The sequence below is a fragment of the Oncorhynchus mykiss genome, chromosome 21 (assembly GCF_057628025.1).
Source record: "Oncorhynchus mykiss isolate SJ-2025 chromosome 21, ASM5762802v1, whole genome shotgun sequence".
NCBI classification, from domain to species: domain Eukaryota; kingdom Metazoa; phylum Chordata; class Actinopteri; order Salmoniformes; family Salmonidae; genus Oncorhynchus; species Oncorhynchus mykiss.
In genome coordinates, this window is record NC_143042.1 from 6826497 (window position 1) to 6969992 (window position 143496).

Sequence of the window (143496 nt, forward strand, 5' to 3'; positions counted from 1 at the left end):
TTTGTCTCCCTTCTCACAATTATCACATTCTCCCCTTTCCCAAAACTCTCTCCATCCCTCCTTTCCCCCTAGCTCACATTACACAACCCTATCACCTACCATACATAAAGCACCAGTATCCCACCAGGCTTAAGACTAAAACACCCGGGGGTGGCTGACTACCCACCTGCCTGCCTGCCTTGCCACCTCTCTCTACTACATATGTCCCCGCAACAGGGGTTGACATCATGCAGGCTGAGGGCCAGAAGAGAGCCCAGCAAGGTAACAGAGTATTTGTATTTGTTAGAGGAGAGGACACATCGTCTACACTCGGGAGCAGGGGAATCCTGCTTGAAATAGGTTGATAGGATGGATGGAAGGGGGTTGGTAAAGGAACAGACTTGACTTATTAATTTTACAATATTGTTACGTTAATAGCTGACAAATTCAAAATGTCGTCCACAACAAAGGGAACTAACAAAGACAAATCACTTTGACAACTAAAACAAACCAGGAAGGGGTTCTGAAAGTCACCCATGTGGGTGCCCACTGAAAGTTGACAAAGCCACCAGTAAGGGTTTCTAAAAGACACCCACCATAGATGCCCACTAGGTTTGCCTCCGAAAAGCCAAACTAAAAGAAAAACCCACAACAACTTAGGATAGGGAATAAAAAGAATATGAACCAAAATTAACAGGGGAAAACCCAAAACTCAGGCTTCATTCAAACTTAAATAGGTTGAGCTCGAAATTGCGCCTCAGCTGACGTGAAGTGTAGCTCTCCCAACATCTCTCAAGCTCAACTGGAGCACTGGGCCAGGCACTCTTAAATATCACCTGGGCCAGGCACTCTTAAATATCACCTGGGCCAGCCACTCTTAAATATCTCATGGGCCAGGCACTCTTAAATATCTCCTGGGCCAGCCACTCTGTTACGGTGAGTGAATGAGGACCCAAAAGCGAACTAACTTAAACAGAGCTTCTTTAATAACCAAACATAGGTAGGCTCAGATAGACCGGCAGATTCCGACAGGACAGGACAAGGTTACAGCAAACATGACGATAGTCTGGCTCAGGCATGAAACACAACAAACAAGAATCCGACAAGGACAGGAACAAAAACAGAGAGAGATATAGGGGACTAATCAGAGGGAAAAAGGGAACAGGTGGGAAACGGGGTGACGAGGTAGTCAGGAGGAGACAAGGAACAGCTGGGGGAAAGCGGGGGAGAAAAGGTAACCTAATACGACCAGCAGAGGGAGACAGGGTGAAAGGAAAGGACAGAGACACAACATGACAATACATGACAGTACCCCCCCACTCACCGAGCGCCTCCTGGCGCACTCGAGGAGGAAACCTGGCGGCAACGGAGGAAATCCTCGATCAGCGCACGGTCCAGCACGTCCCGAGAGGGAACCCAACTCCTCTCCTCAGGACCGTACCCCTCCCAATCAACAAGGTACTGGTGACCACGGCCCCGAGGACGCATGTCCAAAATCCTGCGGACCCTGTAGATGGGTGCGCCCTCGACAAGGATGGGGGGGGGGGGGGGAGACGAGCGGGGGCGCGAAGAACGGGCTTAATACAGGAGACATGGAAGACCGGGTGGACGCGACGAAGGTATCGCGGAAGAAGAAGTCGAACTGCGACAGGATTAATGACCCGAGAAATACGGAACGGACCAATGAACCGCGGGGTCAACTTGCGAGAAGCCGTCTTAAGGGGAAGGTTCTGAGTGGATAGCCAAACTCTCTGACCGCGACAATATCTAGGACTCTTAGTTCTACGCTTATTAGCAGCCCTCACAGTCTGCGTCCTATAACGGCAAAGTGCAGACCTGACCCTCTTCCAGGTGCGCTCGCAACGTTGGACAAAAGCCTGAGCGGAGGGGACGCTGGACTCGGCGAACTGAGATGAGAACAGCGGAGGCTGGTACCCGAGGCTACTCTGAAAAGGAGATAGCCCGGTCGCAGACGAAGGAAGCGAGTTGTGGGCGTATTCTGCCCAGGGGAGCTGTTCTGACCAAGACGCAGGGTTGCGAAAAGAAAGACTGCGTAAGATGCGACCAATAGTCTGATTGGCCCGTTCTGCTTGACCGTTAGACTGGGGGTGAAAGCCGGAAGAGAGACTGACGGAAGCCCCAATCAAACGGCAAAACTCCCTCCAAAATTGAGACGTGAATTGCGGACCTCTGTCCGAAACGACGTCTGACGGAAGGCCATGAATTCTGAAAACATTCTCGATGATGATTTGTGCCGTCTCTTTAGCAGAAGGAAGCTTAGCAAGGGGAATGAAATGAGCCGCCTTAGAGAACCTATCGACAACCGTAAGAATAACAGTCTTCCCCGCTGACGAAGGCAGTCCGGTGACAAAAAAGGCGATGTGAGACCACGGTCGAGAGGGAATGGGCAGCGGCCTGAGACGGCCGGCAGGAGGGGAGTTACCGGACTTAGTCTGCGCGCAGACCGAACAAGCAGCCACGAAACGACGCGTGTCATGCTCCCGGGTGGGCCACCAAAAACGCTGGCGAATGGAAGCAAGCGTACCCCGAACGCCAGGGTGGCCGGCTAACTTGGCAGAGTGAGCCCACTGAAGAACGGCCAGACGAGTAGGAACGGGAACGAAAAGAAGGTTCCTAGGACAAGCGCGCGGCGACGGAGTGTGAGTGAGCGCTTGCTTTACCTGCCTCTCAATTCCCCAGACAGTCAACCCGACAACACGCCCCTCAGGGAGAATCCCCTCGGGGTCAGTGGAGGCTACTGAAGAACTGAAGAGACGAGATAAAGCATCAGGCTTGGTGTTCTTAGAGCCCGGACGATAAGAAATCACGAACTCGAAACGAGCGAAAAACAGCGCCCAACGCGCCTGACGCGCATTAAGTCGTTTGGCAGAACGGATGTACTCAAGGTTCCTATGGTCAGTCCAAACGACAAAAGGAACGGTCGCCCCCTCCAACCACTGTCGCCATTCGCCTAGGGCTAACCGGATGGCGAGCAGTTCGCGGTTTCCCACATCATAGTTACGTTCCGACGGGGACAGGCGATGAGAAAAATACGCGCATGGGTGGACCTTGTCGTCAGAGAGGGAGCGCTGAGAAAGAATGGCTCCCACGCCCACCTCTGACGCGTCAACCTCGACAACGAACTGTCTAGAGACGTCAGGTGTAACAAGGATAGGAGCGGATGTAAAACGATTCTTGAGGAGATCAAAAGCTCCCTGGGCGGAAACGGACCACTTAAAGCACGTCTTGACAGAAGTAAGGGCTGTGAGAGGAGCTGCCACCTGACCGAAATTACGGATGAAACGACGATAGAAGTTCGCGAAGCCGAGAAAGCGCTGCAGCTCGACGCGTGACTTAGGGGCGGGCCAATCAATGACAGCTTGGACCTTAGCGGGATCCATCTTAATGCCTTCAGCGGAAATAACAGAACCGAGAAATGTGACGGAGGGGGCATGAAAAGTGCACTTCTCAGCCTTCACAAAAAGACAATTCTCTAAAAGGCGCTGGAGGACACGTCGAACGTGCTGAAGATGAATCTGGAGTGACGGTGAAAAAATCAGGATATTGTCAAGGTAAACGAAAACAAAGATGTTCAGCATGTCTCTCAGGACATCATTGACTAATGCCTGAAAGACAGCTGGAGCGTTAGCGAGGCCGAAAGGAAGAACCCGGTATTCAAAGTGCCCTAACGGAGTGTTAAACGCCGTCTTCCACTCGTCCCCCTCCCTGATGCGCACGAGATGGTAAGCGTTACGAAGGTCCAACTTAGTGAAAAACCTGGCTCCCTGCAGGATCTCGAAGGCTGAAGACATAAGAGGAAGCGGATAACGATTCTTAACTGTTATGTCATTCAGCCCTCGATAATCTATGCAGGGGCGCAGAGACCCGTCCTTCTTCTTGACAAAAAAAAACCCCGCTCCGGCGGGAGAGGAGGAGGGGACTATGGTACCGGCGTCAAGAGCTACAGACAAATAATCCTCGAGAGCCTTACGTTCGGGAGCCGACAGAGAGTATAGTCTACCCCGGGGGGGAGTGGTTCCCGGAAGGAGATCAATACTACAATCATACGACCGGTGTGGAGGAAGAGAGGTGGCCCTGGACCGACTGAACACCGTGCGCAGATCGTGATATTCCTCCGGCACCCCTGTCAAATCACCAGGCTCCTCCTGTGAAGAAGAGACAGAGGAAACAGGAGGGATAGCAGACATTAAACATTTCACATGACAAGAGACGTTCCAGGAGAGGATAGAATTACTAGACCAATTAATGGAAGGATTATGACAAACTAGCCAGGGATGGCCCAAAACAACAGGTGTAAAAGGTGAACGAAAAATCAAAAAAGAAATGGTTTCGCTATGATTACCAGAAACAGTGAGGGTTAAAGGTAGCGTCTCACGCTGAATCCTGGGGAGAGGACTACCATCCAGGGCGAACAAGGCCGTGGACTCCCTTAACTGTCTGAGAGGAATGTCATGTTCCCGAGCCCAGGTCTCGTCCATAAAACAGCCCTCCGCCCCAGAGTCTATTAAGGCACTGCAGGAAGCTGACGAACCGGTCCAGCGTAGATGGACCGACAAGGTAGTGCAGGATCTTGAAGGAGAGACAGGAGTAGTAGCGCTCACCAGTAGCCCTCCGCTTACTGATGAGCTCTGGCTTTTACTGGACATGAAGTGACAAAATGACCAGCAGAACCGCAATAGAGACAGAGGCGGTTGGTGATTCTCCGTTCCCTCTCCTTAGTCGAGATGCGGATACCTCCCAGCTGCATAGGCTCAGCTCCCGAGCCGGCAGAGGAAGATGGTAGTGATGCGGAGAGGGGGGCAACGGAGAACGCGAGCTCCTTTCCACGAGCTCGGTGACGAAGATCAACCCGTCGCTCAATGCGAATAGCGAGTTCAATCAAGGAATCCACGCTGGAAGGAACCTCCCGGGAGAGAATCTCATCCTTTACCTCTGCGCGGAGACCCTCCAGAAGACGAGCGAGCAAAGCTGGCTCGTTCCAGCCACTGGAGGCAGCAAGAGTGCGAAACTCAATAGAGTAGTCTGTTATGGATCGATTGCCTTGACATAGGGAAGACAGGGCCCTGGAAGCCTCCTCCCCAAAAACAGATCGATCAAAAACCCGTATCATCTCCTCCTTAAAGTCCTGATACTGGTTAGTACACTCAGCCCTTGCCTCCCAGATTGCCGTGCCCCACTCACGAGCCCGTCCAGTAAGGAGAGATATGACGTAGGCGACACGAGCAGTGCTCCTGGCGTAAGTGTTGGGCTGGAGAGAAAACACAATATCACACTGGGTGAGGAACGAGCGGCATTCAGTGGGCTCCCCAGAGTAACACGGCGGGTTATTGATTCTGGGCTCCGGAGATTCGAAAGCCCTGGAAGTGGCCGGTGGATCGAGGCGGAGATGGTGAACCTGTTCTGTGAGGTTGGAGACTTGGGTGGCCAGGGTCTCAACGGCATGTCGAGCAGCAGACAATTCCTGCTCGTGTCTGCCTAGCATCGCTCCCTGGATCTCGACGGCTGAGTGGAGAGGATCCGAAGTCGCTGGGTCCATTCTTGGTCGGATTCTTCTGTTACGGTGAGTGAATGAGGACCCAAAAGCGAACTAACTTAAACAGAGCTTCTTTAATAACCAAACATAGGTAGGCTCAGATAGACCGGCAGATTCCGACAGGACAGGACAAGGTTACAGCAAACATGACGATAGTCTGGCTCAGGCATGAAACACAACAAACAAGAATCCGACAAGGACAGGAACAAAAGCAGAGAGAGATATAGGGGACTAATCAGAGGGAAAAAGGGAACAGGTGGGAAACGGGGTGATGAGGTAGTCAGGAGGAGACAAGGAACAGCTGGGGGAAAGCGGGGGAGAAAAGGTAACCTAATACGACCAGCAGAGGGAGACAGGGTGAAAGGAAAGGACAGAGACACAACATGACAATACATGACACACTCTTAAATATCTCATGGGCCAGCCACTCTTAAATATCTCATGGGCCAGCCACTCTTAAATATCACCTGGGCCAGCCACTCCTAAATATCACCTTGGCCAGCCACTTTTAAATATCACCTGGGCCAGCACAGGTGAAACACCTCCCGACTAACGAGATGGACAAGCCAGCACAGGTGAAACACCTCCCGACTAACGAGATGGACATGCCAGCACAGGTGTTACACCTCCGACTAACGAGATGGACAAGCAAGCACAGGTGTAACACCTCCCGACTAACGAGATGGACAAGCCAGCACAGGTGTAACACCTCCGACTAACGAGAAGGACAAGCCAGCACAAGTGTAACACCTCCGACTAACGAGATGGATAAGGCAGCACAAGTGTAACACCTCCCGACTAACGAGATGGACAAGCCAGCACAAGTGTAACACCTCCCGGCTAACGAGATGGACAAGCCAGCACAGGTGTAACACCTCCGACTAACGAGATGGATAAGGCAGCACAGGTGTAACACCTCCAACTAACGAGATGGATAAGGCAGCACAGATGTAACACCTTCCGACTAAAGAGATGGATAAGGCAGCACAGGTGTAACATCTCCCGACTAATGAGATGGACAAGCCAGCACAGGTACAACACCTACTTACTAACAAGGTGACACCAATCGGTGCGAATTAAATCTCCCAGTGTATGGAGGAAAGAAGACTGAACCAGGTTTTCCTCTAGGATTCTGCCTGTGCTTAGCTCCATTCCATTTATTTTTTAACCTGAACAACTCCCCAGTCCTTAATTATTACAAGCATACCCATAACATGATGCAGCCACCACTGTGCTTGAAAATATGGAGAGTGGTACTCAGTAATGTGTTGTATTGGAATTGCCCGAAACATATCACACTGACTAGCTCAGTCACTTCGTTCACAGTCGCTGCTGTCCTTGTCTGTTCCGAAGGCTAGAACTGAGATGGGGAAACAATATTTTTCCCATAATGCCCCTTCATCCTGGAACATGCTTCAAAAGATATTAAAGTTAGGGGAGTTAGTGTCCTTGCCTGTTTTTAAGACTCTGATCGATAACACTGTTTGTGATAGCTGCAGTTGTTTCTAATATTTAATTGTATCCGTAACTTGTGACAGTTTATATTTTGGGTGTAGTTTGTAAATGTTTTATGTACATGCTGCTACTTCCTGTTTTGCCTTCTTGCCAGGTCACCCTCGCAAAAGAGGTTCTTAACCTCAATGGGTCTTACCTGGTTAAATAAAAAATAAAAAACGTATTCAGGACAAAAAGTTAATTGGTTTTCCACATTTTTACCAGTACTACTTCAGTTATCCTTGTTGCAAACAGGACGCATGTTATGGAATATTTGTATTCTGTACAGGCTTCCTTCTTTTCACTCTGTCATTTAGGTTAGTATTGTGGAGTAACTACAATGTTGTTGAGCCATCCTCACTTTTCTCCTATTACACAGCCATTAAACTCTGTAACTGTTTTAAAGTCACTATTGGCCTCATGGTGAAATCCCTGTGTGGCTTCCTTCCTTTCTGACAACTGAGTTAGGAAGGACACCTGTATCTTTGTAGTGACTGGGTGTATTGACACACCATCCAAAGTGTAATTATTAACTTCACCATGTACCATGTAGGTAAAATGTAATATGTCAAATGTATGTAAATATGACCAAAAAGTTGTAAAAACAACAACAAAAAATGATTTTTGTCATCTGAAGATGGGGGTTGATGGATGGGTTGATTTAAAAAATAATAATAATACAAAGTCCCAATGCTCAAAGGGATATTCAATGTCTGTTTATTTCATACCAATATACCAATTGGTGCCCTTCTTCACGAGGTATTGGAAAACCTCCCTGGTCCTTGTGGTTAAATCTTTTTGAAATGGTGTTTTTAATGGATCCATGCAACTTATTATGTGACTGATTAAGCACATTTTTACTCATGAACTGATTTAGGCTTGCCATAACAAAGGGGTTGAATACTTATTTTTTATTGATTTGTAAAAATGCCGACAAAACATAATTCCACTTTGATTTATGGGGTATTGTGTGTAGGCCAGTGACAAAACAAATGTAAATGTAATCCTGTAACAACAGAATGTGGAAAAAGACAAGGGCTGTGAATACTTTCTGAAGGCGCTGTATATGTCACTGAGAACACTATTTTATCAGAAGCGCCTTACAGTTTGTGACACGTGTTAATTGAACTCACTGCTTTAGCACCATGCTCTTACCAAGTGAGTCACACGGAACCTTAGTGAATTAACAGCAGCAGAGGTCAACCCTTCTATAAAGCATGCTTGATGACATATTTCCTGAATTAAGCATTTTGATACAATCAGCTCAAAACCAAAGACGGACTAGGATGTATCCAGCATAATGGGCATAATGGGCAGCAACCATATGGGCACACAGTGTGGATGAGCCTGCCTGCTGAGATGAACGCTGTCCTTGCCTATACATTCACCCAAGTCACGACTCGGTTCGGACGCTACAGACGTTTTAGTGAGAAGACGGATTTTTGGGATGTCTCCTGTTCTGATACACAGCGCTGTAGCTCTGCGGTTGAAAGTGGCGAAAAAAATGACATATTTACCTTAAACTGACGGATTATGTTAATTATATACTCTTAAGGATAGGAGATAAGCTCAAGGAACTTTAATTGAAAGCTCATGAAGTGGACCTGTTGTTTACCTCATTAAATATTCCAAGACATCTTTTAGTTCCCTCTATCCTTCCTCATGCCTACTCTGATCTGTGCAACGCCCCTACCCTATAGCCTGTAAAAACAAGATAACCTCCTAAAAAGTTATTTTTAATACAAATGTTTATTTGTCTTGATTGGCAGATCTTTTTTAAACAAGAGAATCAAGGTCCAAAGGTAAACATCTGAAAATATTGTTCGGAAGGTTGTGCACCGCGCAATGGAAAGCGTCGTGCGCAATGGAAACCAACGTGCGCATGGAGCTGTCCATGGTGCTGAATGCCATAGCATCAACAAGTAGTGAGTTTTTCATTTTCTAGGCTACTCACGAGCGCTATGTTGAAACTATTGGAAAAACATGACATTGGCTGACACAATATGGTTATAACGTTTGAAACTGCAAATAGCTTTGTAGGATAAATCGGATGGGTTTCAAAAGTATCAGAAGGGATGACGAAATGGATCATTGCAAGGGGGTATCAACGCATCAGAGTCAGTGTGTGATCTTTGAGAGAGAGGAGACCAAAAATGTCAATCCTATGACGTTAGTTCTGGCGCACGAATGAATTCCAAACGAATGGACGTGCGAGCCAAATTCGTGATCAGAAGACGCGGAAAGAACAAGGCGAGAACGAGGTTGGGAGATCAGGGAAGCCCGAATTTTAAAACGCTGGGATTGTCAATATTTTATAGCCTATTCAATTGTTATCTAGAGTGTTTTTCTTTGTTTGTACTGGTCACACGTGACTTTCTGGCGGAAACTGACTTCTAGAATTACAGTGCACGGAACTTGGTAAGTTATTTTGTTGATCTGGGACATTTCCGTGTGCTCAAATCATGAATATAGTTACATATTTCAATACCATTCACTTAATGTATTGATCTTATCATTTTTAAACCATAAAGTGTTGCTTTATATCCTTTACAATAGGGAAGACAATAACGCATAAAACGGATCTACTCGTTTGGACTATTGTCTTTACGCATGGTGAACATGGACAGGGTTATATTTGTCAGATATCTGGGAACTTTTAAAGTTTAGTGACCAATAAACGAACGGTTCTCTCTCTCTCTCTCTCGCTCTCTCCGACCGCTTAGGACATCATGATGCCGTTCCTAAGAACCCTGGTTGTGCTGGCTGTCCTCTGCGCGCCAACCTCCAGCCTCTGTCTCAGACTGTACCAGAGCGACTACAACCTCCTCTGTGACGATGACATACTAGCTGAGGTCCAGACGAACGACGTTCCCAGTGACACGTTCCCAGTGTCGGAAAGCTTGGGCTCCCTCTTCAAGTCCGGAGACACTCTCTCCTCCGCAGAGTCGCGGGAGAAAAGGACGTCGACTTACCCCGCCAACTACAGGTTTCTCAGTCAGACGCAGCTAAGGAGTAAGATGTTCCAGAACAGCATTAATAATGATCGGCTACGCAAGTTTACCCTGTCTCTAGATGTGCCCACCAACATCATGAACATTCTCTTTGACATCCAAAAGTCCAAGAACCTACGCGCAAAAGCGGCCGACAACGCGCGTCTGATGGCGCAGATTGGACGAAGGAAGAGACAGTAGACGGTTGAAGCTGCTACCCTGATTATCCATTACATATTAGATTTTCACTCTGACAAATACGTTTTGCTGGAAGTTTTATTTTTCCTCAAATCAAACTTTCAGATGCAGTATTTGTGAGATGTTTTTTTTTCTGTGGGTATGATCTATCAAATTTAAATATGAAACATAGGGATTATTGAGATGTACTTTTCTGAAGTACAATTGGATTGTTTACTGTACAGGCCTATTCCATTTTAGAATCGCTGAAATTGAATGAAAATCAAAAGACAATTCGAGATAATTTTGAACTAGTCTATACACTGAATGATTTTCATTTCTGTTCAGAATATACATTTCCATTCATTAAAATGAAAGTACTTTCAAAATAAGGTTAGGCCCTATAAAGATATACAACTTCTAGTCTTCCACTGGAGTGTTAAAGATCGAACCAGGAAATGTGTTGTAATGAGAGGGGTCTTTGAAATTAGATAAGGCAAATGAGGAAATATGTCAATTGCATATGCATAAAATCAGTGGTTAAAGTGTAATTAGCCTGTCAATGGAAATGGTTTGCATCTCTTCTCATTTGTGCCCGCGTTTTATAGGAAAAGCAAGGCATGCATATGCTTGAAATACAGGACAGTACGGTACAATACAAATTCTGTGAACAAATTGCTTTCATTGAAATTCGCACGCATGTTGCGGCATATTTAGTGTAAAGAGAAGCGAGTTAGCCTATATATCTTTGTGAATAGACGCTAGAATGTGAAATGATTGAGTTATTTCAAGGAAAATGCATGGTAGCCTCAATGTTTGATCATCAAATGTCTGTTATTTTTATACACAAAGGGATTATTTTTCCTCAAATAAAAGCAGATGAATTAAACGTTGTCTTCAATAACGGCCATTTTCACATTTAGAAGGTGTTGTAATTTAGGTGTTAGGCATAATCAAGTCAGTCAGTCAGTCAGCCAATGGAAAACAACAGCTTTGTCTATATGAACTAAATATATTATCGTCCCTATATATGCTATAGCTTTCAGGTGCGTTAAACACAGGTGTGTTACACACACACACACACACACACACACACACACACACACACACACACACACACACACACACACACACACAATTGGGAGTCATCAGTGACCATTACATTTCCCCCTCTCTAAATATTTTAGAGGCATTTAAAGATGTTATTTATTATTACATTGTGTTATATTAAAAATTGCATTTATTATGACAACAAGTGAGCCTATATGGAAACTTGAATGTGTGAACCAGCTTCAGGTTAGGAGTTTGGCAGCTCTGCAGTGTGGTCACTAGCTGGCATAGCCACAAAGTCGAAAGATCTGATTTCATACCTAACCCCAGTGACGACCCGTCATTCAGGGCTGGTGGGACAGAGCCCCACTTGTTTTGAGACCCACATTTTTTTGCCAAAAAAATTGGCTTTGCCTGTATTGCATGTTATTTTGTGTCATATATCAGTTTTCAAACAATGTAAAAAAAAATATGTGTATCATTGAGTTAATAAAGCTGTATACAAACATGGTCTCTTTTTTGTTTTCTTGAGTAAGGCAGCTACAAAATGCAGGTGTTTCAGGCAATCTCAGCTTTCTATGGTGGTAGGGCAAGCCAGCAGAAAATACGGACTGTTGCGTCATGATTGGCTCAGTGTTCTGTCACTCATGGGGACATCCTGGTAACTTTGAGAAAACACACTTTATATCAGAGTTGTCTCAAAATGGCTATGCATATTCATGACATGAGGCTAGTAGCATAGCATCTTTCTCGATTGAATACAGGAGGGTGAAGTTAACAACCCTCGTCGAATATATACAAAATAAGATTACAATAATGACATGCATTAATCCACCAATCCAAACAAAGGATAGGTGGAAGCTAGACAGCCCGCTGTGCCTCTTTGTGGACAATGACTCCCATTGTTGGGGAAGAGAGACATGTATCTTGTCAGTATATCCGTAATCTTTGCTTCAATTAAATTACATTTCATTTGATTGCTGCTGCGACGGCACACTGTTATTTTACCTAATAGATATCCGTTTATTGTGGGTCTGTAATCTGAGGGAAATATGTGTCTCTAATATGGTCAGACATTTGGCAGGAGGTTAGGAAGTGGAGATCAGTTTCCACCTCATTTTGTGGGCAGTGTGCCCATAGCCTATGGCGTCCTCTCGCAATAGCAAGGCTATGTTCACTGAGCCTGTACATAGTCTAAGCTTTCCTTAATTTTGGGTCAGTCACAGTGGTCAGGTATTGGTGTTTTACATTGTACACGGAGGATGCTTTTGTGAATTCTTGGTTGCTGAGCGGACCTCAGACCTCACAACCACAAAGGGCAATAACTGATTCAAGTATTTTTTGGTAGGGTGTAGAGGCCCTTCTTGCCTTGTCTCTCAGATTGTTCACAGCTTTGTGGAAGTTACCTTGTGGTGCTGATGTTTAGGATGAGTTATGTATAGTTTTTAGCGTGCTCTACGGCAATAGTGTCTAGATGGTATTTGTGAACCTTGCAACTGGACCTTTTTTGGAACACCATTATTTTTGTCTTACTGAGATTTACTGTCAGGGCCCAGATCTGACAGAATCTGTGCAGAAGATCTAGGTGCTACTGTAGGCCCTCCTTGGTTGGGAACAGAAGCACCAGATCATCAGCAAACAGAAGACATTTGACTTCAGATTCTAGTAGGGTGAGTCTGGGTGCTGCAGACTGTTCTAGTGCCCTCGCCAATTCATTGATATATATGTGGAAAAGGGTGGGGCTTAAGGTGCATCCCTGTTTCACCCCACGACCCTGTGGAAAGACGTGTGTGTTGTTTGCCAATTTTAACTGCACACTTGTTGTTTGTGAACATGGATTTTATAATGTCGTATGTTTTTCCCCCAACACCATTTTCGATCAATTTATATAGCAGACCCTGAGTCAAAAGCATGAGAAGAACTTTGCCTTTGTTTTGGATTTGTTTGTTTGTAAATTAGGGTGTGCAGGGTGAATACATGGTCTATCGTACGGTAATTTGGTAAAAGCCAATTTGAAATTTTCTCACTACATTGTTATCACTGAAGAAATGTATGAGTTTGCTGTTAATGATAATGCAGAGGATTTTCCCAAGGTTGCTGTTGACGCATATAGACGCGGTAGTTATTGGGGTCAACTTTGTCTCCACTTTTGTGGATTGGGGTGATCAGTCCTTGGTCTCAGGCTGTTGGTGGTAGGTGCAGACATTTCAGCTGCCCTGGCGCCAGATAGGCAAACTGTTGCCATTTCATGTGTCCGAAGGTACAAACTCCCACCACTTCCCCGTGGGCCTGGAGAAGAAATCAAGTGCACTATGCTACCGCTGGCCAATCAGATTGCTCAGATGACCGAGTCTGTAGTAAGGTAGCAGGCATAAAAGAAAGCTACGGCAAAAATGATACTGTGAGATTTCAAAACATTTAAAACCATGACTAGAGAGAAACTGCCAACGAATACAGCAAAGAGCTGCTGTGTTTATGAGTGAGTTCATGTTTAAGTTTTTACTCAGCACTGTCAACACTTTGTATTCAACACTTTTATAACCCATAAAATTAGCGTTCTTCCTATTTCCACTCAACGCTACAACAATCAGCACAGCAGTAATGAATGAGTAGGGAAGTGTGTTGATAGGCTGGCGTTGTTATTATTACCGGCTTGGGTCTTTTTTTATATTGAGGAATATTTCACTTTCTCTATTCATATGAGTAACAACATTAATTTGTGCATGAGACAGAAATAATGCAGTGCCATCAGCTGGAAGACGGTGTCCCTTTTTGGTCAGTGTCAGTGGAGAAAAGGGAGAGCGGAGGGATGTTGAGAGACGGACCCTCAGTCTGCTGCTCTGTCCCTCAGATGCAGGCACCATCGGCTCAGTAAAATAAAAAGCAAATTATTTAAATGTATACTCACTCAGCTGTGCCTCACAAGTAATACAACAATGGATCTATTACCGGTGTGATCATATAGCCTACCTCAAATTTTGAAATATAATTTTCCCGAAAAACAATGCATTGGCTGGTCAATTCAAGCAAAGCCAGTATGCGGTGATAATGTATTGGGCCTATAGCTTACTGCACAAACCTCATTGCTACAGTAATGTTTTTAATTGGTTAATGATGCATAGGTTTACATTTTTTAAGTCATGTTCATAAACAAATCAGAGCGGTAGATCTCGGCATTTTGACTCAGAAAGTGATCTTGACTCAGAAAAGGTTGGTGACCATTGATCTACGCGCAGCTCACTACTCCCCCTGCTACAAATCATTACATTGACGTCATTTCCGTCGACATAGACACAGACAGGAAGGTTGCATTTGGCGACGTGGAAGTGACTAGTCGTCTGTTGTGAGGCTGTACACCAACCACACTGATCCACAAACATTCCGTAACAATGATTAAGAAATTTGACAAGAAGGACGAAGAGTCTGGTAAGATAAATTAAGTGTAAAGAAGTCAATATAGCTGCTTGGAAATAGGTAACGTTTTTTTTGCCAACTAGTTACCACTGACGTTAGCTAGCTAGTAGCTAGCATTCCAGCTAGGTAACGTTAACTACACTAAGTTGGTATTCGTTTAGTGGATATTTTTTTGTTGTCAAATAGACGTGTCTGTCTTTGTTGACCACACTAGCTACATGTCTCTATTTGTTGAGCAGATATGTCAATTGCTTGGTAGCTAGCTTAAAGCGTCTTTATCTGTCAAATTAGCTTGCAAACTAGCTAAACTAACGTTAGTTGGTTAGAAGACTACGTTAACTGTGCCTAGTAAAAAATGCACTAATTCTTCTTTGGCTGTGCCGTGTAAAATATGATAAGAGATTCAATATCTAGTTAGCTACATGTGTCTATCGATGTACCGTATACTGGTAGTTAGCTCGCTAATTTTGTTAATTTAAAAACTGTCAATGTCGTCTTGCTCAAGCTTGTTGACCATAATTAGACGAGGTTTAAGCTACTACCTAAGTTATCTATTTACGAAATCCACATTCAACACGATATAGTAATGACGCATAGTAAGCGAACTACCTAGTTAGTCTTTATAGTTCCAATATAATCAAATGTTGTCTTAATGTGGCTGTTTTTTCTTCACTGCAACAATTAGGAAGTGGCTCTAACCCTTTCCAGCATCTTGAAAAGAGTGCAGTGTTGCAAGAGGCTCGCATCTTCAACGAGACTCCGATCAACCCCAGAAGATGTCTCCACATCCTCACCAAGATCATTTACCTACTCAACCAGGTGAGAAACAAACCCATAACATGCAAACCAATTGTTTTGCACGTATACCCTTTGATATTAACAGAAGATGTTTTTATGTTCTGTCTAGGGGGAGCACTTTGGAACTATGGAGGCGACCGAGGCCTTCTTTGCAATGACCAGGCTCTTCCAGTCCAATGATGTGAGAATAAGTTATTGCTTTGGGTTTAGTTAAATTATTGCTGATCATACAAGTAAACAACATTATTGACAGAACATACCGCAACATATACAGTACACGATGACATAAACTCACAAACTAACCTCAAACAGGTCCAACTAGTGCCATTAAATTAGTATTCAATGAGTAGTGTTGTAATTGACCTATTGTAGAGATGTGGCGCATAGTGTTTTTGTATAGCATTATCTGCTTTTTGAAAATGTCTCTGTATTCCTCCAGCAAACCCTGAGAAGGATGTGCTACCTGACCATCAAGGAGATGGCCAACATCTCTGAGGATGTCATCATTGTCACCAGCAGCCTAACCAAGGACATGACTGGCAAGGAGGATGTGTACAGAGGACCTGCCATCAGAGCTCTCTGCAGGATCACGGATGTCAGTCTGTCTCTCTCCTTCTGTCTTTGTCTCTCCCTCTCTGTTTCTCTCCCTGCTTTTTATTAGGCTGTGTTATCTTTTTGTTTCCATTCTGATAGCTGAACAGTATTTTATTTTTTACATCCAGTTTGCATTGTGTTACTGGACTTAAACCTATGCTTTTTGGTCAATAAACTCAAGCCCTACTTTGTCACTCTGTCCCACAGACCACCATGCTGCAGGCCATTGAGAGATACATGAAACAGGCCATTGTTGACAAAGTGCCCAGTGTGTCCAGCTCTGCCCTGGTCTCATCTCTGGTAAGAAATTAGCCACACAGTGCCTGGATGTCTCAAGGTGACTGTGCCATTTGTAAGTACTCCCATTGCTTTGTGGGTAATGTGTTTTGTGGTTTCTGTGTGTCTGTAGCACATGGTTAAGATGAGTTACGACGTGGTGAAGCGCTGGGTGAACGAGGCACAGGAGGCAGCTTCCAGTGACAACATCATGGTCCAGGTGGGTTACACACATTCTGTTGATAATATGTTCATTAGGCACCAAGCAGAAGAAATAACCTATGTTTTACTGTTATCTTCACTCATTTAATATGAAATACGCTGAAAAAGGTTTTGGTATGTTGTTCCCTAATGAACACAACCCGGGTAAGTTGAAAGATAATCACTTCCACTGTGACCTCTCTGTGATTCCCCCCAGTACCACGCCCTGGGCCTACTGTACCACCTGAGGAAGAATGACCGACTGGCCGTATCCAAGATGCTCAACAAGTTCACCAAGTCTGGCCTCAAGTCCCCCTTTGCCTACTGCATGCTCATCCGCATCGCCAGCAAGCTGTTGGAGGAGACCGAGGCAGGGTAGGTAGAACCATGGAAGATATAGGTCGAACGCTTATGATTTTTCCACATCGATACCGATTTATTGGAGGACCAAAAAAAGCCTATACCGATTAATTGGACGATTAAAAAAAAGATATATATATATATTTATTTTATTTGTAATAATGACAATTACAACAATACTGAATGAACACTTATTTTAACTTAATATAATACATCAATAAAATCTATTTAGCCTCAAATAAATAATGAAACATGGTCAATTTAGTTTAAACAATGCAAGAAAGTACAAGTGCAATATGTGCCATGTAAGAAAGCTAACGTTTAAGTTCCTTGCTCAGAACATGAGAACATATGAAAGCTGGTGGTTCCTTTTAACATGGGTCTTCAATATTCCCAGGTAAGAAGTTTTAGGTTGTAGTTATTATAGGAATTATAGGACTATTTCTCTCTATACGATTTGTATTTCATATACCTTTGACTATTGGATGTTCTTATAGGCACTTTAGTACTGCCAGTGTAACAGTATAGCTTCTGTCCCTCTCCTCACTCCTACCTGGGCTCAAACCAGGAACACATCGACAACAGCCACCCTCGAAGCAGCGTTACCCATGCAGAGCAAGAGGAACAACTACTCCAAGTCTCAGAGCGAGTGACGTTTGAAACGCTATTAGCGCGCACCCCGTTAACTAGCTCGCCATTTCACATCGGTTACACCAGCCTAACCTCGGTAGTTGATAGGCTTAAAGTCATAAACCGCTCAATGCTTGAAGCACAGCGAAGAGCTGCTGGCAAAATGCACGAAAGTGCTGTTTGAATGAATGCTTACGAGCCTGCTGGTGCCTACCACCGCTCAGTCAGACTGCTCTATCAAATCATAGACTTAATTATAACAGACAGAAATACGAGCCTTTGGTCATTAATATGGTCGAATCCGGAAACTATAATTTTGAAAACAAAACGTTTATTCTTTCAGTGAAATACGGAACTGTTCCGTATTTTATCTAATGGATGGCATCCCTAAGTCTAAATATTGCTGTTACATTGTACAACCTTCAATGTTATGTCATAATTATGTACAATTCTGGCTAATTAGTTTGCAACGAGCCAGGGGCCCAAACTGTTGCATATACCCTGACTGCTTGCACGGAACGCAAGAGAAATGACCCAATTTCCCTAGTTATAAGAAATTCATGTTAGCAGGCAACATGAACTAAATGTGCAGGTTTAAACATCTATAGTTGTGTGTTTATTTTGAAGAAAGGCCTTGATGTTTATGGTACATTGGTGCAGCGACAGTGCTTTTTTCACTAATGCGCTTGTTACCCGTTTGTTGAAGTAGGCTGTGATTCAATGAGAAATTAACAGGCACTGCATCGATTATATGCAACGCAGGACATGCTAGATAAACTAGTAATATTATCAACCATTGTGTAGTTAACTAGTGATTATGTTAAGATTGAGCAAAAACGAATCCCCGAGCTGACAAGGTACAAATCTGTCGTTCTGCCCCTGAACAAGGCAGTTAAACTGAACTGAATTGAAAATAAGAATGTGTTCTTAACTGACTTGCCTAGTTAATTAAAGGTGTAAAAAAATAAAATAATAATTGGCTAATCGGTGACCAAAAATACCGATTGTTACGAAAACTTGAAATCGGCCCTAATTAATCGGTCGACCTCTAATGGAAGCACTGCCACGCAGACGTAGGCAGGGTAGATGGCACCGTGGAGGCACTGCCACGCAGACGTAGGCAGGGTAGATGGCACCGTGGAGGCACTGCCACGCAGACGTAGGCAGGGTAGATGGCACCGTGGAAGCACTGCCACGCAGACGTAGGCAGGGTAGATGGCACCGTGGAAGCACTGCCACGCAGACGTAGGCAGGGTAGATGGCACCGTGGAAGCACTGCCACGCAGACCGAGGCAGGATAGGTGGTACCGTGGAAGCACTGCCACGCAGACCGAGGCCGGGTAGATGGCACCGTGGAGGCACTGCCACGCAGACGTAGGCAGGGTAGATGGCACCGTGGAAGCACTGCCACGCAGACGTAGGCAGGGTAGATGGCACCGTGGAAGCACTGCCACGCAGACCGAGGCCGGGTAGATGGCACCGTGGAAGCACTGCCACGCAGACGTAGGCAGGTTAGATGGCACCGTGGAGGCACTGCCACGCAGACGTAGGCAGGGTAGATGGCACCGTGGAGGCACTGCCACGCAGACGTAGGCAGGGTAGATGGCACCGTGGAAGCACTGCCACGCAGACGTAGGCAGGGTAGATGGCACCGTGGAAGCACTGCCACGCAGACCGAGGCCGGGTAGATGGCACCGTGGAAGCACTGCCACGCAGACCGAGGCAGGTTAGGTGGTACCGTGGAAGCACTGCCATGCAGACCGAGGCCGGGTAGATGGCACCGTGGAGGCACTGCCACGCAGACGTAGGCAGGTTAGATGGCACCGTGGAGGCACTGCCACGCAGACATAGGCAGGGTAGATGGCACCGTGGAGGCACTGCCACGCAGACGTAGGCAGGGTAGATGGCACCGTGGAAGCACTGTCACGCAGACGTAGGCAGGGTAGATGGCACCGTGGAAGCACTGCCACGCAGACGTAGGCAGGGTAGATGGCACCGTGGAAGCACTGCCACGCAGACGTAGGCAGGGTAGATGGCACCGTGGAAGCACTGCCACGCAGACGTAGGCAGGGTAGATGGCACCGTGGAAGCACTGCCACGCAGACGTAGGCAGGGTAGATGGCACCGTGGAAGCACTGCCACGCAGACCGAGGCAGGATAGGTGGTACCGTGGAAGCACTGCCACGCAGACCGAGGCCGGGTAGATGGCACCGTGGAGGCACTGCCACGCAGACGTAGGCAGGGTAGATGGCACCGTGGAGGCACTGCCACGCAGACGTAGGCAGGGTAGATGGCACCGTGGAAGCACTGTCACGCAGACGTAGGCAGGGTAGATGGCACCGTGGAAGCACTGCCACGCAGACATAGGCAGGGTAGATGGCACCGTGGAAGCACTGCCACGCAGACATAGGCAGGGTAGATGGCACCGTGGAAGCACTGCCACGCAGAAGCAGGCAGGGTAGATAAACACTGTCATGGACTGTTTACTTGAATGGGTTTTCTAGTCTGTCTACAGTGGGTTGGTGTCTAGTATTCCCTATATGTATAGTTTTTATTCAACACTAGGGGGAAGTGATCTGTATAGTGACATTGTATTTATTTAACCTTTTATTTAACTAGGAAAGTCAGTTAAGAACAAATTCTTATTTTCAATGACTGCCTACCAAAAGGCAAAAGGCCTCATATGCAGGGACGGGGGCCTGGGATTAAAATAAATACAATATAAATATAGGACAAAACACTCATCACACATAATTTCAAGAGACAACACTACATAAAGAGAGACCTAAAGACAACATAGCAAGGCAGCAACACATGACAACACAGCATGGTACAGAAGCAACACAACATAACAACAACATGGTAGCAACACAACATGGTGCAAACATTATTGGGCTCAGACAACAGCCCAAAGGGCAAGAAGGTAGAGACAACAATATATATGTAGAGACAACAATATATCACACAAAGCAGCTACAACTGTCAGTCATACACATGGCAGCGGAGGACACAGAATGCACACTGTCAAATTTGACTTTATAAACATATTGGTATATTTTTGTTGTGTGTGTGTGGCATTGTATTACAAATGGTTGGCTATTTTCTGTTTGCAGACATGACAGTCCCCTGTTTGACTTCATTGAGAGCTGTCTGAGGAACAAGCATGAGATGGTGGTGTACGAGGCAGCCTCGGCCATAGTCCACATGCCCAACTGTACTGCCAGAGAGCTGGCCCCCGCTGTCTCTGGTGAGTCTCTGTAATTACAGCCAGTTTGATAAATACACCTTACTTTCTGGTGTCCACATGTAGGTACCTACCTGTAGAAATTAGAGGTTGTAGTATCCTATCAACCTACTACCTCTGGTTTTACCACTTGACTGTCTGTTAATGTGTTTCTCTCCAGTCCTGCAGCTGTTCTGCAGCTCTCCCAAAGCAGCCCTGAGATACGCAGCTGTCAGGACCCTCAACAAGGTGGGTCTCCATGCTCTTCATTACTCTGAGTTACCTGTGTTTTACATAGAGTATACTGTATTTACATCCGCATTCCCCCGTTTGTCTACCAGGTGGCGATGAAGCACCCGTCGGCGGTGACTGCGTGCAACCTGGACCTGGAGAACCTGATCACGGACTCGAACCGCAGCATCGCCACGCTGGCCATCACCACGCTGCTGAAGACAGGCAGCGAGAGCAGTGTGGACCGCCTCATGAAACAGATCTCCTCCTTCGTCTCTGAGATCTCTGACGAGTTCAAGGTGAGGAGGAGGATGTGTTTTAGTTTAATGTGTACTTTCTCCTCAATGATATGTTCTTGTTTTTCCCCTCTACAATACTCTAGTTTAATCATTTAGGAATTGAAATAGTTGGATAATCAATTAGAATACACTCAATATGTAACCCCCCCCAAAAAGTATATAGTTATACTATAGCCTATAGCATCATTCTGCATTTCGTAAACAAACCACAACTACTTCAATCTATTTCCAAATGGGGTATTATTTCACCAAAGTGAAGTTCTATCCTCTGACTGCTGAGTGTGTTTCAGGTGGTGGTTGTGCAGGCCATCAGTGCCCTGTGTCAGAAGTATCCCAGAAAGCACAGCGTCATGATGAACTTCCTGTCCAACATGCTCCGAGACGACGTGAGTGGAGCAGCCTGTCTTTTTTCACTGATGTGTAGGACGAGAACCTATTGAAGCACATTTATGTCCTTCTCACTGACATGAAACCATCAGGACTACAGACAAACAGCTCTTTGGCCAACTCTGGCACATTTACATTGATATGACCACTCAGTTTTCTGATTTAATGTACGACTGTCCCTGAAACACAACATCTTTAAATGATGCCTCTCCTCTCAGGGTGGCTTTGAGTACAAGCGGGCCATCGTGGACTGCATCATCAGCATCATCGAGGAGAACCCAGAGAGCAAGGAGACAGGGCTGGCCCACCTGTGTGAGTTCATCGAGGACTGTGAGCACACGGTGCTGGCCACCAAGATCCTTCACCTGCTGGGCAAGGAGGGCCCGCGCACGCCCTCGCCATCCAAGTACATCCGCTTCATCTTCAACCGCGTGGTGCTGGAGAGCGAGGCCGTCAGAGCCGGTGAGAAACGGGGGAGTGTGTGTGTTAACCCCTGCTGGCCTGGAGTTGTCAATAGCATGTGTGTTTGAGACAGAGTTGTGTGTGTCTGGGTGCAACATGAATGGTAGTTCTGATAAGTCTGTTGGGATTGGCTCCATTAACTGGTGACATCACCAACCATGAAAGGCTCAATTCACTAATATGAAGACAAATAATATTTGCGTCTGGCTTTTCAACAAAAACTCACTGTTACTCATGAAGGTTTAAACTAATGTGAGTTACCACGTTGTTGTTTGTACACATTGTGTAATAACTAAGCTCCTTTCTCGTCCCTGTAGCTGCGGTCAGTGCTCTGGCTAAATTTGGAGCCCAGAATGATGACCTTCTCCCCAGTGTGTTAGTCCTGATGCAGAGGTAGAGACAGCCTTTCACTGGCTCCCTGTCATAAGGATCCATTCCCTGTGTGGTTACCACTCTGAAGTGTGTTGACGTATGGTGTGTGTTTCTAGGTGTATGATGGACAGTGATGACGAGGTGAGGGACAGAGCCACCTTCTACATGAACGTGCTGCAGCAGAAGCAGAAAGCCCTCAACGCTGCCTACATTTTCAACGGTGAGAACACACACTGCGCTCCTAGTCTGAACTTGAGAAAACTAGTGTGTGTGGACATATCTGGTTCAATTCAGGAAGTAAGGTTGTGTTCTTTGACTGGTCACTCAAACTCTCTCAGTGAATTGACACGTGCAGAGAATTAATTTTTCTCCATCGAACCTCAAAATGAATAAATGTATTTCCTTTATTGAACCGTCTGTCTCCTCCCATCAGGTCTGTCGGTGTCTGTCCCGGGTCTGGAGAAGTCCCTCCACCAGTACACCCTGGAGCCCACAGAGAAGCCCTTCGATATGAAGTCGGTTCCCCTGGCCAACACACCCATCACAGAGCAGAAGACCGAATTCGCTCCTGTGGCCACTAGCAAGCTTCCAGAGAAACCAGGCCCGACACGTCAAGACATCTACCAGGGTACAGTCACCTTACTTGAAACTATCATGGCAAGACATGGTGTTATCACAAGGAAACAAAACATTTGGTCTGAATTTATGGAGTAAAAGGACCCAGTCACATTTTTTTTCCCAAACGGAAACGCATTCTTAATGAACCATAGAATTCAGTCTGCTAAGCGTTATTAGCCAAACCAAGTATCATAGCAGCAGCAGTAGTTATGATACTAGTATTGTGGCATCAATAGCAGCAAAAACTTGAGGGTTTCTATAATATTGTAGTAGTTAGGACTGGATTCAGATATAATATTGTAGTAGTTAGGACTGGATTCAGATATAATATTGTAGTAGTTAGGACTGGATTCAGCTATAATATTGTAGTAGTTAGGACTGGATTCAGCTATAATATTGTAGTAGTTAGGACTGGATTCAGCTATAATATTGTAGTAGTTAGGACTGGATTCAGCTATAATATTGTAGTAGTTAGGACTGGATTCAGCTATAATATTGTAGTAGTTAGGACTAGGGCTGGATTCAGATATAATATTGTAGTAGTTAGGACTGGATTCAGCTATAATATTGTAGTAGTTAGGACTGGATTCAGCTATAATATTGTAGTAGTTAGGACTAGGGCTGGATTCAGATATAATATTGTAGTAGTTAGGACTGGATTCAGCTATAATATTGTAGTAGTTAGGACTGGATTCAGCTATAATATTGTAGTAGTTAGGACTGGATTCAGCTATAATATTGTAGTAGTTAGGACTAGGGCTGGATTCAGATATAATATTGTAGTAGTTAGGACTGGATTCAGCTATAATATTGTAGTAGTTAGGACTGGATTCAGCTATAATATTGTAGTAGTTAGGACTGGATTCAGCTATAATATTGTAGTAGTTAGGACTAGGGCTGGATTCAGCTATAATATTGTAGTAGTTAGGACTAGGGCTGGATTCAGCTATAATATTGTAGTAGTTAGGACTGGATTCAGCTATAATATTGGAGTAGTTAGGACTGGATTCAGATATAATATTGTAGTAGTTAGGACTGGATTCAGCTATAATATTGTAGTAGTTAGGACTGGATTCAGCTATAATATTGTAGTAGTTAGGACTAGGGCTGGATTCAGATATAATATTGTAGTAGTTAGGACTGGATTCAGCTATAATATTGTAGTAGTTAGGACTGGATTCAGCTATAATATTGTAGTAGTTAGGACTGGATTCAGCTATAATATTGTAGTAGTTAGGACTAGGGCTGGATTCAGATATAATATTGTAGTAGTTAGGACTGGATTCAGCTATAATATTGTAGTAGTTAGGACTGGATTCAGCTATAATATTGTAGTAGTTAGGACTGGATTCAGCTATAATATTGTAGTAGTTAGGACTAGGGCTGGATTCAGCTATAATATTGTAGTAGTTAGGACTAGGGCTGGATTCAGCTATAATATTGTAGTAGTTAGGACTGGATTCAGCTATAATATTGGAGTAGTTAGGACTGGATTCAGATATAATATTGTAGTAGTTAGGACTGGATTCAGCTATAATATTGTAGTAGTTAGGACTGGATTCAGCTATAATATTGTAGTAGTTAGGACTAGGACTGGATTCAGCTATAATATTGTAGTAGTTAGGACTAGGACTGGATTCAGCTATAATATTGTAGTAGTTAGGACTAGGACTGGATTCAGCTATAATATTGTAGTAGTTAGGACTAGGGCTGGATTCAGCTATGATATTGTAGTAGTTAGGACTAGGACTGGATTCAGCTATAATATTGTAGTAGTTAGGACTAGGGCTGGATTCAGCTATAATATTGTAGTAGTTATGACTAGGGCTGGATTCAGCTATAATATTGTAGTAGTTAGGACTAGGGGTGGATTCAGCTATATTATTGTAGTAGTTAGGACTAGGGGTGGATTCAGCTATGATATTGAAGTAGTTAGGACTAGGGGTGGATTCAGCTATAATATTGTAGTAGTTAGGACTAGGGGTGGATTCAGCTATATTATTGTAGTAGTTAGGACTAGGGGTGGATTCAGCTATAATATTGTAGTAGTTAGGACTAGGGGTGGATTCAGCTATAATATTGTAGTAGTTAGGACTAGGGGTGGATTCAGCTATAATATTGTAGTAGTTAGGACTAGGGCTGGATTCAGCTATAATATTGTAGTAGTTAGGACTAGGGCTGGATTCAGCTATAATATTGTAGTAGTTAGGACTAGGGCTGGATTCAGCTATAATATTGTAGTAGTTATGACTAGGGGGTGGATTCAGCTATAATATTGTAGTAGTTAGGACTAGGGGTGGATTCAGCTATAATATTGTAGTAGTTAGGACTAGGGGTGGATTCAGCTATAATATTGTAGTAGTTAGGACTAGGGGTGGATTCAGCTATAATATTGTAGTAGTTAGGACTAGGGCTGGATTCAGCTATAATATTGTAGTAGTTAGGACTAGGGCTGGATTCAGCTATAATATTGTAGTAGTTAGGACTAGGGCTGGATTCAGCTATAATATTGTAGTAGTTAGGACTAGGGCTGGATTCAGCTATAATATTGTAGTAGTTAGGACTAGGGCTGGATTCAGCTATAATATTGTAGTAGTTAGGACTAGGGCTGGATTCAGCTATAATATTGTAGTAGTTAGGACTAGGGCTGGATTCAGCTATAATATTGTAGTAGTTAGGACTAGGGCTGGATTCAGCTATAATATTGTAGTAGTTAGGACTAGGGCTGGATTCAGCTATAATATTGTAGTAGTTAGGACTAGGGCTGGATTCGGGTATAATATTGTAGTAGTTAGGACTAGGGCTGGATTCGGCTATAATATTGTAGTAGTTAGGACTAGGGCTGGATTCGGCTATGATATTGAAGTAGTTAGGACTAGGGCTGGATTCAGCTATGATATTGTAGTAGTTAGGACTAGGGCTGGATTCGGGTATAATATTGTAGTAGTTAGGACTAGGGCTGGATTCGGCTATAATATTGTAGTAGTTATGACTAGGGCTGGATTCAGCTATAATATTGTAGTAGTTAGGACTAGGGCTGGATTCGGGTATAATATTGTAGTAGTTAGGACTAGGGCTGGATTCGGCTATAATATTGTAGTAGTTAGGACTAGGGCTGGATTCGGCTATGATATTGAAGTAGTTAGGACTAGGGCTGGATTCAGCTATGATATTGTAGTAGTTAGGACTAGGGCTGGATTCAGCTATAATATTGTAGTAGTTAGGACTAGGGCTGGATTCGGCTATAATATTGTAGTAGTTAGGACTAGGGCTGGATTCGGCTATGATATTGAAGTAGTTAGGACTAGGGCTGGATTCGGCTATGATATTGAAGTAGTTAGGACTAGGGCTGGATTCGGCTATGATATTGAAGTAGTTAGGACTAGGGCTGGATTCGGCTATGATATTGAAGGAGTTAGGACTAGGGCTGGATTCAGCTATAATATTGTAGTAGTTAGGACTAGGGCTGGATTCAGCTATAATATTGTAGTAGTTAGGACTGGATTCAGCTATAATATTGTAGTAGTTAGGACTAGATTCAGCTATAATATTGTAGTAGTTAGGACCAGGGCTGGATTCAGCTATAATATTGTAGTAGTTAGGACTAGGGGTGGATTCAGCTATAATATTGAAGTAGTTAGGACTAGGGGTGGATTCAGCTATAATATTGTAGTAGTTAGGACTAGGGGTGGATTCAGCTATAATATTGTAGTAGTTAGGACTAGGGCTGGATTCAGCTATAATATTGTAGTAGTTAGGACTAGGGGTGGATTCAGCTATAATATTGTAGTAGTTAGGACTAGGGCTGGATTCAGCTATAATATTGTAGTAGTTAGGACTAGGACTGGATTCAGCTATAATATTGTAGTAGTTAGGACTAGGGCTGGATTCAGCTATAATATTGTAGTAGTTAGGACTAGGACTGGATTCAGCTATAATATTGTAGTAGTTAGGACTAGGGGTGGATTCAGCTATAATATTGTAGTAGTTATGACTAGGGGTGGATTCAGCTATAATATTGTAGTAGTTAGGACTAGGACTAGATTCAGCTATAATATTGTAGTAGTTAGGACTAGGGGTGGATTCAGCTATGATATTGAAGTAGTTAGGACTAGGGGTGGATTCAGCTATGATATTGAAGTAGTTATGACTAGGGCTGGATTCAGCTATAATATTGTAGTAGTTAGGACTAGGGCTGGATTCAGCTATGATATTGAAGTAGTTATGACTAGGGCTGGATTCAGCTATGATATTGAAGTAGTTATGACTAGGGCTGGATTCAGCTATGATATTGAAGTAGTTATGACTAGGGCTGGATTCAGCTATAATATTGTAGTAGTTAGGACTAGGGCTGGATTCAGCTATGATATTGAAGTAGTTAGGACTAGGGCTGGATTCAGCTATGATATTGTAGTAGTTAGGACCAGGGCTGGATTCAGCTATAATATTGTAGTAGTTAGGACTAGGGGTGGATTCAGCTATAATATTGTAGTAGTTAGGACTAGGGGTGGATTCAGCTATAATATTGTAGTAGTTAGGACTAGGGCTGGATTCAGCTATAATATTGTAGTAGTTAGGACTAGGGGTGGATTCAGCTATAATATTGTAGTAGTTAGGACTAGGGCTGGATTCAGCTATAATATTGTAGTAGTTAGGACTAGGACTGGATTCAGCTATAATATTGTAGTAGTTAGGACTAGGGCTGGATTCAGCTATAATATTGTAGTAGTTAGGACTAGGACTGGATTCAGCTATAATATTGTAGTAGTTAGGACTAGGGGTGGATTCAGCTATAATATTGTAGTAGTTATGACTAGGGGTGGATTCAGCTATAATATTGTAGTAGTTAGGACTAGGACTAGATTCAGCTATAATATTGTAGTAGTTAGGACTAGGGGTGGATTCAGCTATGATATTGAAGTAGTTAGGACTAGGGGTGGATTCAGCTATGATATTGAAGTAGTTATGACTAGGGCTGGATTCAGCTATAATATTGTAGTAGTTAGGACTAGGGCTGGATTCAGCTATGATATTGAAGTAGTTATGACTAGGGCTGGATTCAGCTATGATATTGAAGTAGTTATGACTAGGGCTGGATTCAGCTATGATATTGAAGTAGTTATGACTAGGGCTGGATTCAGCTATGATATTGAAGTAGTTATGACTAGGGCTGGATTCAGATATGATATTGAAGTAGTTAGGACTAGGGCTGGATTCAGCTATAATATTGTAGTAGTTAGGACTAGGGCTGGATTTAGATATGATATTGAAGTAGTTAGGACTAGGGCTGGATATGTAGCTGGGCCTCTCCTCTAATCTCCTCTGTCAACAGAACAACTGGCAGCCATTCCAGAATTCCAGGGCCTGGGTTCTCTCTTCAAGACGTCGGAGGCGGTGCAGCTGACCGAGGCGGAGACTGAGTATGTGGTGCGCTGCGTCAAGCACACCTTCGCCAGACACATGGTGTTTCAGTTCGACTGCACCAACACGCTCAATGACCAGCTCCTGCAGAAGGTAGGGCTACACTGGTGATTGGTGCGGTTTAGGAAGTTCACTTCTCCTAGAATGCACAGCAATTGTCAATGTGTGAAGGTCTAGTTGGGTGCAAAATGGCTGCAGTGGCATCACCCCAAATCCCTCCTTACACTGTAGATATCTTTGAACAGTTTGAAAAGCATAATCGTATTCAATTATTTTTCTAAAGCTTTATTGTCAATTGAATGGACAATAGACAGAAAAGTGTCTTTGGTGCCTCACATTTAAAATCTACAACACTGACATTAAGACACAGGACTAAATGTATATTAAATGTATTAAATGAAAGTCCACTGGTTGTTGTCCTTCAGGTTATGGTTCAGATGGAGCCGTCAGAGGCCTACGAGGTTCTCCACTACGTCCCTGCTGCTAACCTGCCCTACAGCCAGCCTGGCTCCTGCTACAGCCTGGTCAGACTGCCTGAAGATGACCCCACCGCAGGTTACGTTTATTAAACCTCTGTGGGACTGTGTGTGACTGTGTGTGTGACTGTGTGTGTGTGACTGTGTGTGTGTGACTGTGTGTGTGTGACTGTGTGTGTGTGACTGTGTGTGTGTGACTGTGTGTGTGTGACTGTGTGTGTGTGACTGTGTGTGTGGGACTCTGTGTGTGGGACTCTGTGTGTGGGACTCTGTGTGTGGGACTCTGTGTGTGGGACTCTGTGTGTGGGACTCTGTGTGTGGGACTCTGTGTGGGACTGTGTGTGGGACTGTGTGTGTGTGACTGTGTGTGTGTGACTGTGTGTGTGTGACTGTATGTGTGTGACTGTGTGTGTGACTGTCTGACTGTGTGTGTGACTGTGTGTGTGACTGTGTGTGTGACTGTGTGTGTGACTGTGTGTGTGACTGTGTGGGAGAGGGAGAGATGAGCCATTTTCACGAGGGCAACTCTCTGAAGTGCTCAGTGTGACGTCAGTGTTGTAACTCTGTTAAAACCCTTCTCAGAACTAAAGAATCTGAATGGGGATCATGTAGCACCTAACATGGTTTTCCATTGAGAGAGAAAAGCACTTATCTGCTGGCCTTCTTCAAACACTAAGGACACGTATTTACATCACGTAGCGTAGTCATGTAATATCTGCACTATGTCATATTAAATGTGTTCTCTGCTCTCCAGTGTCCTGTACGTTCAGCTGTACTCTGAAGTACCTGGTGAAAGACTGCGACCCCAACACAGGAGAGCCTGATGACGACGGTTACGATGACGAATATGTGGTATGAGCTCAATATAAAACCTGTTTTTTTTATTTTATCTTAACTCATTTACCCCCAAATAATTATATCTTATTTACCATCATTTGCATAAATGATCTCTTCTCCCCCTTTTCTACCTTCTCTACTCTCCTCTACTCCCCCCCCCCCGTGTGTATGTCAGCTGGAAGACTTGGAGGTGACCGTAGCAGACCACATCCAGAAGGTCTTGAAGCCTAACTTTGCCGCAGCCTGGGACGAGGTGGGAGACGACTTTGAGAAGGAGGAGACGTTCGCCCTGGCCTCTGTCAGAACATTAGACGGTAATTATTTCAATGGGGATCTTTGGATTTATCACCCCAACATTGAAACACAGTGTACATTCTGTGAGCTGTTCCCCGTTGTTTCTGTAGAGGCTGTTGGTAACATCATCAGTTTCCTGGGCATGCAGCCCTGCGAGCGTTCAGACAAGGTCCCAGAAAACAAGAACTCACACATCCTCTTCCTTGCCGGTGGGTGTTTCATTTATTTATTCTATCTTGATTTGAATTAATTATTGTTTTGCTTAGTGAATTGTAGGCTCATTCTGTACCCTTCATTACCGAAAATATGTTAAGTTCAGTTTCTAACCTTGACACGGCAGCTTGTTCAACTTCCTGTCACTAGTGTGATGGAAGCAAGCCCCCCCATGGTATGGATGACAGTTTCTGTGTCCCTCCCCTTCCTCCAGGTGTGTTCCGGGGGGGTCATGACGTGCTGGTACGCTCGCGCCTGGCCCTGGCCGACGGTGTCACTATGCAGGTGACGGTCCGCAGCTCGGATGAGACTGTTGTTGACATCATCCTAGCCTCCGTGGGCTAGAGGGCGCCAGCGGGGCCTGTTCACCAACAGGCTGTGTGAATACAATGGCATATTCTGATTTGTTTTGTCCACTTTTTCCCCATTCACAATATTCTCTAGGCAATGTCCTCCAGTGCTTTATGTCGTTGGAATGTGTCTTGTGTTTTTGGGTAGTCCCGAGATGGAATACATTATGGTGAGGTGTGTGTACTACTGGCACCCTTCAACACAACTCATCTCTGTAGACTGGCCCCAGATCTGTTTGTGCTGTATAACCAACTCCAATGGTCATTTGTAGGTGTTTGCAAGGCAGCACAAACAGATCTGGGACCAGGCTAGTGTCATTAATGGCCCACGTTTTATCAAATCTATTAAATGTTGACCATGGAAATACTGAATTATTGTTATAAGCTTTATGGAAAACTCATTTTATTTCTAGAAATCATATCAAAATTATTTTCTTTGTAATTCGTAACAGGTTCCAACCCATCAATTTGTCATAAACAACAAATAGATTGGACCCCATAGATGAGATTACCTTGGGTGATCTTTCATGCTTCCAGTAAGATTTCCTATGTCCCTACAGCAGTAGTTGATCTATTCAGTACTGTCATTTTGTTTATACCGAGTAGCAGGAGACAGTATCTGTCCAACTTGGCTCTTTGATGACATACCAGGAATGGATTCAAGATTACTGTGTGTCATATCAGCTATGATTCAATGTGCACAGTTCTCATCCAGGCTGGAGGTTTTCAATTATGGGTGTTTGTTCACGTCTGAGCCAGTCACAACTTTTTCCACAATGGGAGATGTGAAAATGTGTGTTCATTAGGCACCAAATGGAAGACAACACTGAAACAGGGCTGAACTCCAATAAGAAATGTGTGGTTGTTTTCCTATTGCAAAAATGTTTTAACCTTCCCGTTGTGAGCATGACATGAGGTTATGCTCGCAAATGTTTTATGCTGATGAGTTGGCTCAGAAGGCGTTGATGAAGCTGAAGTAGGCGTTGAGGAAGCCAGTTGGGTCCTCCAGCTGGGGATAATGGCTGATGTGTTCATCTAGAACCGACACAGTAGACCTCTGCACCAGTTTCCTGAAGGAAAATGACAACATGAATACTTTCTCTTCTGTAATACCCAAATGAATGATGGGGGATATATATACAGAAACCCAAATACTACTCTAATCAATCAGTTCCGGTTTAGCCGACATCCGCATAGTGGTGGAATGCATTAGCGCTGTCACACAAGCGTCTCCTAGCATTATACCTAAAGCGCACATTTCCATTGGCTGCACGGAGTCACATTTAGCGAAATTACATGCAGCCTTGTTTACAATTCCGAACACTAGAATGTGAGATCTAGCTACAGAGCCATTAGGCTGATAGAAATCATTTTCTGTAATGATTTTCAATTTGAGCGACATTTCTATATAGCCTACAATTTCTCGTTCTGGTCAGTCGCCTTCAATCGAGTCAGACGGGGGTTCAAATCTTCACTTTAGTTCTGCGTAATTGTGGTGCCTTACATCAGTCTACAAATCCCACACAACTCAAGGCCAATGGTGGTGCATTGTCTTGATTCACAAGTAAGATTCAAGTCTCTTTTCCCTCTCTGTTGGATTGAATGTTGAGTAACTTTGAAGTAAAAATATATATAATAAACAATCTAAGTCCTGCAGTAGCTGAGTGGCTTGCAAAGCAAGATAATGGTTCAAAACCCGAGTGGTTCTGTAGCGAAGGTTATAGCCTCAATATATCCTGTGGCACAGCGGCTGTCAGAAGGCTACAGACCGACCGGAACAAAGAACATGTTTTCTGCTTTTTCGGACTACAGCCTTATGTTGGAGACAAAGACGTCATGAAAGATGGTGGCATAAGAGAAAGATGTCTGCCTCTCAGTGTCCATGGGGAAAGACTTGGCAGGGACCGTAAGATATCCTGGGGTGGTAATTAGCAGTGCGAAGCGTTGGTTGGACAAATGGTGAGAGAGTCAAAAGAAGGATCTATCCAGATAGGTCCTAAAGAAATGATCAAACCGGACCAGCTGAAACTCCAGCAACTGACACGGACCACTTCCAAGTATGGTGGTGGAGGAAGGTAGCAACCGAGAGGGGAGAAGTGAGTAGAGTTCGAGGCAAGCAGAAGCAAAGACTAAATATTTTTTTTCAAGATTTAACCATGGTGTTTCTGGTGAATTATTACATAGCCATCTGCATTTATATCTCTGAATACAGGGACCATGTCCTCTTCGCTCCCCATCTCAGAGATGAAGGGTGGTCCTCTTCAATTCCAACCAGCAACCTCATGTGTGTGAGACGGGGAGCATCCACCAGCGCCACAGACCCCTTCACACTAACTAGGAAACACTTGTTAAAAAGGTAGACATCTGAAGAGAGGAGGTTCATGTTAAAAATGACATTGGATGGGATTTGAACCCATGACCTTCGCGATGCCAGGTAGTGACAATTACTGTTAGTACGATAAACTGCTCTGACAAAGAGTGCATTTAACATTCTACACAACCTATGGACTGAGCTTTGAGGCCAAAAACACTTCTACAATATACTTTCTGTCTGTGTGTAGGGCTTGAATACCCTTCCTGGTATTTTTTGCAGACATTAGAAGGAATGCACAGGCTTGTGCTCCAACAAGAGAAGAGGTACTACCTTATGACAAAATAAAGGCTCGACACGCCATAGAAAGTGTATTAAATTAATGTTTTAGACGTCGACAAAACATTAGATCCTATTTCAGTTGAATGCATTCAGTAGTACAACTGACTAGGTATCCCCTTTTCCCTGATTTGAAACAGGAAAAAACAGGAGTACATTATGCCTCAGACACTCACTGTAAACACCCCCATCATGTGGTTGTACATGATACTACAGCTCTTCATATGGAAAGACAGCATTTACCATGCAAGCTCAACCCTAGCAAAACTCATTGAATATTCCTACACTCACAAATGTAACTACCCAATGCAAGTGAATGGCAATGATCCAGTGCATGTGAATGAAACTCTCACCAACACCTTAAATAACTCAATGCATGGCAATTGGATAGGAGTATGGAAGAGGTGCACTTACTGGTAAAGGAAGATGAATTGGGGGTGAGGGTTGACTGGATCCAGGGGTCCATAGATCATATGAACTGAAAGACAAGGAGGTAGAGAGATCACGTGGAGGAATGGGATTCCATGAACTTAAAAAAAATGTTTTTAGCCTTCCCATGACAGGTTAGTCAATTAGCATCTAATTAAATCCACATGCCTTCTCATAACAATCAAATGTTACAATGCATCTAGTGATGACACGCCGAAACGCTTCGCGGTGAGATGTTGAACAGGATTCTATGGGGATGGGGACCATGTGTAGTAGGGAGGGAGGTGTGGATCACACCGTTCACGCCACTACCAGCTAACCTTAATGGGGCACAGATGGGCTAATAAACTCCTGGGAGGTATTAGACTGTGCTAAGTAGCTTAGCCTCACTGACTGACTCGCTGGTCACCTCAGTCTAAACTAGAGGGGAGTTTTACAGCTTACAGTCACTGTACAACGGCATTCAGAAGTGTACTAACTGACATGCCACTGTAACTTGGTTTTGTGCAGTTTCATAGTAGGCACAAACCTTCCTATTGCAGGAAATCAACATCAACAGATAGAACAGCAGTGGTGGAGTTGAATGAATGACAGACAGTACATCATTATCTTAAAACTTCCTGCCATTGCCCTTCTATCATTACAGTACCTTCAGAAAGGATTCACAGTCCTTGACTATTTACACATTTTTCTTGTCTCATAATGCGATTAAAATAGGTTTGTCATTTTTTCTGTCAACGAACTATCCAAAATACTGTGGTGGGGTGGTAATGGAAAATAAACAGTAATATATTTGGATAAGAAAGGTATTCAACCCCCTGAGTCAATATATGCTAGGATCACCTTTGGCAGTGATTACAGCTGTGAGTCTTTCTGGGTCTGTCTAAAAGCTTTGCAAACCTGGATTGTACAATATTTGCCCATTATTCTTTTAAAAATTCTTCAAGCTCAGTCAAGTTCGATGTTGATCATTGCTAGACAGCCATTTTCAAGTCTTGCCATAGATTTTCAAGTTGATTTTTAAGTCAAAACTATAACTAGGCCACTCAGGAACATTCAATGTCATCTTGGTAAGTAACTCCAGTGTAGATTTGGCCTTGTGTTTTAGTTTATTGTCCTGCTGGATTTGTCTCCCAGTGTCTGTTAGAAAGCAGACTGAGTCAGGTTTTCCTCTAGGATTTTGACCTGTGCATAGCTCTATTACATTTTGTTTTCATATCCTAAAAAACTCCCTTGTCCTTGCCGATGACAAGCATACCCATAACATGATGCAGACACCACCATGCTTGAAAATATGAAGTGGTACTCGGTGATGTGTTGGCTTTAGCCCAAAAGTAATGCTTTGTATTCTGGACAAAAAGTACATTTCTTTGCCACATCTTTTGCAGTATTACTTTAGTGTCTTATTGCAAACAGGATGCATTTTGAAATATTTGTATTCTTAATTCTTAACAGGCTTCCTTGTTTTCACGCTGTAATTTAGGTTAGCATTGTGGAGTAACTACAGTGTTTTTGAGCCATACTCAGTTTTCGCCTATCACAGCCATTAAACTCTAACTAGTTTAAAAATCCCCGTTGGCCTCATGTTGAAATCCCTGAGCGGTTTCCTTCCTCTCCATCAACCGAATTAGGAAGGACATCTGTACCTTTGTAGTGACTAGGTGTACTGATACACCATCCAAAGTGTGATTAATAACTTCACCATGCTGAAAGGGGTAATCAAAGTCTGCTTTTTTTTCTTTTCTTCATCTACCAATAGGTCTCCTTCTTTGCAAGTCATTGGAAAACCTCCCTGGTCTTTGTTGTTGAATTTGTGCTTGAAATTCACTGAGGAACCTTATAGATAATTGTATGTGTGGTGTACAGAGACACTCAAAAATCATGTTACCACCATTATTGCACACAGAGTTAGTCCATGCAACTTATTATCTGACTTGTTAGGCACATTGTTATTCTTTACGTTATTTAGGCTTGTCATAACAAAGGGATTGGGGTATTGCGTGTAGATCAGTGACACAAAATCTACATTTAATCCATTTTAAATTCAGGCTGTAACAACAAAATGTGGAAAAAGTCAAGGGGTTTGAATACTTTCTGAAGGCACTCATCTATGAGATTATATCATTTTTTGTTTTCATTCAGTTATCAAAAGGTTCAATCATAACTTGAGACCCTCTAGTGTAACAAACTTCACATAAACCGGGCATTGATGTTTCAATCCTTGCTCAGCAACTAGACAGACAGTACTCACCAGGGATGAAAGTAGAGGTGAGAGCACCAACCCATCTGTCTCGGTGCTCGTCCCTCTGGTTAATAAACTGCAGGATACTAGGAGAAGGGATATGCCATCTTATTACCATCACTATTAATCACAGATCAATCACTTTTATCCATCACTGTATAGGAAGAAATGGGAAACTAGCTTTACGCTGATGAATTATATCAAATGAAAAGTACAAGGGTTGACCACATAATCTATGCAGGTGGAAACAATTCTGTTCATATACAGTACATTAGAATTTAGATGGAAAATGTGCACATTTATTCAGTGCAATTTGTTTGGGTTAAAATCACTTTTTTGAAATCAATTTCTTTCACCTATAACAATGTATCAAATAACACCAAATTTGACTAGCCATGTTAGTTTGAAATGAGTCAGTGATCTGTCTAGTGACTACTCTATTCCGTATGTATAGGTATTTAACTAGTGAGGTCTGAACAGTGTATATGGTACAGTACCTGTCCATGACCAGGTTCCCATCATTGAAGCGGACACCTGTCCACATGTCCAAGAACTCCGCGTCTGTGGGCTGGGTGTAAGGACCAAACACGTCCCCAAGCCTGACATGAAACCAAGAGTAAACAGGGTAAATGCTACATCTTTACAGTACATGAAATATGTTCACTCAAACACAGTTGAGTGCTGGTTAGGTCATCCTCCATGTTTTTACTCAGTTTGTTTCGTCAGCTATGCTTTGCAGCGAATATAAATATCTTCATAATATTTAAATAAAATGTGTTCATCTTTGAAACAGTAAAAATGGTTGAGGGGGTTATAATTTAGCTGAATGGACATAACTAGAGATGTACTATTTGTGCCAAGTGAACTTGCCAACGATGTTCTTACTGTAAATATGTCATTACGGTTACATGCACACATTAATGCGGTTATTGCGGATAGTCATTAATATAATAGTTCGATTCAAACGTTTACATGCTTTGTAAGAATAACGATTTCTCTAATAATCATGTTTACATGGACACGTCTGGAATCAGGTTACCCGATGGCACTCTGACAAATGCAGAAAATCGCTAATCAAAATAAACGTTCTACCACCGCGACCACGTTATTTTTGGGAAGCATATTTGACATATAAAGCTTGTATGTGAAAACTACTTCTGAAGCCGAAACCACAGACACACGCCGTCAAAATTTGCGTGCGAGAGTAGAGTGCGTCAATTCACATACACAGCATCGCATATGCCAATTTAATGGTCAATACATAACAAACAGTTGTATTTATGTTAGCTATGTAGTCCTTGTTGTGTGTTCCTTTTGATTAACCTTATATCCTACAGGAGCCACCGCACATGCCTACTCTAAACAGTTATGTTAGCTCAAGAATGTGAGGAGTTGTTGCTAATACACCGGAGCAGATATCTTGTCTCATTCTTTCAACAGAAGTATTCTCTCTTGAAATCAGAGTCCCTCGTGTTTCCTAGCCTGCCTAAGCTAAGTTATATTCCTGTGATGGAAATTAACACAGGTAGGCATAAAGTTAGTTTTCAATTTGCATTATTTGGCACTGGCAGTTAAATGTAACACTAAGGGTGTGTTCATAAATTCACTCTAGGTATCTACTTCGATTTCAGAGCGCTCTTGTCTGAGTGCCAGAGCGCAGAATAATATGGCCGGTGCCAGTAAATGTCGGCAAAAAAAGCGTAATTAAATTGTTGCATGAAACATGAAAACAGCCAAACCAGCTCTGCCAGGGCGAGTAGAATGGTCAGAGTGAGGTTCTCATTTTTGTCTGGAAGTAGCTAGCAATCTAGCCAACGGCTTGGGTGCTTGACTGCCGTTGTGAGGTCAGAACGCTTGGATCAACCCTACTCCTCGGCCAGAGCGTCCAGTGTGCGCTCTGAATACTCAAGAGAGCGAAACGCTCTGAATGTACTAACGGACAATCTGACAATGCTCTGGATTTACTAACGCCCAGAGCGCACTCTGAGTGAATTTACGAACACATCGTAAATAGACACTTGGGTGTGTTCGTAAATTCCATCTGGAGTGCCAGAATGCGCTCTGGGCGTTCATAAACAGAACGTTGTCAGATTTTGATAAACAGAGTAAAGTGTTTACATGACTATTGCATAATCTGCCTACTGCCATAACGTGTAACTTTAATATTGATGTATGACTGTGCATGTAAAGGTAATGTATTTCACTGCAGATCATTCAAAATACACAATGAAAAAATATATAATTGACTGAGCCCCTTGCTGCAACGCTGTTAGCTTGAGCTCATGTGTCCCTTCTGTGTCCACGTTATTAAAGATTCAAGAGATGTGTACAGTAGGAGGAAACGTATGTGAGAACACAGGCATGTACCCTTTAGAGAACACCACGTAGTTGGTCAGACGGGTCAGCACTGGAGAGAGGAAGCTGGAGTCCTTGAGGAGCTGTGTGGGAGACAGCATGGCGATGATCCAACAGAACAACAATAAGCAGTCATAATGCTCAGAGAAGTCAGATAATCCAGAACAGTAAATGTCGACTAACCTTCTGAAGGAATCTGGGATGGTGTGTTTCTGGGAATATTCCTGTTCAAGAAAAAATGTTTTTTTACTTACATTAAATATTTCATAATCAAACATGGCAAGTTAACAGTAAGACAAAGGCTATCAAAACAATGTGTCACTTTGTCTTGAAGTTCTTGACCGGTAATCTACTTTGTACACATATGAAGTGAGTTTGAGGGGGTAAGAGTTTAGGGTAGGGACATCCCAAGTATTCCGGATAGCAGGGGTTAAACCAAGGGTGAGCTACTCTGGTACTGATGAGAAGCAGGGTGTGCAGGATTTAGTGGGAAAAATATCCAATTGGGCTGCGTGTGTAAATGCAGTCTTAGTCAAAAATAATATAATAATAAATCTGACAATACAGGTGAGTTTACAGGTTGTCTGCTACACACAACATATAAATACACAAGTCTTTTCTCCTCACTTCATCAGTACTGTTCATTGGGTGTCATGGCTGCACTTACTGGCTCAGGGTAAGATGGTGGCAAGAGCAATGTTACTTTCATCTGTCTGTAGGTGCCTCCTTGCTTTGCTGAGCTGTTCATTGTTATCCTTATCAACAAGGTAAGAGCAACATTAAAGTACTGTTTGCTTGAATTGTTTTTGGATGTTTTATTTTTATCTGAAGTTAATATTTTGTTTGTTGCTTCCCCAGTTTATAGGACCGTCTTTCTCCACCCTCTTCGAGCACGACACTAGTCGTCTATGAGCACGGCACTAGTCGTCTATGAGCACGGCACTAGTCGTCTATGAGAACGGCACTAGTCGTCTATGAGAACGGCACTAGTCGTCTATGAGCACAGCACTTGTCGTCTATGAGAACGGCACTACTCGTCTATGAGAACGGCACTTGTCGTCTATGAGCACGGCACTTGCTGTTTCCTGAAGTCCACGATCATCTCCTTTGTTTTGTTGACGTTGAGGTTATTTTCCTGACACCACACTCCGAGGGCCCTCACCTCCTCCCTGTAGGCCGTCTCGTCGTTGTTGGTAATCAAGCCTACCACTGTAGTGTCGTCTGCAAACTTGATGATTGAGTTGGAGGCATGCATGGCCACGCAGTCGTGGGTGAACAGGGAGTACAGGAGAGGGCTCAGAACATACCCTTGTGGGGCCCCAGTGTTGAGGATCAGCAGGGTGGTTATGTTACCTACTCTCACCACCTGGGGGCGGCCCGTCAGGATGTCCAGTACCCAGTTGCACAGGGCGGGGTCGAGACCCATCAAGCTTGATGATGAGTTTGGAGGGTACTATGGTGTTAAATGCTGAGCTGTAGTCGATGAACAGCATTCTCACATAGGTATTCCTCTTGTCCAGATGGGTTAGGGCAGTGTGCAGTGTGGTTGCAATTGCGTCGTCTGTGGACCTATTGGGGCGGTAAGCAAATTGGAGTGGGTCTAGGGTGTCAGGTAGGGTGGAGGTGATATGGTCCTTGACTAGTCTCTCAAAGCACTTCATGATGACGGAAGTGAGTGCTACGGGGCGGTAGTCGTTTAGCTCAGTTACCTTAGCTTTCTTGGGAACAGGCTTCAAGAGAGCCACCATTGTTCATGTGGGAACAGCAGACTGGGATAAGGATTGATTGAATATGTCTGTAAACACACCAGCCTGCTGGTCTGCGCATGCTCTGAGGACGCGGCTGGGGATGCCGTCTGGGCCTGCAGCCTTGCGAGGGTTAACACGTTTAAATGTTTTACTCACATCGGCTGCAGTGAAGGAGAGTCCGCAGGTTTTGGTAGCGGGCCGTGTCAGTGGCACTGTATTGTCCTCAAAGCGAGCAAAGAAGTTGTTTAGTCTGTTTGGGAGCAAGACATCCTGGGCTGCGATGGGGCTGGTTTTCTTTTTGTAATCTGTGATTGACTGTAGACCCTGCCACATACCTTGTGTCTGAGCCGTTGAATTGCAACTACTTTGTCTCTATACTGACGCTTAGCTTGTTTGATTGCCTTGCGGAGGGAATAGCAACACGTTTGTATTCGGTCATGTTTCCGGTCACCTTGCCCTGGTTAAAAGCAGTGGTTTGCGCTTTCAGTTTCGCGCGAATGTTGCCATCAATCCACAGTTTCTGGTTTGGGAATGTTTTAATAGTTGCTGTGGGTACGACATCGCAGATGCACTTGCTAATAAACTCACTCACCGAATCAGCGTATTCATTGTTGTTTGACGCAATGCGGAACATATCCCAATCCACATATCCCAATCCACGAAGCAATCCTGAAGCGTGGAATCAGATTGGTCGGACTAGCGTTGAACAGACCTGAGTGCGGGCGCTTCCTGTTTTAGTCTCTGTCTGTAGGCAGGGAGCAACAAAATGGAGTCGTGGTCAGCTTTTCCGAAAGAAGGGTGGGGGAGGGCCTTATATGCGTTGCGGAAGTTAGAATAACAATGATCCAGGGTTTTACCAGCCCTGGTAGCACAATCGATATGCTTATAGAATTTAGGGAGTCTTGTTTTCAGATTAGCCTTGTTAAAATCCCCAGCTACAATGAATGCAGCCTCAGGATATGTGGTTTCCAGTTTACATAGTCAAATAAAGTTAGTTCAGGGCCATCGATGTGTCTGCCTGGGGGGGAATATATGCGGCTGTGATTATAATCGAAGAGAATTCTCTTGGTAGATAATGCAGTCAACATTTGATTGTGAGGAATTCTAAGTCAGGTGAACAGAAGGACTTAAGTTCCTGTATGTTGTTATGATCACACCACGTCTCGTTAACCATAAGGCATACCCCCCCGCCCCTCTTCTTACCAGAAAGATGCTTGTTTCTGTCGGCGCGATGCGTGAAGAAACCAGCTGGCTGTACCGACTCCGATAGCGTGTCTCGAGTGAGCCATGTTTCCGTGAAAACAAAGAACGTTAGTCTCTTATGTCTCTTTGGAATGCTACCCTTGCTCGGATTTCATCAACCTTGTTGTCATGAGACTGGACATTGGCGAGTAGTATGCTCGGGAGCGGTGTGCGATGTGCTCGTCTCCGGAGCCTGACCAGAAGACCGCTTCGTCTGCCCCTTTTACGGCGTCGTTGTTTTGGTTCGCCGGCTGGGATCCGATCCATTGTCCTGGGTGGAAGGCAAAACAGAGGATCCGCTTCGGGAACGTCGTATTCCTGGTCGTAATGACTGTGAGTTGACGTTGCTCTTGTACCCAGTAGTTCCTCCCGACTGTATGTAATAAAACCTAAGATTACCTGGGGTACCAATGTAAGAAATAACACGTAAAAAAATAAATACTGCATAGTTTCCTAGGAACGCGAAGCGAGGCGGTCATCTCTGTCGGCGCCGGAATGTTTCCAGGAACCAGCAGTAAGGTTCTGATACCTTCTGAATAATCCAGGTTTCTTGTTGGCTACAACATGGTTCTTCCCAGGCTATGGGTGGTGTCTGGTTGGAGTCTTCCCAGGCTAAGGGTGGTGTCTGGTTGGAGTCTTCCCAGGCTAAGGGTGGTGTCTGGTTGGAGTCTTCCCAGGCTATGGGTGGTGTCTGGTTGGAGTCTTCCCAGGCTAAGGGTGGTGTCTGGTTGGAGTCTTCCCAGGCTATGGGTGGTGTCTGGTTGGAGTCTTCCCAGGCTAAGGGTGGTGTCTGGTTGGAGTCTTCCCAGGCTATGGGTGGTGTCTGGTTGGAGTCTTCCCAGGCTAAGGGTGGTGTCTGGTTGGAGTCTTCCTAGGCTATGGGTGGTGTCTGGTTGGAGTCTTCCCAGGCTAAGGGTGGTGTATGGTTGGAGTCTTCCCAGGCTAAGGGTGGTGTCTGGTTGGAGTCTTCCCAGGCTAAGGGTGGTGTCTGGTTGGAGTCTTCCCAGGCTAAGGGTGGTGTCTGGTTGGAGTCTTCCCAGGCTATGGGTGGTGTCTGGTCGGAGTCTTCCCAGGCTAAGGGTGGTGTATGGTTGGAGTCTTCCCAGGCTAAGGGTGGTGTCTGGTTGGAGTCTTCCCAGGCTATGGGTGGTGTCTGGTTGGAGTCTTCCCAGGCTAAGGGTGGTGTCTGGTTGGAGTCTTCCCAGGCTAAGGGTGGTGTCTGGTTGGAGTCTTCCCAGGCTAAGGGTGGTGTCTGGTTGGAGTCTTCCCAGGCTAAGGGTGGTGTCCGGTTGGAGTCTTCCCAGGCTAAGGGTGGTGTCTGGTTGGAGTCTTCCCAGGCTAAGGGTGGTGTCTGGTTGGAGTCTTCCCAGGCTATGGGTGGTGTCTGGTTGGAGTCTTCCCAGGCTAAGGGTGGTGTCTGGTTGGAGTCTTCCCAGGCTAAGGGTGGTGTCTGGTTGGAGTCTTCCCAGGCTAAGGGTGGTGTCTGGTTGGAGTCTTCCCAGGCTAAGGGTGGTGTCTGGTTGGAGACAGTGTCGCTCAACCCGAACGGACTGAAGGGCCACGGTTAGGAGTCGTGAGCTCTCCTCCACAAAACCTGGGCTGGGCTTCACCAGCATCACTTTGAGCCTGCTGTGGGACATGGAGCTCAGAGAGACCTCTGGGTGGGGTCTGGTTGGAGTCTTCCCAGGGTGTATTTGTCTGGGTACCATCAGTATGGCTACTAGGTAAGGTTGTTACATCTTTCTGATGTTGCAGCTTTAACACTTTTCTATTCCTGGCTCAGCAGCTCTGTATTAACCCGGATCCTGATATCATTAGGCTATGATGCTCTACAACTTTGAATACATTACTTTAAAATGTTTTTGTCTGGCTTGATTTGTCCATTTAAATGGTACATTTGACTTAAGTATGGTTTATGCTACCTGTAGCCAATCAGGAAAAGGTATGAAACTGTACTCTACCTCCATTGGACAAACAGAGGCTGTTGATGGTCAAGTGTCCAGTCCTGTTGTGGTCACTCCTGTGAGATACAAAGATGGGGAAGGGGTCAGTAGAAGCTCTACAGCCTCCATCATATTTCACCTTTCCTGTGTTGTTGGGTAATGGAAAGGAAAACACGACTATTGAGATGCAGCCCTATGATGTCAGAGTGCTTTCAGTGATGATGATTCCTCCAGGATTGGCTTCCAAGCCCAACGTTGACCATTAGTGGGGGAAATGCAAACTGACACAAGCTCAATGTTTAGGGGCAACTTCATTCTACTTGGTGCGGCAGTGCAGAGCTCACCTGTAGAGCAGTTCCAGGGCCACAGTGTCTCCATAGTCATGGGAGAGCAGGTTGACCCTCTGCTCTGTCAGACCCAGGTGGGACACCAACGCCTCCACAACACTGGCCTGCTCAAAGATGGAGTAGCGGTGGGGCCTCTGTCAGGGGGAAAGGTCAGTCTAGGTGAGCACCTTAGCTAGAACAAAATGTGCTTATTTTGATTTTTTAAAGATTGTTAATGCAATTTTCCTACTGGTCTACTTTCCTGTAGTGTATAGGTTAGCATAACTTGCCTTTCCTCAGTTATTGGCAATTGTTTGCTTGCTTTGTCATTACAGTTGTACACAATAACCCACAAACAGTGTCGTCTCTCTCCCTGGTAGATTCCCTGGCATTCTAACCGATGCCTCAGACCGTTTCACCCCGAACTAGCCCACAATTCAAGTCTGTCATAGCCTGCGACTCACAGGCTTGTCACTGAAGCCAAAACCAAGGAAGTCAAGAGCAATGACACGGTTAAAGCGCCGATTCAGGGGCTCCCATATCTGTAAGACAGAAACAGACCTGGCATTCAGACACCTGTCCAGATACCTGGGTCATGTTCATAAGGCATACAAAAATACCTGAATCCAAAAAGGGATGCTTGTTTTCATATCCGGTTGCAAAACCATTTGCTACGGTGTGCCCTATTGAACATGGCTCTGTTCACAATATACCATCTGAGAGAGTGTGGAATAAGAATGATCCCAGCAAACCAATTGATCTGTGCATAACATTTTATAGATAATCCCCTTTCTCTCATCAGCTTACCTTGTACCAGTCCAGGCTGGAGGTAGGGAAGCCATGGAGGAGAATGACCACATCAGAGCTGCCTACAGCACCATAGGTCTCTGGTAGAGGGAAAAGTAAAGCATACACATTGTTCCTCACGTACCATGACCTGCTACACGCACCACGAAAATATGTTACATCGATCAAAGTAAAGGGCTAAAACTGCTGCTTGGAACTTGTCATTGCAAAGTGCAAATGATGACTGATCTGAACATGGGCTCCAACTTCTAGCAGTCCACTGTTCACTGTACTGATGAAGGAGCCACTAGACGGCTACAGTAGTCTGTACTGATGAATGAGACACTAGATGGTTACAGTAGTCTGTACTGATGAAGGAGCCACTAGATGGTTACAGTAGTCTGTACTGATGAAGGAGACACTAGATGGTTACAGTAGTCTGTACTGATGAAGGAGCCACTAGATGGTTACAGTAGTCTGTACTGATGAAGGAGCCACTAGATGGTTACAGTAGTCTGTACTGATGAAGGAGCCACTAGATGGTTACAGTAGTCTGTACTGATGAAGGAACCACTAGATGGTTACAGTAGTCTGTACTGATGAAGGAGCCACTAGATGGTTACAGTAGTCTGTACTGATGAAGGAGCCACTAGATGGTTACAGTAGTCTGTACAGATGAAGGAGCCACTAGATGGTTACAGTAGTCTGTACTGATGAAGGAGCCACTAGATGGTTACAGTAGTCTGTACTGATGAAGGAGCCACTAGATGGTTACAGTAGTCTGTACTGATGAAGGAACCACTAGATGGTTACAGTAGTCTGTACTGATGAAGGAGCCACTAGATGGTTACAGTAGTCTGTACTGATGATGGAACCACTAGATGGTTACAGTAGTCTGTACTGATGAAGGAGCCACTAGATGGTTACAGTAGTCTGTACTGATGAAGGAGCCACTAGATGGTTACAGTAGTCTGTACTGATGAAGGAGCCACTAGACGGCTACAGTAGTCTGTACTGATGGAACCACTAGATGGTTACAGTAGTCTGTACTGATGAAGGAGCCACTAGATGGTTACAGTAGTCTGTACTGATGAAGGAGCCACTAGACGGTTACAGTAGTCTGTACTGATGAAGGAGCCACTAGACGGCTACAGTAGTCTGTACTGATGAAGGAGCCACTAGATGGTTACAGTAGTCTGTACTGATGAAGGAGCCACTAGATGGTTACAGTAGTCTGTACTGATGAAGGAGCCACTAGATGGCTACAGTAGTCTGTACTGATGGAACCACTAGATGGTTACAGTAGTCTGTACTGATGAAGGAGCCACTAGATGGCTACAGTAGTCTGTACTGATGAAGGAGCCACTAGATGGTTACAGTAGTCTGTACTGATGAAGGAACCACTAGATGGCTACAGTAGTCTGTACTGATGAAGGAGCCACTAGATGGCTACAGTAGTCTGTACTGATGAAGGAGCCACTAGACGGCTACAGTAGTCTGTACTGATGAAGGAACCACTAGACGGCTACAGTAGTCTGTACTGATGAAGGAGCCACTAGATGGCTACAGTAGTCTGTACTGATGAAGGAGCCACTAGACGGTTACAGTAGTCTGTACTGATGAAGGAGCCACTAGATGGTTACAGTAGTCTGTACTGATGAAGGAGCCACTAGACGGTTACAGTAGTCTGTACTGATGAAGGAGCCACTAGACGGTTACAGTAGTCTGTACTGATGAAGGAGCCACTAGACGGTTACAGTAGTCTGTACTGATGAAGGAGCCACTAGATGGTTACAGTAGTCTGTACTGATGAAGGAGCCACTAGATGGTTACAGTAGTCTGTACTGATGAAGGAGCCACTAGATGGTTACAGTAGTCTGTACTGATGGAACCACTAGATGGTTACAGTAGTCTGTACTGATGAAGGAGCCACTAGACGGCTACAGTAGTCTGTACTGATGAAGGAGCCACTAGATGGTTACAGTAGTCTGTACTGATGAAGGAGCCACTAGATGGCTACAGTAGTCTGTACTGATGAAGGAGCCACTAGATGGTTACAGTAGTCTGTACTGATGAAGGAGCCACTAGATGGTTACAGTAGTCTGTACTGATGAAGGAACCACTAGATGGTTACAGTAGTCTGTACTGATGAAGGAGCCACTAGATGGTTACAGTAGTCTGTACTGATGAAGGAGCCACTAGACGGTTACAGTAGTCTGTACTGATGAAGCAGACACTAGACGGCTACAGTAGTCTGTACTGATGAAGGAGCCACTAGATGGTTACAGTAGTCTGTACTGATGAAGGAACCACTAGATGGTTACAGTAGTCTGTACTGATGAAGGAACCACTAGATGGTTACAGTAGTCTGTACTGATGAAGGAGCCACTAGATGGTTACAGTAGTCTGTACTGATGAAGGAGCCACTAGATGGTTACAGTAGTCTGTACTGATGAAGGAGCCACTAGATGGTTACAGTAGTCTGTACTGATGAAGGAGCCACTAGATGGTTACAGTAGTCTGTACTGATGAAGGAGCCACTAGATGGTTACAGTAGTCTTTACTGATGAAGGAGCCACTAGATGGTTACAGTAGTCTGTACTGATGAAGGAGCCACTAGATGGTTCCAGTAGTCTGTACTGATGAAGGAGCCACTAGATGGTTACAGTAGTCTGTACTGATGGAACCACTAGATGGTTACAGTAGTCTGTACTGATGAAGGAGCCACTAGATGGTTACAGTAGTCTGTACTGATGAAGGAGCCACTAGATGGTTACAGTAGTCTGTACAGATGATGGAACCACTAGATGGTTACAGTAGTCTGTACTGATGAAGGAGCCACTAGATGGCTACAGTAGTCTGTACTGATGAAGGAGCCACTAGATGGCTACAGTAGTCTGTACTGATGAAGGAGCCACTAGATGGTTACAGTAGCCTGTACTGATGAAGGAGCCACTAGACGGTTACAGTAGTCTGTACTGATGAAGGAGCCACTAGATGGCTACAGTAGTCTGTACTGATGAAGGAGCCACTAGATGGTTACAGTAGTCTGTACTGATGAAGGAGCCACTAGATGGTTACAGTAGTCTGTACTGATGAAGGAGCCACTAGATGGTTACAGTAGTCTGTACTGATGAAGGAGCCACTAGATGGTTACAGTAGTCTGTACTGATGAAGGAGCCACTAGACGGTTACAGTAGTCTGTACTGATGAAGCAGACACTAGACGGCTACAGTAGTCTGTACTGATGAAGGAGCCACTAGATGGTTACAGTAGTCTGTACTGATGAAGGAACCACTAGATGGTTACAGTAGTCTGTACTGATGAAGGAACCACTAGATGGTTACAGTAGTCTGTACTGATGAAGGAGCCACTAGATGGTTACAGTAGTCTGTACTGATGAAGGAGCCACTAGATGGTTACAGTAGTCTGTACTGATGAAGGAGCCACTAGATGGTTACAGTAGTCTGTACTGATGAAGGAGCCACTAGATGGTTACAGTAGTCTGTACTGATGAAGGAGCGACTAGATGGTTACAGTAGTCTTTACTGATGAAGGAGCCACTAGATGGTTACAGTAGTCTGTACTGATGAAGGAGCCACTAGATGGTTCCAGTAGTCTGTACTGATGAAGGAGCCACTAGATGGTTACAGTAGTCTGTACTGATGGAACCACTAGATGGTTACAGTAGTCTGTACTGATGAAGGAGCCACTAGATGGTTACAGTAGTCTGTACTGATGAAGGAGCCACTAGATGGTTACAGTAGTCTGTACTGATGAAGGAGCCACTAGATGGTTACAGTAGTCTGTACAGATGATGGAACCACTAGATGGTTACAGTAGTCTGTACTGATGAAGGAGCCACTAGATGGTTACAGTAGTCTGTACTGATGGAACCACTAGATGGCTACAGTAGTCTGTACTGATGGAACCACTAGATGGTTACAGTAGTCTGTACAGATGATGGAACCACTAGATGGCTACAGTAGTCTGTACTGATGAAGGAACCACTAGATGGTTACAGTAGTCTGTACTGATGAAGGAGCCACTAGATGGTTACAGTAGTCTGTACTGATGAAGGAGCCACTAGACGGCTACAGTAGTCTGTACTGATGGAACCACTAGATGGTTACAGTAGTCTGTACTGATGAAGGAGCCACTAGATGGTTACAGTAGTCTGTACTGATGAAGGAGCCACTAGATGGCTACAGTAGTCTGTACTGATGAAGGAGCCACTAGATGGCTACAGTAGTCTGTACTGATGAAGGAGCCACTAGACAGTTACAGTAGTCTGTACTGATGAAGGAGCCACTAGATGGTTACAGTAGTCTGTACTGATGAAGGAGCCACTAGACAGTTACAGTAGCCTGTACTGATGAAGCAGACACTAGACGGCTACAGTAGTCTGTACTGATGAAGGAGCCACTAGATGGTTACAGTAGTCTGTACTGATGAAGGAACCACTAGATGGTTACAGTAGTCTGTACTGATGAAGGAACCACTAGATGGTTACAGTAGTCTGTACTGATGAAGGAGCCACTAGATGGTTACAGTAGTCTGTACTGATGAAGGAGCCACTAGATGGTTACAGTAGTCTGTACTGATGAAGGAGCCACTAGATGGTTACAGTAGTCTGTACTGATGAAGGAGCCACTAGATGGTTACAGTAGTCTGTACTGATGAAGGAGCCACTAGATGGTTACAGTAGTCTTTACTGATGAAGGAGCCACTAGATGGTTACAGTAGTCTGTACTGATGAAGGAGCCACTAGATGGTTACAGTAGTCTGTACTGATGAAGGAGCCACTAGATGGTTACAGTAGTCTGTACTGATGGAACCACTAGATGGTTACAGTAGTCTGTACTGATGAAGGAGCCACTAGATGGTTACAGTAGTCTGTACTGATGAAGGAGCCACTAGATGGTTACAGTAGTCTGTACTGATGAAGGAGCCACTAGATGGTTACAGTAGTCTGTACTGATGAAGGAGCCACTAGATGGCTACAGTAGTCTGTACTGATGAAGGAGCCACTAGATGGTTACAGTAGTCTGTACTGATGAAGGAGTCACTAGATGGTTACAGTAGTCTGTACTGATGAAGGAGCCACTAGATGGTTACAGTAGTCTGTACTGATGAAGGAGCCACTAGACGGCTACAGTAGTCTGTACTGATGAAGGAGCCACTAGATGGTTACAGTAGTCTGTACTGATGAAGGAGCCACTAGATGGTTACAGTAGTCTGTACTGATGAAGGAGCCACTAGATGGTTACAGTAGTCTGTACTGATGAAGGAGCCACTAGATGGTTACAGTAGTCTGTACTGATGAAGGAGCCACTAGATGGTTACAGTAGTCTGTACTGATGAAGGAGACACTAGATGGTTACAGTAGTCTGTACTGATGAAGGAGCCACTAGACGGCTACAGTAGTCTGTACTGATGGAGACACTAGATGGTTACAGTAGTCTGTACTGATGAAGGAGCCACTAGACGGCTACAGTAGTCTGCATCACTGCATGCATCTCAATAATGTAATGAGACGCTAATTAAAGCTCTGTTTCTTTATTTCGCCCACATTCATGTGTGACAACTGGACAGGTGAAATAAATGCCTACCCTGCTCCTGTCAATTAAATTGAATTAAATGTGCTTTATTGGCATGACTTAACAGAGTACATATTGCCAAAGCTTACTTTGGAGATTTACAATATTAACCTAATTAAAATAATATTGTCAACATGACAACAGTAACAACAACAATCAAGTGTCAAAATAACCATACATTGAACAATAACAACGGCATAGAGGACATGTGAAGGTTGGTTGGTCTATCAGACACTGACCCTCATTTTATGTCAGGCAGCAATGTAGTGCGCTGCCAACCCACAGCTCTCTGCGTCCTCCCCCAACAGGGCGGGTAGCCTTTTCTCATCAGAGAGGTCTTTGAAACCTTGAATAAGGGTTTCAAATTTGGGGTAATTACACTCAAATTGTTATATATTTTGCTGTGGTTGCACAGCCTTTCCTCTACAGGGAGCCAGGTTTTCCTCTGTCTACCCTTCTCAATGGCAAGGCTGTGCTCACTGAGCCTGTACTTTGTCAAGGTTTTGATCAGTAACCATGGTCTAATAGTTTGCCGTGGTGTACTGTCAATTTAGGGCCAGATAGCATTGCATTTTGTTTTGTGCTTTGTGTTTCCCAATAAGTAATGTCGTTTTGACTGTTGTCATTTGGTTTATTCTGATTGGATGTTCTGGTCCTGAGGCTTCAGTGTGTTTGTAGAACAGGTTTGTGACCTCAGCCCCAGGAACAGCTGGATGAGGGGACTATTGGCATTGCAGGGCTTGGTAATAATATGAGAGGGGGTCACTGTATTTTAGATGTTTCCAAAACTTAATTGCTCTTTTTTTTAGTTTGTATTATTAGTGGATATTGGTCTAATTCTGCCCTGCGTGCATTGTTTGTAGTTTTCCTCTGGACATGTTGGTGAATCTTACAGAACTCTGCATTCAGGTTTCAATGGGGTGTTTGTCCCATTGGGCGAAATCTTGTTTTGCAAGTGGACTCCACACTCGCTGCCATAAAGTGCAATTGGTTCAATGACACATTAAATTAGTCTTTAAAAATCAGTACAGTGCACTACTATCAGGTATGTGCAGGGGATAGAGAGATGGATTCATAAGCAAGTTCAATTTCAAATGTATGATGTTTGGAGCATATAATCTGAATCAAATGAGAATACACCCTATCCCTCTATTCTACTCTTACTGATGCCAAATCTTACCCCTGTAGAATATATTGTTGCTCCTGAAAGTGAAGAATGCTCCGGCAGAGCGCCAGGTCAGGAGGGCTGGAGACAGTTGGGGAGGAGGGATGTGCAGGTAGACTGCCAGCAGAGGAATGCACAGCAAGCCCACAAGAAGCCACCATTCCCTCATCTTTCCTTTGGTAGGAGGGCCGGTCTCGCATTCCGCAATCTGGAAGACAACACTGGGGTCACGGCACGACATTTAATTTAGGCTACGATCACCCTTTAACATGAATGGTCTATAAGTGCCAGACCTATTGAGTGATAATGTCATGCGACACCCCGCTACTTACTGTCTATTCTTAAATTCTAGAAGCAACATATTCGGCAAAACTAGACTTTGGAATACCGTCAAAATAGTGGGCTACATGTAAACGTCACGGTCTTCTTGCAACAATAGGCTATACTATCATTATGTTTTAAAAATAAAGCATTAGCCTACCTCTTGGAAATGTGTCAATTCTTAACACTAAAATAACACTTCCGCCCGGGGCACTGTCAGTGCTGTACCTACCTACAGCCGAGTCGCGGTTCTGTCATTCCTATGTGCTCAGTGCGTCCGGGTCACCTGGGTAGGTTTCGAACATTGGCCCAGTGCACTGCATTAATGCAGGGTCGGGGAATTGTATTATTTTGTGGTGTCGCATGGAGAATTGCCAGGGTGCTGAGCGCTAAATCTTCAGGAGCCATCTGTCGGTGTGGATGTCCAATAAGCATGCCAATGATTCATGCCACTTGTGTTTGAAGTTTTGTATTCGTGCGCCCCGTTCCAAATGTCCACTTCCATGTAACAAACCGTATACTGATTTGAATATGACTATTACAATCAAAATTACACTAGGGAAGGCTACTCATCGCATGAATCAATGGAGCAGCAGTCCAAAGGGAACGTAAATTACCTTACTGATTATCAGTGCCATAATCAATATCACTGACTGATTATTAAAATGAGACAAGGCGAAGATGGTATATATGATGATTAAATAATCCTATATTTTTCTTCTCCATGCATGAGGAAATAACCTTGCTGCAGCCATCCAGAGGACGAATTGTTAGTGGCGGGTTACTTGTTTCCGCGTATCTTTCAAACCCCACCCAGACTCGCCACTAGATGGCAGTGTAACAACTAAAGCACTAATCTGACAGAATGGGTGTTTCACTTTAAGCAGAATCATACGATTATTAAAAGGACAAGTATATTTAAATGCAAATCTGCATTTTAGATGTAAACATGTTATAGGTCCCAATAACTTTTTTTTTTTTGCAATTTCACTTCAATTTGAGAAACATATCCCACCAGCGATAACCCTCATTCAGATGCAGGCGCACAGATAAAACATGAAGGATCCGAAACGGCAAAACTCTGTGATCCACGTCTTACACATGACACGAGTGTGTCATTTCAAACTTCATCAGCAACCTTCTATTCCAGTTTGTTGGATTTGAGCAATAGTTTTCCATGTGCGCGTGCACAGGCTATTTATGAGCCATTTTCATCCAAAATACAGGATTAGGATATATTTGAAAGTTATTTAAGGTGGCATGTTACGCATGATAAATGAAAAACATGGCTCTATTTAGGCTAAATATCCATTTTTTATTTTTAAAAACCATACACATTACTCAAGTTTCAAATGTAAATCCAATCACGATAATCATTTAAATTACTCAAGAAAAACAGACATGAAGTAGTTTTTATTTCCAAATGTTAAGATAAAAAAATGATAATCCATAAAACAGATGGATAAACATTCATTCCCGTTATAGGAAGAATCTACAGAACAAAAACGTATGGATTCTTTTTTCTTCCCATTTTACATTTTTGCAATTTCAAGCTGCTTTTTTGTTGTTGTAAAAACAAGAAAAACGTCTTCCCAAAATATAATTGTCATTGAGCAACTACCTCTTGGCCCCCTACACCCAGCTAAGCTTGGGTGAGAGGTCTAAACAGGTGAGGGATTTAACAGTCAGAATCTGCACCCTGCTGCCGAAACAAAAACAACCCAACATGGCTGATAAGCTACTTCACAACATTAAAAAATGTGTTAGTATTTTGACCACAGGCCTATATAAAAGCCTAGTCTCTTATTTCATACCATTTGCCACCCTGAGAAAAATATTCCTATCAGAACCAATCACAACCCTTTTTAGTGAGTGCCCCACCCCACCCCAAATGTTCCAATGTGTAATTTGTGTCAAACCCCAAAAACTCTGGTTCAGTAGGTTGAAAGTTATCGTCTGCGTTTCCATAAAAATACAAAGGTACAATTTGTATGGTTGTCTGTATAAAAATGTTCCCAAGGGAGGTGTTATGAAACAAAGTACCCCTGTGCAGTTACCAGTGTATGTATGCCTAGACTTTTTACTCTTAAAAAAGTGTCAATTCTTTACTTTTTCCAGTATATCAGGTGTCAAAAATATTCTACAAACAAGTCAAATGCAGCAACATTTATGACTGTAAAAGGAGTCTTATTGGGGGGGGGGGGGGGGGGGGGGTTAAAATGTGAACAAACCATACATTGGGTGAAATTTAAGTTTTCATAAAAATAAATAAAAATAATTGAATGAAATATGAAAATAATCCACTTGCTTTTATTTTTACCAATACAACATTTTACTACCTAAAGACCAAAAATGTGAAGTTAAAATGTTTTCTTAATTTATAGAATCCGTTTTCAATTCAACCCTTTTCTATGCCTGAGTAAACAAATTTCAATATTGTACATTGGCAGGGACTGAAGTTTCGCTGAGTGAAAAAAAGACAAGAAAAAAACAACTGATTCTCAATGTGATGACCAACTGCCAAACTCCCTTTATGAACTCTTAAACGTGAAAAAAAATATATACTAGGATTTTAATACCCCTCCCCTTAACCCACAATTAAATGAGAAACAGGACTTGAGCTTCCCTGTGAACGAGAAAAACGGAACATTGAAACTGCTTAAAGCAATGAACGTAGTAAATATTTATAGAAATGTGAATGGATAGTCCCTGGGGGTTCTTACTCCTTCCTTCTCCTGTTGAAACTCTCCACCCCCCAATGGACCTCTTCGCTATACAAGCCTTAGTGTTTATTTGTTTGGCTAGAAGATTTCTATTTATCTACAAATATATAACAAATAAAAATTGCAGGCAAAAATAGTTCAGTTTCAATAGAAACACCCTTTTTTTCCTGAAAATACAGCAGTATCTGAAATAGTCCTCTTATTCAATGTTTCACTCTGGCCCTCGTTTTTCTGCATCGTACGTCAGGAAGCTCTTTCGTCTACAAACACAAAAAAAGTATCTACAAACTTTGTAAACAGACCTGCTTTTTCCAAAAACATAAATAATTAAAAATATTAACAGCCAATGGAGCAGAAAAAAAGTTTCTGAATGAGCAAGGGCCAAAGACATAAATATACAACACCATTCAGATAAAGAGAAGCTAAAGGTCGTCTTTCATTTCTTACAGCTGATCTTCAAGCCAGGAGGAGGAGGACCCCCCCTCATTAAAATAATATGAATAAAAAAAACAACAGGTCACTTTCAATCTGAGTCTATATTCACCCCTCTTGCACCGAGAACAACCTAAAAGTTATCAATGAGGGAGGGGTGGAGACAAAAGAAGCCCTCGCGTTGCCAGAGGGGTATTTTTAAGAACAAAAATAAATTCTAATTAAATAAAAACCAAACACTACATTCGAGAATGTTTGCTCATTTCAGTCCAGCACAAGCTTGAAGCTTACAGAAGACTATCCGCTCTCCCTTCTACCCCTTCTTTCCTCTTCGCCTCTGCCGTCGCTCCTCCTCCTCAGAGGCGAGCTCCTCGTCGTGGCTGTGGTGGTAGTAGTAGTGGCTGAGGGTTGGCTCAGAATCAGAGGGAGGTCTCCAGGCTGTGTAAGGGGCTCCCTGGGGCCGAGGGGGTCCCTGCTGCCTTGTTGCCCTCCACGTAGAGGTGGTTGTTGCCGCTCTCCACTGCATTATTGTTCTGGTTGGGCGAGGGCGTCGGCGAGAGTGACGGGGAAGGAGGGGTAGGCGTGACGTTGCGGGGGGAGGCGGAGTTGCGCTTGGTGGGGGCATCGTCCTCGGCGTCGGTGTCGTCAATGAGGGGGATGGAGGGCTCTGAGTCCTCTATCCTGAACTCTGGGTGGGTCATGAAGTTGTGGATGGAGCTGCGTGACTCTGGCTTCTCCAGCCCCTCATAGGGGGACAGGGAGCTGCGGAATGCATTCACCACCCGAATCTGTTGGGTGTGGGAGGGTAAGGGGGACGCAGTCAGTCTCAACATAGAATCATGCACACATATACATTTTGCATTTTCAATTGCAGTTCAAACCATGGACACACACACACAAAAAAATGGGTAAATTGCAGTGAGTTTGGGAAGGGGTACATGAAAAAACACCATTGATTTTGTTGTGAAATTCTCAACAAGACGTGCAAGTATGCAGTGAGGACTAGTCCCGGAGGCTACAGTCAAACTGTGTCGTCAAACCCTGATCACTTTTGTTACCATCTTTCCTCGGACTGAGACTGAGCACTGAGTGGTGGAAGAAACCAGTCAAAAGTGAATGGGTCGTGGGACCATCTCTTACCATCGGCTTTCACACCTCAAGAAAACTCCTCTCGGTTTTCAACAAACCATTGAGGAGGAGGGGTGGTGGTGGTAGTAGTAGTGAAAACCATTGAGGAGGAGGGGTGGTGGTGGTAGTAGTAGTGAAAACCATTGAGGAGGAGGGGTGGTGGTGGTAGTAGTAGTGAAAACCATTGAGGAGGAGGGGTGGTGGTGGTAGTAGTAGTGAAAACCATTGAGGAGGAGGGGTGGTGGTGGTAGTAGTAGTGAAAACCATTGAGGAGGAGGGGTGGTGGTGGTAGTAGTAGTGAAAACCATTGAGGAGGAGGGGTGGTGGTGGTAGTAGTAGTGAAAACCATTGAGGAGGAGGGGTAGTAGTAGTAGTAGTAGTGAAAACCATTGAGGAGGAGGGGTGGTGGTGGTAGTAGTAGTGAAAACCATTGAGGAGGAGGGGTGGTGGTGGTAGTAGTAGTGAAAACCATTGAGGAGGAGGGGTGGTGGTGGTAGTAGTAGTGAAAACCATTGAGGAGGAGGGGTGGTGGTGGTAGTAGTAGTGAAAACCATTGAGGAGGAGGGGTGGTGGTGGTAGTAGTAGTGAAAACCATTGAGGAGGAGGGGTAGTAGTAGTAGTAGTAGTGAAAACCATTGAGGAGGAGGGGTGGTGGTGGTAGTAGTAGTGAAAACCATTGAGGAGGAGGGGTGGTGGTGGTAGTAGTAGTGAAAACCATTGAGGAGGAGGGGTGGTGGTGGTAGTAGTAGTGAAAACCATTGAGGAGGAGGGGTGGTGGTGGTAGTAGTAGTGAAAACCATTGAGGAGGAGGGGTGGTGGTGGTAGTAGTAGTGAAAACCATTGAGGAGGAGGGGTGGTGGTGGTAGTAGTAGTGAAAACCATTGAGGAGGAGGGGTGGTGGTGGTAGTAGTAGTGAAAACCATTGAGGAGGAGGGGTGGTGGTGGTAGTAGTAGTGAAAACCATTGAGGAGGAGGGGTGGTGGTGGTAGTAGTAGTGAAAACCATTGAGGAGGAGGGGTGGTGGTGGTAGTAGTAGTGAAAACCATTGAGGAGGAGGGGTGGTGGTGGTAGTAGTAGTAGTGAAAACCATTGAGGAGGAGGGGTGGTGGTGGTAGTAGTAGTGAAAACCATTGAGGAGGAGGGGTGGTGGTGGTAGTAGTAGTGAAAACCATTGAGGAGGAGGGGTGGTGGTGGTAGTAGTAGTAGTGAAAACCATTGAGGAGGAGGGGTGGTGGTGGTAGTAGTAGTGAAAACCATTGAGGAGGAGGGGTGGTGGTGGTAGTAGTAGTGAAAACCATTGAGGAGGAGGGGTGGTGGTGGTAGTAGTAGTAGTGAAAACCATTGAGGAGGAGGGGTAGTGGTAGTAGTAGTAGTGAAAACCATTGAGGAGGGGTGGTGGTAGTAGTAGTAGTGAAAACCATTGAGGAGGAGGGGTGGTGGTGGTAGTAGTAGTGAAAACCATTGAGGAGGAGGGGTGGTGGTGGTAGTAGTAGTGAAAACCATTGAGGAGGAGGGGTGGTGGTGGTAGTAGTAGTGAAAACCATTGAGGAGGAGGGGTGGTGGTGGTAGTAGTAGTGAAAACCATTGAGGAGGAGGGGTGGTGGTGGTAGTAGTAGTGAAAACCATTGAGGAGGAGGGGTGGTGGTGGTAGTAGTAGTAGTGAAAACCATTGAGGAGGAGGGGTGGTGGTGGTAGTAGTAGTAGTGAAAACCATTGAGGAGGAGGGGTGGTGGTGGTAGTAGTAGTGAAAACCATTGAGGAGGAGGGGTGGTGGTAGTAGTAGTAGTGAAAACCATTGAGGAGGAGGGGTGGTGGTGGTAGTAGTAGTGAAAACCATTGAGGAGGAGGGGTGGTGGTGGTAGTAGTAGTGAAAACCATTGAGGAGGAGGGGTGGTGGTGGTAGTAGTAGTGAAAACCATTGAGGAGGAGGGGTGGTGGTGGTAGTAGTAGTGAAAACCATTGAGGAGGAGGGGTGGTGGTGGTAGTAGTAGTGAAAACCATTGAGGAGGAGGGGTGGTGGTGGTAGTAGTAGTGAAAACCATTGAGGAGGAGGGGTGGTGGTGGTAGTAGTAGTGAAAACCATTGAGGAGGAGGGGTGGTGGTGGTAGTAGTAGTGAAAACCATTGAGGAGGAGGGGTGGTGGTGGTAGTAGTAGTGAAAACCATTGAGGAGGAGGGGTGGTGGTGGTAGTAGTAGTGAAAACCATTGAGGAGGAGGGGTGGTGGTGGTAGTAGTAGTGAAAACCATTGAGGAGGAGGGGTGGTAGTAGTAGTAGTGAAAACCATTGAGGAGGAGGGGTGGTGGTGGTAGTAGTAGTGAAAACCATTGAGGAGGAGGGGTGGTAGTAGTAGTGAAAACCATTGAGGAGGAGGGGTGGTGGTGGTAGTAGTAGTGAAAACCATTGAGGAGGAGGGGTGGTGGTGGTAGTAGTAGTGAAAACCATTGAGGAGGAGGGGTGGTAGTAGTAGTAGTGAAAACCATTGAGGAGGAGGGGTGGTGGTGGTAGTAGTAGTGAAAACCATTGAGGAGGAGGGGTGGTAGTAGTAGTGAAAACCATTGAGGAGGAGGGGTGGTGGTGGTAGTAGTAGTGAAAACCATTGAGGAGGAGGGGTGGTGGTGGTAGTAGTAGTGAAAACCATTGAGGAGGAGGGGTGGTGGTGGTAGTAGTAGTGAAAACCATTGAGGAGGAGGGGTGGTGGTAGTAGTAGTAGTGAAAACCATTGAGGAGGAGGGGTGGTGGTAGTAGTAGTAGTGAAAACCATTGAGGAGGAGGGGTGGTGGTGGTAGTAGTAGTGAAAACCATTGAGGAGGAGGGGTGGTGGTGGTAGTAGTAGTGAAAACCATTGAGGAGGAGGGGTGGTGGTAGTAGTAGTAGTGAAAACCATTGAGGAGGAGGGGTGGTGGTGGTAGTAGTAGTGAAAACCATTGAGGAGGAGGGGTGGTGGTAGTAGTAGTAGTGAAAACCATTGAGGAGGAGGGGTGGTGGTGGTAGTAGTAGTGAAAACCATTGAGGAGGAGGGGTGGTGGTAGTAGTAGTAGTGAAAACCATTGAGGAGGAGGGGTGGTGGTAGTAGTAGTAGTGAAAACCATTGAGGAGGAGGGGTGGTGGTGGTAGTAGTAGTGAAAACCATTGAGGAGGAGGGGTGGTGGTGGTAGTAGTAGTAGTGAAAACCATTGAGGAGGAGGGGTGGTGGTGGTAGTAGTAGTAGTGAAAACCATTGAGGAGGAGGGGTGGTGGTGGTAGTAGTAGTGAAAACCATTGAGGAGGAGGGGTGGTGGTGGTAGTAGTAGTAGTGAAAACCATTGAGGAGGAGGGGTGGTGGTGGTAGTAGTAGTAGTGAAAACCATTGAGGAGGAGGGGTGGTGGTGGTAGTAGTAGTGAAAACCATTGAGGAGGAGGGGTGGTGGTGGTAGTAGTAGTGAAAACCATTGAGGAGGAGGGGTGGTGGTGGTAGTAGTAGTGAAAACCATTGAGGAGGAGGGGTGGTGGTGGTAGTAGTAGTGAAAACCATTGAGGAGGAGGGGTGGTGGTGGTAGTAGTAGTGAAAACCATTGAGGAGGAGGGGTGGTGGTGGTAGTAGTAGTGAAAACCATTGAGGAGGAGGGGTGGTGGTGGTAGTAGTAGTGAAAACCATTGAGGAGGAGGGGTGGTGGTGGTAGTAGTAGTGAAAACCATTGAGGAGGAGGGGTGGTGGTAGTAGTAGTAGTGAAAACCATTGAGGAGGAGGGGTGGTGGTGGTAGTAGTAGTGAAAACCATTGAGGAGGAGGGGTGGTGGTAGTAGTAGTAGTGAAAACCATTGAGGAGGAGGGGTGGTGGTGGTAGTAGTAGTGAAAACCATTGAGGAGGAGGGGTGGTGGTGGTAGTAGTAGTGAAAACCATTGAGGAGGAGGGGTGGTGGTGGTAGTAGTAGTGAAAACCATTGAGGAGGAGGGGTGGTAGTGGTAGTAGTAGTGAAAACCATTGAGGAGGAGGGGTGGTGGTGGTAGTAGTAGTGAAAACCATTGAGGAGGAGGGGTGGTGGTGGTAGTAGTAGTGAAAACCATTGAGGAGGAGGGGTGGTGGTGGTAGTAGTAGTGAAAACCATTGAGGAGGAGGGGTGGTGGTGGTAGTAGTAGTGAAAACCATTGAGGAGGAGGGGTGGTGGTGGTAGTAGTAGTGAAAACCATTGAGGAGGAGGGGTGGTGGTGGTAGTAGTAGTGAAAACCATTGAGGAGGAGGGGTGGTGGTGGTAGTAGTAGTGAAAACCATTGAGGAGGAGGGGTGGTGGTGGTAGTAGTAGTGAAAACCATTGAGGAGGAGGGGTGGTGGTGGTAGTAGTAGTGAAAACCATTGAGGAGGAGGGGTGGTGGTGGTAGTAGTAGTGAAAACCATTGAGGAGGAGGGGTGGTGGTGGTAGTAGTAGTGAAAACCATTGAGGAGGAGGGGTGGTGGTGGTAGTAGTAGTGAAAACCATTGAGGAGGAGGGGTGGTGGTAGTAGTAGTAGTGAAAACCATTGAGGAGGAGGGGTGGTGGTGGTAGTAGTAGTGAAAACCATTGAGGAGGAGGGGTGGTGGTGGTAGTAGTAGTGAAAACCATTGAGGAGGAGGGGTGGTGGTAGTAGTAGTAGTGAAAACCATTGAGGAGGAGGGGTGGTGGTGGTAGTAGTAGTGAAAACCATTGAGGAGGAGGGGTGGTGGTGGTAGTAGTAGTGAAAACCATTGAGGAGGAGGGGTGGTGGTGGTAGTAGTAGTGAAAACCATTGAGGAGGAGGGGTGGTGGTGGTAGTAGTAGTGAAAACCATTGAGGAGGAGGGGTGGTGGTGGTAGTAGTAGTGAAAACCATTGAGGAGGAGGGGTGGTGGTGGTAGTAGTAGTGAAAACCATTGAGGAGGAGGGGTGGTGGTGGTAGTAGTAGTGAAAACCATTGAGGAGGAGGGGTGGTGGTGGTAGTAGTAGTGAAAACCATTGAGGAGGAGGGGTGGTGGTGGTAGTAGTAGTGAAAACCATTGAGGAGGAGGGGTGGTGGTGGTAGTAGTAGTGAAAACCATTGAGGAGGAGGGGTGGTGGTGGTAGTAGTAGTGAAAACCATTGAGGAGGAGGGGTGGTGGTGGTAGTAGTAGTGAAAACCATTGAGGAGGAGGGGTGGTGGTGGTAGTAGTAGTGAAAACCATTGAGGAGGAGGGGTGGTGGTGGTAGTAGTAGTGAAAACCATTGAGGAGGAGGGGTGGTGGTGGTAGTAGTAGTGAAAACCATTGAGGAGGAGGGGTGGTGGTGGTAGTAGTAGTGAAAACCATTGAGGAGGAGGGGTGGTGGTGGTAGTAGTAGTGAAAACCATTGAGGAGGAGGGGTGGTGGTAGTAGTAGTAGTGAAAACCATTGAGGAGGAGGGGTGGTGGTGGTAGTAGTAGTGAAAACCATTGAGGAGGAGGGGTGGTGGTAGTAGTAGTAGTGAAAACCATTGAGGAGGAGGGGTGGTGGTAGTAGTAGTAGTGAAAACCATTGAGGAGGAGGGGTGGTGGTGGTAGTAGTAGTGAAAACCATTGAGGAGGAGGGGTGGTGGTGGTAGTAGTAGTGAAAACCATTGAGGAGGAGGGGTGGTGGTAGTAGTAGTAGTGAAAACCATTGAGGAGGAGGGGTGGTGGTGGTAGTAGTAGTGAAAACCATTGAGGAGGAGGGGTGGTGGTGGTAGTAGTAGTGAAAACCATTGAGGAGGAGGGGTGGTGGTAGTAGTAGTAGTGAAAACCATTGAGGAGGAGGGGTGGTGGTGGTAGTAGTAGTGAAAACCATTGAGGAGGAGGGGTGGTGGTAGTAGTAGTAGTGAAAACCATTGAGGAGGAGGGGTGGTGGTGGTAGTAGTAGTGAAAACCATTGAGGAGGAGGGGTGGTGGTGGTAGTAGTAGTGAAAACCATTGAGGAGGAGGGGTGGTGGTGGTAGTAGTAGTGAAAACCATTGAGGAGGAGGGGTGGTGGTGGTAGTAGTAGTGAAAACCATTGAGGAGGAGGGGTGGTAGTGGTAGTAGTAGTGAAAACCATTGAGGAGGAGGGGTGGTGGTGGTAGTAGTAGTGAAAACCATTGAGGAGGAGGGGTGGTGGTGGTAGTAGTAGTGAAAACCATTGAGGAGGAGGGGTGGTGGTGGTAGTAGTAGTGAAAACCATTGAGGAGGAGGGGTGGTGGTGGTAGTAGTAGTGAAAACCATTGAGGAGGAGGGGTGGTGGTGGTAGTAGTAGTGAAAACCATTGAGGAGGAGGGGTGGTGGTGGTAGTAGTAGTGAAAACCATTGAGGAGGAGGGGTGGTGGTGGTAGTAGTAGTGAAAACCATTGAGGAGGAGGGGTGGTGGTGGTAGTAGTAGTGAAAACCATTGAGGAGGAGGGGTGGTGGTGGTAGTAGTAGTGAAAACCATTGAGGAGGAGGGGTGGTGGTGGTAGTAGTAGTGAAAACCATTGAGGAGGAGGGGTGGTGGTGGTAGTAGTAGTGAAAACCATTGAGGAGGAGGGGTGGTGGTAGTAGTAGTAGTGAAAACCATTGAGGAGGAGGGGTGGTGGTGGTAGTAGTAGTGAAAACCATTGAGGAGGAGGGGTGGTGGTGGTAGTAGTAGTGAAAACCATTGAGGAGGAGGGGTGGTGGTAGTAGTAGTAGTGAAAACCATTGAGGAGGAGGGGTGGTGGTGGTAGTAGTAGTGAAAACCATTGAGGAGGAGGGGTGGTGGTGGTAGTAGTAGTGAAAACCATTGAGGAGGAGGGGTGGTGGTGGTAGTAGTAGTGAAAACCATTGAGGAGGAGGGGTGGTGGTGGTAGTAGTAGTGAAAACCATTGAGGAGGAGGGGTGGTGGTGGTAGTAGTAGTGAAAACCATTGAGGAGGAGGGGTGGTGGTGGTAGTAGTAGTGAAAACCATTGAGGAGGAGGGGTGGTGGTGGTAGTAGTAGTGAAAACCATTGAGGAGGAGGGGTGGTGGTGGTAGTAGTAGTGAAAACCATTGAGGAGGAGGGGTGGTGGTGGTAGTAGTAGTGAAAACCATTGAGGAGGAGGGGTGGTGGTGGTAGTAGTAGTGAAAACCATTGAGGAGGAGGGGTGGTGGTGGTAGTAGTAGTGAAAACCATTGAGGAGGAGGGGTGGTGGTGGTAGTAGTAGTGAAAACCATTGAGGAGGAGGGGTGGTAGTGGTAGTAGTAGTGAAAACCATTGAGGAGGAGGGGTGGTGGTGGTAGTAGTAGTGAAAACCATTGAGGAGGAGGGGTGGTGGTGGTAGTAGTAGTGAAAACCATTGAGGAGGAGGGGTGGTGGTAGTAGTAGTAGTGAAAACCATTGAGGAGGAGGGGTGGTGGTGGTAGTAGTAGTGAAAACCATTGAGGAGGAGGGGTGGTGGTAGTAGTAGTAGTGAAAACCATTGAGGAGGAGGGGTGGTGGTAGTAGTAGTAGTGAAAACCATTGAGGAGGAGGGGTGGTGGTGGTAGTAGTAGTGAAAACCATTGAGGAGGAGGGGTGGTGGTGGTAGTAGTAGTGAAAACCATTGAGGAGGAGGGGTGGTGGTAGTGGTAGTAGTAGTGAAAACCATTGAGGAGGAGGGGTGGTGGTAGTAGTAGTAGTGAAAACCATTGAGGAGGAGGGGTGGTGGTAGTAGTAGTAGTGAAAACCATTGAGGAGGAGGGGTGGTGGTGGTAGTAGTAGTGAAAACCATTGAGGAGGAGGGGTGGTGGTGGTAGTAGTAGTGAAAACCATTGAGGAGGAGGGGTGGTGGTGGTAGTAGTAGTGAAAACCATTGAGGAGGAGGGGTGGTGGTAGTAGTAGTAGTGAAAACCATTGAGGAGGAGGGGTGGTGGTGGTAGTAGTAGTGAAAACCATTGAGGAGGAGGGGTGGTGGTGGTAGTAGTAGTGAAAACCATTGAGGAGGAGGGGTGGTGGTGGTAGTAGTAGTGAAAACCATTGAGGAGGAGGGGTGGTGGTAGTAGTAGTAGTGAAAACCATTGAGGAGGAGGGGTGGTGGTGGTAGTAGTAGTGAAAACCATTGAGGAGGAGGGGTGGTGGTGGTAGTAGTAGTGAAAACCATTGAGGAGGAGGGGTGGTAGTAGTAGTAGTGAAAACCATTGAGGAGGAGGGGTGGTGGTGGTAGTAGTAGTGAAAACCATTGAGGAGGAGGGGTGGTAGTAGTAGTGAAAACCATTGAGGAGGAGGGGTGGTGGTGGTAGTAGTAGTGAAAACCATTGAGGAGGAGGGGTGGTGGTGGTAGTAGTAGTGAAAACCATTGAGGAGGAGGGGTGGTAGTAGTAGTAGTGAAAACCATTGAGGAGGAGGGGTGGTGGTGGTAGTAGTAGTGAAAACCATTGAGGAGGAGGGGTGGTAGTGGTAGTAGTAGTGAAAACCATTGAGGAGGAGGGGTGGTGGTGGTAGTAGTGAAAACCATTGAGGAGGAGGGGTGGTGGTGGTAGTAGTAGTGAAAACCATTGAGGAGGAGGGGTGGTGGTGGTAGTAGTAGTGAAAACCATTGAGGAGGAGGGGTGGTGGTGGTAGTAGTAGTGAAAACCATTGAGGAGGAGGGGTGGTGGTGGTAGTAGTAGTGAAAACCATTGAGGAGGAGGGGTGGTGGTGGTAGTAGTAGTGAAAACCATTGAGGAGGAGGGGTGGTGGTGGTAGTAGTAGTGAAAACCATTGAGGAGGAGGGGTGGTGGTGGTAGTAGTAGTGAAAACCATTGAGGAGGAGGGGTGGTGGTGGTAGTAGTAGTGAAAACCATTGAGGAGGAGGGGTGGTGGTAGTAGTAGTAGTGAAAACCATTGAGGAGGAGGGGTGGTGGTGGTAGTAGTGAAAACCATTGAGGAGGAGGGGTGGTGGTGGTAGTAGTAGTGAAAACCATTGAGGAGGAGGGGTGGTGGTGGTAGTAGTAGTGAAAACCATTGAGGAGGAGGGGTGGTGGTGGTAGTAGTAGTGAAAACCATTGAGGAGGAGGGGTGGTGGTGGTAGTAGTAGTAGTGAAAACCATTGAGGAGGAGGGGTGGTGGTGGTAGTAGTAGTGAAAACCATTGAGGAGGAGGGGTGGTGGTGGTAGTAGTAGTGAAAACCATTGAGGAGGAGGGGTGGTGGTGGTAGTAGTGAAAACCATTGAGGAGGAGGGGTGGTGGTGGTAGTAGTGAAAACCATTGAGGAGGAGGGGTGGTGGTAGTAGTAGTAGTGAAAGTAGTAAAAAAATATCAAAAAATCCAGCTCCAAAAATCCAAATTATTCAAAATGCAAGAAAAATGGAGACATGTTCTAGATGAGAACACATTCATAGAGGACAGAAGCTTGGACACAGATAGGTTAGTGATTTTGGTCATGCTCAGGGTGAGGAGGGTCAGTCACTGATTCTGTTGTGGAGAAAACAAAAACTGCAGCAGCCAAGCAGGTCTAAAGCTGATATATAGCTAGATACGCAACAGCACAATAAACACTATAGAGACAGAACCCATGCAGAGCGGTGCTACCTTGTGTTCAACAGTAGTAAACCTTTGAGTATAGCCCATGACACATTTCACAGAATCTAAGGAGGAATATGGTTGGAGTCAGTAAGATTCGGGTGCTTGTTGGCTTCATTTTTGGGGGGGGAACAGTGGACAGTACACACTGGCTATGAAAGAGGAATATTGAAATAAAAAGTACATCAAATTATATCAATCCTAAATATTAAGGGTTCTCATCAGCGAAGCACCTGGAAAGAGAGGGTTCATCATTTAGTAGGGAGATGTGGCTTATAACCAAAGAGAGAAATTGAAATGAAAACATGGTCAAAACACTGCTCCCTAGTCTCAAAGCCTCTGAAGAAACATCACAGCAGTTATAATACAATCCATGTCTGCAACTGCAGGTCAGCCAGTCTGAAAGAGACCAGTTGAGGTCACGCAGACACACTCCCTGGTAGAGAACAGTTAGTACACTCAGAACACATCAAAGCCCTGAGTCTGGGTCTAAGGAAAGAAGGTTCATTTGGGAAGGGACTTGGTTATTTGCGGGATGCCGAAATTCCATTCCACAGAGGAGAGGACAGACATTCCAGGAGCCTCCTGCACACAGTACAGCAGCCACCGCAATGTTCCACTGATTGTCTATTAGTGGAGCGACAAGGTGGCTAGAATACCCAGACCGACTTAACACTCTGGACTGGACTTCACCCTGGAAAGACCCTGAGAAAGAACCAGTCCGGTCTAAAATGGGAAAGGTAATTCATTATTGGTTAGGCGGTGAATGTTGACCAACGTAACCAAAACATTGACAATATGTTTACATTTGGGGAGAGAAATAACTTGTTTATGCTCAGTCAGAGACAACCTCTGTTTTTGGGGGGGATTTTAAGCACTACCATCTACCGTGACCATGGGCTTATACTCAAAACATTTACACAGCTACTATAGAGGGGCCAGAGCTGCGACAACAAGGCCCACAAGAGCGCTAGTAGCCAGGGGGGCCAGCCAGGGGGGAGGGGCACAGCAGCAGACGTGACCAGACAACAACGTCAATCCAACGTTCCTCTAGCTCCTCCCTCCCTCAACCTCTATCTTCAGAGAATGAAGCAGAAGCAGGAACAGAAAACAAGATGTGACACAGAAAAAGCCCTTAGAACTCGTGGTGACCTTGTGGGTGTTACAGTACATCCATATACAGCAGTTATGTTACCAAGCAACATGGAAGATATGGTTGTTTTTTGCATTTTTTGTATTTTTTTTAAGAAAAGGAGGGACAAGTAAGAGTGAATGAATTCAACGTTAGGCGAGAGAGTAGAAGAGGAAGATGTTAGATTTTCATGCACTAAGGAAACACACACTCACACCCCACAGTGGAAGAAGCGGTGTTGGCGTCAGTAGCAGTAGTAGAAAAGGCTACATGTGTAGGGCTAGAAACATTGGTTACATCGTGCTGTTGTTGGCTGGAGGTGGAGGGCTGCCGCCTTAGCTGGCGCTCCTGAAAGGAGCTTCCGCTCTGGAAGGCACTCACTACATCCATCTGCAAGGAATCAGAGAGGGTGACAGGAGAGGATAGAGCCCAGAAACCACAGCAAGAGGAGAGGTGAGAGAGAAAGGGCGAGAGAGAAAGGGCGAGAGAGACGAGAGAGAAGGGCGAGAGAGACGAGAGAGAGAGAGGGGCGAGAGAACAAAAGGAGACCAAGAGTGGAAGAAACCAGAGAAAGGTGAGAGAAAAGGCACCAAAATATAATAGAAAGGTATATTTCCCCCCACTCAGAGAGATATAGCAGTAGAGAGAGAAAGGGGGTGAAAGGCACTGATCTGAAGGTTTCTCCCCGAGCCTGATCTGACGCTTTACATTTCCTCATTCAAAAAATCAGCCCATATTCAAACACCTTTCACTCCTGGCCCTTTAAGATACCTGTACCTGCTCTGCATGTGGTCTTCTCAGTATCACACAAAAGGGGCTTCTCTTCATTGACCATCACATTATCATGTTCAACTTAGCTTGTTAGAAAGAGAAATAGAATAGGCAAAAAGGACCTTGCTTGAGCTTTCCAAAGCAAACAGAAAATCCAAGTCAAAAGAAGGATTTTGATGGGAACATGCCAGCTGTTCTCTCAAAGTGCTGAGAGAAAGGGAAAGGGGATGACAAGTGCATAGAGTTAACCTTATGGCTTGTGATTCCTCTTTGGTGGACATCGGTGGAGACGCGGTCAAGGAGGACATTACCTGAGTCTGGATGCGGTTGAGGCCCCTGAACCAGAGGATCTGTCCACGGCGCAGCTCGCGCTCGGCGTGGTCGATCTCTTCCATTTCCTCCATGTCCTCCAGTTCCTCGTCAGGGATCTCCTGCCTCTGGGTGCCGTGGCCGGCAGACTTCAGGAACCTCAGACTTTTGGTGGGGATGGATGAGATCAGCTGGAGGGAGGAGAGGGGCAGAGGGGTTAAGGGCTTATCACAGTCCAAACCGTGTTAGCAATATTGGACCACAAATCCCATCTCTATCACAGAGGACTGACTACTAACATACAGACAGCAAAGGCCCAGGTTACTGGTATATATGCAATGACAGGCTGGACTGCAACAGGTGCACAACAGGCACCCTCACACAATGCGCATCTGTTAACCGAACAACCAGTTTCCACAGGAAGTCAGCTCGGAAAAGAAATGCGACTGATGCAAAAGTAATGGGTTGTTGTCTGGTGACTAGAGTTGCAAAGGGTCGGGACCTTTTCAGGAAATTGTCCATGGGAAGTTAAGCCCAGGAATTTGGGGAATTTTGCTTAAAAATTCATAAAAACAAAGTTTGCTTTATAACAGAAAACTTTTTTTTGTGGGATACACAAGGCAATTCTAGGTCTTGTGGCATTTTTTTGGTTAAACTATCGCCAATTCAATGGAATTGCAGCCCTCTGTATGCACAGTGCACTCTTCCATCACATGTGCAGCTGATTCTCAAGATCTTGCACACTAATGAGATGCTTTTGAGCCCACAGTACTACACTGTCTGAGTCAAGGACTACATGCTTTCTGGTAAGTTTTGATTACAATACTAGGCGGGGTGAATATATCTTATATGACATTTTTGTTAATGAGTAAAATTGTAGCCTACAGCAAAGTGTGTTTAAATAATTTGTTTCAGATAGTTAGTTTTTGCTACCATGTGGATTTTAGCTTGCTAACTGAGGAGTGTTAATTCACCTGTTTCCATACATGTTTCATTTTAAAACATGTATCTTACAAAGAGTTGTTTAATCTAACAGCTTAACTATTTATCTGTACATGGAATTGTATTCGTTTAAAAAAAAAAAAAAAATCATTTTCTTTACAGGGAAACGCCACAGGCACCATCTGATGTGTGGAGACATTTCACTGCAGCTAATGGTGAAGGAAAAGCTGTGTACATTTGCAAATACAGTGCCAAATCATATGTAAAGAATGCAACAAAGATGGAGAATCATCTGGCCAAGTGCATAAAGTTCCCTCATTGCTTACAACAAACAAGCTCTGACAAAAGTCCCTCTACTTCTATTAGAGGTGAAAATTATGAATCAGACACCTTATCGATAGCAACAGCTCGTGGTCCTCCTGGAATCAGATTATTGTTTTTTACTCAATGGAGGAACGTAGTCAGAGAAATGCTGATGAATGTCTTGCTCGAGCTGTGTATGCAACTGGTTCACCTCTGATGCTCACAGGCCATGTGTATTGGAAGAAATTGCTGAATGTTCTTCGCCCAGCATACACCCCTCCAACCAGACATACTTCTACTCATTTGCTGGGTGCAGAGTTCAACAGAGTTCAAGTAAATCATAGAGAAAGCAGACTGTATTGCAATCATCTCTGATGGGTGGTCGAATGTTCGTGGGAAAGGAATAATTAACTACATCATTTCCACCCCTCAAACCAGTATTCTACAAGAGCACAGACACAAGGGACAATGGACACACCGGTCTCTACATTGTAGATGAGCTGAAGGCAGTCATCAATGACCTCGGACCACAGTCTGTATTTGCACTGGTGAGAGACAATGCTGCGAACATGAAGGCTGCTTGGTCTAAAGTGGAGGAGTCCAACCCTCACATCACACCCATTGGCTGTGCTGCTCATGCATTGAATCTGCTCCTCAAGGACATCATGGCACTGAAAACAATGGATACACTCGACAAGAGAGCCAAGGAAATGGTTAGGTATGTGAATGGTCATCAAGTTATAGCAGCAATCTACCTCACCAAGCAGTGAGAAGAATAAGAGCACCACATTGAAGCTGCCCAGCAACACCTGTTGGGGTGGTGTTGTCATCATGTTTGACAGTCTCCTGGAGGGGAAGTCTGCTGATATGGACAGCCCCATCAAGAGGATGGTTGAGATATTTTGGGAGAGAGTGGTAAGCAGCCTGAAACCGATAGCAGTAGCCATTGCACGGATCAAGGGAGACGATGCCTGATGTTCAGATGTAAGAGAAGAAATCCATACTGCCCTGCCCACTTCACTGTTGCTCCAAGCAGAGGAAACTGCTGTTCTGAAATACATCAAAAAGCGTGAAGACTTCTGCCTGAAGCCCAAACACCCCGCAGTGTACATGTTGGACCTCAAGTATGCTGGCAAGAGCATCCTGTCTGGTGCAGAGATCAACAACGCCTATGGTGTCATCACTACCGTGTTCGCCACCTAGGCCTGGATGAGGGCAAGGTTCTTGGCAGTCTGGCGAAGCACACTTCCAAGCAAGGGCTTTGGGATGGAGATGCAATGACAGTCGTGCCAACATATCTTATCGGCCACCTGGTGGAAGGGACTGTGGATCTGAGGCGCCTCCATCATCCTCTAAATCCCACCAACCTCAGCTACCTCAGAGCACAACTGGTCCTTGTTTGGGAACACACACACACACACACACAAAAGCACGCAACAGGCTGACGACCAATGCAAGGGTTGAAAAATTGGTGGCCATCCGGGCAAATCTGAGGCTTTTTGAGCCTGACAACGAACCATCCTCAACAAGGTTGGAAAGTGACAGTGAAGATGAGGCCTCCGAGCCTGATGTTTAAGAGGTGGACATTGAGGTGGTCCAGGAAGAAGACATGGAAGCCTGAGAGGAAGACAACCAAAGCTTTAGTTTCTAGACTATTATTTTACAGATGTATGTAGAATTTTTTGGGGGGGAGATGAGATGGATCATTGGGGATCATTCGATATTCCCTTTATTTATCATTGAAATCATCCCTTGTGAAGAGTCAACTCATTTAATTAAAGTTAAATTCGTAACTAAATCTATATATTCTTTCTATTGGAAGGATTTAATCATTTGCAATTATGCCTACTTACAGTAAGGAAAAATGGTTTGTTTCTGTCTCCATATGATATGGTAAATATATCCAATGCAAAAATATCTACATGGTATTAATATTAATTTGCCTATATTCCCGTTAATTCCCACAGAAAGTTTCCACCTCTGAATATTCCCCAAAATGTGCAACCCTACTGGTGACAAAGCAATGTTTGGTCTGTGATCATGTCCGGCCATTTACTTGCTAGGTCAGCATCACAAAATGCACAACTAATGACATCACAATCAACAACATAAAAAAAAAACAGGAGAAGGTCAACAGGAAATTGTAATACAATAGATATTTCAGAAATAACATGACAGCGCTCAAATCAGGAATTCTAGATCCTTCTGTAAAGATCATCATCCAACTAGCCATTTCAATACAGTGTGGCCATTCAACTACCCAACACAGCCACATTGGGGCAGCAGTGTATCCCTGACGGATGGGGCAGTGTTGGAAAGTTACAGGTGACGCACTTGCAAATCACTGTGTGTGTGTGTGGGTCTTCTTACCTGACCCCAGAGGAGACTGCTAAAGCCCAGAAAGGTGCACCATAGCCACTGGTCGATGCTCAGGCCCACGCAGCTGAAAGGTTTGCCTCCCCACTGCACTATGACTATCTGAGAGGCCGGAGAGGAAAGAAACATATTTAGAGGTCAAGCTCATTTTCCTTCACGGTTTCTTGGTTTGCTGGTAATTCCATTTGACAGATATGCGTGTTATAACAGGTTTCATGTGTACCATGTATGAATATGGTTTGGGTTTCGTTTTTATTGATTCTTTATTTATCCAGGTGAGAGCCATTGAGATTACTAATTTAATTAAGGGAGCCCTGGCCTTTTTATATATGGCGAAGAACCCATCTTCCCTGAACATCTGAAACCCTCTTCTAAGAGCATCTTAAATGAACTCCTAGCACTGGATTTGCTGATCACTACTTTAATGAGGGAAAATGTACTCACTACGACTGTGATGTAGTTGTCTCACCTAGCCATCTGAAGACAAATCAACTAATTGTAAGTCGCTCTAGACAAGAGCATCTATTAAATGACCAAAACATTATTTATTTTTTTAAATGGTGCCTGTTTAAAGCAGTGAGCAACTCCAGCAAGCAGACATGCTACAGTCTGAAGACACTAGACACCAAGTGTTACCTGGATGATAAAGGTGCCAAAGACGATGGAGCAGAAGATGAGGTTGTTGAAGATGCCGTCGAAGACGTTGCGCTCGCCGTGGATCTTTCTGGCGTTGATCTCGTTGAAGAGCTGCAGGAGGACGAAGGTGTTGAAAATAATGGTGTAGTGCTCTGAGGGAGGCGAGTGGAGGGGTGCGTACCGCCCGCTGTCGATGTCAAAGATCTGCTCACCTGGGAGGGGGAGGAGAGAGAGAGAGAGAGAGAGAGAGGAGAGAGACGGGGGAGGTGAAGCGTTGACCCACTCACTACCTTTTTGAAATATCTTTATTTTATCTAGATCACGTGTCAAACTCATTTCACAGAGGGTGTCTGCGGGTTTTTGCTCCTCCCTTGTACTTGACTGATGAATTAAGGTCACTAATTAGTAAGGAACTCCCCTCACCTGGTTGTTTAGGTCTTAATTGAAAGGAAAAAACTCAAACCTGCAGACACTAGGCCCTCTGTGGAATGATTTAAAGGTAGACTCAGTGTTATGATGTAGATGCACAAAGGAAACAGTATGGTGGGTCAATTTCCACAACTACTAAGAACGTTGAAGCATAAGGCTCAACTTCACCTCTGTTTTGGTCCGGTGGCTACCACGCACTAACAGCGTTAAAACGAACCCTTGCACATGTGCAGATACTGTGTGAGAGCAAGTGCTGCATCTTGCTCATCAGAATATCTGTGCCGCTGCTTGTGGTAGTCCCATTGAGATCAGAACACCTCTTTCACGTCAAAAGATCAGCAAATTTCACTTAAACGTTCAAATGTTCTCAGCCTTCTGCCGACTGAGGTTAATCTGACACTGGACAGTGAAATGTGTTGTTTTGCAGCCGTTGTACACGCCCCTGGAGCAACTTAAGGTTAAGTGCCTTGCTCAAGGGCACATCATCAGGTTCTTCACCTTGTCGGCTCAGGTATATGAACAAGCAACCTTTCGGTTACTGGCCCAACGCTCTAACCGCTAGCTTACCTCCCGCCCTAGTTAAGGTGGCAGTAAAGATGACACCATCAGAGAGCCAGTCAATCAAGACCGCCTAATACCCATGTGAAATTCCATGGCATATGGAAAGCTGTTTCAGCTCAGTGTGCAATTAGAGTGAGATGCAGAGAATGAAAAACACACACGCTTCTACACAGACACACTCTAGTACTTTACCTACGAAGAGCAGGGTGAAGATGATGATGAGCTGGTAGACTCCGTGGCCAAGGATGTTCTTCATCATGGTGCGGGAGATGAGCGGCTTGTTGCGGCCGTAAGGCTTCCTCAGCAGTAGAGACTCAGTGGGGGGCTCAGTGGCCAGGGCCAGGGAGGCAAAGGTGTCCATGATCAGGTTCACCCAGAGCATCTGGACAGCTTTCAGAGGAGAGTCCTGGCGGGAGAGAGGGAGGTAGGAAAAGGATAGGGGGAGACAGAGGGAAGGGAGTGGAAAGAGGAGAGATACAGAAAGGGGGGGAGAGCAGGACAGAGAAAGATTACTCATGCAGTCAGTACTACTTACATAACATCCTCCACACTATCCAAACGTCAGACTGTAGACACACTGCACAAATCCAACCAAAGCATTCAAAGAAGTGCAGGCCATAACACGAAGAGCAAATGCTGCCTGAGCAGTGATCATTGAAAGCTAAAAGACTTCAGTAGCCCACACACTGCTCAGAAATGACACAAATGGCTATACAGGTGTCCACTTGCTGACTCACCAGAGCTATTTGGGCTCCAGTAGAGGCAAACCACTTCACACCAGCAGAGGAGCTAACGAGCTACATACGTCCATATACACATTGACAGCTTAGCATGCTAGCAAAGCAGCTAGCTTCATACATTGTGCAGCTTAGCATGCTAGCAGAATGGCTAGCTACACACAGGTAAACACATTAGCATCTACACTAGCATTCAGTGTGTGTGTGTGTGTGTGTGTCTCTTGACCCATGTGGCCATCTAGTAAATGCTCAGCCACTCATCACTCATTATCTCAAAATTACAGCACTGTTGGATAATGCACACAGCTCAGGCCTGGAGCTTTAAATAGCTGTTTGTTCCGTTTCTATTGCAGGCCCATTTACCATTGTTTTACGCCTGGATGAGCACTAATTTGGCGGCTGCTGTGACCAACAGGTCAAATAGGGGTGGATGATTGCTACCTCTAGTCAGAGAACCTGAAAAGCAGCTCTGATCCAAGGGAATACATTACAATAAATTGGTTGCTCCATTTTGTACTGCCTCAGTCATTGTGGATACACACACACACACACTCTTGAGTCATAGGTGACAAATCTTGCCATTCAAGCTAAGGGAGGATAGATCCTGGTGCTGCTCCTAAGAACCAAACCCTCTAGTCCCCTCTGAATGCAAATCAAAACCAAGAGCACAGCGCTTAGTTTTTCTGCATATCACATACAATGAGTCATATCAACGCGCGACAGAGCTGCGGTGCTGTGCTCTGCTTGTTTCAGCCGAAGGTGGGGGAGGAGCAGGTGTGTGTGAGTCTGTGTGAGGCATGGAGGGAGAGAAAGTAGCCAAACCGACACGCGCTAGTTAAACTATGGCAGCAACAAGTTTGTCTATCTATCACACCATCGGGTGAAACGGATGTGTAGGCTACATGCCAGTCCTTTTTACGGGCGCACTCATAACTGTCATAAAACTTGTATTAAAAAATAAATAATGCATTTTCTTCTCATTTAACCTTTAACTTGGCAAGTCAGTTAAGAACAAATTCTTATTTACAATGACGGACTAGGGACAGTGGGTTAACTGCCTTGTTCAGGGGCAGAACGACAGATTTTTACCTTGTCAGCTTGGTGATTTGATCTAGCAACCTTTCGGTTACTGGCCCAACGCTCTAACCACTAGGCTACCTGCCTCCCCAATGGTCTATGTACCAATGTCAGACAATTTTATTTCATTTCAGACAAATCTTTTTCATTATTAAAATAGGCCTTTTTCTTCTTACAAATGAATACTCTCCCAAGTAATGGAATAGCACCATCCGGTGGGATATCTGCATAACCGTGCCCATCCCTAGTTTGTGTGTTACCTGCGTGATGCAGGCGCCAGTGAAGGCCACGATGACGGCCACTACGTTAACGGTGAGCTGGAACTGGAGGAACTTGGAGATGCTGTCGTAGACGTTGCGGCCCCACATCACCGCCTTGACGATGCTGCTGAAATTGTCGTCCGTCAGGATGATGTCAGATGCCTCCTTGGCCACGTCTGTGCCGGCGATACCCTGCAGGTGACACACACACATTAAGTTCCATATTGAAGTTGTGCAGAGCCGTGGTCTAGTGTTAAAGCCCTCTGCTCTAGACACACATATTTCTCTCCCCGGAGACAAGGGTTCAATCCCCACTCCAAACCTTCATACCATTCCTCATATCCCCGTCTACCCCTCTGTCAACTCATAACGGTCTCATTAAGTCAAAATGCGTAAGAGAAACAAGAGTTCGATATTCAAGTAGTCGTAGCCCTATACACATGTAATTGCGGTGCAGTACGTTTGTTGTTACTGTTGATATGTGCCGATATGTGGGGGCCATTGGTCACTACAGAGTGTGATGTTATCAGTCAGTCAAATTTGTTGAACTTTAGTTCCACATCTTTCTCTCGTTTTTATGCATGATTACATTCATTGTGATGCTTTGTAAACATGCAGTAAATTACATCCATCAAGTTTACAATGCCAACATCGTTTTTGACTCCCCATATAAAAGTGCAGATTAAAGTTCCATCATGATCGTTATCTGACTCACGGTTATCTGGGCAGTATGAGATTCCATACAGTACGGGCAATCATTTACAGCCAACTAGTATCAACATGTTACTTTGTGATAGGACTGGCAGAGAAATGAGTCTCACCATGGCGAAGCCGACATCAGCTTTCTTCAAGGCGGGCCCGTCGTTGGTGCCGTCTCCTGTGACTGCTACCACCTGCCTCTGTTCTAAGACCGTACTGTCAATGATACCTGGGGGGAGAGAGAAAAATATTACCAAATAACATTTCAAATGACAGATTTCAGGACACTGTGACTTGTGAAAATGACATTTTTCATTTTCATCCTGAAAGAGCAAAGCGAAGTACCTTTGACTAATGTGTGCTTGTCGGTGGGTGAGGATCGTGCAAGTACTCTGAGTTTTGGCCAGATCTTATCAATGCGCTCTTGTTCAATCTAGAAGGGAAAAATTCGACTAATTAGCCTACAATCCCAATTCTTCATCTATCAACCATGTTGTTAGCTCATTACATTAGTCCATCAGGGCTAACTAACCCTACTAGGTTACTTAACACTGAAGTACAATGTCAAACAGGGCCGTGTTCATTAGGGCACGCAATGGTAAAAGGTCTCAAACCTTTTGCAATGGGAAATGAAAATAAGTCTTTCTTATTTGGTGATAATGAACACGACCTAGTTGATTGTGTTTTGGTGTAAAGCCACAACAATATATTTAACCCACCTCTCCCTTCTCGTTGCGGATCCGTCGGTTGAACTCCTTGCCTTCCATGCACAGGAACTCGTCTCCGGGCTGCAGGATGCCGCACTTGGTGGCGATGGCGCGGGCCGTGTTGATGTTGTCCCCGGTTACCATGCGTACCGTGATCCCGGCACGCTGACATTTCTTGATTGCATCCGGGACCTGGAGGGGCAGAGAGAGAGAGATGTTAATGTGACTGACTGGCTGCGAAATCCAGGTTTCCCGACAGCTGCAGGACTGTCCTAGCTTGCAGAGCTCAACCCTAGGCTCAGCTTAGGGAGTGTACACAAGTCTTCAGGTCTGGGGCAAGGTCACTGTACGAGCAAACCACTTCTGTTCCATAGGGAACAAGACATCCTCAATACACCATCTGGTTGCAATGGGTCTTTAACTTTCACCATAACAGGAGCTGTTGATAGACCATGTGTGAGGCTGACAGAGATTAACCATTAACTAGGACCCAGAGTTGTTCCTAGTCACTCTGAATGCCACATATCTATACTGATAAGAACACACTTCGGGGTCAATGGAAATGTCAATAACACAATAACTCTGACATTTGCATACAACTGTGTGCAGAGGCTTGCTTCCTAGCCTCATGCCCTAGAAGCCATGTCGGGTGTGTGGTAGGTAAAGTACATCAGATTACTCCACTGTATCTTTGCTAATGTCAGTCTGCTTGTTTTGTTTGACTGTGGTCCATAAACTGACCTCGGGTCTGACTGGGTCCTCGATGCCCACCACACATACACAGGTCAGGCTGGTGAGGATGTCGTTCTCCTGGTCCCAGTCAGGCTCGCCCTCCGAGACAGGGAAGTCGCGGTACGCCAGGCAGATGGTGCGCAGGCCCTCTGAGGCCATGGGCTCAATCACCTTCTTCACCATGTCCTCTCTGTCCCGGGGACGAAACACCTTGGTCTCGCCGCTCGCCGTCAGGAGCTTAGAACACCTGGTGGTGGGGGAAAGAGCGAGAGAGGGACAGGGCGAGAGGGGGAGCAACAGACGGGTGTGATGGGTTAGAACCAGCGATGTGATAACACACAGCAGGAAGCCTGTTTCTCTGACTTCGTCCCAAACGGCACCCTAATCCCTACATAGTGCATTACATTTGACCAGACCCTATAGGTGGGTAAAAAGGAGCCATGTTTAGAGCCATTTGGGAGGCTTAGACTAATTTCTCCGGGCCTGTTTTTAAGAAGCTATGTTAAGGGGCTTGGTGGGATGCACTTGAACTACTTAGCGCTTAAGCCGAAAACAATTCCTTTGCAAGCCTGCCTGGCCACCTAGAACCCATGTTAAGCTCTTTGAATGAGAGGTGCTTAGTGCTCTACTAATTGTGTGCCATCCACTACAAAACCAAAGGTGTTCCATGTTTGTATGAGGTGATAACTTGTACACTATCGGTATAGAATATCATTGGGTATATATGCCACTTAGCAGACCCGGTTGTCCAAACTAACTTACTGAATGCATACATTTTAGTATGTATGTGATCCATGTGGAAATTGAACCAACAACCTTGGCATTGCTAGCACAACGCTCTTTTCAACTGAGCCCCACAGGACCATATAATCCATACAGGGACTTAGACGTACACCAATTTACACTTCGTTTACCATTGATATCAATGTCTGACTAGTTAAGATTCACCCCACACCGAATACTGAGAGCAGCTTGATTTAGCTTTAAACCCAAACCTACTTCTTGAGGAGGATCTCAGAGGCTCCCTTGCTGAACATACGGAAGCTCCCGTCGGCGTTTTTCAGCACGGTGCTCATGGACTTCCTGCAGGAGTTGAAGGTGTAGACCTTGTAGAGCTTCTCCTCGGGGATCTCGTTGCGGATGGCCTGGTAGTCACGCTTCAGGTCATTAGCGAAGCCCAGCAAGGCACATTCGGTTTTGTTGCCCACCTGGCGCGGCAGACCACCTTCCTTCTCCGGAGACTGGTTACAGAGAGAGACACACCAAGTAGCACGTAAGGGTCGTGTTCAGTTGGCACAAAACAGAAGAAACCGGTACCAAACGGATGCAATGAGGAGGTACCGTCTGTACTTGCCCAACAAGAAAAAAAGCTGGTCTTCCGTTGGAAAATGTTTTGCTACGGCATGGCCTAATGATTAGGACCCAGGTCATGTTGGAGACTATTAACAGCACATTCAGTCATCTCATACTAGTGATTTGTTACTGACATGACATTTACAAGCAAAACTCCTACCTCACATTTAATCTTCAACAACATCTGTTCTAAACCCATCAGTGACTGCACATCGATAGCGCGCACACACACACGCCTGTGCAGTACACCATTTCTCGAGGCAACCTCCCTCACCATAATGTTGGTGGTGTAGGCGCTGTTGACGCTGATGCCCAGGACAAGGATGTCCATGATGGAGGCGGGGATGAGCTGGGGCTCAGGCACGTTGCGGTAGTGCTTGTCGGCCACGTAGGCCTGCACCACCGTCATGCGGTTCATGGTCAGCGTGCCCGTCTTGTCCGAGCAGATGGCCGTAGCGTTGCCCATGGTCTCACAGGCGTCCAGGTGACGCACCAGGTTGTTGTCTTTCATCATTTTCTGTTAGGAAGAAGACAGGGGGAGGGAGAAGGGGAGACATCATGAAAAAGGTCATTGAATTAAATATGAGCTGCATAAGGTAAATATGAGCTGCTGAAGGGGGTCAAAAGCCTAAAAATAGAAAGGGACGGTTTAACTAAGCTTTTCCATTCAACAGTACTGCAGTGGCATCCTCTCCTCTCTGCAACAAACGCTGCTGTAGCTTCTAAGTCTACAGTGGCGTGAGTGGGCTGGATAATGGTCTTCCAGGGCTAGGGTCTACTACTGATATTACTCGTCAACCTGTTGGCCCAACAACTCCAGTTAGAAGGATCATGACACAGCCAACCGGCTTTAATGTATCATGGAAGGCTAGCCTCTTAAAGCTACAGTCTTAGCTAAGTGAAGGGCTAACCTACTATGCAAGCGAATGAAGCTTGAGTTAACAGGTAAAGCTCGTTGGCAGTGGGTCTGTTCACACTGCTCGCGGTAAAAAGCTACACCAGGAAGTTAACTGATGAATTGTAACCTTGGACAGCCACAATGGCTGGGCGATATGGCCTAAAAAAAATGTATGTTTTCAAACTTATGGGTGAGTCATGATATACACTTTATATAAAGGTATGTTGATACCCCTTCAAATTTGTGTATTGTGCCATTTCAGCCACAAAATGTTGCTGACAGGTGTATAAAATCGAGCACACCGCCATGCAATCTCCATAGACAAACATTGGCAGTAGAATGGCCTTACTGAAGAGCTCATTGACTTTCAACGTGGCACCGTCATAGGATGCCACCTTTCAGTTCATCAAATTTCTGCCCTGCTAGTGCTGCACCGGTCAACTGTAAGTGCTGTTATTGTGAAGTGGAAACATCTAGGAGAAACAACGGCTCAGCCACGAAGTGGTAGGCCACATAAGCTCACAGAACGGGAGCGCCGAGTGCTGAAGCGCGTAAAAAGCATCTGTCCTCGGTTGCAACACTCACTACCAAGTTCCAAACTACCTCTGGAAGCAACGTCAGCACAAGAACGGTTAGTCGGGAGCTTCATGAAATGGGTTTCCATGGCCGAGCAGCCGCACACATGCCTAAGATTACCATGCACAATGCCAAGCGTCGGCTGGAGTGGTGTAAAGCTTGCCGCCATTGGACTCCGGAGCAGTGTAAATGCGTTCTCTGGAGTGATGAATCACGCTTCACCATCTAGCAGTCCGACGGATTTATCTGGGTTTGGTGAATGCCAAGAGAACGCTACCTGCCCGAATACATAGTGCCAACTTTAAAGTTTGGTGGAGGAAGAATAATGGTCTGGGGCTGTTTTTCATGGTTCGGGCTAGGCCACTTAGTTCCAGTTAAGGGAAATCTTATTGTGACAGCATATAATGACATTCGATATGATTCTGTGCTTCCAACAGTTTGGGGAAGGCCCTTTCCGGTTTCAGCATTACAACAACCCCATGCAAAGCGGGGTCCATACAGAAATGGTTTGTTGAGATCGGTGTGGAAGAACTTAACTGGCCTGCACAAAGCCCTGATCGAACACATTTGGGATTAATTGGAATGGACTGGGAGACAGGCCTAATCACCCAACATCAGTGCCAGACCTCACTAACGCTTGTGGCTGAACAGAAGCAAGTCCCCGCAGCAATGTTCCAAAATCTAGTGGAATGCCTTTCCAGAAGAGTGGAGGCTGTTATAGCAGCAAAGGGGGGACCAACTCCATATGAATGCCCATGATTTTGGAATTAGATTTTTGATGAAAAAAAAAAAAAAAAAAAAAATTCTCTAAATAAGCTTTGTCTTCAATACAGTGCATTTCAAACAGTCAGGAATAATTAAATGATACCTAGGCTAAATATAAGCCTTCCACAACCATAACACCCACTAATTATTTAATACAAATAGTTTAACTTGCTTTTTTGCAATAATCACTGATCTGGCTTTCAAGTCTATGAAAATGCCATTTTTGTAACAAATGTAACCAGAAGGACAGGGTTGCAAGATCGAATCCCTGAGCTGACAAGGTACAAATCTGTCGTTCTGCCCCTGAACAAGTCCGTCATTGTAAATAAGAATATGTTCTTTAACGGTCTTGCCTAGTTAAATAAAGGTAAAATATATATATATATATATATATATATATATATATATATATATATATATATATATATATATATATATATATATATATATATATATATATATATATATATATATATATATATATATATATATATAAATAAATAAATAAATAAAAGAACCATGCACATCCACTAATAATGACTAACTTCTTACAACAGGCATTATAGAAACCCAACACAGGTCTCATAAACAATCTCTCAAGCACAAGCCTACGTGCTAGTGAGTAGCCAGCTAATCTTTATATTTACTCCATATATTCACAGCCCTGACAGGCACTCCATATTCAGACAACTACAACCAATAAAATGGCTTATTGTCTGGTATAGTGCTTTTGCTGCAGACCCTGAGGCGGAAGGGGAACCTACTTTGACGGAGTAGGCCAGGGAGATGGTGACGGCCAGGGGAAGACCCTCGGGGACGGCCACCACCAGCACGGTGACGCCGATGATGAAGAACTTGACGAAGAACTGGATGTAGATGGGTGTGCAGTCCTTGTGCCAGGGCAGGCCCTGCACCCAGAAGGTGTCCACCACAAACAACACCACCAGGATGATGACCGTGATGGCAGACATCACCAGGCCTAGAGAGAACACAGTAGTGAGACTCATCACTCTTCATCCACAATATAAATCAACAGGAGTGTAATCATTACGCCCATTCTGTTGCTAAAACGTTTACTGTCAACGGAAAATGTTTTGCAACCAAAACTAAAGTTTCTATTGGACAAATTAAGGTACATCCCTCCAAGTTTTTCTGTTAGTTTCCATTTGGTTCTCAAACAGTTTCCGATGCAAGAGGTAATGAATACACCCCAGGTCTTCCTACTAGACTACACCAGAACTGACCAGAACCAGAACCAGACCAGAACCTCAGAGAGTGCGACCGCAAGAGAAAGGGGGGAGAGAGAGCGAAACCGCAAAAGAGCAGGGGGAGAGAGAGCAACGGGGGAGAGGGGATAGAGCGGGGGGGGGCGAGCAAGGGCAAGAGAGAGGGCAAGAGAGAGGGCGGGCGATGGCGAGAGAGAGAGCGTGCGAGAGCGAGACAGCGAGAGAGAGAGCGCGAGACAGCGAGAGAGAGAGCGCGAGACAGCGAGAGAGAGAGCGCGAGACAGCGAGAGAGAGAGCGCAACACAGCGAGAGAGCGCGACACAGCGAGAGAGAGAGCGCGACACAGCGAGAGAGAGAGCGCGACACAGCGAGAGAGAGAGCGCGACACAGCGAGAGAGAGAGTGCGACACAGCGAGAGAGAGAGCGCGACACAGCGAGAGAGAGAGCGCGAGACAGCGAGAGAGAGAGCGTGAGACAGCGAGAGAGAGAGCGCGAGACAGCGAGAGAGAGAGCGCGAGACAGCGAGAGAGAGAGCGCGAGACAGCGAGAGAGAGAGCGAGAGAGAGAGCGCGAGACAGCGAGAGAGAGAGAGCGAGACAGCGAGAGAGAGAGAGCGAGACAGCGAGAGAGAGAGAGAGCGAGACAGCGAGAGAGAGAGAGAGACAGCGAGAGAGCGAGACAGCGAGAGAGAGAGCGACAGCGAGAGAGAGCGATAGCGAGACAGCGAGAGAGAGAGAGCGATAGCGACAGCGACAGCGAGAGAGCGACAGCGAGAGCGACAGCGAGAGAGCGAGAAACAGCGAGACAGCGACAGAGAGAAAGAGAGCGAGACAGCGAGAGAGCGACAGCGAGAGAGAGAGCGTGACAGCGAGAGAGTGACAGCGAGAGCGAGACAGCGAGAGAGCAACAGCGAGAGAGAGAGCGAGACAGCGAGAGAGCAACAGCGAGAGAGAGAGCGACAGCGAGCGAGACCGATACAGCGAGCGAGACAGCGAAAGAGAGAGCGAGACAGCGAGAGAGAGAGCGAGAGACAGCGAGAGAGAGAGACAGCGAGAGAGAGAGACAGCGAGAGAGAGAGACAGCGAGAGAGAGAGACAGCGAGAGAGAGAGACAGCGAGAGAGAGTGAGAGCGAGACAGCGAGAGCGAGACAGCGAGAGAGAGAGCGAGACAGAGAGCGAGACAGAGAGCGAGACAGAGAGCGAGACAGAGAGCGAGACAGAGAGCGAGACAGCGAGAGAGCGAGACCGATACAGCGAGCGAGACAGCGAGAGAGAGAGAGCGAGACAGCGAGAGAGAGAGAGAGCGAGACAGCGAGAGAGAGAGAGAGCGAGACAGCGAGAGAGAGAGAGAGCGAGACAGCGAGAGAGAGAGAGAGCGAGACAGCGAGAGAGAGAGCGAGACAGCGAGAGAGAGAGAGAGACAGCGAGAGAGAGAGAGAGACAGCGAGAGAGAGAGAGAGAGAGACAGCGAGAGAGAGAGAGAGAGAGACAGCGAGAGAGAGAGAGAGAGAGACAGCGAGAGAGAGAGAGAGACAGCGAGAGAGAGAGAGAGAGAGAGAGAGAGAGAGACAGCGAGAGAGAGAGAGAGAGAGAGAGAGAGAGAGAGAGACAGCGAGAGAGAGAGCGAGACAGCGAGACAGAGAGCGAGACAGCGAGAGAGAGAGCGAGAGAGAGAGCGAGAGAGAGAGCGAGACAGCGAGACCGATACAGCGAGCGAGACCGATACAGCGAGCGAGACAGCGAGAGAGAGAGAGAGCGAGACAGCGAGAGAGAGAGAGCGAGACAGCGAGAGAGCGAGACAGCGAGACAGCGAGACAGCGAGACAGCGAGACAGCGAGAGAGAGAGACAGCGAGAGAGAGAGACAGCGAGAGAGAGAGACAGCGAGAGAGAGAGACAGCGAGAGAGAGACAGCGAGAGAGAGACAGCGAGAGAGAGACAGCGAGACAGCGAGAGAGAGACAGCGAGAGAGAGACAGCGAGACAGCGAGAGAGAGACAGCGAGAGAGAGACAGCGAGACAGCGAGAGAGAGACAGCGAGACAGCGAGAGCGAGACAGCGAGACAGCGAGAGAGAGACAGCGAGAGAGAGACAGCGAGAGAGAGACAGCGAGAGAGAGACAGCGAGAGAGAGAGCGAGAGAGAGAGCGAGAGAGAGAGCGAGAGAGAGAGCGAGACAGCGAGAGAGAGAGTGAGACAGCGAGCGACAGAGCGAGACAGCGAGCGACAGAGTGAGACAGCGAGCGACAGAGAGAGAGAAAAGAAGTTCACTGACCGGCTTTGCCAATTTGTACTGCTAATTTGGTTAGCTTCCCCTGGAGAACGGACTTCTCCTTCTTCTCCTTCAAGTTGGATTTCCTCTTCTCGTCGATGTCGACTTCGTCGCTGTTGAGCGGCTGCATCTCCATGGCGGCTCCGTCCGCAGCTTTAGCTGAGGGGGAGAGAAGAGAGGAGACGTTGACTTAAAGGTTGGACTGATTCAGAATGGAGGTACTCCTACTGCAGTTTCAATTACCAGCCCTCAAGTGTGAGAACGCCTCTAGTTTTCATGTTTTAGTTCTAATCAACTGGACTGTTTTGCCAACCAATTAGCTGTTGAATGAACTAGCAGTTAGGAAGGAAAACCAGCACTAGTAGCCTTGCCTTTCTGCCTACCTGGCTCATGTTCAGCAGGCAACAAGCGCAAACTAAGATTTTGAAACAGGATTTACAGGTACAACTTACAATCAAATGGCCCATTGTAATTTTTCTATTTCAAAACATTTCTTACTTCATGCCTACTGACCATAACCTGATTACTGTTCATTCTTGTATGTTCATTTAAAAAAGCAAGTCACTGCACAACTGTTAAAGCAAACAAACTTTGGACATAGAAGTTGAGGGGGGCGGGGTTGAGATAAGCAAGTTGGAAAATCAATGACTAGTAGTTCCATCTCTCCAGTCCTTTAGTGTGATTCAATAAGGAGTAATTTTCAAAGAGACTTAACAGGGTGCCATATTTTTTGCAAACCTTTTCTTTAGGCTTTGGCTTCTATTCACAGAGGAGTGCTTTTGGAAGGGAACTTGGGGTAAAAGTCATCACAATTTTGAGTCCGGTCCAAAATGTAATTTGGTAGGAATCTAATTACCATATTCCCACTCAGAGAGCAGCAGCCCTGGGATCTGTGGAATCCGCTGGGACAGTGGCCAGACAGACACCATGTCAATTCCTCTAAAGCCCCCTTCCCTCCCAGGTTTGAAAACGTCAGCAGACACCTTGACTCATCTGACCAAGTAACATAGAAGACGCTGAGCCCCTGGTCTGACGGTGGACAGGCGGGCTAGGCAGGCCAGCAGGGCTGATCTCTTACCCAACTCTCCAAATGATAAAATCATTATCTCTAGCCCTGCCAGGGCTAGCACTGCAGGGGAGGATACCTGTGTCGGCTTTACCACTGTCTCTCTCCCAGCCCTGGACTGACTGAACAGTCATTATATACAGTCTGTCTCTCTCCCAGCCCTGGACTGACTGAACAGTCATCATATACTGTCTGTCTCTCTCCCAGCCCTGGACTGACTGAATAGTCATTATATACTGTCTGTCTCTCTCCCAGCCCTGGACTGACTGAACATATCACCAATCGATTCTATCCCCAGGCTCCTCCCTTGCTGATGCCAGGAGCCACACAGCCAGCATCTGCAGAATGGGTGCCACAATATTCCCAGGTGGTGTGTTCTGCATTTACACAGCCTGTAATCCCAGACTGAAGGATTATTCTGCTCACTCCTGGCAAAGAGAGAATCTGTGCACAAAGGAGCAGCGCCAGGACCTCAATGAACAGGCTCCGCTAGCTAACAGCACAGCTGGCGCTCTGTAGACACTGGCTGACTCAATGGACTTTAGAGAGCTGGGTCTCACGGTCGTACAATAGCATGACGCTGAACAGCTGACAAGGTCTATGAGTACTATAGAATGAAGGGTTCAGATTGGACAGCTACGTCCTCAATCAATAAGAGAGAGAAAAAGGGAGCGAGAAAGCCAAAAAGAAGATGCTCTTCCCCAAGATTGTTACAGAGCTGTAATCTCCTCGCTAAATCGCCATAGCTGAATTCAACAGCACCTGCCGCTAAATTCTTGGCGAGGCAAGGGAGAGAGGGCGAGAGAGAGAAGGTAACATACTGGCCCAGACTAGACAATGAATGGACCAGTCACGGGCACGCGCACTCTGACCCACAAGGCCACAGAGTAGCATGGGGAAACAACCTGACCCGATACAGATTAAGCTACTTCTACTGACACCAGGCTAAGCGACAGATCAAGGTTTAACTAAAATCCAATACTGTTAAATGGCTGAGGAGAAGGCAATAATGTAGAGCAAAACAGATCAAGGTACTGTAGCAGCGTGCAACCAAGTCAAAGGGAAATGAAAACGCACTCCGGCCTGTTACACTCACCTTTCTTGCGGTTTTCGGCTGCTCCATCTTGCTCTGTGGATGGAAAGTAAAATCCAGAGGAATAGAGTCAGTCACTTATTGGGGAGCAACTTGCAAACGGCTGCAATTCTGACCAATTTAATATACTTCCAATTATGTAAATCTCACATCTTGATTTGATACCGTGAGAGACGCCAATCATTTTTATGAGAAGCCAAACAGATGAATGCTGGGATTGCATTATGACACGCACATTCTAAATCAGCTCCTCCAGCCAATAGGCCATTCTTACACCCTCGCATCATACCAAACAAGTCCACACACACAATAGAACTACAGCCAGCCACTTTCATCATACACAAACACACCGAAAGCCTGAAAATGTATCCACATCCTACTAAAGTATATTAACTTGTTTCAAAACCCTGAAACGTATGCACACATACACTAAAGTATGTGGAAACCCCTTCAAATAAATGGATTTGGATATTTCAGCCACACCCGCTGCTGGCAGGTGTATAAAATCAAGCACACCGCCATTCAATCTCCACAGACAAACATTGGCAGTAGAATGGCCGTACTGAAGAGCTCATTGACTTTCAACGTGGCACCGTCATAGGATGCCACCTTTCCAACAAGTCAGTTCAAATTTCTACCCTGCTCGAGCTGCCCCAGTCAACTGTAAGTGCTGTTATTGTGAAGTGGAAACGTCTAGGAGCAACAAAGGCTCAGTTGCGAAGTGGTAGGCCACACAAGCTCACAGAACAGGACCGCTGAAGCGAGTAAAAATCATCTGTCCTCGGTTGCAACTCACTACCAAGTTCCAAACTGCCTCTGAAAGCAACGTCAACACAATAACTGGTTTCCATGGCCATGCAGCCACACGGCTTTCACTGCCATTGGACTCCGGAGCAGTGGAAACACATTCTCTGGAGTGACGAGTCACACTTCATCATCTGGTAGTTCGACAGATGAATCTGGGATTGGTGGATTCTAGAAGAACACTACCTGCTCAAATGCATCGTACCAACTGTAAAGTTTGGCGGAGGAGGAATAATGGTCTGGGGCTTTTTTTTCATAGTTTGGGCTAGGCCCCTTAGTGCATGTGAAGGAAAATCTTAATGCTACAGCATACAATGACATTCTAGACTCATACAATGACATCGTTTCCAACTTTGTAGCAACAGTTTGGGGAAGGCACTTTCCTGCTTAAGCAGGACAATGCCCCCATGCACAAAGCGAGTTCCAAACAGAAATGGTTTGTCGAGATCTGTATTGAAGAACATGACTGGCTTGCACAGAGCCCTGACCTCAACCCCCATCAAACACCTTTTGATTCCACCATCTAGTGGAAAGCCTTCCCAGAAGAGTGGAGCCTGTTATGGCAGCAAAGTGGGGGACCAACTCCATATTAATGCCCATGATTTTGGAATGAGATGTTCGACCAGCAGGTGCCCACATACTTTTGGTCATGTAGTGTATACACACACACGGCCTTGATTGAATAGAACTACAATTGCTGAACAAAGAATGGCAGAAGGCACTTGGCTATATGTAGAACAAACACTAACAGCATATATCCCATCGTGAGCTGAAAGCACTCAATACAAGGCTGTCGACTGCACAGGCACAGCAGCATTGAACACGGCAACAAGTGCTAAAGTAAAGCCTTGCCAACTATTCCTATTGAAGCAGCAGCTCTCCCAAAATAAGTCCCACCACAGCTGAGACCTGACCTGTGCTCAGCTTAGCTCTAGTTCAAACCTCTCTCCTCTGTCAGCTCAGTGCCGTCTGCTCTGCAGTGTGAGTAAGTGATTAGTGGTGCTGCCGTGTGCAGCCCAGACAGAGGCCACTGATTCTCTACCTGTCTGAGTCTGCTTTCTCACACTTCTCTGCACATCAACTGCATCTATAGAAATTCAACAAAAGACTGTTGAGAGGAAAACGTTGTTCTCTGTGACGGGCAAAGGCATAATAAAATGATAAAAAGGCAAGGGTCTATAGAGTAAACTGAATCATGAATGTATTCCGCCGTGCTCTGAAATGTCAACGTACTTTTCTTCTCTTTCTTCTCCTTCTTCTCCTTCTTCTTAGCCTCCTTCTCCTCCTCATCATCGTCGTCTTCCTCCGAGGCGCCCAGTAAAGCGAAGATTATTCCAGTTTGAGAGTTCTCACCCACGGCTGTGACCAGCATTTTGCCGGAGCCCTCCATGACGTGAGTGCCTGCAGAGGGTAAAGGGGGTGGGTGAGGTAGTGCCGCCATAGACATACAACTGATGCTTACACTGTATAAGATCTCTGCTAGGGCTTTTCCTTACTATTACTTAACTAAAGCCATGTAGACTAGGATTATGCTAACATTTTCCATTACAGTACAATTCTATGGAGAGAGGGGAATGTGGGTGTTTGCAGTCCTAGATGCTGATTCCTGTGGTAAAGTGAGTAAACCTGGGGGATACAGATAAGCATGATGTTTGAACCTGCCTGCAGATAGAGATGAGAGGTAGGGCCAAAGAGGCAGGCGCCTAGCTAATGCTACAGTGTAAATGCTAGGTGTTCCCCTGACTATTACTCAGCTAATGCTACAGGCACCAACATTCCCCCTTACAATTACATGGACAGTGCAGTGTGCCCTGCCAAGCTCTGTTGCTCCCGGCATTATGTATCTGCTATAAATTGCTACTGATAGTAAGGAATATTTTGGATGTTTCCAGTCCTGGGTCTGGATTCGGGAGCCTGTAGTCATTGTGAGTAAATCTGAGCGGAGAAACTGTAGGCCTATATTTACAGCTAAATATGGAGAGCATACAAAACGTAATAAAGTGTATCACGTTTTGGAATGACATTTCAAAAGCAGAGTCGAGCCTCAAATACTCATCTTGGATGATAGCACAAACACATTCGCACACTCCCAGCCTTTAATCAAAAGCCAATTGTGAGCCTCAGTGAATTAATGGAAACATGAGTCCCACAACACAACAGTAGCTTTCTCCAGAGTTTAACACCTACAACTGAGACAGAGAGAGAAGTGCATTAAGAGCTCCCCATGCCTGTGTCAATTAATTAATTAATTAGGCAGGGGCTGGTCTGAACTGGGGGGGGGGGGGGGGGGGTGATGATACAGACTAAAGGCAGACAGACTCTCTTGGAGGTGAGACCAAAGGGGGCTGGGAGAGGCAAACAAGCACTTTTAAAATCCCTCCTTGGGGATCTGACCATAAAAAGCCCTTTTATTAAAGGATCAACGTGCCTTCATAAAATGGGATTAGGGACAAGATGAGCAATACCCTCGGACGGCAAAATAAAACAGGGTTTAGAGGTAGGTAGAGATATATATATATATTTCACAGTGCTCAAGTAGTCTTGGACCTACACCATCAAGTCCACAATCAGGGGTCCTTATTAGAGTTCAGAAATATGCATTTTCAAACAGACCAACAAAATATGGGTTTTAAACCATTTCACCTGCGTTTTATATTGAAAGTCAGTGTTGTTTTGCGTCAATAGTCAGAAAATACATTAGTGCAACATATTCGGCAGAATAATCGCTTCATTTTCATCAGATGATAACAGAAGTGCAACGCTATTTGACTAGCACCCACATAAGTAAATTAGTTGACAATAGAAAAACAAAAACAATACATGGCCATCATATTTCTAATATTTAAATCATAAAATATAGCCAGCTACATTTCCTAATGTTTTTCTTGGAGTTAATATAGCATTTTACCTGAGAAACGTAGGCTAGACCAAGAAAAGTAGCTACACATCAGTCAGAGCACTGTCTGCTGATTGACATTGGTGAATTCATTCTCATCAAAGTGGAGAACTGCAACTGAAGCACACCAGTCTGATGCAGAGCAGAGATTTCAATAAGCAACATTTCAGATCTGCCTTTACAAAACACAGCAAGATATTTCTTAAGATCTTTTATCTTTATGGAAAACGCAGAATTCCCTGACAGTACTTCTGGACTCAAGCTCAGAATATTGCTGGATACTGCCTGCATACCCCATTCCATGACAAAGTCAGAACATCTATCAAGGGCCTGGCCTTCTATTCCACTTGCAAAACTGGTTTATTCCACTATTAGGGGTGGGGTACCTGGAATGATATTTCATAGTTGTAAAATGGCTTATTCCACTATTAGGGGTGGGGTCAAATCTAGGCCGGGAAACTGATCTACAACCACCATGAGCTTCATAGTATAAGAAAACAAGCCAAGGCAGAAGAACAAGAATATAACAGCTACCTGACAACAGCATGGGGTCTCTTTCCAGCGTTTTCTTGACGTGGTCCGACTCCCCTGTGAGGGAGCTCTCATCGATTTTGAGATCATTTCCTTGAATAAGAATACCATCCGAGGGCAGGAGATCACCTGGGAGACACAAACAGAAAAAATATTCCTTAATGAATTCACAAGACACGTGGCTGAAAACAGAATACATTACACTCTGGTAAATTCATCCTCGCCAATAACAGATAACTGGGCCCTAAATGTCTTCCTATTTCCTTTGCAGTGGACTACTTATTATTTTTTCTCCCCAATTTCGATCTTGTCTCGTCGCTGCAACTCCCCAACAGGCTCGGGAGGCAAAGATCGAGTTGTACGTTCTCCAAAACATGACCCGCCAAACCGCGCTTCTTAAAAACCGCCCACTTAACCCAGGGCCCATGGGGCTCGGGTCAAAAGTAGTGCACTTATATAGGGAAGCGGGTGCCATTTGGGACGCAGAAAGAGGTCCCTCTTACCGTATTTTATTTGTGCAACGTCGCCGACCACAATCTCAGCCACGGGGATTTGGATGACTTGGCCGCCGCGGACAACGGCAAACTTCTGCTCTTGTTCGATGCGGCTCTGCAAGCCGCGGAATTGCTTCTCTTTGCTCCAGTCGTTGAACGCTGTCACCAGCACCACGCAGACGACCGACAGCAGGATGGCGGCGCCTTCGATCCAGCCCGCCTCTGCCTCACCATCATCCTCCACCCCTCCAGCTGCGCTCCCACAGTCTGCATAAGGATCAAAGCACACAGTTACAGGGATACACTGCCAGGTGTCTAACAGACTGAATCTGAACACATATCATTAAATGCTGGTAATTAAATAGTAAACGGGTGACAACCAGGCCCAGACGGCATTGCCGTCCACAGATTTTATTTTAAATAAACTATCCCTCTGCAGTGAATTTAAGTCAAAATACAAATAAAAATGTACACAGTGCAGTACAATGGACACCTGCAGTGCCTTCAGAAAGTATTCACACCCCTTGACTTGATCCACATTCGGTTGTGTTGGAGCCTGAATTTAATTGTCACTGGCCTAAACACAATACTCCATAACATCGAAGTGGAAATATGATTTTAGAATGAATTCAAAATGAAAATCTGAATTGTCTTGAGTCAATAAGTATTCAAGCCCTTGTTATGGAAATACTAAATAAGTTCAGGAGTAAAGATTTGCTTAATAAGTCACATAAAAAGTTGCATGGACTCACTAGTGTTAAATATGATATTTGAATGACTACCTCATCTCTGTACCCCACACATACAGACAGTAAGATCCCTCAGGCAAGAAGTGAATTTCAAACACAGATTCAACCACAAAGACCAGGGAGGTTTTCCAATGCCTCGTAAAGAAGGAGACCTATTGGTAGATGGGTACAAATAATATAAAAAGCAAACATTGAATATCCCTTTGAGCATGGTGAAGTTATTAATTACACTTTGGATGGTGTATCAATACACCCAGTCACTACAAAGATACAGGCGTCCTTCATAACTGAGTTTCCGGAGAGGAAGGAAATCGCTCAGGATTTTCACCATGAGGCCAATGGTGACTTCATTTTTATTTAACTAGGCAAGTCAGTTAAGAACAAATTCTTATTTACAAGGATGGCCTACCCTGGCCAAACCTGGACAATGCTGGGCCAATTGTGCTCCACCCTATGGGACTCCCAATCACGGCCGGATGTGATGCAGCCTAGATTCGAACCAGGGACTGCAGTGACACCTCTTGCACTGAGATGCAGTGCCTTAGACCGCTGCACCACTCGGGAGCCCAAAGTGTCGGGAGACTTAAACCAGTTAGAGTTTAATGGCTGTGATAGAAGAAAACTGAGGTTTGGTCAACATTGTAGTTACTCCACAATACTAACCTAAATGACAGAGTGAAAAGAAGGAAGCCTGTACAGAATAAAATAGTCCAAAACATGCATCCTGTTTGCAATAAGGCACTATAGTAAAACTGCAAAGAATGTGGCAAAGAAATTAACTTCATGTCCTGAATACAAATCATTATGTTTGTTGGGACCTTTTGTTCAGATCGTTAACAAATAAATAAATAATTAAATCCATTTTAATCCCACCTTGTAACAAAATGTGGAAAAAGTCAAGGGTGTGAATACTTTCTGAAGTCACTGTAGGTGGTTTACAAACTATCACGCTGATCCAAAGTGCTCCGATTTAAAAAGAAAACATCTGAGCTAGCACAGGATGGTCAGACAACCACAGAGTTAACTCCACTACTGTCTTGGCATCAAGTACAAGAAGTAAATAGAGGTGATGCTTACGTTCTCTTTCTGCATCTGGAGGTCTATAGAAAGAAAGGCCTAATGAAACTATGGCTGCCACTTCCAGGATAATCAGTGTTACATCTTGCAATGCTTCCCAAACTAATTGAAGAAATGTTTTGGGCTTTTTCGGAGGTATTAAGTTCTGCCCGAACACTTCTTTTCTTTTGTCGATGTCTGCGGGCTGCCCACTTAAACCTGGGGGAAAGAGATGGAATTAGATTAAATTAAGACAGTACATTTGTGTTTCTACATTTTCTTAGTTTACCATTGAGATATATATTTGACAACCATTACCATACCCACAGACGACAAGTCTGGGGGGAAAATAATGGCAATATCCAATGTCCCATTAACCTCATCAACAACCATGCATGTAGAAATTTGGTGAATGAATTAAATGAAAATGGCCAGGATCAGAAAGACGGAATAGATTCAGTGAATACCAACCCAAATGGTCAGAGAGCCGTATTCTGTGGCAGGGCTCTTGAAGCAACAATGCCACCGGGCGACAATACACGTTCTACTTCTGAAAAATAACAAGTCAACCGACGCCTCGGTCTCAGATTTTTCAAGGGTAGAATTCCAGGATATAAAAATACAAATCGAGGAGTCATGATATTAAGATAAATCACACAAGTGACTTTCCCCTGTCAATGATTGATAACTGGAGATGCAGTGATCATTTTGACATTCAGACAGTCACAACAAGGCCCGATCATTGTCTCACATTCAACGTGACAAGGCCCGACTGCTCTGCAGACCCATTCATTTGTGTGCAGAGAGCATTCCGCTTGCCGTACCACTCACTCAAATGGCTGCTCTCCACAGTCAAAGGGGGGCGGTCAGATTCAAAATACCTTTATACATTTGATGTGGCTTTTTCAACCTCTATTTAAGCACACTGAACTGTGGAGGCAGATAGAGAGAAAGACAGAGAGAAGAGAGACTAATCAAAAGTGATCTGGGAGATAAATTGGGAGGTTTTAAGCAGGCTCTAAGAGCGCAACAGAGAGACTAGAGAGAGATAGCTTGAGACAGACAGACATGGACTAATGAAGAGTGGGAGACTAGACTGGGAGGCTGTAGGGAGTCAGTTGGGAGGATGAGGCTCCCAGTTTAATGAATGGAGACCGAACAGCAGCAGAAGGGTCAGCAAGTGCCCAGAGTCTGCAGGCAAGCACTGAGCAATGACATCACGTGTAGCAGTGGGTAATTAGTCAGCATTGCAGAGCAGCAGTGGGGTGGAGGAGGAGAGGAGTGAAGGATAGAATGGAGGAGAAGGTGCATGCACACCTGCTGAGATACGATTCTCTGCCAAAAGGAGCTGTCAGAATCTACTTTTGAACATGCTACAGCAACATCCAGTGTAATGTTTCAAGCACAGGAGACGGGGCAATTTGGCCATGTCAAGACCACTCTATTCACAGTATTACATCAAACCCCTGGTGGAAAGCATGCTGGAATTCACCCCACAGAACAACAAGTAGTGAGCAATAGAGTAGAATATTGCGCTGCTGCTCAAAGCCTACTTACAGCAATTAGCCTATAATGTAAACCCCATGATATTAGTCATTTGACTGATAGTTTCCAGATTTTTAAAAAAGGACGTTTTAAAGGTCTATGTGTGCGTCAAACTGTATCTCGTAATAAATGTATATTTCTGTGTGAGTTTACACGTTAAAGTAGTGTGGGTCGAGGGGCAGCAATGCAGTCTCTCGTCCCCCCGTGTGTGTGGATGAGGTGCCGCCGCTGCTGATGACTCACCGTTTACAGCTTGATCATTCCACCCCCCCCATCCCCACATTAGTGAAATAAACATTAGTGACAAGAGAATGATTTAGGCAAGAGGACGTATGACAAAACAAAAGGTTCAAATCATGTTAGAGTTGGAATCACTTAGCTAGTCCATCACCAGTCACCCGCGCAGCTATTCATTAACTCTTTAATAAATCGACTTGTCCCCGCTTAACCCCTCCAAGTACTGTCCTATTCTGCCGACTCTGTGGTTTAAAATTAGCCCTCTGGACTTCACTCGTGGTGCAGGTGGTAAAATGATTTGGGCAAAACAGCTGTGGCTACATGATCTCCGCAGACAGAGAGAGGAGACATCTAGAATAGCTTCCCCTAGCAGGCGTCCATCTTTATAACAAACCTGCTACTTCTAGTTCAGTAAAAGTCCTCCAGCAGCCCCAACAGCCCACATTTTAGTTGTAGACGGGCACAAACATACCTCATTCAACTCATTTAGCGCTTGACAATTATTTGACAAGTTGAATCAGGTGTGCTTGTCCAGGGCTACAATAAAAATGATTACTGTTTGGGGTTTGGAGGAATGGAGTCGTATTAGACTATAGACCAGGATTCTCCAACCCTGTTCCTGGAGAGCTACCCTCCTGGAGAGCTACCCTCTCCAACCCTGTTCCTGGAGAGCTACCCTCCAACCCCAGTTGTAACTAACCTGTAACTAACCTTATCAACCAGCTAATTATTAGAATCAAGTGCACCGTGCACTAGATTAGGGTTGGAGTGAAAACCTACAGGACCATAGCACTACACAGCTTATTCAAATAACCAACTCATCATCCAGCTTTGACTATTTGTAATTAGCTGTGTAGTGCTATGGCAAAAACCAAAACATGCATCCGGGGGGCCCAGGACAGAGTTTGGGAAGCCCAGCAATAGACAGGAGCAAGAAAAGTTTTCATTTGACAATCTTGCCCTAACAATTAGGAAACATACTTTTGTGTTCCATCAGCATTCTGCGCAAAGTCTACCAGAGATTCTGTGTCAGACATAGCCTTGGTTTCAAAAGAGAACGATACTAGCAAGACTGACACAGCTTAAAAAGTACAGGTAGGTTCAAAAACAAAACACCATGAAATCACCAATAACCAGAGACAAACCCAGAAGTGATCAATCAACTGCCCTGCTGAAGGGACTTTAAAGCCAGAGATAACAGGTAAATCAATCTGCAGGCAGATGTGTATTGCAGCACTCCCACGAGATTTATCACCAGATAAATGTAGTAGCACCCAAAATGTGTCTACTCTGAAGAGTTTGAACAATAGTGAAAGAAGGAGCGGGCCATCTGAGAAGATTTGGGGATTGCATTAGCTTTCAGAAATCAAAACGCAGACCACCAATCTGCATTTGAAACCTTTTCACCTGCGTTTTAGATTGAAAAAGTGTCCGTGTTTTTTTGCTTCGATAGTGATTAGGGGTGAGCAACTACAGATGCATTCAGCAGAAAATGGCTACAATTTGATCAGATGACAACTGAAGTGCAATGCTATTTTGGCTAGCAACTGCACAAGTATATTAGCTTTTTTGAAAAAATAATGCATGGCCATCATATTTCAAATGTTTATAAAAGAAAGTAGCCAGTTAATATTACATTTTACGGAGAGAGAAAAAGAACACCAAAAAAAGTAGCTACACATCAGTCTGAGCGCTGTCTGCTGATAGAATGGCCGTTCCTGAATGCAGGAAATTGATTGGTCTGACGATGAGCCAAGATTTCTCATCCGAGTGGAGAAGCGCAACGAAAGCACAAAATGAGTATGAATATGAGCAGAAATGACAATAAGAAGCATTTCAGAGCTGCGTTTTATAAAACACAAGATGTTTCTTACATTTTTTATATTTTGTTTCCTGTGTGAAAAACAACTCTGCATTAACGCGTCCCTAAGTTTGGCAATAATATTGTTGCTCAGGAGCAGAGCTTTTTCAAATTCATCTTAAACAGAAGAATATGGTTAAGGGACATAAGAACAGTCTGTTCAGTGCTGAAATAATAGTGGGAAACATCCTTGGGAATTATGTTACTGGCTCTAGTAAAAGGAGAAAGATGGTGGTTACACTGTAGAAAATAGCCTTGTGGAGGTCTGAGTACATATAGTATTCTGTCCTAAATATAGTGACATTCAAGGGTTATAGGAAGGCCTGCTCCCTTTAAAATAAAATGTCAATGCTGTCCCTAGTAATACTGTAACCAGCAAAGAAAGCATATTTTCCAAATAAAAGCTGGAAGTGGACAAAAGATTAGTTTAAGTACTGCGATTTAGAATGGAGAAATTGCCTACTAACTAATTAGCAATCCTCTTTCGATTGTCAAGCTGGCAGTAATCTTAAATGACGGCTTCATTTCCTGGGCCAATAGTGAATGAGCTGATTGAAATACATGTGTTAAAAACTCTGGGCCACCCAGCCAAGTAGTGGAGCTGCTGCACTGCACACGCTGTGGAGGAAACAATGTGGAGCTATTCTAGATTATCAGGGGCAGGGTGTCATGTCAGAATGTCCCCAATTCAATTGTCATATTCTGATTGTTTTGACTGTGTTCTGATTGATTGTGACATGTACATTTCTCTGAGCCTGAAAATTGTCACAGTTCAAAAATTGCACGCGCGTCTGCTTAGGTGGATGGCTGTGCGAATGTCTCTCCACACCCTCAATTAGTTAGCTAGCATAATTTGTGGTCATGCTGATCGAGATGGCTTGGTTGTCAGAGGTGTGCAGTTGTAGCTTGTTTGTATAGCTAAATAAACCCGTAGCTAGCTAATTAAGGCCGAGGGGGTGGAAGAGACAGCCGCACGAGCTCAGCCATCCACATAAGCAGACGTGCATGCAATTATTGAACTGTGACAATTTTCAGGATGTGAGAAATTTTACAAAATGACGTCACAATCGAGTAGAACAGTCAGAACAATCAGAAAGTGAAAAGGAGAATTGGGAACATTTTTACATGACACAAGGAAGGGCACTACTACAACAAGTTTCTGAACATGCACAAGGCCTAACTCAAATGGACAGATAACCCTACCTGATCTGACCCTCGCTTATCCTTAATAAAACACCAACTGTCATGACTACTTACACTAAAATTGTCTCTAGCTAGCATACAGTACCAGTCAAAAGTTGACCCCTACTGGTTTGGTTACTACATGATTCCATATGTGTTATTTCATAGTGCTGATGTCTTCACTATTATTCTACAATGTAGAAAATAGTACAAATTTAAAGAAATCTTCAATGTGTAGGTGTGTCCAAACTTTTGACTGGTACTGTAGATCAAGACAAAATAAATCAACCAACCACAATATCATACAAGGCATGGCCCTGTACAGATCCCCTGCTTTGTCATTACAAGTTCTAGAAATCTTACAATTCACCAAAAATTCCCAAATACAAAGTGCTCAACAAATCCTTGCAATTGACACATGTACATTAAAACCCCAGTTGGAGCCTTACTCTGGCACTTTGGCATGGAGCTGGCAGAACAGAATCCAGCTATGACTAGGCCTATATACTTCTGGCTGTTAATGGTCTTGTTTCAATACTCACTGAATAAAGGGCAGGAGAGGACACGTACCATAACGGACTGATCTAGGACATGTGGGATCATTCAAGCCTCAAGTATGAGCAGCCTTTCTGTTTGGCATTTCAACTGGTTGACACAGATGCTCAGTTTAGACGATGATCATTGTAAATTTGCTACTGGCACCGACGCTGTATATAGATCACATTCTCTTGTTTTTTTCTTACTTTCTTATATCTCACATTTATTTTTTAGTTGAACTATTTTGATATTGAATACTGCACTGCTGGGAAGGTGCAATATTTTAACTTGAATAAAACAATGAGTTTTTAATAGTGAGCGAGTGAGGCTTTTCCTTTTTAAAAGAATGTCAGCTATGAAAATGATTTTTTATTTTTTTTATGGATGAAATGGGGCAACCATTGTCCAAATCATTGAAATATTGTATATACTATTATACAAACCTATCTGATGTTCAAACCGACAAACCCCTGTGCCACATCTGAAGTTAACACCAACAAATGAATGTGGCACAGGGGTTTGTAGAACCTACAAACAGATGTGGTACAGGCCATTCACTAGGAGTACTGAAACAGTGCAGGGCACTGACTGTGGTGGATATGCAGTGCCATTTTAATCTTGGATCAAACAGAAAATCCCCTCCCCCAAGAGTTCACTCCAGGTCATGCTAGCGATTAGGCACAACAACTTCTATGTGGAGACTGGAGAGAGAGCAGTAAACCAATGTATGCAGGAGAGGTTCTACACAGGCAAGTCCCTGATGTAAAGTGACTCTGCACTTTTTCCACACACTTGGCATGGCCAGATCTGCAGAGTGAACAGAGAGGATCAGCGCCTACACACACACAAACAGGATATAAAGCAGACAACATGGAACGTCCCTGAGGAACGGAACAGTGGTGCTGCTTACGCGCCTTTTAAAAATAGGATAAATATTGCATTGGTGGTAGGGACTAATATACACACACACTTTAAAAAGCAGTGGCATTTTTCTAGATTAGCTGCTACAGGGAGCGAGACATTGCTGGGGAGAACCCTGAAAGACCTGAGCCCTGGCTACAGCAGGAAGGAACTCTCTCGGACAGACTCTGGTAATACGTTTTCAACCCTCGTCTCCAGGGCATGGCAAAAGGGGGATAAAGGCATGCCATGCTGCTGGAGAGAGGCAGAGCAGAACGGAACAGGCCAGCAGACCAGTTCCGGAGATGAGCTCATGTCTTGCCCACACCACAACGTTAAACCAGTTACTAGTCGCGCACACCATCCTGTCCTGTCCCCACATGTGGAACATTGACCTGCAGAGTCTGGTACTGTGCCCAGGCAGACAGCTGGTCTGTCTGAAGCCTCCCTCCACACACCAGAGGTGAAAAAAGAGAGAGAAAGAGATACACAAACCCAGGAATAGCTCAAGGCCTGGACCGGGTCAGTGCCACCGTCCCCCCGGCCACCTGTCTACTAGGACACCAGCTTTCCAAGGAAGTGATGTCAAGGTGCTGTGAATGACATGGCCCAATGACATGCTTGCTAAGCAATGCATTTTTGCCATGAAACACTTTCATAACCACACATATCACTAGCATTCACAACTAGCATTCACAACTAGCATTCACAACTAGCATTCACAACTAGCATTCACAACTAGCATTCAAGAACAACAGATCTAATCCAAATGAAGAGTGATGAAGGTGTATTGGTTGAGAAATAGAATGAGGCGGTATCTACCGTCTACAGGTGACGTTTTCAATCGGGTGCAGAGTCCTTGAACGTCCCCATAACTTTCCCCGATTTTGCCTATTGCCTCTGCCCCCCGCAGTTCCATGAGCGACCGCAGGTCCTTTAGCGAGCAGCCAAAGTCCCCATGGTGGTTGGCCGTGGAGTTCTTCACTCCGCTGTAGGAGTTGTTTGCCATAATGTCCTTCTGCGTGCGCACCGTCAGCTACGGTGAAAAATCGCGTCCCAAAGGGAGAGCTAAAATCCTCAGCGAGCGAGCCCAGCAGTAGTTCCCATAAACAGCTACAAGTCCTTCAGAGGATGATGTTGGTGAAATGAGGAGACTCCAGGTAGAAGGACTTGGACAGATCAAAAGCCATTTCCCTCAGATCGTGGCCCTATTCTTTCATGTTGACCGAGGTTCACACACACAGACTCGGAGAGAAGACAGCATTCGAGGATCTGAAAGAAGAGAAAACGTACATTTGGTTATTCAGAATTCAAATGGCATGTTTAATTTCAATAATATACTAGCACTTATGAAAAAGTCACAAGGCAACACACTGATGATATAATCCAAACTATCAGGTAAAGACGCTTGTAGTCGTTCACTTCACAGCACTACTGAAAATAGACTGTAAGAACCACAGGTCACTGGCAAAGACTCAACTTGAAATGCTATCCTTTTGAAGAGAAAATGTTATGCTTATTTGAGGCACACCGCCGTGGGAAGCAGTCAGCCATTTAAACTCATGGACAGACAGAGCTGACATGTTATTCAACATTAGTATTTTCCTTGAGCCCTATGACAAATGTGCATAAAGGCAGAAGAATTCAGATATGACATCGTTTTAGCACTATCCACTAAGTTTGAACCATATCGCCCGCCGTAGTTAAAGTGCTAATAAATCAGAACAAATCCCCTTTAAATTTTTTAAATGACCAGCAACTTGAAGCAACAATTTGGATTATGTCTACTCTGCTAATATCAATAAAAAAAAAAAACGGACAAAAAAAGACTGACTTTGCACTATTGAGCAATGTACAATAGTGCAAACTTAGCAAAACAAGTGATTTGTGGTAAGTGTATGAGGGCCACCATCTTTATGCACATCCGCTATTCAGTAATTGCCTTACTGTTAGGTATCAATTTGGCTGCCGACTAACTGACCCTCATTAACTGGTTAACAAGCGGTTACATTTTTCACAAATAGTAAAATGTGACAGAAAATACTATCAGAGATCTTTATATAATGCCGAGAAGCTTATTTCTGGCGAGAGCTGAACCTCTCACTTTTCCTCTCTGATACTATGCATGCATACAAGGACCGGACATTTTTCATTAAGAGCTTAATGGAAACATGTAACAATAGCAAGCCTATTGTGTCACAGTCAAAATGCTATAGCCTTTATTTGAACATGCAACTCCTGTAATGTAGCAGCTAATAAGTCATTTTAAAACATTTGCCAAAATGCAATTAGCTGGAAAGCAGCGTTCTAAACAGCACGCCTAATGCGAGAGTCGTTCCATATGTGACAGATATCAACATATCAGAAACTTAGAAAGAAGGGGACAATATATATCAACAACAAGGATGAGTTGCTTTTACGATTGTGCCTTCGGCTTCCGGACAATGAAAGAAAGTCGATATGAAAACCAACAGAACAGGAGAGAAATGCTGGTTAATGGCATCAGGAAGTCTTTATAAACTAATTGCCTCCACATTTCTATGGATGGATTTTCGCAAGGCTACTTTGAAGCAAGGTAAGACATGCCTCATTATTTGAAGTCAAATGTTAACTTTCAGATAATTACTGCCTCAAGTTCACATTGCAAAGTGGTGGGTGACGCACTAATAGCCTGCCTACTGTTGATGATAGCCTATGCACTCAAATGGCAAATGGGAGACGTACTTTAATTACGAGTTGAAATTGAAAAATAAAAATAGTTATTTTTAAATCGTGGCCATCAAAGTTAAAACACGTGATTGCATATAGAATATGTATTTGTTGCGCTTTGTTGACTGGGCTTACAAAAGCACGTTTCACTCCAGTGAGGAGCTACTCTGGCGCTCTTTGACAGGTTGTAAGATATTCCGCTCCTCAAACTAGGCTCAAACTATGCTGTACACGTTTGATAAATAAGATGCATGATGACTAACAAAAATACACACGTGCTAATTTAATTCCACACAATTATGCAAATGAACCTATAGACCAATAAGCATGACCGATCAAATGTATTTTCAGGGGCCAGATGACCAGTTTAAATCCCTACTTCCTGCATATTTCTCTCTATACTACAAACAAGAGGTCGACCGATTAATTAGCGCCGATTTCAAGTTTTCATAACAATCGGAAATCGGTATTTCTGGACACCGATTTGGCCGACACCTTTATTTAACTAGGCAAGTCAGTTAACTTCTTAAGGTATTGGGGGCAGCATTTTCACTTTTGGATAAATAGCATGCCCAATTTCAACTTCCTGCTACTCATGCCAAGAATATAAGATATGCATATTATTAATAGATTTGGATAGAAAACACTGAAGTTTCTAAAACTGTTTGAATCATGTGTGAGTATAACAGAACTTAAGTAGCAGGCAAAACCCCGAGGACTAACAGTTCAGAATTATTTTTTTTATTATTATTTTTTTACGAGGTCTCTGTCTGTTCAGTGAATTCTCATTGGCAAACAATATTTCTTAGGAACTTGTTTTCAGTTCCACTGGATGTCACCAGTCTTTGGAATTTGGTTGAGGTTATTCATTTGTGCAATGAAGAAGTACGGGCATCTAGGAACTGCGTAACACTGTTGAGAGTTGCGCAAGACTTAAAAAGTAGCTTGGTTTGTTGTCTTCCTGTATTGAACACAGATAGACCCGTCTTCAATTTGATCAATTATTAACGTTTAAAAATACCTAAAGTTGTATTACAAAAGTAGTTTGAAATATTTTGGCAAAGTTTATAGGCAACTTTTGAAATATTTTGTAGTGACATTTTGGAAGCTGTTTTCTTCTGGATCAAACGCGCCAAATAAATGGACATTTTGGATATATATGGACGGACCAATTGTGATGTTTATGGGACATATTGGAGTGCCAACAAAAGAAGCTCGTCAAAGGTAAGGCATGTTTTATTTCCTGCGTTTTGTGTAGCGCCTGCACGGTTGAAATATGCTACCTTCTTTGTTTACTGTTGTGCTATCATCAGATAATAGCTTCTTATGCTTTCGCCGAAAAGCCTTTTTAAAATCTGACATGTTGGCTGGATTCACAACGAGTGTAGCTTTAATTGAGTATCTTACGTGTGATTTAATGAAAGTTAGATTTTTCCCTGGCTTTTGGCCAAGTGGGACGCAAGCGTCCCCTATACCATAAGAAGTTAAGAACACATTCTTATTTTCAATGACGGCCTAGGAACGGTGGGTTAACTGCCTTATTCAGGGGCAGAATGACAGATTTTTACCGGGGATTCAATCTTGCAACCTTACGGTTTACTAGTCCAACGCTCTAACCACCTGCCTTACATTGCACTCCACGAGGAGCCTGCCTGTTATGCGAATGCAGTAAGAAGCCAAGGTAAGTTGCTAGCTAGCATTAAACTTTTTTTTACAAAAAAAAACAATCATAATCATTAGTTAACTACACATGGTTGATGATATTACTAGTTTATCTAGCGTGTCCTACGTTGCATATAATCGATGTGGTGCGCATTTGCGAAAAAGGACTGTCGTTACTCCAACGTGTACCTAACCATAAACATCAATGCCTTAAAATCAATACACAAGTATATATTTTTAAACCTGCATATTTAGTTAATATTGTCTGCTAACATGAATTTCTTTTAACTAGGGTAATTGTGTCACTTCTCTTGCAACAGAGTCAGGGTATATGCAGCAGTTTGGGCCGCCTGGCTCGTTGCGAACTAATTTGCCAGAATTTTACTTAATTATGACATAACATTGCACAACCTTCAATGTAACAGGAATATTTAGACTTATGGATGCCACCCGTTAGATAAAATACGGAATGGTTCCGTATTTCACTGAAAGAATAAACGTTTCGTTTTCGAAATTATAGTTTCCGGATTCTACTATATTAATGACCAAAGGCTCGTATTTCTGTGTGTTATGTTATAATTAAGTCTATGATTTGATAGAGCAGTCTGACTGAGCGATGGTAGGCAGCAGCAGGCTCATAAGCATTCATTCAAACAGCACTTTCGTGCGTTTTGCCAGCAGCTCTTAGCAATGCTTCCAGCATTGAGCTGTTTATGACTTCAAGCCTATCAACTCCCGAGATTAGGCTGGTGTAACCAATGTGAAATGGCTAGCTAGTTAGCGGGGTGCGCACTAATAGCGTTTCAATCGGTGATGTCATTCGCTCTGAGACTTGGGGTAGTTGTTCCCCTTGCTCTGCAAGGGCCGCAGCTTTTGTGGAGCGATGGGTAACGATGCTTTGAGGGTGGCTGTTGTCGATGTGTTCCTGGTTCGAACCCAGGTATGGGCGAGGAGAGGGATGGAAGCTATACTGTTACACTGGCAATACTAAAGTGCCTATAAGAACATCCCATAGTCAAAGGTATATGAAATACAAATGGTGTAGAGAGAAATAGTCCTATAATTCCTACAACCTAAAACTTCTTACCTGGGAATATTGAAGACTCATGTTAAAAGGAACCACCAGCTTTCATATGTTCTCATGTTCTGAGCAAGGAACTTAAACGTTAGCTTTTTTTACATGGCACATATTGCACTTTTACTTTCTTCTCCATTATTTAAACCAAATTGAACAGGTTTCATTATTTATTTGAGGGTACATTGATTTTATTGATGTATTATATTATATATATATATATAAGTTAAAATAAGTGTTCATTCAGTATTGTTGTACTTGTCATTATTACAAAGAAAAAATGTAAACAAATATTTAAATAAAATTTAAAAAAAATAAAAATAGGCCGATTTATTGGTATCAGCTTTTTTTGGTCCTCCAATAATTGATATCGGTATCGTCGTTGAAAAATCATAATTGGTCGACCTCTACTATAAACCCCACGAGAAGCACAGGCAAACAGATGTAGGTGGTCATTACAGTAAAAGCAGAGCCAAACAAAATGTATTGTAGTTAATGTATGATCATTTATGTACCAACGCACATGTAGAGTTCTATAGTCCATTCAACTGGTATACAAGTCAAAAGAAGAGCATTTCACTTAGCCTAACTGGAATTACTGCAAGAATTCTAACTCATGAAACACCCAGCTTCCTCCCACATAGTGTTTGGTGCTTAATGTGAAGTAGCTATATAGGAGAAAACCCTTCCTACCTCCAGAGGAGGTATATCTCCATTTCCAGAGTCCATCATCAAAATGTCCCTGCTACACTTATTTCAGTTGTGCAATTAAAAACCATTTGACATTCAGTGTCCCCAATTTCTTAGAATCACCACAAGGAAAGGTGCCATGTTCGAAGCGGGGAGAGGGATGCACCGGAATAAGGAAGTCAAAAAACGTCAGGAAAGATGACATGTAAAAGGCAGCTTGTATGGAAAGACCATTCAAATGGGCAATGATGAAAATGACCCAACCTATATTGTCTCAAGGTTAGGACAGTGAATCCCCTAGGGCAGTGGTCCTCAAACTTCTACTCTGCAAAATAAAATAACTTTTCAAAAATGTGTTATAGCCCTGAATTAGCACACCTGATTCACCTAGTCAAGTTGGAATCAGGTGTGCTCGCTCTGGAATAGATCAAATACATGGAACGTCTGGGGGTCCCAAAGGAGAGATTTTAGAATCACCGCTCTAGAGGAATTTAACACTGTAGGGCAGGCGGGGGAAGCACTTCCTACTCCCTCTCTCAAAGAGGTCACCAGCTGGGAAGTCGGTTTTATTCACTGTCTACATTAGTGTCTGGGTGTAACAATGAACTGAATGAGAGAAAAAGTAGTGAGCACGCTTCCCTTTTTCAGATGGGGAACATAATACTCATAACTGCATCTGCATCAGGACAAAATCCCTGCACATTCTAAGATGCCCATAAAACAGTGCTTTAATGAGGGCACGAATGTGGTTCACACAAGTGAAAAATGTCATTTCAGTAACTGGACAAATGAGATTAACCCAACGAACCCACTACTTTCAGACTTGTTTTTGAGAAACTATTTGGTCATGTGTCAATTCTATTTGGAGCCATCTGCCATGGAAAAAGGACAGGATTTATTATTCTTTACACAACATAATTGCAGGGCTGGTTGCAATTCTGAGGTGACATAAAATCTCATTTGAGAGGGAAATACCCCTTTTGCTGGCCACAAGTTTGGGGTGAGGTTGAAACGTACACAGAGGTTTCCACCAAAATATTTCACGTGGTAGTGTTTTTTTATAGTTGTGAGATGTGCGAAAACACAAAGTGAAACTTTTTACCGTTGCCTAAGTAGAATTTGTGTTCTAATCTTAGTGTGGCCCATTTAGACAAGAAGGGTTGCAGTTCCTTATTGAAACTCTGGCAACGTGCATTCTGCCTGACAGGAACGGCATCTTTCCACAAATTCAAGTGAATTAGACACATTCAAGTGAATTTCAACTGTGGCCCAGATGACTTACCATGTTAACTTGCCTATTGCGGTGTGTGACTCTCAAGTGTTTCCCCCCCTAAATGGTCTTCTAAAAATGGTTGGCATATTTGAGTTGCCCTCAGCACCCAGCGAACACACATGTTCAACCCCAAAGTAATGGAGGCGGCCAGACTCCATTTCCCTTGTCCTCACATCTCATGCTCTGAGCCTGTCCCCCTGCGAGCATCTGCACCACCAAGATGAAGGAAGTGCCAACATTTGCTGAGCGGTGACAGTTTCAGGTTGCGGAACAGATCACATGTCACAACAGTGGAAAATCATTGTGATTGGATCACCGAGCTAACAGCTGGCATGGTATGGTTGAACAACGATAGGAGCGAGGTTAACCCTTTGTGCACAACAACAGCAAAACCCTTACTAAGTAAGAGAAGACCAAAGAAATCTATTGGGGTTTCACCTAGAACCGTATACGAAGATGTTTGTCATAAAAAAGCTCAGCAGTTATTCCTTTCCAGGGAGCAGAAAATGAGATGTAACAGACCTCTATGGCCAAACGGTGCAAATGTTATCTGTTGATGGACTTTCAAGCAATTCTCCCCAAACTAAGGAAACCCTCTTGGTCATGGTTGGCACTTTGAACCCCTCTACATGCCAACTTACTTGTTGTGAGTCAAGGACAGCCATTCCAGGGATCCCTCTGCTATGGTCTTGCTGGTGCAGATGGGGGTATTTTTAGCATCCTACAGACTACCCCTTCCTGTCCCCATTCCCCACTCTGGCCCCTGCTGAAGTGGGTCAGGGCGTGTAAATGTGGAGGGTACAAAGCAGAGGCAGGCACCCAGCCTTACTCATGTCATGCAGCATGGTTCAGTGCTATCAGCGCGCCACTTCACACTAGAGACTGGGCACTTCTCTACTCTGTGTTCTACATGACCAGCCTGCCAATTCACGACACCATGCAGAGGTGTCCCTGCCCGGCGTCAACTCTACGACACACTTCCTCTTCCCAGTGCTCTTCTGCTCATTTAATCGAGATTTGTGATGGTCTCTTGGGGGACATTTAAAAATCGTCCTTTGCGTCTCCACTTTCCCTTCTGTATAAGCAAATGGAATAAATTGAGCATCTTCTGGGTTTTTAAAGGGGATAGAGGTAGATTTATTGAGGCTATGGTTTAATTTAACTTGTATGTTCTTCATTTTCAAGAGCAAGCCATCTTTGAAGTTGAGCCTTTGCGCTCCTTTTTTTAACTGACTCTGCTGGGCAGCTCTACGGCCTGAGGTAGGGGGTATAACATATTTTACGATATCCTGGTATTGATGCCAGTTTGGGTTTTTACTTTACGTTCTATAAACGGGATTTGAATGTTTGATTTGTTAAATGTGATATGCCGTGTGTAATGTCCATTTTGATAGTTTACTCCGCTACTTGAGTCATCTCTCTCCGGCAGCACTTTCCACACAGACATAGCACCACCCCGTCACTCAAGGAGCGCATTTGTTGTTGCTTGACCAGAGACACTAGCAACCTAGAATTACACTTAGCAAGTTGGGCCTAAATCATGTTAGCTGGCTAGCTAATAAATGCACTGGGTCAAAGCAAACGTAACAAGCTTTACAGCCTGATAATACAAGTGATGGTGTAGACCTAAATCCTCATGTTGCTTGTGCAACAGTATCTTCTAAATCAAAGAGGTATACGTGAAGCATGAATATGTTAGCTACGTGAAGTAGCTAAGAGAAATCATTTAATGTAGCCAAAAAATACAGGGTCCCCTAGGAAACACTTATCAACACTTGGTTCCAACCCTATTTAAATAACTCCTACCTGGCATTTTCATACTAAAACACTGTAATCAAAGTGCCCACTATTATATTCTAACTATAGAATTATATAAATATAATGTTTTACTCTAAATAGCAAGTGAAATCGCAACATGTGGTTAAAAATAAGGCCTAAATGTTTTGCCCATGTCGTGCAGCCCTACATGGCAGTGTAGAAATTATCTCAAATGGGTGCAAGAAATGCAACAAAAATATTTTAGTTGAATTGAACTGTATAAAATAATCAGAATGAGAAAGAGCTATTGAACGATCTTAGAAAGTTTGTTTCCACCTTAGGGTCACGCACCACTCATAAAGCAAATTCAGAACTTGTATAATTCTAAAACATTAAATACCGTAAAAAACATATGATATTTTGCCATATCGCCCAGCGCTAGTCTAAGGTCATGCTGCCCTGACATTTACTACCATTGTGTGACCAGCTGCCCCCACTATTTCTAATTCGCCATGGGGTTTCCTCCTATTTAGGTCAAATGTTGTGCTCCTTGATTGGGTTTAAACAAATATGCTGGGTGGTCAATTGAGATTTTAGCCTACAGATTAAAAATGCATTTACCAGGCTAATTTCAAACAAAATAAGATTGCATGCGTGTCTCTCTCTAGGCTATCCAACAGGACCGTTTTCTTATATGCAGACTGACAGTTTTGCACACTCTTGCAACCTTTCAACCAGCTTCATGAGGTAGTCACCTGGAATGCATTTCAATTAACAGGTGTGCCTTGTTAAAAGTTAATTTGTGGAATTTAATTTTCTTCTTAATGCATTTGAGCCAATCAGTTGTGTTGTGACCAGGTAGGGGTTGTATACAGAAGATAGCCCTATTTGGTAAAAGACCATGTCCATATGTCAAGAACAGCTCAAATAAGCAAAGGGAAACGACAGTCCATCATTACTTTATGACATGAAGGTCAGTCAATACGGAAAATGTCAAGAACTTTGACAGTGCAGTCGCAAAAACCTTCAAGCGCTATGATGAAACAGGCTCTAGTGAGGACCACCACAGGAAAAGACCCAGAGTTACCTATGCTGAAGAGGATAAGTTCATTAGAGTTACCAGCCTCAGAAATTACAGCCCAAATAAGTGTTTCATAGAGTTCAAGAAAAACTTTTCAGAGGAGACTGTGAATTAGACCTTCATTTAATTGTATTATTATTTATTTGTTAAATTTAACCTTTATATAACTAGGCAAATCAGTTAAGAACAAATTCTTATTTACAATGGCAGGGTAGCCTAGTGGTTAGAGCGTTGGACTAGTAACCGGAAGGTTGCAAGTTCAAACCCCCGTGCTGACAAGGTACAAAATCTGTCGTTCTGCCCCTGAACAGGCAGTTAACCCACTGTTCCTAGGCCGTCAATTGAAAATAAGAATTTGTTCTTAATTGACTTGCTTAAAGGTTAAAAAAATAACATTTTAAATGACGGCCAAACCCAGACGATGCTGGACAAATTGTGGGCCGCCCTGTGGAACTCCCAATCACAGCCGGATGTGATACAGCCTGGACTCGAACCAGGGACTGTAGTGATGCCTCTTGTACTGAGATGCAATGCCTTAGACCGCTGCACCACTCGTGAGCGGTCTAAGGCACTGGTCAGATTGCTGCAAGAAACCACTACTAAAAAACACCAATAAGAAGACGACACTTGCTTGGGCTAAGAAACACTGACGGAATTTGTAAATGTCTTTGTGAGACGCAGAGCAGGTGAACGGATGATCTCTGCACGAGTGGTTCCCACTGTGAAGCATAGAGGTGGTGGTGTGATGGCCCTTTGCTGGTAACACTGTCAGTGATTTATTTAGAATTCAAAAGTAGGGCTGGGCGATATGGCCAAAATCTTATATCCAGATATAGGTCATTTCATATCCTGATAATGACACATCACGATATAGCACATTTCCTGTAAAATCAATGAATAAATAGTGTATATAAAATGACCACATGTAAAGGCCTATTTTTTATTACATTTTGAATTATACTTAACAAATTAAATATTTGCATTTTATACCTTGGGTTGAGTGTTTGCATCTCACGAAACGCCTGTTTCTCAAACGTGTAAATTGGGGCCATGTCTTTGCAGATGTAAGTTGTAACGGCAGCTGTTACCTCCTTCCATCTTCGTGATTCTTTGCCATATGCTGTGCCACGGGCAAAAGCCTCTTGCAACGTCTGAGTCCGGGGTTTGTTTTGAGCACCCGACTGTACTTTTTGGGGTCTCATCCGTAGACTCTCTCCATACTGTTTCACATGATTTTTGTGTAGGTGCTAAGATAGGCTAGTGGTGTTTGAGCCTGTTGTCGGGACCGGCCTGCGGCATATTTTGCAGGGGGCGGTTTTCTAGTTCGTGTCAAACCTTTCATACCCAAACCATGACAATGCGACCAAAGTAGCCCCTCTTTTAGGTGCGGTCTCCGTGCCACGTTCACTCATGTGTTGCAAATTTCCTTCCACACGTGTCCAATTGATAATATGAAACGATAGACGTTTTTCTATCGTCACACAATATATATCGTCATACCTAATTCAAAGCACACAAAACCAGCATGGCTACCACAGCATTCTGCAGCAATACGCCATTCCATCTGGTTTGCGCTTAGTGGGACAATCATTTTTTTCCCAACAGGACAATGACCCAACACACCTCCAGGCTGTGTAAGGGCTATTTGACCAAGGAGAGTAATGGAGTGCTGGTTGCTGTTGGTTACTACATGATTCCATGTGTTATTTCATAGTGAAGACATCAAAACTATTATTCTACAATGTAAAAAATAGTAAAACCCTAAATTAAGAAAACTCTTTATTTTTAATATCGCTCTATGCCATTTGATTAAAAAGAGAACACCTGAGAATGCCGATAGAGAAGGAAATATGAGCTTGTGTGTCTGTTTAGACTTGAGCCTAATTGAGCCAGCATGAGTCAGACTCGACTTGCCTTTAAACAGCAGTGTGGAATATCCTTGCCCTTACAATATTGAGGAGATACGCATCGCACCAGCGTGAGTAAAAAGCAGCATTGTACAATGTAGGCCTACTTAATAGTACAGCAGACTATATTGAGATGTCTATGATAGCCTACATGGGGTTGAATGTCACCTCAGATGAATGTGACAACAGCTCCATTGTCTTTTACATAACCAATTGTGCCTTTTGGCAGTAGGAGTCTCCGTTAGTAAGTTTCTATAGTAGGTCTTACAATAGTAAGACAAAAGGAGGATTATAGTAGCCATTTCTTAGATTTGATGCAGAATGTTAGATTTCCTGACAATTATAGACCTTGTTCAACATGAGGGGGAAATACAGTTTAGCAGGTAGCCAGTTGAGTGAGCACGCATCAGGCAGCCCTGCCAGGGTCCATGTCCACGATGAGTCTGGGATGCAGTGTCGACAAGGCCAAATCATTACCTGGAATAGACAGCACGTTGTCCGAAACTTTGTTTAACAGGATAATTATGTTACATCATAGTACCTACCTAATCCTAATAGTACCTATTCGCTGATAAACAAGCATATTACACGTGTTATACTTTGACACCTGTCTATTCTAAATGCCATCAATATTAACTACAAAGTCTACTGCTGCTCAATAATCCTAATTTACCAAGAAATGTGTTCCTATATTTACCAAGAAATGTAATCCTATAGCTATTGTACTGAGGTAGTATCGGCCTACCAATTTAATTAGGTTAAAACCTCTGACTGAACCACAACCACTCAAAGGCCTACTTTCCAAAACAATGTAAGACCAGAGACACCAGAGACAGACTTCAAATCCTATTCAGTACTAGTACTAATAAGTCAGCCGATCGTGAAACTCCTCATGAATCATTGGCATAGAAATCCTATGCAATTCACAGAACATACATCTGTTTTAATAATTGAACAGGGACCACAGCTGACCAATACCATGCAAGTGAGAAGGTTTTTATTGCTGTATGCTCAGTTTTACTCTGCTGCACTGCTTATGGTTCATTCCTGAGTGATATACAGTTTTGGTTAAAACTACAGCCTCAGACACAGTCAAAGGTTGTTGTTTTTTATGGCCAAAATGTGTGGATCTATAAAAGGCAAATGTCTAGAATATAGAAATCACACTCCTATTGAATGCCATGAATGTATTCAGAATGCAACGAAATCTTGATCAAATTGACAGCAGTCAGCAGAGAACAGCAGGGACTGAGAGACTGAAAAACAGCTTCTATCTCAAGGCCATCAGACTGTTAAACAGCCACCACTAACATTGAGTGGCTGCTGCCACATGTAAAAAATGTATCACTAGCTACTTTAAAACAATGTCACTTAATATAATGTTTATATACCCTACATTACTCATCTTATAAGTATATACTGTACTCTATACCACCTACTGCATCTTGCCATCTTTATGTAATACATGTATCACTAGCCACTTTAAACAATGCCACTTAATATAATGTTTACATACCCTACATTACTCATCTCATATGTATATACTGCACTCGATACCATCTACTACATCTTGCCTATGCCATTCTGTACCATCACTCATTCATATATCTTTATGTACATATTCTTCATCCCTTTACACTTGGGTGTATAAAGTAGCTGTTGTGAAATTGTTAGGTTAGATTACTCGTTGGTTATTACTGCATTGTCTGAACTAGAAGCACAAGCATTTCGCTACACTCACATTAACATATGCTAACCATGTGTATGTGACAAATAAAATTTGATAACAACGATATTTCACATATCAGAACACCCTGACACCAAAAAAATCTTAAAATCATATCCTACACTGATATGGGTTAAAAACGTTATTTTATACAACGTGTCCAATGATCACCATACCTCTCTTACATGACTACAGCATTGTAAATTCTTCAAATATTATAGCATATGTATTGTGGATGCATATTAATGCACATTACTAGACTTCAATACAAGCGTTGCACAGATCAATGGAATCCCCAATGTTTGCAATTTGATGACACAGATTCTCAAACGATAAGTGATCGTAATCCAGATGGTCAACCAGCAGCGTTGATTCGAAGCTCAGCATTCAGCAGAGACTAGAATGCATTGCTGGCAAAGTGCAGCACGCCGGGTGCCATTTAATAGGATAAGGACTGATCCCTTCTGTTAGACATCAAAACGTGATAGCTCGTCGCCTATCACACTGGGACCAGTACATAAGCTCTGCAATAGAAAAAGATGTAGAAAATTGCCTTTGGACTATCTGTAGTCAAGGTCAAATGATTGGTTACGTTGCCTTGTCATAACGTGAACAAATAATCACGCTCGAGGTTGGTAGCTAATGGTGGCACACTGAGCGAAAAGAAAGCATGACAGGATAATGGATCTGTCGTAGCTAGTTAGATGGATCCGCTATGGACACTGCTACAACTAAATAGATATACCGGCGGTAATGTAACTTGTTAACGTTAGCTGTACTAGGTTGACATTTCGGCATCTCATCTGGCATCCAGAGTGCATATCACCAAGCTGATATGTATGACAGGTTTCAAAGACGGAGTTCAGACAGAAGTGCTAGTAGCTAACTTAACGATGTGTTGCGGCGTAGCAACCGTTGCAAAACATGTAACGTTAAAGGTAGGTTGGCCAATGTTAGCAGCTGGTGCACTAACGCTTCACCTAGCTAGCTACAGTATATCCTTCATTTAACTGGATAACGTTAGCTATCAGTCAGGACTGTTACCTAGCTAGCTATGTCACAAGTCAACCACTGGCTAACCAACTGTGCAGAACCGACGAGTGCAGTGGAATAACACCATGGAATAATTTCAAGTGGAGTACCCATCGCCGTCAAGGCTTAACGTTAGGTAGCTAACCGGCAAAATTGCCAATGTAACAAAGCGAAATGTAAGGCAACCAAGGTTCATTTTCAATTGAGAAATTGTAACTTATGTATAAAATGTAACAGTGCCATAAAGCAACGGACGTAGTCCTTTTGCGGCAAGAAAGCTAACCAAAGTTACGCTAACCTAACTGTTACAGGTTATTGACTCATTATGAGCACACTGCATGTGTCAAGTCAACTATTAGCCAACTAACGTCACGTTAATAACAAATTCAGGCGGAATAAAAATAACCCAGCAATTAAGATTCTGAATTAATTAAATTGGAGTCCGAGTCGACCAGCATGGCTGGACTCAAATAACGTTCACATAGCTAGCTACTCACGCAAATAATTCAACAAGCTATTTCAGGCACTTGGTTATTTCAAGTCGTTTTCACCACGACTTTTGCTTCTTCTTCACTCCTTAGTACAGTAGAGGTTAGGCGTCAACCTCCACCTCCTGTCCACGAGCTCCTCCAAAGCTAGTGTCGAACCCATTTCAAAATAACGTTACACCGCTAACGTTATTTAGCTACACAACTTTTCAACCAGTCACCCGCGAGTTGTATTTTCGCACGTTACAATAAATTCCATTAACTTGTAAATAAGATCCTGTTCTGGAAAACGTTAGGTAGGTTAATGTCCGAAGCAAATTGTGGTGTAAAGAACAAGAAGCTCAATGTCAGTTGTTCCATCTTCTTACCCAAATAGAAGCTAGCTTGCAAGCTAGACATGAACTCACGAGCAGCTGCACTGAGCTAGCTAACGTTTACCGTTAAGCTAAAACTGTAGTAAGGAGATAAAACCAAACCGGTTCGCTATTGCTTACCAGAATCAAAGCTTGGCTTGTGTCCATGTTGTTACTTATGGAAATATATATTTGTGTGCAAAAAAAAAATCAAACGAAGTACTTACTCCGTTTTCCGAATATTACCTCTGAGACCTTCCTCTCTTTCCCTCTCCTCAGTATCTCACTACAGACTGCCCCTCTTTCCCGATCTGTAGTAAAAATCCCGCCCACTACACTGTCACAACATCGCAAGGGACATGTGATTCACGTCAGGGGGATGGGCAATAACTCCAATATAGATCCCCATTGGCTTAACCAACATTTCAGTCGCCCGTGGAAACGGTACGTCATCAATTCCGTTCACGGATGGAGATCCTCTTGCACCCACTCTTTGCCCGGTCTTACTTTATAAGAATCTGATGCGTGCAAAAATCAGTTCTTACATCGTATGATTTAACCAGCATTAAATGAGCACTGACATCTGTTTATTTGTGTGTGCATCTCCCTGGCCCCGTCGGTTGTGTAGCTCCGCCCAACTTCCCGGCGGCTCATCAAACCTGACGTCATTCTTTCCATGACGTCGCGATTTTTCTATCTATTCAATGCTTTAGTGTTTGATTCTTCAGCACATAAGGGTGAAGGAGCGATACAGTCGTTTGAAATGGGCTATAGAATCTGTCTATTATATTGCAGTAAAAATATATATATATATATATATATATGTATATATATAGCACAATTCAAGTCTGAATCACAAGTACTGACTATCTGAATAGCCTACCGACACACACACAAAGCATGCATTGCATTGTACACCAAAAGCTGTTCTGAAATAGTGGCACCTTGTTCTCTTCCAACACTGCAGGACTTACTCATATTAAACATAAGGCTAAAATTTCAAAGTACAGAGTACATAACATCTTGCACTAAACTTCAGCATATTACATTTTCCCACCCTGGCTCCCCAGGCTTTAGTGTCATTAATCTGAGTTTAACAATGAAGCTCTACATTACCTCTGATTCAATCCATTGATAGTTGTTAACTTCAGATAGCGGGGTTGTTCCTGGAATGAGGGTGTGATATCAGGTTGTAAACGGGTTGATGTCACATTTCCAGAGGCACACAGGAGATTCCATGAGAGGTGCAAGAGAGCTGTGTGTGTGAGCCTCAGTGGACAAGGTCGCCCTTGAATGTGTGTGTGTACAGTACATGCACTTCTGTGTGTGTGTGGGAGTGTGTAGGTGCACGAGTGTGTGTGTGTGTGTGTGTGTGTGTGTGTCGGAGTGTGTGTGTGTGTGTCTGCGTGTGATGTCTGGCTACCATTGATCTGTGTATTCTCTGCACCCATTATCAGACCCATATTGGTCTGAGTATACATAATGCTGCATAATCTCTGCCAGACTGGCTCTATGATTATAACATCAACGCAATGCATGCAGGCCTTCAACTGTGTATAGAATGTACATATTATTTGACCGGGATCCATAGCCATATATTAGCTACTCTTCACTTAATGGGTCTAATTTTTTAACACAAAAAATCATTGCTGCACTTCTTCAATTTACCGCTCTGGATTTATAAACAGGAGAAAGAAGTTGTTTAAACGTTGTGTAATTTGGACCTAAATCTTGTAATGTTCAATCGGTAGCTCTGAATCACAAACCAGTGTTAGGGAGGAACAGAACAGAGAGAGGGGAAGGAAATGAACACAACATAAATATCTCCAGTCCTCCATTTTCAGCGTCCCTCTCATCCGTCTCTGGGACTGGGTGTCAATGACCGCTGTTGACTTGAAGTTCAAACCAGAAGCATTTCACCACAGGAGTTATACAGCTGATATCTTTTCAAAAGTAATATGTAGGTCTCTCATGAGCCACATGAGGCAAGCAAACAAGTTTCCTTGCAGGCCTTCCAAATCTTGCGGAGCTGTGGGAAAACGCGTATCCTATTTTTATGTGTGCCAGTTTCCAGTTCTCTCTCCCCCTCTCTCATACACACACAGCTCAGCTTTAGAGGCTCTCATTTCGGGCCTCTCCGATTGGAGGCCTGTAGCATTGTGCCCGGCCCTCGAGCAGATGTCCCTCTAACACGGAGAGCAGAGCAATTTTGATTGGTAACTTCCAGAATAGCACCCTATTCCCTATATCGTGCACTACTTTTGTCCAAGGCCCATAAGGATCTAGTCAAAAGTAGTGCACTATGTATGGAATAGGGTGCCATTTGGGACACAGCCCTTCTCTTTCCACCGCAGGCCCTAACTGTTTCACGCTATGGGTGATGATGTCGCTGGCTGCCATGGAAAAAAGAGATCCACACTTCAAATTTGATGAGGTTGAGTGCCCCCCCCCCCCCCCCCCCCCACACACACACACATACTGCAGAGACAAAATTAAGCATGCCCACACAGACATGCTTGCCCGCCTGCCCGCCTTTCCTCCCCCCCCCCCACACACACACACACACACACACACACACACACACACACACACACACACACACACACACACACACACACACACACACACACACACACACACACACACACACACAGGTGTTTTGGGACTATGAGAAAGTCATTAGGAATAGTTCATTAAAAGTTGGGTGGGTAAATCAAATAAGAGCATGATTTATTGCAGTGGAGGATGCCATCCATTCTCTGAGCGTCTTTCCGTAACATGATTTGTTCTCCCATTACTAGCAAGCTAAACAATGTTTGTAGTCGCTATTGTTTATCTAAGTATGACAGCCAATGAATTTGAATTATGCTCTGTGCTAACATTCTGCATGTTTGCTCAGTTGAGCTCACTTTAACAGCGGTTAAATCCATTTAAAGACTTTAGGAATGGTCTTAATGTGCAGAAATGAACAAAACCCATTTCGCAACAGGCAATGAAGCTTATTAACTGTTCCAAGCAGGGCTTTCTGAGACAATCCAGATTGGCTGGTCATTAGAGCAATGGATAAAGACAACAAATTATTTACTTTATGAAGGGACAGTTTCAGCCAGTGTATGCTTTGGGCACTTTAAAATACCTTGGCTTAATTTCCTTACACTACAACATATATTACTAAATCAACTATTTAATCATTGTTGAAATAAAAAATTAAAAAACTTAAACCAGAGTTGATATTTTCAAAGGGGTTTTGGGACTTCAAGTCATAGAAATACAATTACCCATCTAACCATCACAGAACATTGACTTGAATTAAAAGGTGTCTGGTTAGACTGTAAACTCTCCTTCCAGACTCACATTAAGCATCTCCAATCCAAAATTAAATCTAGAATCGGCTTCTTATTTCGCAACAAAGCCTCCTTCACTCATGTCGCCAAACATACCCTCGTAAAACTGACTATCCTACCGATCCTTGTCTTCGGCGATGTCATTTTGTCATGACTTCCGCCGAAGTTGGTCCCTCTCCTTGTGCGGGCAATGTTCGGCGGTCGACGTCACCGGTTTTATAGTCGCCACCGATCCACTTTTCATTTTCCATTTGTTTTGTCTTCATTGTACACACCTGGTTTCCCTTCCATAATTATATGTTCCCTATTTAACCGTCTGGTTCCCCCTTGTTTTTGTGCGTGTTTCTTCGTTGGAAGTTGTCTTGTATTTTGTGAGCTGGTATATTTTTCCTTCTTGGAATATTTTGTTGTGTTTTTGAGTTACGAGTATTACCCATCTCAGTGTCCTGCTCCTGACTCCGCCTTACCTGCTTCACCTAGACACTTGACACATTTACAAAATAGCCCCCAACACTCTACTCAGCAAACTGGATGCAGACTATCACAGTGCCATCCGTTTTATCACCAAAGCCCCATATACTACCCACCACTGCGACCTGCATGCTCTCGTTGGCTGGCCTTCACTACATATCCATCGCCAAACCCACTGGCTCCAGGTCATCTATAAGTCTCTGCTAGGTAAAGCCCCGCCTTATCTCAGCTCACTGGTCACCATAGCACCACCCACCCATAGCACACGCTCCAGCAGGTACAGTATATCACAAAAGTGAGTACACCCCTCACATTTTTGTCAATATTTGAGTATATATTTTCTTGCGACAACACTGAAGAAATGACACTTTGCTACAATGTAAAGTAGTGAGTGTACAGCTTGTATAACAGTGTAAATTTGCTGTCCCCTCAAAATAACTCAACACACAGCCATTAATGTCTAAACCGCTGGCAACAAAAGTGAGTACACCCCTAAGTGAAAATGTCCAAATTGGGCCCAAAGTGTCAATATCTTGTGTGGCCACCATCATTTTCCAGCACTGCCTTAACCCTCTTGGGCATGGAGTTCACCAGAGCTTCACAGGTTGCTACTGGAGTCCTCTTCCACTCCTCCATGACGACATCACGGAGCTGGTGGATGTTAGAGACCTTGCACTCCACCTTCCGTTTGAGGATGCCCCACAGATGCTCAATAGGGTTTAGGTCTGGAGACACGCTTGGCCAGTTTATCACCTTTACCCTCAGCTTCTTTAGCAAGGCAGTGGTCGTCTTGGAGGTGTGTTTTGGGTCGTTATCATGTTGGAATAATGCCCTGCCGCCCAGTCTCCGAAGGGAGGGGATCATGCTCTGTTTCAAATCAAATCAAATGTATTTATATAGCCCTTTGTACATCAGCTGATATCTCAAAGTGCTGTACAGAAACCCAGCCTAAAACTCCAAACAGCAAGCAATGCAGGTGTAGAAGCACGGTGGCTAGGAAAAACTCCCTAGAAAGGCCAAAACCTAGGAAGAAACCTAGAGAGGAACCAGACTATGTGGGGTGGCAGTCCTCTTCTGGCTGTGCCGGGTGGAGATTATAACAGAACATGGCCAAGATGTCCAAATGTTCATAAATGACCAGCATGGTCCAATAATAATAAGGCAGAACAGTTGAAACTGGAGCAGCAGCACGGCCAGGTGGACTGGGGACAGCAAGGAGTCATCATGTCAGGTAGTCCTAAGGCATGGTCCTAGGGCTCAGGTCCTCCGAGAGAGAGAAAGAAAGAGAGAAAGAGAGAATTAAAGAGAGCACACTTAAATTCACACAGGACACCGAATAGGACAGGAGAAGTACTCCAGATATAACAAACTGACCCTAGCACTGACACATAAACTACTGCAGCATAAATACTGGAGGCTGAGACAGGAGGGGTCAGGAGACACTGTGGCCCCATCCGAGGACACCCCCGGACAGGGCCAAACAGGAAGGATATAACCCCACCAACTTTGCCAAAGCACAGCCCCCACACCACTAGAGGGATATGTTCAACCACCAACTTACCATCCTGAGACAAGGCTGAGTATAGCCCACAAAGACCTCCGCCACGGCACAACCCAAGGGGGGGCGCCAACCCAGACAAGACGATCACATCAGTTACTCAACCCACTCAGGTGACGCACCCCTCCCAGGGATGGTATGAGAGAGCCCCAGTAAGCCAGTGAATATGGTTAGAGGCAGAGAATCCCAGTGGAAAGAGGGGAATCGGCCAGGCAGAGACAGCAAGGGCGGTTCGTTGCTCCAGAGCCTTTCCGTTCACATTTCCATTTACTGGGCCAGACTACACTCAATCATATGACCTACTGAAGAGATGAGTCTTCAGTAAAGACTTAAAGGTTGAGACCGAGTTGGCGTCTCTGACATGGGTAGGCAGACCGTTCCATAAAAATGGAGCTCTATAGGAGAAAGCCCTGCCTCCAGCTGTTTGCTTAGAAATTCTAGGGACAATTAGGAGGCCTGCGTCTTGTGGCCGTAGCGTACGTGTAGGTATGTACGGCAGGACCAAATCAGAGAGATAGGTAGGAGCAAGCCCATGTAATGCTTTGTAGGTTAGCAGTAAAACCTTGAAACCAGCCCTTGCCTTAACAGGAAGCCAGTGTAGGGAGGCTAGCACTGGAGTAATATGATCCAATCTTTTGGTTCTAGTCAGGATTCTAGGAGCCGTATTTAGCACTAACTGAAGTTTATTTAGTGCTTTATTCGGGTAGCCGGAAAGTAGAGCATTGCCGTAGTCTAACCTAGAAGTGACAAAAGCATGGATTAATTTTTCTGCATCATTTTTGGACAGAAAGTTTCTGATTTTTGCAATGTTACGTAGATGGAAAAAAGCTGTCCTTGAAATGGTCTTGATATGTTCTTCAAAAGAGAGATCAGGGTCCAGAGTAACGCCGAGGTCCTTCACAGTTTTATTTGAGACGACTGTACAACCATTAAGATTAATTGTCAGATTCAACAGAAGATCTCTTTGTTTCTTGGGACCTAGAACAAGCATCTCTGTTTTGTCCGAGTTTAAAAGTAGAAAGTTTGCAGCCATCCACTTCCTTATGTCTGAAACACATGCTTCTAGCAAGGGCAATTTTGGGGCTTCACCATGTTTCATTGAAATGTACAGCTGTGTGTCATCTGCATAGCAGTGAAAGTATGTATGTCACAGTACACGTTGGCATTCATGGTTCCCTCAATGAACTGTAGCTCCCCAGTGCCGGCAATACTCATGCAGCCCCAGACCATGACACTCCCACCACCATGCTTGACTGTAGGCAAGACACAATTGTCTTTGTACTCCTCACCTGGTTGCCGCCACACACGCTTGACACCATCTGAACCAAATAAGTTTCTTGGTCTCATCAGACCACAGGACATGGTTCCAGTAATCCATGTCCTTAGTTTGCTTGTCTTCAGCAAACTGTTTGCGGGCTTTCTTGTGCATCATCTTTAGAAGAGGCTTCCTTCTGGGACGACAGCCATGCAGACCAATTTGATGCAGTGTACGGCGTATGGTCTGAGCACTGACAGGCTGACCCCCCACCCCTTCAACCTCTGCAGCAATGCTGGCAGCACTCATACGTCTATTTCCCAAAGACAACCTCTGGATATGACGCTGAGCACGTGCAATCAACTTCTTTGGTCGACCATGGCGAGGCCTGTTCTGAGTGGAACCTGTCCAGTTAAACCGCTGTATGGTCTTGGCCACCGTGCTGCAGCTCAGTTTCAGGGTCTTGGCAATCTTCTTATAGCCCAGGCCATCTTTATGTAGAGCAACATTTCTTTTTTTCAGATCCTCAGAGAGTTCTTTGCCATGAGGTGCCATGTTGAACTTCCAGTGACCAGTCAGTATGAGGGAGTGTGAGAGCGATGACACCACATTTAACACACCTGCTCCCCATTCACACCTGAGACCTTGAAACACTAACGAGTCACATGACACCGGGGAGGGAAAATGGCTAATTGGGCCCAATTTGGACATTTTCACTTACGGGTGTAATCACTTTTGTTGCTAGCGGTTTAGACATTAATGGCTGTGTGTTGAGTTATTTTGAGGGGACAGCAAATTTACACTGTTATACAAGCTGTACACTCACTACTTTACATTGTAGCAAAGTGTCATTTCTTCAGTGTTGTCACATGAAAAGATATACTCAAATATTTACAAAAATGTGAGGGGTGTACTCACTTTTGTGATATACTGTATATTGCACTGGTTATCCCCAAAGCCAACACTTCCTTTAGCCGCCTTTCCTTCCAGTTCTCTGCTGCCAATGACTGGAACAAATTGCAAAAATCTCTGAAGCTGGAGTCTTTTATCTCCCTCTCAAACTTTAAGCATCAGCTGTCTGAGCAGCTTACCGATCACTGTAGCTGTACACAGCCAATCTGTAAATAGCACACCCGACTACCTCAACCCCATATTATTACTTACCCTCTTGCTCTTTGCACCCCAGTATCTCCACTTGCACATCATCATCTGCACATCTATCACTTCAGTATTAATGCTAAATTGTAATTATTTTCGCCTCTAGGGCCTATTTATTGCCTACCTCCCTACTCTTCTACATTTGCACACACTGTACATATATTTTTCGATTTTTCTTTTGTGTTATTGACAGTACATTTGTTTATGTGTAACTCTGTGTTTTTGTCGCACTGCTTTGCTTTATCTTGGCCAGGTCGCAGTTGTAAATGAGAACTTGTTCTCAACTGGCCTACCTGGTTAAATAAAGGTGTAATACATTTAAAAAAATATATATAAAAAAAACAATGTCCATTCTAGTGATTCTATCCTTGTGGTTTATCTTGGGGAAACCAAACGTTTCCCAAAAGCTGAAGGCTTTATCAACCCGGTTTGGTTGATTCAGTCCCTCTGTGGAAATAGTTCTTACATTTTTCTGCCTTGCATGACACTTTAAATGTCAAGTGTCATTATAAACCACTGTGCATGTTAATGTGTTCACACCCTGTGGCTAAAGATAGTGACAAACCACACCAATCTATAAAAAGAGGAAATTCTAATAAGATGCATTTCCGCATTGTATAAAGTTTGACATAATCAAATGATCTAGCAGTGAGAGACTTATCCCCAGAATACCAAAATATATGAGAGTCATCTACTCTAAAGTTGATATTTCAGAGAAGCCAAGCAAATATACCCAAGATGGCCGCCGTCTAGGATTTATCCTAACACAGACAGTAATTATGGGGCTCCACAGACAGACATTGGAGTGAGAAAGCAGATGAATAGCCTAATTATGGGTTAAAAAGAACAACGTGTAGCAGGTGGCATTGTGCATTTCTGGTTCCAGGCACATGGAGAGAGTGAACTTGGTAGCAGACCTCTTAGTGTCTTATCACATTTTGTGATACTACTGGGGGTTGATAAGGGGAAAGGGGGAAACCTAGTCAGTTGCACAACTGAATGCATTCTACCAAAATGTGTCTTCCGCATTTAACCCAACCCCTCTGAAACAGAGATCTACTGGGATCTACTGTAGGACTACTTAGGGAAATGTGAAAGTATGACAGCATATCGGGACGAGAGATAGAAAATGTAGTCTTGACTACTACCATCATATAAAAGATAGATATACCTCCCGTTTGCTGTGCTGAACATGTTTCACCGAAACACATGACAGTGGCTCATTATCCCATCCACTCATGTACAGTAACGCTCTCCAGTCATGTTACCATTGATCGATGTTGAGAAAGCGGAAAGTGTGAACGTGGAAATTGCCAGGGTTCCGATCTGTCAGGACATGCTGTGTTATGACTTCCTGTGGTCACCAATCTTTCTCCATGACTTTTGTTTCTTGAAACAGACCTTTGTTTCCGTTCGCTCAGCACATTGGCAGGGCGACTTCCTTCTTTTAGAGTGACTGGAGAGAGAGGGAGGGAAAGAAGAAAAATCTGTCAAAAATGAAATAGACACAAACATTTGAATAGATACCCTACTTTGTGTGTTTATATACTGGCATTAACACAAAACATGAATGTGGCTATGGCCCCATCACACCCAAGGCTAATATAAGGATAGTATGAACAGAAATGTTGCAAGTCTGATGTAGAAGAGAAGCAGATATTTCGTTTTTTGTAAAAACATCCATTGATATAAACACAGATGGCACTGATAAGGTCCAAGTTGATGTGTTGAATCTCATCGCAGAATAAAGTAATGTTCAACAACAGAGTGGGTGCAATTACATTTCACACCTACATCTCCCCTAAAGGACATAGAGGATTTGGTATTAAGAGGGTAGTGGACATTAGGGTAGGACTGACTGTGCCTCAGCCCCTGCCAGTACTTAAGACAGTGTCTATATTATCAGACATTGCCTGTGTCCCAAATGGCTCCCTATTCCCTACATAGTGCACTTATTTTCACCAGAGCCCCATGCACGCTGTTCCCTATATAGTGCACTACGTTTGATAGATACGTTAGAGTAATATGTAGGGAATAGGGTGCCATTTAGGGTGCTGTCAAGGTTTATATCAAGGCATGTTGTTTGGTGGCCCACAGATCTTAATGAGAAACACTCATTCCATCAAGCATATCATCAGCCTGCCATAATTACCGTAATCACATTTTCCTAAAATCCGAGAAGGAGCAAACATGGGTTAGTGTGGTCTAGAGCTCCCAATTACCTCCACAAAGAACACACATACACTGCTGACACGGCAAAAGACGGGCAACGACAGCCCCCATATTTTCCACCAAGAGAAGTAGCAGTGGCCAAAACAGACACAGACACGTACGTACACACACACAAGGGCGACCTTGTCCCGCGAGGCTCACACACACCACGACCCTCAGAGCCCAAAGCCAGTGTGAGGCAGTAGTGTTAACTGCCTCACACCAGTTAGCTAGTGTAACAGTTAAGCTTCCGTCCTTCTCCTCGCCCCTACCTGGGCTCGAACCAGGGACCCTCTGCACACATCAACAACAGCCACCCTCGAAGCATCATTACCCAGCGCTCCACAAAAGCCACAGCCCTTGCAGAGCAAGGGGAACAACTACTTCAAGGTCTCAGAGCGAGTGACGTCACCGATTGAAACGCTATTAGCACGCACCCCGCTAACTAGCTAACCATTTCACATCGGTTACATGAGCACAGGGTTAGGGGAGACAAAAGTGAAACGAGAGGTAGAGAGAGAGAAAGAGAGGGATAGAGAGGGGGAACGAGAGGTAGAGAGAGAGAAAGAGAGGGATAGAGAGGGGGAAAGAGAGGGGTAGAGACAGAGAAAGAGAGGGATAGAAAGGGGGAAAGAGAGGTAGAGAGGGGGAAAGAGAGGGATAGAGAGGGGGAAAGAGAGGTAGAGAGAGAGAAAGAGAGGGATAGAGAGGGGGAAAGAGAGGGATAGAGAGAGAGAGAGAGAGAGAGAGAGGGATAGAGAGGGGAAAGAGAGGGATAGAGAGAGAGAAAGAGAGGGATATAGAGGGGGAAAGAGAGGTAGAGAGAGAGAAAAAGAGGGATAGAGAGGGGGAAAGAGAGGGATAGAGAGGGGGAAAGAGAGAAAGAGAGGGATAGAGAGGGGGAAAGAGAGGGATATAGAGAGAGAGAGAGAGAGAGAGAGAGAGAGAGAGGTAGAGAGAGGGATAGAGAGGGGGAAAGAGAGGGGGATAGAGAGGGATAGAGAGAGAGAAAGAGAGGGATAGAGAGGGGGAAAGGGAGGGATAGAGAGGGAGAAAGGGTGGGATAGAGAGGGGGAAAGGGAGGGATAGAGAGGGGGAAAGAGAGGGGGTTTCTGTCCTGGTAATGTTTATGTTTCCGACTACTCCTGGAATTTACAGCAGCAGCCATTGACCAGGGCAATACAGCAACAGAGATGTGAACAGCCCTGCTAGACCCTGAGCTAGACCCGTCACCGATTGAAACGCTATTAGCGCGCACCCCGCTAACTAGCTAACCATTTCACATCGGTTACATGAGCACAGGGTTAGGGGAGACAAAAGTGAAACGAGAGGTAGAGCGAGAGAAAGAGAGGGTTAGAGAGGGGGAAAGAGAGGTAGAGAGAGAGAAAGAGATGGATAGAGAGGGGGAAAGAGAGGGATAGAGAGGGGGAAAGAGAGGGGTAGAGACAGAGAAATAGAGGGATAGAGAGGGGGAAAGAGAGGTAGAGAGGGGGAAAGAGAGGGATAGAGAGGGGGAAAGAGAGGTAGAGAGAGAGAAAGAGAGGGATAGAGAGGGGGAAAGAGAGGGAGAGAGAGAGAGAGCAGAGAGAGAGAGAGAGAGAGAGACCAGAGAGAGAGAGAGAGAGAGCAGAGAGAAAGGGGCGTACAGAGAGATATAGAAAGAGACACACAAAGAAACTATGTGAACTGGAAAGAGAGGAAGAGGGAGGGAGGGAGGGAGGGAGGGAGGGAGGGAGGGAGGGAGGAGACAGTGGTCTTACTCAGTCCTGAGACAGCAGCACTAGGGTTATCTGGCCAAGTTTCCACTCACAAACAATAATTCACCTCAAGGGCCCACTCTGGCTGAGTAAGTAAGGACACCGGCCCAGCCCCGCCTGTTACATTACGTCAGCTTCCCAAATGGCACCCTATTCCCTACTTAGTGCACCATTTTTTAACCAGAGCACTATGGGGACTCCCTATGGAGTCAGCCGAAGGGGACAACATTTGACTGTGGACTCCACCTTTTTCTGAACTTCTCCTTTTTTCCGCGATCTGTTTTCCATTGATACCTTCCGTATTTATATTTGCACTGGCTCCAGTCTGCGCTGGGGCTGGAGAGTGTATTTCATTCAGGTCAGGGAACAGTTTTACCATAAAATATAGGACATATGAATAGTCTTGACTTGATTACCAACCAGGCAGCGAGGCAGAAAAGAAACCACCTGAGATTCCGAAATTCTGACTTTCACAAAATGATTTCCCATAAGCTCAACTTGATTATTTTTACCCAGCAACAGCCTCTATGAGCTAACATGGTTTGGTACACAGTAGGTACACTATTCAAGTATGCACAGTGTCAATTAAATGAAATAGTTGTTTACACTGACATAGTTATTCAGATACTCAAACGTCACAGATATCACTGTGTGTACTTATTATTTAAAGGAGGAGTCGGGGGCGGCTGGGCAGCTTCCTGGCAGAGGTGATATTGGGATGCATTGGCAGTAAGTGCCGTAATTACAGATCATTTTCACCATGTTTAGCTGTTCATTTAGGCGTGGAGCTTGGCCCAATAAAAACCTGCCCCCCACTGCCTCCGCCCACTCAACCCCTCGGCAGCGCACCGTCACAGCCCCTGAAAAATAATTAACCACTTCCAAATTAATTATATGCTGAAAACCACCCAAATCACATGTTTACTTGACACACAGCGTGAGCGAGCAGTGGAGCGGACATCACAGAAAAAATAACTTAATTATGAGAGCAGTCTGATCTAGACCTGTATTCATAAAGTGTCTCAGAGTAGGAGTGCTGATCTCAGCTCAGTTTGGCCTCATGGATCATAATGAATAAGATTACATGGACCTGATCCTAGATCAGCACTCAGACAGATGGTTTATGAATACAGGCCCTGGCTCTATTGCCCAGAACAGAGGCATGTAGGGGGGCACAACATGGGGCACAGAGGAGAGGATCCAGTGGGAACTAGGTGGCCTTTCCTCCCCATCTCTTCCCTTTCGCACAGGGGTCATTCCCCCGGAGAGAGGGCTGGAGGCTGGATGGCACGGAGAGGAAGAGAAACAGGCTAATACTGCCAGGCCCTGGGGCCCTGCTTCCTGACCGGCTGGGAGGCCCTTGATACACACAACACACACCTCGACCTCATACAGGTAATGGCCCTGACCACACTGTATCAATGAACACAGACCTTACAATAAAGAACAGTAGCAGTAAAAAAAAAAAAAAGAGAGAGAGAGAGCGAGAGAGAGAGAGAGGGTAAGGCAAAGGGTTAACATAATGAGTTGGGGGAGAGTGACGGGTAGAAATAGACAATCCATATAATCTACCACTTAGCTGTAAGTATAATACATTGTCATTTCAGTGGCCTTAAGAAAATATACTATTCAACCAATCCTATGGCCAAATGAGACTGTAACATTATACCAGATATAAAATGTGGGTTTAACTAACCCTTATCATCATCCAACATCAGATCAACGTTTGTTATCCTCCAAGGTAACAGTAAATACAGGTAATTGCTCAGTTGAGCAAATGTAATTCTCAGCTGAGAGAGAGCGAGAGTGAGAGAGGCAGATACGGTCTGCATGATCCATAACAGATGGATATGTCAGATATGCCCAGCCAGGCTTACTCAAATGCTTAGTGGTGAAGTTATGACCCCTGTGTGAGTCTCCCCCCTTTGCTCAGTGCTCCAATTATCCCTGGTCTTCTCCGCCTGGGGATAAGCAAGAGCCATGCACCCGTAATAGACGGACGGATGGACAGAACCATTACCAAGCCATCACCAGAGGAAGGAATTTATCAAATAAGCTAAGAAGAAGCAGTGAATCTTCACTGTAATGAAATAATCAAAACTAGCCATGACCCACAATAGCCCTTTATAACAACATTGTTGGGGTTTACTGAGTCAATCTACTCCCTGGTCATTGAGACTGCTCCTGGCTTTGATACAATGCAGTAGCTATATCTCCTGGGATTATGGAGCAAAACAAATATAGTTTCAGTGTTGACCTCCTCTCTATTACTAGTTTATTGTATACAATAATCCCAGGGAAGATGAAAGGGCCATACACTCTTAGAAAAGAAAGTGCTGTCTATCTGGCTGTCCCCATAGGAAAACCCTTTAAAGAACCCTGTTTGATTCTAGATAGAACCGGTTTGAGTTCCATGTGGAACCCTTTACACAGATGGTTCTACATGGAACCCAAAATAGTTCTACCTGAAACCAAAAAGGGTTATCCTATGGGGAGAGCCAAAGAACCCTTCAGGAACCCTTTTTTCTAAGAGTGTATAAGGACATGGAGTGTCACCTCATATTACACAATAATATAGACACAGACGCCCCAATGTCTATGAAAGTATTTTCCTGCTACTGACTTGTCCTCAACTCTGTTTGTTAAGTTGTGAAACTCTGCAAATGCAAATTCCATCAAGTCAGATGACAGTCCAAATGTCTGTTATGCAATTCACTTCCTGTTGACCGTCAGTGACCTCAGTGATTGGTCAGGATAAATGGAATAGATGGAGTTGATTGGTGAAAACAGGAAATGACACAATTAAATTGGTGGCGAAGGTGCTTTGCTTTGAGAAATTAACTAGTGACATCATGAAATGGTCCCATAAACGACTAACTGAATCACTGATACAGTCAGAACACAATCAGATCAAGTGTATTTTTGCTCAGAGGATAAATGCCAAGCCTTGAACCAAAGGCCACAAAACTGAAAAACATAATTTCCAGGATGACCAATGTTGAACTGTTTTCCAATGCTTTCACTTTCTTTTCACTATTCATGGAATCAAAAAAAATAATAATAATCTAATTGATTTATAAAGCCCTTCTTACATCAGCTGATATATCAAAGTGCTGTACAGAAACCCAGTTTAAAACCCCAAACAGCAAGCAATGCAGGTGTAGAAGCACGGTGGCTAGGAAAAACTCCCTAGAAAGGCAAGAACCTAAGAAGAAATCTAGAGAGGAACCAGGCTATGAGGGCTGGCCAATCCTCTTCTGGCTGTGCCGGGTGGAGATTATAACAGAACATGGCCAAGATGTTCAAATGTTCATAAATGACCAGCAGGGTCAAATAATAATAATCACAGTGGTTGTCGAGGCTGCAACAGGTCAGCACCTCAGGAGTAAATGTCAGTTTGCTTTTCATAGCCGAGCATTCATAGTATCTCTACCGCTCCTGCTGTCCCTAGAGAGTTGAAAACAGCAGGTCTGGGACAGGTAGCACGTCAGGGTACCATAGTCGCAGGCAGAACAGTTGAAACTGGAGCAGCAGCACGGCCAGGAGTACTGGAGACAGCAAGGAGTCATCAGGCCAGGTAGCCCTAAGGCATGGTCCTAAGGCTCAGGTCCTCCGAGAGAGAGAGAGAAAGAAAGAAAGAAAGAAAGAAAGAAAGAAAGAAAGAAAGAAAGAAAGAAAGAAAGAGAGAGAGAGAGAGAGAGAGAGAGAGAGAGAGAGAGAGAGAGAGAGAGAGAATTAGAGAGAGCATACTTAAATTCACACAGGACACCGGAAAAGACAAGAGAAATGCTCCAGATATAAAAGACTGACCCTAGCCCCCCGACACATAAACTACTGCAGCATAAATACTGTGAATGTATTTCTAATTCCCAACCAGGTCTAAACTGGTGCATGGATTACGGACAAGGAGGATCTTCTCACTGGTTATGGTTTAACTAATCTGGATTAGGTTTAATCTAATAATATGGTTTAGGTTTAACCTGATAATCTGAGTTAGGTTCATTTGATAATCTGGTTTAGGTTAATTTGATAATATGGGTTGGGTTAAAAGGATCACCACACATTGATCCAGACCTGATGTTTACAGGTTACTGGTTACAGGAATCTAGGGACCTTGTCAATGGGCAAGACAAGTACAGGGCATTGGCATATCTTTCAACATGTCAGATTTAGTTTCTCTGCTTTTTAGCACTGGCATATCTTCCTCTCTTCTTCTCTCTCCTTTCCCTCTCCCCCTTTCTCTCTAATGCCTGCCATCCTCTGTGGTGTCTAACGGTTAATGGAAACTTTCCTCTCCCTCAGCATGTCACTTCAAGGGCAGGGTAGGTGTTTCCAGCCTTCCGCCAGCGACAGTAAGCCACCCTGCCTTGCACCGTTGTCCACCAGCAAACTAAACCCCCTGCCTTGCACCATTGTCCACCAGCAAACTAAACCCCCTGCCTTGCACCGTTGTCCACCAGCAAACTAAAACCCCCTGCCTTGCACCGTTGTCCACCAGGAAACTAAACCCCCCTGCCTTGCACCGTTGTCCACCAGGAAATTAAACCCCCCTGCCTTGCACCGTTGTCCACCATGAAACTAAACCCCCTGCCTTGCACCGTTGTCCACCAGGAAACTAAACCCCCTGCCTTGCACCGTTGTCCTCCAGGAAACTAAACCCCCTGCCTTGCACCGTTGTCCACCAGGAAACTAAACCCCCTGCCTTGCACCGTTGTCCACCATGAAACTAAACCCCCTGCCTTGCACTGTTGTCCACCAGGAAACTAAACCCCCTGCCTTGCACCGTTGTCCACCAGGAAACTAAACCCCCTGCCTTGCACCGTTGTCCACCATGAAACTAAACCCCCTGCCTTGCACCGTTGTCCACCAGGAAACTAAACCCCCTGCCTTGCACCGTTGTCCACCAGGAAACTAAACCCCCTGCCTTGCACCGTTGTCCACCATGAAACTAAACCCCCTGCCTTGCACTGTTGTCCACCAGGAAACTAAACCCCCTGCCTTGCACCGTTGTCCACCAGGAAACTAAACCCCCTGCCTTGCATGGGCTCTCTTGTAATGCATAAGAGAAAAGGCATTCTACGATGGTATACAAGTCCTTCTCCGTGTCACTAGAGATTTGTCATCTAGACAATTATTTGTTTTGGTGGTGACAAATACGATGACACACACAGAACTGTGTTTTAAAAAATCTACCGACATATACAGATACCTCTGAATTGTCTGTCGCGAAGAACATGCTACTTTTGTTGATTTTCAGTTCCAGTACAGAGTTTTTGTAAATGTCCATAAAGGCAGGCTAGCCATTAGCCTTGACCATGTACAATTCCACCCGGATTTCCAGTATGTGTGAAACCAAAGAAACAGTCTGGTTTTTGTTTCACAAGAGGAGGAAAGTGTCCTGCCAATGGTACCACATGCCCATTATATGAGAAATAGAGCGCTATAAAAAAAACCTTGGACCAAGTTAGACAGAGAGAATATACCCTGGACCAGGATAGCAGAGTGAATATACCCTGGACCAAGTTAGACATAGAGTATATACCCTGGACCAAGTTAGACATAGAGAATATACCCTGGACCAAGTTAGACATAGAGAATATACCCTGGACCAAGTTAGACAACGATAATATACCCTGGACCAAGTTAGACAGTGAGAATATACCCTGGACCAAGTTAGACTGAGATTATTTACCCTGGACCAAGTTAGACTGAGAGTATATACCCTGGACCAAGTTAGACTGAGAGTATATACCCTGGACCAAGTTAGACAACGATAATATACCCTGGACCAAGTTAGACAGTGAGTATACTGTATACCCTGGACCAAGTTAGACAGCGATAATATACCCTGGACCAAGTTAGACTGAGAGTATATACCCTGGACCAAGTTAGACTGAGAGTATATACCCTGGACCAAGTTAGCAGAGGGAATATAACCTGGACCAAGTTAGCATAGAGAATATACCCTGGACCAAGTTAGACAGAGAGTATATACCCTGGACCAAGTTAGCAGAAAGTTAGCAGAGGGAATATAACTTGGACCAAGTTAGACAGAGAGAATATACCCTGGACCAAGTTAGACAGAGAGTATATACCCTGGACCAAGCTAGCAGAGGGAATATAACCTGGACCAAGTTAGACATAGAGAATATACCCTGGACCAAGTTAGCAGAGAGAATATACCCTTGACCAGGATAGACAGAGAGAATATACCCTGGACCAAGTTAGACAGTGATAATATACCCTTGACCAGGATAGACAGAGAGAATATACCCTGGACCAAGTTAGACAGTGATAATATACCCTAGACCAAGTTAGACAGAGAGAATATACACACATTTGGCATTGGTGCTGAGTGGAATTTAAAAAAAAAAACATTTATATCGATAAAAAGGTATGACAGTTAAGATGATTTTCCACTGCTCGTAATTCATTAGTGCAGCTTTCAAATAAACCCTCTATTCCCGTATTCAGTCTACAGAGTTTCTTTGTCCTGGTTAGACACTTCAGTTTAGTAGATTTTAGAAGAGGGAGTGTTGTGAATAGTATGAGAACTTGTTTATTGGTGCCTTTCCTGCTATTCATAACATATTTTGGACGGCCGTCACAATGCGTGAATGCTAGTGTAGAATTGTCGCCCCTTGCTCCATCGAAGAAAGCCTTTTTTAATAGAGCATGGGTTGGAACGCTTCAGGAAAGTGGTCACGTGTGTTTGCGAGTCAGAGGTCCTGAGTTCAAGTCTCGGTATGAGCTGAATCTGGAGGAAGTGGTACTCAGCAAGCAAGCAGCGTGACATCTTTTACACTAGCAATCTAGACTCACACACTGAAATGTACAGTAAAAGCACACAGAGTTAATAGAGAGGCCAGCAATGGGTTACTGTAAAGCTTCTAAACAACTAAATGTCCTTCCTGAGCCCAAATGGACCTGTATCTACATGGAGCCAGTTTCAGGCATCTACAAACACAGCCTAGTTAAATAGGCCCACATTAAATAGTTCAGTTTAGGAAGTGGACACTTGTAGCCCAGTTAGAATGAGTCCTGAATGTAGCCAGAGATAGTGGATATTACTCTGTGCTGTAGCCTAGATAGAGATTTCTCATAGCTGTAGCTCCAGTAGCCCAGTTACAGAGAGACCCAGCACAGTCAGTCTGTCCTAACTGTCAAAATAACAGGCTTTGTCCAAATAAGTAATGCTAATGTACTAACGTGATAATGTTCACAGCTACTCAAGCGTCGGCGTCTTCCAGGTTACTTCCCGCTGTCAAACAAGAGCCTGATAGCTGTCAAACGTATGCTAGCAGTGACGGAAATACACAGAGCCTTTCAAAACACTCCTTTCATATAAGAGGGAGACGAAGAGGAGTCTTGGAACAGCTCCTGGAATAAGGCTGCAAGTCATCAGCTGTGGCTATTAGCTGCAGCTGTGGCTATTAGCTAGCTCAGTGTTGATACTCTTATGCCATTTCAGTGTAGGTGCCACTGTGGAAATGGAATGAACAGTGTACTGTATACTAGGCATGGACTGTATGATAGATTCATCAAAGGAATGGGAATACAGATAGAAATCCTACATCTGCTCCACCTTTATGAGCTTTCACAGAAATAATCATGATGCTGATTGCCATCATTGTCGGTACAGTACAATCACCACCGTGCAATGGCTCCAAAGGCTCTGTTGGTTAGATCATGGCAACACCAGGATTGTGGGTTATGTCCACGGGGCACATATTATGAATATGTGGCTTTGGACTAAAGCATCTACTAAATTAATACCACCATGACCATAACCATCATCACCACCATCATCATCATCCCCATCACCATTATGACCATCATCACCATCAGACCGTCATCACCATCATCACCATCAGACGATCATCACCATCAGACCATCATCACCATCATCACTATCATTACCATCATTCCCAACATCATCCCCATCCCCATTATGACCATCAGACCATCATCACCACCATCATCATTATGACCATCAGACCATCATCACCATCACCATCCCCATCACCATCGTAACCATCAGACCATCATCATCACCATCATCACTATCATTACCATCATTCCCAACATCATCCCCATCCCCATTATGACCATCAGACCATCATCATCACCATCATCCTCCTCCTCTTCCTATTCCTCCTCCTCCTCTTCCTCCTCATTGCCCTGTAATGTGCCAGATCCCTGGGAGTCGGTCCATCTGTATGTAGGTCAGAGTCAGAGGCAGAGATGGGTCTGAAACTAAGGGAGAGCAGAGCCTGGGTTCCGGCGGAGCCTTGTGCATTGTACCTGCTCATCCATAATGGACGAGGCTCCAGCAATAATATATGAGGGTGGTGAGTAATCTGAGAAGGTGGTGGGACACAGAGACACAGAGACTGGCCTCCTCTTCCCCCAACCCTTCTCAGAACACAGTGGCCGGAACACGACTCCTGCCTGGACGCGTCGTATCAGAAACAAACAAGAAGGACACTAATAAATCTTTATTGGAGAACAAACAACAGGGCCATTACCTGGTCACTAGTGCAGCAGAGTAATGGTTGAAAAACTGTAATAACTAGAAGGCAATGTCCTACAGCTTATTACAGAATACTACAGTACTTACTACAGAATTACGTAGTAAACTGTAGTATACTGCAGAATACTATACTATACACTGTAGTATCCCTCGATCATGTGTAGTACTTACTTTAGAATGTTGTAGTATAGTGTAGAATACTTTAGTAAATACTATAGTAATGTTTGCAAAAACACAACTATTGTAAATACTACAGTATTTCATTTGCATGTACCCTGCCCATTCCCCTCCCCATAACCCAATTTGTGCCACTCATAAGTGAGAAACCTACATGCCAAGTACAGACCATATATTGTGTTCCCTACGGGTTATAGAAAAGAGCAGAAGTTCTGAACTATCCGTTCAGACCACAGTCCTATCTACCTACGGAAAATGTGCTCTTTTAGTATTGCTCCAGTAAGTTTCCTCAAGGAGAAAGCCTCCACTTCTATGTCATAGATAATAAAACAAAAACACTACAGTAAAAAATACAGGAATGTCTGAAAAAACACTACAGTAAAAACTACAGGAACGTCTGAAAAAACACTACAGTAGATATTAAAGTATACTACAATCCGCAAAAACAATACAGTAAATACCACTGTATACTACAGTTATTTTATTACAGTATTACTACAGTATAATACCGTAAATACTACAGTGGATACTACAGTAAAGTCACAACAGTGAATACTATATCATTTATACCATAGTATACTATGGTATTTTTTCATGTGGAATTGCAAATATTGATTTAATTAGATAACCAATGATTAGTCGTACTAAAGGGGCAGTGTCTTTTTATGCTTTAGTTTTCATTCAGTTGTTTCATTTAGTTGAATGGGCAAATGTACACTTGACTAGTAGTACCCTAGTATTGTCCTTATAGACAAGGTCAGCAGTTTTTCCTGGGCAGGTGGCCAAGTGGTAAAACTCTCCGGCCTTGAGTAGGATTTAATTACATCATCATTAGTCACCAGGGCCAGGAGTTTAGACCACGTGACCTGACTAGGAACAACTCTGAGCCCTACTTATGGACCTTGCTGACCTTCTGCTTTCAACAATGAGATCTGAGACAGCTGTCCTGACAGAGCAGTACTGTACTAGTCTTACAGCTGTCCTGACATAGCAGTACTGTACTAGTCTTACAGCTGTCCTGACATAGCAGTACTGTACCAGTCATACAGCTGTCCTGACATAGCAGTACTGTACTAGTCTTACAGCTGTCCTGACATAGCAGTACTGTACCAGTCATACAGCTGTCCTGACATAGCAGTACTGTACCAGTCGCACAGCTGTCTGGATCCATATCTTCTGAGACTGCTGAAGTCCTAACTCAAAGCTACTGTAGGAGCTTCCTACATCACACTCTTATAATGACCAGCACTTTGACAAGCCGGTCGTGACACATCGGCTCTAGTGAGAGGAAGGGGACATGTGGGCTCTGGTGAGAGGAAGGGGACATGTGGGCTCTGGTGAGAGGAAGAGGACATGTGGGCTCTGGTGAGAGGAAGGGGACATGTGGGCTCTGGTGAGAGGAAGGGGACATGTGGGCTCTGGTGAGAGGACGGAACAATAAAGCAGATTGGGACCGTTCTATCTCCTGTCCTCCTGTCCTCAGTCCTCTCCCAAGACCAGTCCAAATTGAAGGTGTGTGTGGGGGGACCCCAATAGGTCACCCTCCACCATCCCCCTCCTCCCTCCCCTTCTGCCTCCCTCCCATAAAAAAACTCCATCTATTTAATTAACACGATCCACACTTCTAAATGCCCATCGATTTTGGAAGCACCTAGGCGATGTCATTGCAGAGTGGGCAAGGGTGGGCCGATGCGTCAGAAAAGCAAGCCGGAGCGAAAATAAACGGATTTCCATCATACTTTGTGTGATTATATAGGTGGCAGCAAGACGTGTAAACCTGCCAGCCTGGGAGGAAATCGATTGAGAATTGGCAGCACGATAGGATGCATCAATCACGACTCTGCTGTTTATGGGTGAGAGGAAGAGAGGGACCGCAAGAGAGAGAGAGAGAGAGAGAGAGAGAGAGAGAGAGAGAGAGAGACATAGAGAGAACAGAGAAAATAAAGGACAGTTAGACAAATACATAAACACAAATAGAGCTCTCATTAATAAAAGCTTTGATAGCCTCTTGATGTTGAGCTTCAAAAGTGGAAAGAGGGGCAGAGAGGAAGGTGTGTCAGATGGGGGAGATGATAGAGCGAGGGATTAGGAAAGGGCAGAGGCCGGATGCATCCTGTGGCTGGAGTTGCCAGTGGTGTGTCCCCAACATGGGGCTTACTGGGGGTCCTCTGAACAAATCGAGCTCCAGGATCTGAGGCCTAGGCTTGGAATGTCCAAGGGGTGCCCATTTTGTTTTTTGCCCTAGCACTACACAGCTGATTCAACTTATCAACTAATCGTTCAGTTTTGATCATTTGAATCAGCTGTGTAGTATTAGGGCAAAAAACAAAAACTGCACCCCTTGGGATCGCTGCCCCAACCCTAACCTCAACCTCAACCCTAACCTTAAAACAAAATCTAACCTTAACCCTAAACCTTAACTCTAATTCTAAACACTAAACCCCCTAGAAATAACCTTTTTCTTTGTGGGGACCGGCAACATGTCCTAACTCCTAAGCATTAAATAGCATTTGTCCTCATGGGGAAGTGGGAAATGTCCCCAGGAGGGATACTTTTATTTGTTTTACTATCTTTGTGGGGACTTTAGGTCCCTACAAGGATAGAAGAACCAACCAACCGCCGACACACACACACACACATTCTCTACCCCTCCCCATCTGTTATCATAGCCAGGCTACTGTCAAACATCCTTACCTTCTGACCATGTGATGACAGCATTCTGTCCGTGCGCTCCACTGTTGATAATGCGGGCCCATAAAATTAAATTGCGTTTGCACACACATTCATTGCCATGCAATGTCATGGGAGATGGGAGGAAATGGGGAAGAATGAAGCAGAGTGGAACCATTCTACTTCCTGACCTCCTGTTCTCTCCCAACCCAGCCCAAATTGAAGGTGTGTGTGTTGTGGGTATGTGCACTGCGGTTATGTGTGTGTGTGGGGGGGACCCCTCCCTCCCCTCAAAAATTCCATCTATTTAATTAAAATGTTCTACATTTCTAAATGCCCATCGATTTTGGAAGCACCTAGGCAATGTCATTTTAGCGAGAGAGTGGGCAGGGTGGGCCGATGCCTCAGAAAAGCAAGATGGGGTGAAAATAGTTTGTGTGATTATATAGGTGGTCTGGCAGCAAGACATGTGAACCTGCCAGTCTGGGAGGAAATCTATGGAGAATTGGCAACACAATAGGACCCATCAATCACGACTCAGCTGTTTCTGGGTGAGAGGGAGAGAGAGAGAGCTAGAGAGAGAAAGAGAGAGAGAGAGAGAGAGAAAGAAAGAGAGCGAGAGAGCGAGAGAGAGAGAGCAAGAGAGCGAGAGAGCGCGAGAGAGAGAGAGAGAAAAAGACAGACAGAGAGAGTGAGAGAGAGAGAGAGAGAGAGAGAGAGAGAGAGAGAGAGAGTGAGAGAGAGTGAGAACAGGGAAAATAAAGGACAGATAAAAAATAAAATAATTCACAAATACTTTGATAGCCTCTTGATGTTGAGCTTCAAAAGTGGAAAGAGTGGGGATATTTGTGTGCACGTGTGTGTGAGTGTGTCTGTGGGCACACGTGTGTGTTTGGTACAGTCAGACGGGGGAGATGATAGACAGGGATTAGGAAAGGGCAGAGGCCGGATGCATCCTGTGGCTGGAGTTGCCAGCGGCGTGTCCCCAACACGGGACCTACAAGGGGTCCTCTGAACAAATCGAGCTCCAGGACCCAATTTTTCTAAAGTTATCTATCCAGATTTTGGCTATCAGATAGGATTAAATGCATAGAAATAGAATGGATAGAACGGGTTTGTGGCAGTACGTCCAACCGGCCTCACAACCACAGACCACGTGTATGGTGTCATGTGGGTGAGCGATTTGCTGATGTCAACATCGTGAACAGAGTGCCCCATGGTGGCGGTGGGATTATGGTATGGGCAGGCATAAGCTACGGACAACGAACACAATTGCATTTTATCGGTGGTCATTTTAATGCACAGAGATAACATAAAGAGATCCTGAGGCCCATTTGTCTTGACATTCATTCGCCGCCATCACCTCATGTTTCAGCACGATAATACATGGCCCCATGTTGCAAGGATCTGTACACAATTCCTGGAAGCTGAAAATGTCCCAGTTCTCACCAGACATGTCACCCATTGAGCATGTTTGGGATGGATCGACGTCTACAACAACGTGTTCCAGCTCCCGGCAATATCCAGCAACTTAGGACAGCCATTGAAGAGGAGTGAGACAATATTCCACAAGCCGCAATCCACAGCCTGATCAACTCTATGTGAAGGAGATGTGTGGCGCTGCATGAGGCAAAGGGTGGTCACACCAGATACTGACTGGTTTTCTGATCCACGCCCCTACCTTTTTTTAAAGGTATCTGTGACCAGTCATGTGAAATCCATAGATTAGGACCTAATTTATTTATTTCAATTGACTGATTTCCTTATATGAACTGTAACTGAGTAAAATCTTTGAAATTGTTTCATGTTGTGTTTATATTTTTGTTCAGTGTATATCTGGGGTCAACCGTCTGTCTATATCTCAACATACCTGTGGGACGGAAATGCTCAACCCCCTCCTGTACTCCCTGTTCACCCATGACTGCGTGGCCATGCACACCTCCAACTCAATCATCAAGTTTACTGACGACACAACAGTGGTAGGTAGGCCTGATTACCAACAATGACGAGACAGCCTACAGGGAGGAGGTGAAAGCCCGGTGCCAGGAAAATAAGCTCTCCCTCAAAGTCAACAAAACGAAGGAGCTGATCATGGACTACAGGAGACCGTAGAGAAAGCACGCCCCCATCCACATCGATGGGGCTGCAGAGGAGAGGGTCAAAAGCTTCAAGTTGGTCGGCGTGCACATCACTGACAACCTTAAATGGTCCATTCACACAAACAATGTGGTGAAGAAGGCACATCAGTGCCTCTTCAACCTCAGGAGGCTGAAGAAATTTGGCTTGGCCACTAAGAACCTCACAAACATCTACAGATGCACCACTGAGAGCATCCTATCAGGCTATATCACCGCCTGGTACAACAATTACACCGTCCGCAACCGCAGGGCTCTCCAGAGTGTGGTGCAGTCAGCCGAACGCATCACCAAACAGCTACTAAACAGCTTCTATCTCCAGGCAATCAGACTGGTAAACAGTCACCACTACCCGGCCTCCGCCCCGTACCATGCCCTGAACCTTAGTCACAGTTACTATCCGTCCTCTACCCGGTACTCTAACCTGCACCTTAAAGACTGCTTTGCCCTATGTACATAGAGTCATTGAACACTTGTCACTTTAATAATGTTTACATACTTTTTTACCCACTTTATATGTATATACTGTATTCTAGTCAAGCCTCATCCTACCTACAGGGCCTTCAGAAAGAATTCACATCCATTGACTTTTTCCACATTTTGTTGCATTACAGCCTGAATTTAAAATAGATTACAGTTTTCCCAATTGCTAAAACACAATTTTGCAAACTAGACTGGTTTTATCAAAATACTTAACACAGCTCACAAAACCACACACCCAAACTGCAAAATGCATCATATATCCTACAAAATGAAGCACTGCAACCAAAACTACATATAGCATTATCAAAATCAAACGTTTGCACCAAATGGCACACACTTCATTCATATTACCAGATTTATGTCTAACCAACTACACACTTCATTCATATTACCAGATTTATGTCTAACCAACTACACACTTCATTCATATTACCAGATTTATGTCTAACCAACTACACACACTTCATTCATATTACCAGATTGATGTCTAACCAACTACACACTTCATTCATATTACCAGATTTTTGTCTAACCAACTACACACACTTCATTCATATTACCAGATTGATGTCTAACCAACTACACACACTTCATTCATATTACCAGATTGATGTCTAACCAACTACACACTTCATTCATATTACAAGATTTATGTCTAACCAACTACACACTTCATTCATATTACCAGATTTATGTCTAACCAACTACACACTTCATTCATATTACCAGATTTATATCTAACCAACTACACACACTTCATTCATATTACCAGATTTATGTCTAACCAACTACACACTTCATTCATATTACCAGATTTATGTCTAACCAACTACACACTTCATTCATATTACCAGATTTATGTCTAACCAACTACACACACTTCATTCATATTACCAGATTTATGTCTAACCAACTACACACTTCATTCATATTACCAGATTTATGTCTAACCAACTACACACACTTCATTCATATTACCAGATTGATGTCTAACCAACTACACACTTCATTCATATTACCAGATTTATGTCTAACCAACTACACACTTCATTCAAATTACCAGATTGATGTCTAACCAACTACACACTTCATTCATATTACCAGATTTATGTCTAACCAACTACACACTTCATTCATATTACCAGATTTATGTCTAACCAACTACACACTTCATTCATATTACCAGATGTATGTCTAACCAACTACACACTTCATTCATATTACCAGATTTATGTCTAACCAACTACACACTTCATTCATATTACCAGATGTTTGTCTAACCAACTACACACTTCATTCATATTACCAGATTTTTGTCTAACCAACTACACACTTCATTCATATTACCAGATTTATGTCTAACCAACTACACACTTCATTCATATTACCAGATGTTTGTCTAACCAACTACACACTTCATTCATATTACCAGATTTTTGTCTAACCAACTACACACACTTCATTCATATTACCAGATTTTTGTCTAACCAACTACACACTGTTGGGCATAATGAAAAGCACTCTCATCTTTAGTATGCTTTGCCATAATACTAAAATAGTTAAAATTGTAGAAAATTCTTCAGATGCACAGAAATATTTGCAGATACACACACATGCTGTTGAAACATTTTATTTTTCACCAAACAAGTCAGTGCAGAATATGCACAGCATATATATTTACATTGGACTGAACAAAAATATGCTCACAAAAAAACAGTCAACTGAAAAAGAACATTGCAGAAAAAATGTGCAGAAAAAATATATAGAAAAAAAGAGTCAAGAAAAATAATTAGGCAGCATCTTGCCGCACAGCTGGGTCTGGCCACAACGCCTCGTCCACATCACAGGCAATATCTTCCCTTGCCAGACATCGAGGGAAGAAGCGCCTTGAGTGCCTTTCCATCCCTGAATCACACCCACATCAATCTCATCACATTCCTCTTCCATAGCCTGCACAAGAGGCATGAGCACAAAGGGTTGCCGGTCGTATACCTTCCACGTATACCTTCCACGTATACCTTCCACGTATACCTTCCACGTATACCTTCCATGTATACCTTCCATGTATACCTTCCACGTATACCTTCCACGTATACCTTCCACGTATACCTTCCATGTATACTTTCCATGTATACCTTCCACGTATACCTTCCACGTATACCTTCCACGTATACCTTCCACGTATACCTTCCACGTATACCTTCCACATATACCTTCCACGTATACCTTCCACGTATACCTTCCACGTATACCTTCCATGTATACCTTCCACGTATACCTTCCACGTATACCTTCCACGTATACCTTCCACGTATACCTTCCAAGTATACCTTCCACATATACCTTCCACGTATACCTTCCACGTATACCTTCCACGTATACCTTCCATGTATACCTTCCACGTATACCTTCCACGTATACCTTCCACATATACCTTTCACGTATACCTTCCACGTATACCTTCCACGTATACCTTCCACGTATACCTTCCACATATACCTTCCACGTATACCTTCCATGTATACCTTCCACGTATACCTTCCACATATACCTTCCACGTATACCTTCCACGTATACCTTCCACGTATACCTTCCACGTATACCTTCCATGTATACCTTCCACGTATACCTTCCACGTATACCTTCCACGTATACCTTCCACGTATACCTTCCACATATACCTTCCACGTATACCTTCCACGTATACCTTCCACGTATACCTTCCACGTATACCTTCCACGTATACCTTCCACGTATACCTTTCACGTATACCTTCCATGTATACCTTCCACGTATACCTTCCACGTATACCTTCCACGTATACCTTTCACGTATACCTTTCATGTATACCTTCCATGTATACCTTCCACGTATACCTTTCACGTATACCTTCCACGTATACCTTCCACGTATACCTTCCACGTATACCTTCCACGTATACCTTCCACGTATACCTTCCACATATACCTTCCACGTATACCTTCCACGTATACCTTCCACGTATACCTTCTACGTATACCTTCTACGTATACCTTCCACGTATACCTTCCACGTATATCTTCCACGT

The 143496-nt window shown here is 44.5% G+C and overlaps 4 protein-coding genes across 13 annotated transcripts; 2 read left to right on the forward strand and 2 right to left on the reverse strand.

The window, feature by feature from the left end:
• The first annotated feature begins 8391 nt into the window (after positions 1 to 8391).
• LOC110518420 (urocortin-3-like) lies at positions 8392 to 11750 on the forward strand. The gene is made up of 2 exons (XM_021596023.3): positions 8392 to 9445; positions 9751 to 11750. Exon 2 carries the CDS (start codon positions 9757 to 9759, stop codon positions 10216 to 10218), a length of 462 nt encoding a protein of 153 aa, XP_021451698.1. The 5' UTR covers positions 8392 to 9445; positions 9751 to 9756; the 3' UTR covers positions 10219 to 11750.
• A 2755-nt stretch (positions 11751 to 14505) lies between these two features.
• On the forward strand, positions 14506 to 31072 carry copg2 (COPI coat complex subunit gamma 2). The gene is made up of 21 exons (XM_036957080.2): positions 14506 to 14670; positions 15344 to 15477; positions 15566 to 15637; positions 15896 to 16051; positions 16258 to 16350; positions 16460 to 16546; positions 16745 to 16902; positions 20631 to 20764; positions 20922 to 20989; positions 21082 to 21270; positions 21561 to 21656; positions 21876 to 22119; positions 22437 to 22512; positions 22608 to 22711; positions 22925 to 23119; positions 28442 to 28623; positions 28956 to 29085; positions 29761 to 29858; positions 30019 to 30157; positions 30248 to 30346; positions 30565 to 31072. The coding sequence occupies exons 1-21, from the start codon at positions 14634 to 14636 to the stop codon at positions 30693 to 30695; spliced, it is 2622 nt and encodes an 873-aa protein (XP_036812975.1). The 5' UTR covers positions 14506 to 14633; the 3' UTR covers positions 30696 to 31072.
• On the reverse strand, positions 31073 to 52333 carry LOC118936577 (mesoderm-specific transcript homolog protein). 2 transcript variants are annotated; one of them, XM_090213648.1, is made up of 12 exons: positions 51740 to 52333; positions 51202 to 51394; positions 44443 to 44522; positions 44100 to 44177; positions 43654 to 43790; positions 43328 to 43386; positions 38560 to 38600; positions 38389 to 38459; positions 36519 to 36620; positions 36031 to 36107; positions 33765 to 33828; positions 31073 to 31770 (listed from the first exon to the last, which is right to left on the reverse strand). In XM_090213648.1, exons 2-12 carry the CDS (start codon positions 51353 to 51355, stop codon positions 31653 to 31655), a joined length of 981 nt encoding a protein of 326 aa, XP_090069774.1. In that variant the 5' UTR covers positions 51356 to 51394; positions 51740 to 52333; the 3' UTR covers positions 31073 to 31652. The 2 variants fall into 2 exon arrangements, with proteins under 2 accessions (XP_090069774.1, XP_090069773.1); XM_090213647.1 differs by having other exon boundaries at positions 51668 to 51834.
• Positions 52334 to 52801: 468 nt separating this feature from the next.
• On the reverse strand, positions 52802 to 115321 carry LOC110515537 (plasma membrane calcium-transporting ATPase 1). Of its 9 annotated transcripts, none has more exons than XM_090213637.1 (22): positions 114905 to 115321; positions 99746 to 100195; positions 92683 to 92880; positions 90866 to 91123; positions 90366 to 90491; positions 88169 to 88336; positions 86135 to 86167; positions 83976 to 84131; positions 81243 to 81457; positions 78514 to 78756; positions 77886 to 78127; positions 76896 to 77133; positions 76167 to 76346; positions 75793 to 75880; positions 75570 to 75676; positions 74749 to 74940; positions 72867 to 73080; positions 71685 to 71896; positions 71043 to 71150; positions 67430 to 67618; positions 66645 to 66737; positions 52802 to 55450 (listed from the first exon to the last, which is right to left on the reverse strand). In XM_090213637.1, the coding sequence occupies exons 2-22, from the start codon at positions 99930 to 99932 to the stop codon at positions 55082 to 55084; spliced, it is 3816 nt and encodes a 1271-aa protein (XP_090069763.1). In that variant the 5' UTR covers positions 99933 to 100195; positions 114905 to 115321; the 3' UTR covers positions 52802 to 55081. The 9 variants fall into 9 exon arrangements, with proteins under 9 accessions (XP_090069763.1, XP_090069770.1, XP_090069764.1 ...); XM_090213644.1 differs by having other exon boundaries at positions 66563 to 66737; XM_090213638.1 differs by having other exon boundaries at positions 114924 to 115301.
• Between the last annotated feature and the right edge of the window lie 28175 nt (positions 115322 to 143496).

Bases quoted from the DNA above. Each gene is read 5' to 3' on its own strand.
- LOC118936577 (XM_090213648.1), bottom strand. From the start codon at position 51,355: ATGAGGGAATGGTGGCTTCTTGTGGGCTTGCTGTGCATTCCTCTGCTG. The intron at 36,621-38,388 runs GTACATGCCTGT...GTTTCATGTCAG, and splicing joins TACGTGGTGTTCTCTAAAGG to GCTTGGGGACGTGTTTGGTC. The intron at 36,108-36,518 runs GTACTGTACCAT...CCCTTCTCCTAG, and splicing joins GGGAACCTGGTCATGGACAG to TATCCTGCAGTTTATTAACC.
- LOC110515537 (XM_090213637.1), bottom strand. From the start codon at position 99,932: ATGGCAAACAACTCCTACAGCGGAGTGAAGAACTCCACGGCCAACCAC. The intron at 74,941-75,569 runs GTGAGACTCATT...TGTCACCTGCAG, and splicing joins CTGATGTCGGCTTCGCCATG to GGTATCGCCGGCACAGACGT. The intron at 73,081-74,748 runs GTAACACACAAA...CTCTCCCGCCAG, and splicing joins CTGGCGCCTGCATCACGCAG to GACTCTCCTCTGAAAGCTGT.
- LOC110518420 (XM_021596023.3), top strand. From the start codon at position 9,757: ATGATGCCGTTCCTAAGAACCCTGGTTGTGCTGGCTGTCCTCTGCGCG.
- copg2 (XM_036957080.2), top strand. From the start codon at position 14,634: ATGATTAAGAAATTTGACAAGAAGGACGAAGAGTCTG. The intron at 14,671-15,343 runs GTAAGATAAATT...TGCAACAATTAG, and splicing joins CAAGAAGGACGAAGAGTCTG to GAAGTGGCTCTAACCCTTTC. The intron at 30,158-30,247 runs GTAATTATTTCA...TTGTTTCTGTAG, and splicing joins CTCTGTCAGAACATTAGACG to AGGCTGTTGGTAACATCATC.